This window comes from Myxine glutinosa, chromosome 13, assembly GCF_964187855.1.
Source record: "Myxine glutinosa chromosome 13, kmMyxGlut1.1, whole genome shotgun sequence".
NCBI classification, from domain to species: Eukaryota; Metazoa; Chordata; class Myxini; order Myxiniformes; family Myxinidae; genus Myxine; species Myxine glutinosa.
In genome coordinates, this window is record NC_136273.1 from 29687914 (window position 1) to 29831381 (window position 143468).

General features: G+C 45.3%; 1 protein-coding gene and 1 long non-coding RNA gene across 2 annotated transcripts; one reads left to right on the top strand and one right to left on the bottom strand.

Moving 5' to 3' along the window:
* Positions 1–22117: 22117 nt before the first annotated feature.
* Positions 22118–25371, bottom strand: LOC144888624 (uncharacterized). The gene is made up of 2 exons (XR_013621175.1): positions 25144–25371; positions 22118–23860 (listed from the first exon to the last, which is right to left on the bottom strand). It is a non-coding gene; the product is annotated as an uncharacterized LOC144888624 (long non-coding RNA).
* Positions 25372–33158: 7787 nt separating this feature from the next.
* LOC144888625 (uncharacterized) lies at positions 33159–109901 on the top strand. Its single transcript, XM_078767230.1, has 22 exons — positions 33159–33792; positions 45294–45375; positions 54289–54421; positions 57996–58213; positions 58305–58437; positions 60903–61000; positions 63000–63120; positions 64351–64673; positions 65810–65912; positions 67396–67493; positions 71163–71292; positions 72518–72726; positions 74362–75100; positions 84676–84773; positions 92348–92528; positions 96849–97084; positions 100451–100583; positions 101016–101110; positions 101411–101540; positions 103163–103332; positions 103973–104099; positions 109741–109901. Exons 1-22 carry the CDS (start codon positions 33690–33692, stop codon positions 109792–109794), a joined length of 3714 nt encoding a protein of 1237 aa, XP_078623356.1. The 5' UTR covers positions 33159–33689; the 3' UTR covers positions 109795–109901.
* Positions 109902–143468: the final 33567 nt, after the last annotated feature.

Here is a 143468-nt window from a genome sequence, read left to right on the forward strand (position 1 = left end):
ACACCGGCGAGCAGGCGCCCCCGTGGATTGCCTCGGCTTTAGATGCCGAGGCGGGACCCAGTACCTCTGAATAAGGGGGGCTTATTAGTGCCAGAGGACTGGGGGATTGATGAGCGATGGGCCCGGTGGGTAAGGGTGGCATCCCTGCCACCCTTCCCATGAAGGGGGCAAATGCGCTGTAGATTAGGGGGTTGTATGGCAGTGGAAACTAGCCCGGGTGGGTTAGGATATTGTGTGTAGGGATCTAGCGAAGATGACATTAGGTAACGTTAAGGTTAGTTAGTGACAAGGATACCTGTAGTGGGGATGCAGGTAGTTTAGTGTGGATGATAATGACGAGGGAGCGCAATAGTTTAAAGGGACGACTGGGAAGCGCAAGTTTCAGAGGGGAGTAGTTAGATGAGCTGATGCTGTGTGAGAGCTGGACAGGTGTGTGGAGCAGTGTATGAGTAGTGAGTGTTGTGGATCAGCGCAAATGCGCTTGGGGGAGAGAAGGGTGCAGGCGGCACCAAGTATGAGAGCACAGGTATGCAAGTACAGGTGTGTGGAATATATGGAGCAGAGAATGAGTGGTGTGGAGAGAGTTGGAGTAAGTGGTACGGAGTGGTGTGCATGGTGCGAAGGTGTGGATGGGGGAAGAGTGGACCCCTTTTCACGAGTACCCGGGGAGGGTAGTTTAAAGAATAGTTAGAAGGTATAGGTAAATTGTGGTTGGATATTGGCATTTGTGGTGCGGATGCAGAATGGTATTGTGGATGGGTGCATTGGTGTGGTGAAATTGGCTGGTCGTGTGGCCTGTTAGTATGAGTGTGAATGGTTGGGCACTCCGCCACTGTTAGATGTCGGCCAGGTGAGGCCGCAGGTGGGCTCTGGGAGCCGTTAGTGTCAGTGGGTGCCTGAGGATCCCGGGTGTGGATCGGGCAGCCCGTGCCAGAGAGGGCACTGAGGGGGTGAGAGTGCGAGAGGGCCTTCCCCAGTTAGTTAGGTTAGGGTGAGGAGCAGGTGAGCTCGGTAGGCAACAACAGTGGTGGAGGTGTGCAGGTGGGCGGACCAGCTAGGAGCGTCACACGACCCAGCCACCGAAATTGTGCGGGGGCACCGAGTGTTGAATCGGGGGAGTGAGACCCCAAATTGAGAAGCACCACAGTTTGGTCAATGGGAATTGGTTTTTAGAACCCATAGTGTAAGTGGGCCAATGGTTTGGCAGGAGAAAGACCCGGGTAATGTAAAGTTGTTAAAGTCATTTCGGAAATAGTTAGGATTGATGAACCTGTCGCACCATACGCAGCCACTTACGTGAGGTAGTGATGATGACTCCACACCTGTGTTCCTTTGTTCTGTGTTGCAGGAAAGGAGAATTTTTTTTTATTTTTTTTTTGTATACAAGATCGAGGCTCGTGAAAGAGCGAAGTGAGATTTGTGAGACGCATCACGACGTGGATGAGACATTGGGGTGATTCCATCTCTCCCTCCTTAGGAGGGACTGATGATGAATTGGTGATGGCAAATTTTGATGTTGAGTTGGAGATGGCAAATTTTGATGAGAATGAGAGTTGGAAATGGCAAATTTGATTGGTTAGGAGGGAGAGAAGACGAATTTGGTTTATGGGAGGAACGGGGAAGACAGTAGGGACGTTTGTTGATGTGTAAAGTAGATGTTCATGGGTAGTGTTGTGTTTTGTGGATACAGTAAGGGGTAAGGGAGGGGCAATGTCGGTTACCTGGTGGGGGGGGGGGGGGGCGTACGGTAGGAACGTACCTGTCTCACCTGGTTCCCATGTGCCCCCAGTGTGCATTACCTAGTATTGCGTGCACTTTTGCGCCCTTACCACCTTACTCACTTGTCTTCTTTTGTCTCCCACCTCCGAGGATCTGGCTTTGGGGCAGAGAGAGAGGAGAGAGAGGTGCTGGCTCCGCAGTTGTGGGCCTGTACTTCCGCTGCTTGCTGCCTGGATCGATACACCATATGGACCGCAGTTCTTTGGCGGTCAAGCACCACCCGTGGATGGACCTCTGGGTCAACGTGGCACCTATGCCATACAGGTGAACCACTTTTAGTTGGCCCCCTGACGGCCACAATTTAGAAATGGACGCGGTTGGCGCCTTTCTTTATTTCTAAAGAAGCCAGAAGGCCAAGTGCACTCCAAGAAGGCAAGACCAGCGGCAGAACATCGGCCGGCTGCGACACCACCGGTGACCATGGACACTTGATTGTGCCTTTTTTTTTTATTGACCACTTTATTGGTGCACCGGATGGTGCTGACTGTACATGATGGGGTGGTGCTTTTGGTGCTTGGATGGGGTGCTCTGCACATTATTAAAGGCCGTAGGGCCACAGGGCACTCGTGGGTTGGTGTATCGATGCTGGCATGCGTGCTCTCTCTCTCTATGCATAACATCTGCATGTGTTCCTCAAAGAACAGGTCCTGGATCGTAGTGTAAATATCAGTGTAGTCTTGTGTAAATCATGCTCCCTACCGGCTGTATGTTTAGGTTGAGGATGCTTTCCGCGATTCGGTTATCCTGTGGGTGTGTTTCTGTTAGGAGAAGGGTGCAACGTCGCAGGGGGACATATTTACTCATTTGTGAACATCTGTAAAACTGTCGCACTCAGGGTTGAGTTAATAGTAGAGGGAACTACATCTGAGTGCCACACTAAAGTAGGTAAAAATTTATCGGGTCGGGACGCCCCGAGGTAGAGAAGGGTGCAATGTTGCGGATATGGGATTTGCATCCATCCATATCCGCTTGTAAATATTCCCCTATTTCCTCAATACTTCCCAACTATCCCCAATCCCCCATTCCCTAGTCCCATTTTCTGAAAACAACACTCTGTAGACCCGACCTCCCCCTATTTCCCCCATTAAATGTCGCACCCAGGTTCACCGCATCTCATGTAAGACAACTAGAGGACATCTTGCTAGTTATTCTTAGTCTATGTCAGTTAAGGACTCGTTTCCATTAATTCTGACTCTTCGTTGCACCAGAATGTGATTGTATGGCACCGTTAGGAAGTTTAGGACCTCCCAATACCTCCCCGCAGCTCTTCCTCACGGTTCAGCAACAACAACACCAACAACAACAGCAGCGGCGAGCGCGGGGAGTGCGCATCCTCACTCCGGCTTGGTTGGCAGGGGGTGTTGGGAGGGCACCAGGCCTTTCCAACGAGCCGCCATCGAACATGTGCTCGACGGGGTTACCAAATAGGGGCTCCCTGTCAGCTCCTCGTCAAGGGCGGAGCCCGGTAACCCCCGCACCCAATGGGAGCGGCGGACCGGTCCCATCTGGGGCGGAGCCAACCAGCCGAGGGCGTGTGAATCCCCGCTGAGCATGCGCAGGAAGAGGGAGGTGACGTCAGATGCGCGCTGAGCTTGGAGAAAGAAAGACGCCACCTCCGAGCGCTGTGAGGCCTCCCTGCATCTTTTGGACCGTGCTTGATCCTGTCCCCGAGCCAAGGTGCACCTTGTGCTATCGAACTACCTGTCCTTCCTGCCATCAATCCCTGTGTAAGTCAGCCTTGTCCCGTTTGTCTGTGGTCTGTCTGGGATAAAATAACATTGTATTTAAGTGCCCATCTCTTCTGTGTCTTTTACCTCACTCTACCTTGTAATCTACCCCTTTTCTCCACCACTAATTATATCCTCCTCCGGAGGTCTTGAGAACTGTACCCCTTGCGTCGTTTCATCTATCCCAGTCGTTGTGTCCTTTCCATCATTGATTTAGCGTAGCGCGATTTGGCCAACGTTCGAGTGGAATCGGGTGAGTTGGGGAAGAATCGGGGGAACTGTTAGGTCGCGGTGGACCATCCGCTCGGCCCATAATAACATCTAATCCGCGATCCGTAACAATATATATATATATATATATATATATATATATATATATATATATATATATATATATATATATATATATATATTGTAACGGTTTTGAGAAGTGTAACGGTTTTTTTGAGAAGTGTAACAATTTTGGAGGAAGTGTAACGAATGTGAAAACGTTACAATGTGAACGTTACAAAAGTATGGTTTTGTTATGTGTAACACCCTGTTAATGTAAATAATGGTCGCAGCCGTCCTCCTAGTTAATTCCATGAAACTTACACGCAGGTCACGATATATCTTTTTAAATAGTGTATTTCCTTATTCTATGTAGGCTAAATATGTGTTTCCCACTAGATTGACTTTGCATTGTATCAAACAAAATAAGCATAGGCCCTTGCAATTTCCCCAAACATCTCCGCTCTCCAAAGTTCTTTTAAAAAGGGTGCGAGTTGTGTTCAATCCCGCAAGCCGCCATTGCCCATGTGCTAACCTCGGAGAAGAAAGGCGTGTCTCCACCTCGTCATAGAGGGGAGGAGTGAGCCAGCCCTAACAGCCAATCAGCACCGCGGTGAGCGACCCGGTAGGCGCGCCCTCGCAGCCGGCGGCTTGATTCCGCCCGAGGTGATAAAAGCGACTGTAAGGGACTGCTTCACGAGATGACTTGGGAGATGACCTGGGAGAGGAGCGAAGAGGCGGCACCAAGAGGAGCGGGGAGATGCGAAACGCTCCAAGCCAAAGAGGAGAGGTACTCGGAAAGGAAACCAGCTCTGGAGAGACGCGCTGAAAGGAGGGAGACGGCTCCACCAGACGAAGAGGAGCAGGTGTGCCGAGCCAGCGCGTGACGTCTACAGCAGCGGATACGCGACGGAGGATTTTCCCGCCAAAAACCGCGAGGAATTCAGAGCTGCTGCCTCCGACCCTCCTCCCTCTCCAGCAATCCACCTCAAGCCCTACCTGCCTGCAATATCCCCCGTGTAAGTGTGAACGTCGTCTGTCCTACTCGTTGTCTTGGGGTTAAGTAAAATGAATAGTGTAAGTTAACAATTCGCTGTGTGACTGCTTCTTCCATCCATTGCTTGTGTGTGTATAATAAATCTGTTCTTCCTCCGTACTCTGTCTTCTTCTTCTTTTTCATTCTCTTTCGGTCGTTTTAGAGGTTTCCCGATTGAATATCTGTGGAGCGATCTGGTCAACGTTCGGGTGAAATCGGGTTCTAATCGGGGAGTAACTGTTCGGACGCGGTAATACCAACCGCTCGGTAAAATAACATCCAAAAACCGCGTCTGTAACAATATATATATATATATATATATATATATATATATATATATATATATATATATATTGTTACAGATCGCGGACAGATGTTATATTGACCGAGCGGTGGTGTATTACCGCGACCGTTACAGGATCCCTGACTCACCCGATTCACCCAGAACTTTGGCCGTATCGCACCGCAGCTGCCCAATCTGGGAAAGGACTAAAACGACGAAATGCAAGAGGAAAAGGAATAAAACGAGAAGACGGACAGAAGAGTAATTGGATTTATTATTTACACAAGCAAAAAGGAGCAATCAAGGTTTATTTACAACACATAAGACGCAGGTGACACAGTGCAAATACTAGCTTATAGTTATACAGACTTAACTTAAATACCCAGGGACAGAACAAACAAAACAAACTCACGCGGGGAATGACAGGAATGGCAGGAGGTGGATGGCTGGAGGTGAACGCTTGGTGGAGCCAACGCGGAGCTTGGTGGGGCTTTGGTGTGACGGGTTCTCTCTCGCGGGGAAGGACAGGAATGGCAGGAGGTGGATGGCTGGAGGTGAACGCTTGGTGGAGCCAACGCGGAGCTTGGTGGAGCTTTGGTGTGACGGGTTCTCTCTCCTTCCCTCACAAGCTTCAGGACTCTTTCTTCACGACCAACTCTTTGTGACCAACTCTTCACGGACCCTCTACTGGCAACCGACTCCCAACCAAGACCAACTCAGCTCTCTCTCACCAAGACCAACTCAGACCAACTGTGCAACCAGCTCACTACTCACTTGCGTGCGCGCCTTTTTATAGCGCCTCCGGCGATTAAGCCGCCGGCGTTTTGGACACGCCCATCGGGGTGCTCACCTCGGCCCTGGTTGGTCGCGCGACCCTCGGGCTCCGCCCTCGATGACGACGGGCGGGTACGCCCCTCCTCCCCTCTATGACGAGGTGGAGACACGCCTTTCTTCTCCGACTCAAGCACATGGTCAATGGCGGTTATTGGAGGGGAGGTAATTGGGAATCGAGGGCTCAGCAATGACGAGAGGGGATGTAATATGGGCAATCGAGGCTCGGCAATGACGAAAGGGGATGTGAAGGAAATGGGGATTTTGGGGATGGGAATGAAAGGGGATCTATTCTCTTCCACTGGTGCAATGGAGTATTTCAATTAATGGGAGACACAGCCTTACCCTAGAACACAGAATAAGAGATAACTATCAACAGGGGTATTCTATTACTTGGCTGACGTGTATGCTTGTGGACTAATTATGGGATGCCCTTTCACCTTTACACAGCTCCGGAGGTAGGGGGGCGCAGAATAAACAATAATAATAATCATACAGCACACAATCAAAAAAATACAGTCCTCATCTCCGCAACAATATATATATATATATATATATATTGTTGCGGACACGACTTATTAAGATGTTATGATGGGCCGAGCGGAATGGCCGCCGTGTTCGCACAGTTTACCCGATTCCACCCGACGTTGACTAAGTCGCGCTATGCTAAATCAATGAAGGAAAGGACACAACGGCTGGGATAAATGAAACGACACAAGGGGTACAGTTCTCAAGACCTCCGGAGGAGGATATAATTGGTGGTGGAGAAAAGGAGTAGATTACAAGGTAAGAGGTAAAGCACAGAAAAGATGGGCACTTAGACACAGTCTTATCTTATCCCCGACAGACCACAGACAAACGGGACAAGACTGACTTACACAGGGATTGCTGGCAGGGAAGGACAGGCAGTCGATTGATAGCACAAGGTGCACCTTGGCTCAGGGACAGGATCAAACACGGTCCAGTAGATCCAGGGAGGTATTGCAGCGCTCGGAGGTGGCGTCTCTCTTCCTTCAAGTCCAGCGCGCATCTGACGTCACCTCCCTCTTCCTGCGCATGCTCAGCGGGGAGTGACACGCCCTTGGCTCGTTGGCTCCGCCCCAGACGGAATCGGTCCGCCGCTTCTATTGGGTGCGGGGGGTTACCGGGCTCCGCCCTTGACAAGGAGCTGACAGCGAGCCCCTGCGTGGTAACCCCGTCGAGCACCTGTTCAATGGCGGCTAACCAAGCCGGAGTCCCCGCGCCGCCGCTGCTGTTGTTGTTGTTGGTGTTGTTGTTCCATGAGGAAGAGCTGCGGGGAGGTATTGGGAGGTCCTAAACTTTCTAACGGTGCCATACAATCACATTCTGGTGCAACGAAGAGTCAGAATTAATGGAAACGAGTCCTTAACTGACATAGACTAAGAATAACTAGCAAGATGTCCTATCGTTGTCTACGTGAGATGCGGTGGACCTGGATGCGACATTTAATGGGGGAAATAGGGGAAGGTCGGGTCTACAGAGTGTTGTTTACAGAAAATGGGACTAGGGAATGGGGGATTGGGGATAGTTGGGAAGGATGAGGAAATAGGGGAATATTTACAAGCGGATATGGATGGATGTAAATCCCATATCCGCAACATTGCACCCTTCTCTACCTCGGGGCGTCCCGACCCGATAAATTTTTACCTACGTTAGTGTGGCAGTCAGATGTAGTTCCCTCTACTATTAACTCAACCCTGAGTGCGACAGTTTTACAGATGTTCACAAATGAGTAAATATGTCCCCCTGCGACGTTGCACCCTGCTCCTCACAGAAACACACCCACAGGATAACCGAATCGCGGAAAGAATCCTCAAACTAAACATACAGCCGGTAGGGAGCATCATTTATACAAGACTACACTGATATTTACACTACGATCCAGGACCTGTTCTTTGAGGAACACATGCAGATGTTATGCATAGAGAGAGAGCACGCATGCCAGCATCGATACACCAACCCACGAGTGCCCTGTGGCCCTACGGCCTTTAATAATGTGCAGAGCACCCCGTCCAAGCACCAAAAGCACCACCCCATACACACAGTCAGCACCATCCGGTGCACCAATAAAGTGTTCATAGTCACCGGTGGTGTCGCAGCCGGCCGATGTTCTGCCGCTGGTCTTGCCTTCATGTGGTGTACTTGGCCTTCTGGCTTCTTTAGGAATAAAGAAAGGCGCCAACCGCGTCCATTTCTGACTTGTGGCCGTCAGGGGGGCCAACTATAAGTGGTTCACCTCTATGGCATAGGTGCCACGTTGACCCAGAGGTCCATCCACGGGTGGTGCTTGCCCGCTAAAGAACTGCGGTCCATGGTGGGCGGCCACAAAAATTGCGGTCCATATGGTGTATCGATCCAGGCAGCAAGCAGCGAAAGTACAGGCCCACAACTGCAGAGCCAGCACCTCTCTCTCCTCTCTCTCTGCCCCAAAGCCAGATCCTCGGAGGTGGGAGACAAAAGAAAACAAGTGAGTAAGGTGGTAAGGGCGCAAAAGTGCACGCAATATTAGGTAATGCACACTAGGGGCACATGGGAACCAGGTGAGACAGGTACATTCCTACCGTACGCCCCCCCCCCACCAGGTAACCTACATTGCCCCTCCCTTACCCCTTACTGTATCCACAAAACACAACACTACCCATAAACATCTACTTTACACATCCACAAACGTCCCTACTGTCTTCCCCGTTCCTCCCATAAACCAAATTCGTCTTCTCTCCCTCCTAACCAATCAAATTTGCCATTTCCAACTCTCATCAAAATTTGCCATCTCCAATTCAACATCAAAATTTGCCATCACCAATTCATCATCAGTCCCTCCTAAGGAGGGAGAGATGGAATCACCCCAATGTCTCATCCACGTCGTGATGCGTCTCACAAATCCACACAGCAATTCTCATTTCCTGCAACACAGAACAAAGGAACACAGGTGTGGAGTCATCATCACCACAGGTAAGTGGCTGCGTATGGTGCGACAGGTTCATCAATCCTAACTATTTCCTAAATGACTTTAACAACTTTACATTACCCGGGGTCTTTCCCTGCCAATCCATTGGCCAACTTACACTATGGGTTCTAAAAACCAATTCCCATTGACCAAACTGTGGTGCTTCTCAATTTGGGGTCTCACTCCCCCGATTCATCTCCCGGTGCCCTCGCACAATTTCTGGGCTGTGACGTGTAGCTCTCCCAGCAGGCCTACCCACCTGCACACCTCCACCACTGTAGTTGCCACCCGAGCTTACCTGCTCCTCACCCTAACCTAACTAACTGGGGAAGGCCCTCTCGCACTCCCACCTCCTCAGTGCCCCCTCCGGCACGGGCCGCCCGATCCACACCCGGGATCCCCAGGCACCCACCGACACCAACGGCTCCCAGAGCCCACCTGCGGCCTCACCTGGCCGACATCCTCACAGTGGTGGAGTGCCCAAACCAACTACACACACTAACAGGCCACACGCCCAGCCATTTCCACAACACTAATGCACCCATCCACAATACCATTCTGCAACCGCACCACAAATGCCAATATCCAACCACAATTTACCTATACCCTCTACCTAACACTTACACTACCCGCCCCGGGTACTCGTGAAAGGGGTCCACGCTTCCCCCATCCACACCTTCGCACCATGCACACCACTCCGTACCACTTACTCCAACTCTCCCCACACCACTCATTCCAATACTCTATGTATTCCACACACCTGTACTTGCACATCTGTGCTCTCACACCTGGTGCAACCTGCACCCTTCTCTCCCCAAGCGCATTCGCGCTGATCCACAACACTCACTACTCATACACTGCTCCACACACCTGTCCTTGCACACCTGTGCACTCATACTTGGTGCCGCCTGCACCCTTCTCTCCCCTAAGCGCATTCGCGCTGATCCACAACACTCACTACTCATACACTGCTCCACACACCTGCCCAGTTCTCACACAGCATCATCTCATCTAACTACTCCCCTCTGAAACTTGCGCTTCCCAGTCGTCCCTTTAAACTATTGCGCTCCCTCGTCATTATCATCCACTCTAATCTACCTGCGTCCCCACTACAAGTATCATTGTCACTAACTAACCTTAACGTTACCTAATGTCATCTTCGCTAGATCCCTATCAATATAACCTAACCCACCCGGGCTAGTTTTCACTGCCATACACCCCATAAACTATAGCGCATTTGCCCCACTCATGGGAAGGGTGGCAGAGATGCCACCCTTACCCACCGGGCCCATCGCTCATCAATCCCCCAGTCCTCTGGCACTAATAAGCCCCCCTTATTCAGAGGTACTGGGTCCCGCCTCGGCATCTAAAGCCGAGGCAATCCACGGGGGCGCCTGCTCGCCGGTGTAAGGCCTTCTAGTTTCCCGGGGTCTGGCGGGGGGGTGTCTGGGGTCGGCTAACCCGCTCCCCCCTGGGCGGAGTTAAGGACCTCAACCGCCGGGGATCATCCCGGCGCGTGGCTCGACAGTGCCGCGCCAGGTGACCCAGACGGTTGCAAGTATAGCACCTCACCTGATAAGGTGCTTGTCTCCGGAATTCCTAATTTCCCCCCCCGAAGGTCCGAATTGGATTACCCGCTCGTGGTCCACCGCGGGCCACTTCCGGGGCCGCCTGCCATGGTCCAGGTTCCGCCAGGCGCTGGTCCACCAGCCTCCGGACCATGCCCGCCAGGTCAGGACTCATGTCGGGGGCGGGCCCCCTAAGGGGTCCGCCCTCCACCGGGGGTCCCACCTGGCGGATCGCCATTGCGTGACGCTCGCTCCCCCGGGCCAGGGGCCTCGCTGCTTCCCAATGGGCCGCAGCGTCAGCCGCCTGGCTCAGAGTCTGCGGGCGCCACATGGCGAGCTGTTGCCGGAGCTCAATATCCGGGAGGGCCTGGATAAAATGGTCCAGCGCCAGGCTTTCCCGGGAATCCGCTGCCATGCTAGCATGTGCGATCCCCACTGCGCGGCGAATGTCGTGGGCAAGTTCCCCGATGGCTTCCTGGGGCTTGCGTTTTCGCAGCGCGAGCTGAGCTTTAACAAGCTCGCTCTGCTGTTCAATGCCGAATCGATTAATTAGGGCGTCGCGGAGGGCTGGCAGGGTGAGAGCACCCGGTGGTAATGCCGTCAGCACCTCCGCCGCCGCGCCGCGCAATGCGGCCACCAGGTCTACTCCACCTTCGTCCTCACCCCAACCGTTGCCCTTACACACACAGTCAAACTGCGTCAGGTACGCGCGTAGATCACTCTTGCCGTCATATGGCGCGAGTGGGACCTTGTGGGACCACCTCGTATGCGAGTCGTTGCCCACCTGCCGGACCCCGTGCGTCGCCCCTTGCGGGGTCAGCGCGGGGCCGAACCGGCCGGGCCCCCACAGTACATTACCCCCAAGGGGCTCTCGTGCCTCCCCTGTCCCTCTAAAAACTACCCCTGTTGGTGTCGATGCATGGGTCACACTTCCGCAACCCGCTACCCATTCCATACCACCACAACCTTGCTCACCCACACCTCGCACCTCTCCCATCACTGGACCCTCTCGCTCGCAGCCTCGTTCCATACCCTCCGGACCAGCCATACACCTCACTCTTGGCCTCTCACGAACATCCGGGTCTATCTCGACCCCCAAGCTTATTAAATCACCTGGCGCATCATACGCACGACCATATTGGTCACCACTTACACCGGGTCCTCTTTCTCTTCGCTTCTCCTCCATCACCTGCGAATCCCTCATCCGGTTAATGAGCACATCATCACGATCCGAACACAGACTTTGGACCAATTCTTTTACTTCCTCCTTTATCTCTTTCTTATCCTCTCTCCGTCACTTCTTAATTTCGCTCACCCCTTCTTCCACTTCTTCTAATTTCTGCTTCACCTCCTTCATCTCCTCGTGCGCCCCCTTAAGTTCTTCCTCTAACTCCACCTTATTTTTTTCTATGTGCTCCCGCACCTCCCGCTCTTTAACCTCCATCACCTCTACCACCTTGTTCATTTTCCTCGTCAGGTCCTCATGTACCGTCTGACACTCTTTTTTAATTACCCCTACGTCCTTTTTCATCTCCTTCTGTGTCGATTTTAAACCCTCTATTACCGCTGTGTTCTTCTTTACCTGGTCCCCCAACTCCTTTTGTCCCACTGTCAGTTGTTCTACTCCCAGCGTCAACTCCTCTATACCCCCTTGCAATTTTACAGTCCCCTTTCTCACCTCCTTCTCCATGCGCTCCTTACAGTGCCTCACCTCCTCGCGCACTCCTCACTCACACCTCTTCTGATCTCTTCTCCCATCACCTGCATCTCCTGCCCAGATGCCACCCTCATCTGCTCCATTTCCTCCCTGTGAGCATCCAATTTAGTTTCTACCCCCATTCTGACCCCCTCTATCTGCTGCCCCATTTGTTTAACTTCCCTTTCCGCTTGGTCCCTCATGTCCCTCAATTTGCCTTCCATACTTTTTTTTAACCCCTCTATTCTACTCCCTAACCCTCCGATCTGGGCCCCCATGTCCTCCCTCAATTTCTCGCTATTGGACCCCATCCTTTGTTCTAACCGTTGGCTATTGGCCCCCATTTGGCCCTCCAATCGCTCACCCTGAGCATCCATCCGGTTCCCCATTACCCCCATTTGCTCACTCTGAGCCCTCATTTGCTCACTCTGCAGGTTGAGGGACGCCTGCATTTGTACCATAAATTGCTCCATGAGGGCCTGCATTTGGGCCATCCCTCCCACTTGTGCAGCGGGTGCGGCCGCCGGAGCCATGTGCGAGGCGCCATTTTGCGCGCCCGCAACCTCGTGCGCGAGGACGCCATTTTGCGAACCTGCCGCCCTCACTGCTTCGCTCTCCTCATGTCCCTCAATTTGGTCCTGGATCGACCCTGCCTCACTCTCCTCTGCCGGAACCCAGCCGTCTTGATCTGCCATAGCGCGACTTTCAAAATTCGGGTTTTTATTTTTGTAAAACAAAATCAAATTTCGCCGTTAATAATTTCGAGCGCGTGAAGCGCGCTTCGGGTCCGATCTCACTCCTCACACCAGTTGTTGCGGACACGACTTATTAAGATGTTATGATGGGCCGAGCGGAATGGCCGCCGTGTTCGCACAGTTTACCCAATTCCACCCGACGTTGACTAAGTCGCGCTATGCTAAATCAATGAAGGAAAGGACACAACGGCTGGGATAAATGAAACGACACAAGGGGTACAGTTCTCAAGACCTCCGGAGGAGGATATAATTGGTGGTGGAGAAAAGGAGTAGATTACAAGGTAAGAGGTAAAGCACAGAAAAGATGGGCACTTAGACACAGTCTTATCTTATCCCCGACAGACCACAGACAAACGGGACAAGACTGACTTACACAGGGATTGCTGGCAGGGAAGGACAGGCAGTCGATTGATAGCACAAGGTGCACCTTGGCTCAGGGACAGGATCAAACACGGTCCAGTAGATCCAGGGAGGTATTGCAGCGCTCGGAGGTGGCGTCTCTCTTCCTTCAAGTCCAGCGCGCATCTGACGTCACCTCCCTCTTCCTGCGCATGCTCAGCGGGGAGTGACACGCCTTCGGCTCGTTGGCTCCGCCCCAGACGGAATCGGTCCGCCGCTTCTATTGGGTGCGGGGGGTTACCGGGCTCCGCCCTTGACGAGGAGCTGACAGCGAGCCCCTGCGTGGTAACCCCGTCGAGCACCTGTTCAATGGCGGCTAACCAAGCCGGAGTCCCCGCGCCGCCGCTGCTGTTGTTGTTGTTGGTGTTGTTGTTCCATGAGGAAGAGCTGCGGGGAGGTATTGGGAGGTCCTAAACTTTCTAACGGTGCCATACAATCACATTCTGGTGCAACGAAGAGTCAGAATTAATGGAAACGAGTCCTTAACTGACATAGACTAAGAATAACTAGCAAGATGTCCTATCGTTGTCTACGTGAGATGCGGTGGACCTGGATGCGACATTTAATGGGGGAAATAGGGGAAGGTCGGGTCTACAGAGTGTTGTTTACAGAAAATGGGACTAGGGAATGGGGGATTGGGGATAGTTGGGAAGGATGAGGAAATAGGGGAATATTTACAAGCGGATATGGATGGATGTAAATCCCATATCCGCAACATTGCACCCTTCTCTACCTCGGGGCGTCCCGACCCGATAAATTTTTACCTACGTTAGTGTGGCAGTCAGATGTAGTTCCCTCTACTATTAACTCAACCCTGAGTGCGACAGTTTTACAGATGTTCACAAATGAGTAAATATGTCCCCCTGCGACGTTGCACCCTGCTCCTCACAGAAACACACCCACAGGATAACCGAATCGCGGAAAGAATCCTCAAACTAAACATACAGCCGGTAGGGAGCATCATTTATACAAGACTACACTGATATTTACACTACGATCCAGGACCTGTTCTTTGAGGAACACATGCAGATGTTATGCATAGAGAGAGAGCACGCATGCCAGCATCGATACACCAACCCACGAGTGCCCTGTGGCCCTACGGCCTTTAATAATGTGCAGAGCACCCCGTCCAAGCACCAAAAGCACCACCCCATACACACAGTCAGCACCATCCGGTGCACCAATAAAGTGTTCATAGTCACCGGTGGTGTCGCAGCCGGCCGATGTTCTGCCGCTGGTCTTGCCTTCATGTGGTGTACTTGGCCTTCTGGCTTCTTTAGGAATAAAGAAAGGCACCAACCGCGTCCATTTCTGACTTGTGGCCGTCAGGGGGGCCAACTATAAGTGGTTCACCTCTATGGCATAGGTGCCACGTTGACCCAGAGGTCCATCCACGGGTGGTGCTTGCCCGCTAAAGAACTGCGGTCCATGGTGGGCGGCCACAAAAATTGCGGTCCATATGGTGTATCGATCCAGGCAGCAAGCAGCGAAAGTACAGGCCCACAACTGCAGAGCCAGCACCTCTCTCTCCTCTCTCTCTGCCCCAAAGCCAGATCCTCGGAGGTGGGAGACAAAAGAAAACAAGTGAGTAAGGTGGTAAGGGCGCAAAAGTGCACGCAATATTAGGTAATGCACACTAGGGGCACATGGGAACCAGGTGAGACAGGTACATTCCTACCGTACGCCCCCCCCCCCCCACCAGGTAACCTACATTGCCCCTCCCTTACCCCTTACTGTATCCACAAAACACAACACTACCCATAAACATCTACTTTACACATCCACAAACGTCCCTACTGTCTTCCCCGTTCCTCCCATAAACCAAATTCGTCTTCTCTCCCTCCTAACCAATCAAATTTGCCATTTCCAACTCTCATCAAAATTTGCCATCTCCAATTCAACATCAAAATTTGCCATCACCAATTCATCATCAGTCCCTCCTAAGGAGGGAGAGATGGAATCACCCCAATGTCTCATCCACGTCGTGATGCGTCTCACAAATCCACACAGCAATTCTCATTTCCTGCAACACAGAACAAAGGAACACAGGTGTGGAGTCATCATCACCACAGGTAAGTGGCTGCGTATGGTGCGACAGGTTCATCAATCCTAACTATTTCCTAAATGACTTTAACAACTTTACATTACCCGGGGTCTTTCCCTGCCAATCCATTGGCCAACTTACACTATGGGTTCTAAAAACCAATTCCCATTGACCAAACTGTGGTGCTTCTCAATTTGGGGTCTCACTCCCCCGATTCATCTCCCGGTGCCCTCGCACAATTTCTGGGCTGTGACGTGTAGCTCTCCCAGCAGGCCTACCCACCTGCACACCTCCACCACTGTAGTTGCCACCCGAGCTTACCTGCTCCTCACCCTAACCTAACTAACTGGGGAAGGCCCTCTCGCACTCCCACCTCCTCAGTGCCCCCTCCGGCACGGGCCGCCCGATCCACACCCGGGATCCCCAGGCACCCACCGACACCAACGGCTCCCAGAGCCCACCTGCGGCCTCACCTGGCCGACATCCTCACAGTGGTGGAGTGCCCAAACCAACTACACACACTAACAGGCCACACGCCCAGCCATTTCCACAACACTAATGCACCCATCCACAATACCATTCTGCAACCGCACCACAAATGCCAATATCCAACCACAATTTACCTATACCCTCTACCTAACACTTACACTACCCGCCCCGGGTACTCGTGAAAGGGGTCCACGCTTCCCCCATCCACACCTTCGCACCATGCACACCACTCCGTACCACTTACTCCAACTCTCCCCACACCACTCATTCCAATACTCTATGTATTCCACACACCTGTACTTGCACATCTGTGCTCTCACACCTGGTGCAACCTGCACCCTTCTCTCCCCAAGCGCATTCGCGCTGATCCACAACACTCACTACTCATACACTGCTCCACACACCTGTCCTTGCACACCTGTGCACTCATACTTGGTGCCGCCTGCACCCTTCTCTCCCCTAAGCGCATTCGCGCTGATCCACAACACTCACTACTCATACACTGCTCCACACACCTGCCCAGTTCTCACACAGCATCATCTCATCTAACTACTCCCCTCTGAAACTTGCGCTTCCCAGTCGTCCCTTTAAACTATTGCGCTCCCTCGTCATTATCATCCACTCTAATCTACCTGCGTCCCCACTACAGGTATCATTGTCACTAACTAACCTTAACGTTACCTAATGTCATCTTCGCTAGATCCCTATCAATATAACCTAACCCACCCGGGCTAGTTTTCACTGCCATACACCCCATAAACTATAGCGCATTTGCCCCACTCATGGGAAGGGTGGCAGAGATGCCACCCTTACCCACCGGGCCCATCGCTCATCAATCCCCCAGTCCTCTGGCACTAATAAGCCCCCCTTATTCAGAGGTACTGGGTCCCGCCTCGGCATCTAAAGCCGAGGCAATCCACGGGGGCGCCTGCTCGCCGGTGTAAGGCCTTCTAGTTTCCCGGGGTCTGGCGGGGGGGTGTCTGGGGTCGGCTAACCCGCTCCCCCCTGGGCGGAGTTAAGGACCTCAACCGCCGGGGATCATCCCGGCGCGTGGCTCGACAGTGCCGCGCCAGGTGACCCAGACGGTTGCAAGTATAGCACCTCACCTGATAAGGTGCTTGTCTCCGGAATTCCTAATTTCCCCCCCCGAAGGTCCGAATTGGATTACCCGCTCGTGGTCCACCGCGGGCCACTTCCGGGGCCGCCTGCCATGGTCCAGGTTCCGCCAGGCGCTGGTCCACCAGCCTCCGGACCATGCCCGCCAGGTCAGGACTCATGTCGGGGGCGGGCCCCCTAAGGGGTCCGCCCTCCACCGGGGGTCCCACCTGGCGGATCGCCATTGCGTGACGCTCGCTCCCCCGGGCCAGGGGCCTCGCTGCTTCCCAATGGGCCGCAGCGTCAGCCGCCTGGCTCAGAGTCTGCGGGCGCCACATGGCGAGCTGTTGCCGGAGCTCAATATCCGGGAGGGCCTGGATAAAATGGTCCAGCGCCAGGCTTTCCCGGGAATCCGCTGCCATGCTAGCATGTGCGATCCCCACTGCGCGGCGAATGTCGTGGGCAAGTTCCCCGATGGCTTCCTGGGGCTTGCGTTTTCGCAGCGCGAGCTGAGCTTTAACAAGCTCGCTCTGCTGTTCAATGCCGAATCGATTAATTAGGGCGTCGCGGAGGGCTGGCAGGGTGAGAGCACCCGGTGGTAATGCCGTCAGCACCTCCGCCGCCGCGCCGCGCAATGCGGCCACCAGGTCTACTCCACCTTCGTCCTCACCCCAACCGTTGCCCTTACACACACAGTCAAACTGCGTCAGGTACGCGCGTAGATCACTCTTGCCGTCATATGGCGCGAGTGGGACCTTGTGGGACCACCTCGTATGCGAGTCGTTGCCCACCTGCCGGACCCCGTGCGTCGCCCCTTGCGGGGTCAGCGCGGGGCCGAACCGGCCGGGCCCCCACAGTACATTACCCCCAAGGGGCTCTCGTGCCTCCCCTGTCCCTCTAAAAACTACCCCTGTTGGTGTCGATGCATGGGTCACACTTCCGCAACCCGCTACCCATTCCATACCACCACAACCTTGCTCACCCACACCTCGCACCTCTCCCATCACCGGACCCTCTCGCTCGCAGCCTCGTTCCATACCCTCCGGACCAGCCATACACCTCACTCTTGGCCTCTCACGAACATCCGGGTCTATCTCGACCCCCAAGCTTATTAAATCACCTGGCGCATCATACGCACGACCATATTGGTCACCACTTACACCGGGTCCTCTTTCTCTTCGCTTCTCCTCCATCACCTGCGAATCCCTCATCCGGTTAATGAGCACATCATCACGATCCGAACACAGACTTTGGACCAATTCTTTTACTTCCTCCTTTATCTCTTTCTTATCCTCTCTCCGTCACTTCTTAATTTCGCTCACCCCTTCTTCCACTTCTTCTAATTTCTGCTTCACCTCCTTCATCTCCTCGTGCGCCCCCTTAAGTTCTTCCTCTAACTCCACCTTATTTTTTTCTATGTGCTCCCGCACCTCCCGCTCTTTAACCTCCATCACCTCTACCACCTTGTTCATTTTCCTCGTCAGGTCCTCATGTACCGTCTGACACTCTTTTTTAATTACCCCTACGTCCTTTTTCATCTCCTTCTGTGTCGATTTTAAACCCTCTATTACCGCTGTGTTCTTCTTTACCTGGTCCCCCAACTCCTTTTGTCCCACTGTCAGTTGTTCTACTCCCAGCGTCAACTCCTCTATACCACCTTGCAATTTTACAGTCCCCTTTCTCACCTCCTTCTCCATGCGCTCCTCACAGTGCCTCACCTCCTCGCGCACTCCTCCGACCTCCTCACTCACACCTCTTCTGATCTCTTCTCCCATCACCTGCATCTCCTGCCCAGATGCCACCCTCATCTGCTCCATTTCCTCCCTGTGAGCATCCAATTTAGTTTCTACCCCCATTCTGACCCCCTCTATCTGCTGCCCCATTTGTTTAACTTCCCTTTCCGCTTGGTCCCTCATGTCCCTCAATTTGCCTTCCATACTTTTTTTTAACCCCTCTATTCTACTCCCTAACCCTCCGATCTGGGCCCCCATGTCCTCCCTCAATTTCTCGCTATTGGACCCCATCCTTTGTTCTAACCGTTGGCTATTGGCCCCCATTTGGCCCTCCAATCGCTCACCCTGAGCATCCATCCGGTTCCCCATTACCCCCATTTGCTCACTCTGAGCCCTCATTTGCTCACTCTGCAGGTTGAGGGACGCCTGCATTTGTACCATAAATTGCTCCATGAGGGCCTGCATTTGGGCCATCCCTCCCACTTGTGCAGCGGGTGCGGCCGCCGGAGCCATGTGCGAGGCGCCATTTTGCGCGCCCGCAACCTCGTGCGCGAGGACGCCATTTTGCGAACCTGCCGCCCTCACTGCTTCGCTCTCCTCATGTCCCTCAATTTGGTCCTGGATCGACCCTGCCTCACTCTCCTCTGCCGGAACCCAGCCGTCTTGATCTGCCATAGCGCGACTTTCAAAATTCGGGTTTTTATTTTTGTAAAACAAAATCAAATTTCGCCGTTAATAATTTCGAGCGCGTGAAGCGCGCTTCGGGTCCGATCTCACTCCTCACACCAGTTGTTGCGGACACGACTTATTAAGATGTTATGATGGGCCGAGCGGAATGGCCGCCGTGTTCGCACAGTTTACCCAATTCCACCCGACGTTGACTAAGTCGCGCTATGCTAAATCAATGAAGGAAAGGACACAACGGCTGGGATAAATGAAACGACACAAGGGGTACAGTTCTCAAGACCTCCGGAGGAGGATATAATTGGTGGTGGAGAAAAGGAGTAGATTACAAGGTAAGAGGTAAAGCACAGAAAAGATGGGCACTTAGACACAGTCTTATCTTATCCCCGACAGACCACAGACAAACGGGACAAGACTGACTTACACAGGGATTGCTGGCAGGGAAGGACAGGCAGTCGATTGATAGCACAAGGTGCACCTTGGCTCAGGGACAGGATCAAACACGGTCCAGTAGATCCAGGGAGGTATTGCAGCGCTCGGAGGTGGCGTCTCTCTTCCTTCAAGTCCAGCGCGCATCTGACGTCACCTCCCTCTTCCTGCGCATGCTCAGCGGGGAGTGACACGCCTTCGGCTCGTTGGCTCCGCCCCAGACGGAATCGGTCCGTCGCTTCTATTGGGTGCGGGGGGTTACCGGGCTCCGCCCTTGACGAGGAGCTGACAGCGAGCCCCTGCGTGGTAACCCCGTCGAGCACCTGTTCAATGGCGGCTAACCAAGCCGGAGTGAGGACGCGCACTACCCGCGCCGCCGCCGCTGTTGTTGTTGTTGGTGTTGTTGTTCCATGAGGAAGAGCTGCGGGGAGGTATTGGGAGGTCCTAAACTTTCTAACGGTGTCATACAATCACATTCTGGTGCAACGAAGAGTCAGAATTAATGGAAACGAGTCCTTAACTGACATAGACTAAGAATAACTAGCAAGATGTCCTATCGTTGTCTACGTGAGATGCGGTGGACCTGGATGCGACATTTAATGGGGGAAATAGGGGAAGGTCGGGTCTACAGAGTGTTGTTTACAGAAAATGGGACTAGGGAATGGGGGATTGGGGATAGTTGGGAAGGATGAGGAAATAGGGGAATATTTACAAGCGGATATGGATGGATGTAAATCCCATATCCGCAACAATATATATATATATATATATATATATATATATATATATATATATATATAACTGTAAGAAATAGTAGAAACTCCAAAGTACGAGCAGGGCGTCTCATTTGTATTGAATATATAATCGTTAGATTAAATAAGACGCGGACGTAGCTTCAGGACGTCGATCTTTAATTGTCGACAAGCTTTCGACCAACAAAGGTCTTCTCCTGAGTCTACAAAAACAGCAGGCATGTATATCAGTCAAGTGTGTATGGTGATATGTGTGTGAGATGTGTGATGTGAGTAAAAAATTGCATACAGAAGGAAGATATATATCTTTGGCGTGGCTCTTCCTTCTGTATGCAATTTTTTACTCACATCACACATCTCACACACATATCACCATACACACTTGACTGATATACATGCCTACTGTTTTTGTAGACTCAGAAGAACTTTGTTGGTCGAAAGCTTGTCGACAATTAAAGATCGACGTCCTGAAGCTACGTCCGCGTCTTATTTAATCTAACGATTATATATATATATATTGTTACAGACACGACTTTGATGTTATGGTGGGCCGAGCGGAATGGCCGCCGTGTCCGCACAAGTTACCCGATTATACTCGAACGTTGACTAATCGCGCTACGCTAAATCAATTGAGGAAAAGGACACAACGGCTGGGTTAAAATGACACGACACCAAGGGTTCAGTTCTCAAGACCTCCGGAGGAGGTTATAATATTGCGGAAGGTTTGATTACAGGAATGAGAGGGACAGCATAGAAAGATAGGCACTTAGACACACTTGTAGATGCGGGGAGGTCGCTCAGCGCTCGGAGGTCGCGACTTGTCTCTTCTTCAAGCTGGGGGCGCATCTTACGTCACGTCCGGTAAGTCGCTGCGTATATCCGGCGGGGAGTGACACGCCCTCGGCTTGTTAGCTCCGCCCCAGATGGAATCGGCCCGTTGCTTCTTACTGGCTGCGGGGGGTTACCGGGCTCCGCCCCTGACGAGGAGCTGACAGCCAGCCCCTTCGTGGTAACCCCGTGGGCGCACATGGCAATGGCGGCTAACCAAGCCGGTGTGAGGACGCACACTCCCCGCGCCGTCGCCGCGCCGCCCCCCTCTGCTGTTGTTGTTGTTGTAGTTTCTTCATGGGGAAGAGATGCGGGGAGGTATGGGGAGGTCCTAAACTCACTACTGGTGCCATACAATCACATTCTGGTGCAACGAAGAGTCAGAATTAATGGAAACGAGTCCTTAACTGACATAGACTAAGAATAACTAGCAAGATGTCCTATAGTTGTCTACGTGAGATGCGGTGAACCTGGGTGCGACATTTAATGGGGGAAATAGGGGAAGGTCGGTTCTACAGTGTTGTTTACAGACAATGGGACTAGGGAATGGGGGATTGGGGATAGTTGGGGAGTATTGGGGAAATAGGGGAATATTTACAAGTGGATATGGAGGCCAAATTCCATATTCGCAACAATATATATATATATATATATATATATATATATATATATATATATATATATATATATATATATATATATATATATATATGTCGGTCGAAGACCTCAAGGGAAGGAAGAAGAAGAAGAATCAGAGCAACAATGTTTAATAAAATCGATTACAAACACACAGTGTGGAGCGAGGCTCAAGAATGCACCGCCTAACACGCAGCGGGCAATTTCTCAAGACACTCGCTGAAAAATAAGTGAAAAGGCATTTCATATATAGCAAAATATCAGACAAGAATCTGCGCTAAAGACATAGCAAAACTGGGCCATAACGACAACACCTCCCATTGTCCCTTCCTACAGAAGGCCAAACTTAGACAAAAAAGATGTAAGCATAGGATAATGATTGAATACACATGCTGAATACACAACAATCAAAGGATGTGTAATGTCTATATTTCTTTCCAAGGTTGGTTACGTCCTTGATTTAGGAGACATACTAGAAACTACAAAGATATATAATTAATTATTCCCTTCGTGAAGGAGGCGTTTGGCGACATGTTTTCCCTTTACGTGGGTCGCGAGCATATTATCTACTGTTTGGCACATACATTCAAGGACTTGTTTACTGGGCTAAGGATCCACCCTGCACGTCGAGCCTCGAAACCACATTTTGTCCACTCGCCTCTGCCTGCAGCTGAGTTCAAATCAGTTTTCAGAAGCACGATATATAATTTCAGATGTTATGATCAATTGAGTCATGGGGTTTAAACCCTAATGGCTAACAGTTCCTTCCTTTGTCTTTACAAGACAACTCCTTGGAAAGACACCGTATACTCCAGTGGTCAGCATCCCAATTTAGTCACATGCCAGACACGACATAGCGTCACGTATGCTCAAAGAGAGATACCGGCCCTAACTGGTCGTCTAACATTCAACGCATAAATTGTTAGCCATAATTCGCGACGACGGCGCCTGGTTAGGAGATTGCTGCCGCCCGGCCAGATTCCGAATCCACCCTCGTCACGGCGTAGGTGCGACCCAGTTGCCAGCCAGATTAGGGGCCCTCCTTATGCAGGCGTGGTCCTCGCGAATCAGGGCAAACAATCGACGTCCAATGCCATCAAGCCTTGTACATGTGATTGCTGGGTGGTGTAAGTGGTGGTGAGGGTGGTTCTCCCGGATATCCCGGATACATGTTTGCTATCCGCTCCTCACTGCTGGCATAATAGCAATAACTTTTAAAAGAACCTACACTTTCTAAATCACAGGTATAATCATCCCAACTAAAATCATAATCATTCTCAGAATCCCAAGCATCAATAGGTTCATCGATTACCCCACATACTCCTTCCTTTTCTGCCAACAACATATCCAAAGCCACTTGATTCTGCATCACCATCGTTCGCATATGCACTAATTCGTTTTCCAATTATAGTTCTGCGATTCGGGTTTCGTTTCCAATTCGTTCCATTACTAATGCGAGACTATCTATTCGCCAATCATTCATAATACATAAGAGGCGTTAGCCAGTACACGCAAGGGGTGTACCACACAAGTATCACAGTCATCACAAACATCAATACAGGCAGCAGCCAGTTCCCACAAGGGATTTTCAACACAAGTATCACAGTCATCACAAAAATCAATACAAAATTCTGAAGCGCCGGTCACATCTGCCTTGTTGAAGGACCCATTCAGGTCGACGGCCTCTGTGGTCAAGATCATGGTCTTCTGACGGCGGTTTCTTCATCGTCCATCCTGAAAAATACTTTCTTACACACACCATGATCAAATTCCTAGCCCCCCGTCCCACCAATTGGCATTTAGTTACCTTATCTCTCAGATGGTTGGCTTATTCATAGCCGCATTTCCTGTGTCGTGTCTGGAAATTCAAATGCCATATTTACTTTCACCAATTTCCAAAAATACCTTCCTTTTAATCATCTTCCCTACATCTAATAATAATACATGATTTACCAAATTTACCTTGGGAAAAATGGATCCCAGATAACAAGTCCCTCCCCACTGTTCGGGTAGGTATGGATATGCCTTATTTCCGCAAATAAACATTACTCCATGGGGTGGGATAAGGGCCGAGGCCATGCATTTACTGATCTCAACGCGGGTGGCGCTTGGTGTTCCCCAAGATATGGTTAGCTTGGTTACGTTATGCTGGGCTTGGTCATCTATGGTTATTACAAGGGGGCCTCCCTTTTCTCTCCCTCTGGTGTCGGATGGCAGGGTATGGGTACATTCCGAGGTTCCCATCTGAACGTGTCCCTTTCCTATAAGACACACCCGTTCCTTTTGCTCTGTCACCCAGACTGGATCAGGTGGTTTGTCTAACAAAGCCTGCTTAATGGGTGGGGTATATCGAAACTCCCGGGAACACACTGCTGGGGATTTTGGGCCTATCAGTTCCAAGGTTGTGGTCAGACATGGGGTACGCAAGGGTCCTGAGCACATATCTCGTAGGGACAGGGGCAGCACTACCATTTCTATCCCTGTCGTACTGGTGTGGGGAAAATGCATACACACCCAACACCGTGATCGGTTCTGTACCTTCGCCATTGCACGGGTCACTGTCCAATACGTATTTTCCTTTGGCTTTTTCTTGCTTTCGATCCGTGGGTGCGGAATTAATATGTGTGAGATGCATGGTGGCCTATAGTCGTAGGGGGAGCTCTGTGACGTCATGAATTCACATTGTAGTAACAGAGTAGTGCCGCTGTTCAGTAATACATGCGTGGTTAAATTGTTCGAGTCCTTTCCCCATTTGTAACCCGCCCTGGCCATGTTTACTATTGGTGCGCCGCCTTGTCGTGGCGCTTGCTTCAAACGACTGAGGGCAGCAAAACCTGTCTTCCTTCCATGTGAGTCTGTGTACAACACCCTCCACATTATCCGTGTCCATACGTCTTCCTTTACATGGCAGCAGGGTATATTTATCCTCTGACCCCAGATAACTCTCTGCCGGTAGACCTTCATGGTTTGGTCGCCATATGCATATGTCTCCGTGTTCGCCCATGCCCTCATGTCCCCAGTGCTGGCAAAGCGGTATATTAAACTAAGTGTGATTGCCACCCCTAACAAGCGGTGGTGCAGCATCCTCGATCTGTGGTGGTGCGTTTGAGGTGTCTGTGTTTGTGGGTATGGCCAACTTACAATGTGTGGCATGTACCCAGGACGACTTGCCCTCACAAAACACCGCTGTTGGTGTGATCAGAAGAACTTGGTATGGCCCCGTCCACCTTGGTTCGAGCGCAGTCTTACGGGTGAAATGCTTCACCAGCCCGTAATCTCCTGCCTCGAAGGTGTGGATAGGCTTGCTTGCTGGCTCCGGCAGGGCCTCCCGAACACGTTCATGTAAGCTGCGCGCTACATGGGAGAGACCTATGCAAAACTTTAAAAGCATGTCATCCATGATAGGTAATTCAAGGGCTGCCATATCCACTGGCGCCGATGCCGTTGACATATAGCGCACGAGCGACAGACCATGGTAACCACAGTCGAAAGGCCTGGTGCTGCCCAGGTGGAAGTGACCTGCCTCATCACCCCCCTATGGCACACATGGCCATTTTGATGCGCCATGCGTGCCAACCATGGCAATAAAGCTCGCGGTGCCACGGGTTTGTCATTAATCGTCCACATTTGTCCTTCCGCGGGGCGCTGAGCTCCCAATTTAATCCAATCTTGATGTTCTACGTTTGAGGCCGCGGCTTGTAATTGTATTACATCGAACTCTGTAGGTGCGGATGTCGGATCGTCTGTCTGGGCAGTCGCTTTAGCGCCCTGTTTGCATCAGTCGAGTGGCTGTGAGATGCTGTGTGTTTCGCTGTTGTAGTAGTGTATGGACGCAATGCGGTACCTGTAAAAGGACCGGATGTCCCATTACTCTATCGGCCGTCCGCTCAACTGCGTATCGGGCAGCCGCCACGGCTTGTAAACACAGCGGAAAGCCTTGTTCTACCGCATCAAGCTTTTTGCTGAAATAGGCTACCGGACGTTCCTTATCTCCATGAGTCTGAGTTAACACGGATTGCGCGAATCCCCCTACTGCATGGGTGAAAAGTGTGAAGGCCTTTTTATAATCGGGAAGGCCCAAAGTTGGGGCCGTTATCAGGGCTCGTTTGAGTCCTTCGTAGCAGCGTATTCGATTGTCCGTCCAATTCACCATCCGTGGCTGGTCGTTTTTCGTCGCCTCATACAGAGGTTTTGCTAGTAACGCATAGTCAATTATCCATGTACGACAGTACCCTGCCATTCCCAAAAATCGCAACGAACACACTAACACTTCACTGTTATCCTTCACTTCACTTCAAAATTTCACTGTTATCCTATCAATACCTGGACATTTTTTCCCTTCCTTCCTAGATACGCGAATTTCACACCAGTATAAACCCACTGGAAAAATTATCTGAAAAATAACGAAATCGTCTCCAAGTTCTCTAGCTAATCTCCATCCGCAATCACCAACTTTACCCTCCTATGCATTTTGCCTTAGGTTTTAGAACCTAGAGTCTACTAAAACAACAACAACTAGCCTCCCAGAGCCATTTCCCTGCAAGAGCGGGGTTAGCCTTGCGGTCCCCATGACAATCTTCTTCATTTTGCTCTATCACCTCCCTTTGAGCAATAATTTAATTGATGTGATTCCCATATACCTGGTGGAGTTCTGTTCACCTGGTCTGCAGAGCCGTGATCCAATCTTCACCAGCCCCCAATCACCTTCTTATCACAAAACAACAGTCCATAACTAACCACTTTTCTTTATTTCCTATCTTTTCCATTAACTTTTATAACCTTTTCCTCCACTTTCTCATCAATTCCTGCAGTCACCTGTCATTGACAAGTAATCCATCTGATTCGACTTTCCAATCCAATCATCTTTGCACTTTCCATGACCTTCTTCACACTTCCTTTTAAACCTTTTCTTCAGACACAACCCACATGAGTTATGAATACAATTTCCCCTTTCAGGCACGTGTCTAGCCACTCACAAAGTGTCCATAAGACAACGTCATCATATTTCACAGAACTCCACCACTCTATTAAATCCTAAACATGCCCAATGGGCAATCCACGAAAAAATCAAAGCATTTTCAGTCCCCCTTTCCCATACACTAGCCAATGTAAGTCAGCCAAACATAAACAAAGAGGTTCCAGCGAGTTGTGACCTCCATAACTCAAAACAACTCCGCTGGCACCTTTTAAAACAAACTTTCCCAGTCACTTACTAAAATAAAGTGCAGCTCTTGTCCGTAGATATACGTTAACCAAGGTTACATGAGACTTGACAACAAGAGTACTGCCCCGTGGAGCAAGGCATCAGAGACAACTCCCCTCTCCACCTGAACTTATCCCAGGTAGAATTTGGTTACCTACAGAGAAAGTACCTGCACAACACATTTACAAATCAATTCGTCCCCTCGTATTAGGGGACGTCACAAATGTTCCACCACAATTCACAGCAGGTGACCACCCACCTGCCTTCTGTCGAAGTCCAGTTCAATTTCCATTCACAGACAGACAGACAGACGAATCCCCAACGTACTAACAGGATGGTCTCACAGAGGCCATTCCATTCAAATCTGTGGGCTGCCACGATTCTTCCCGCCAGGACACATCATCATAGTCCCCATAGTCACACGACACGTCAGCAGACACAGTAAATGACATTCAACACCATAACAGACGCCGCAGACACTGCTCCTCCTTGATCCATATCTGCAGACGCAGTCAGACACACCCAGTTGGACAGACAGACTGGCTCCACATTACAACTGCAAACATCCGAAATGACAACAGCTAACACCAAATATTTATTGTCCCCCTTTCAGGGAAGTCAAATCAACCACCATTAAAGCACAAAACAGAAAACGACCATATACTCAGAGTATATACCATATACTCAGAGTGAGACCCGAAAATCACGCAGACAGACCGACAATCGAACCTGTCTTTCGACACTGCCGAACGACAAGTCTGCAGACACTGAGGGAGTGACATTCGACCCCCAGTAGATACCGCGGACACCGCTTTGGTCCGCACCTGCAACTCCATCACGCCTGCAACTCCCTCAAAATCAGTGTTCAGAGACATGACTCCATGGACAGCCAGAAAGCCAGACAAATACGGACACACACACACAGAGATAGACACAGGTGGGTTATCGCCTGCATTCTGTACAAATTCCATGTTCCTGTCTATAAGTTGGCCCATCAAGTGTAACCCCTTTCACAAAACCTTTTCTGAGGGTCAAATGTGACAGACAGACAGACCGGCAAATAGGCAGGGGCAAATCCCGAGGCCCCAGACACCATCACCACACACATACCCCGCATCACATAGGAGTATCAATGAGCCGGACAGCAAATGCCATATGTCTTCGTCCCAAATCGAGGGCAAATTTTCACAATGGCAAACAATTAATATATTGTCCACATTCATCTTGGTCACCCCAACCCATTCTGGCTCTCCCCAAGAGCTCTGTGTCCGGACAGACAGACAGATAAACAGACCGGGTGAAACCATAACCATCCATCCTTCCGATTGGACTCATGTCAGCATCACATGTCATTCTTGCCTTCATTCAACGCATTCTGCCATCCCAAGTCGGCCAAATACAAGCCCCGGCCATGCCGTTGAATAAACACCCAGTCGGTTGACAGCCTATCATTTTTGACTTTCACTCCCATTCTCCCTTGCTACATTTGGAGAGCCGTTAATGTGGGGATGTAATTGAACACTTGTTTTAAAGCCCTGTCTACACATGCTCTCCATAACATACTCATTATTCCCTGCCAATTTTACTCATCCGGATTGCCCAACGCCCGTAGGCAATTTGGGGAACCCCTTGTCAATCAATGACACACATCAATGACACACACACAATAAACACAAATACACGCTGCAATGACAGATCATTCATTTCCTGATACACAAATACCATGTGACTGACCCTTTATTCTCCAAAAATCACATAAACATTTTCTATTTCCACATATAAGAAATAACCAATATCTCCCTTGAGATACAAAACAAAAACGCTTCCAACTCTAGCATCCCAAAGTCTTCCTTGGAAGCATGCTCGACAATGCAGCACCGCTTCCACTCAGCACACAACATACCTGTGCTCACTCCAACACATCCAGTGCGTAGCTTAACTTAAAATACTCATCGTCCTACCTTTCTTGGGCTAGTCCCTCCTGGTAGTCCTAAGATCGGGTCGCCCCCCGATCCCTAACCTTAAACGCAGTTCTCACGCCGGAGTAACTTAACACCTATTATCTATCACCCACATATGGGTCTACCTGCTTCCCACGCAGGAAGCTTACCTGAGGGATATCCCTCCTTATCTCGGGCGCCCTGTATAATCGATTCATTACCCACTGCTGCTCTGGTTTAAACTAAATATGGTTCGGAATGCAAGCCAGGTAGTACAGCCGACAGAGGTCCACACGTCCAAAGCAAGGCAGGAGGCTTCAATTTCGATGTGCAAAAATGCTTACCCACCAAATTAGATGCCGGCAGGCCTCCTTCCCGACCTGGAACGTGAGGGTCCACCTCGTCTGCACACCTGGATGATCCCACTCCTGACACCAAAATTGTCGGTCGAAGACCTCAAGGGAAGGAAGAAGAAGAAGAAGAATCAGAGCAACAATGTTTAATAAAATCGATTACAAACACACAGTGTGGAGCGAGGCTCAAGAATGCACCGCCTAACACGCAGCGGGCAATTTCTCAAGACACTCGCTGAAAAATAAGTGAAAAGGCATTTCATATATAGCAAAATATCAGACAAGAATCTGCGCTAAAGACATAGCAAAACTGGGCCATAACGACAACACCTCCCATTGTCCCTTCCTACAGAAGGCCAAACTTAGACAAAAAAGATGTAAGCATAGGATAATGATTGAATACACATGCTGAATACACAACAATCAAAGGATGTGTAATGTCTATATTTCTTTCCAAGGTTGGTTACGTCCTTGATTTAGGAGACATACTAGAAACTACAAAGATATATAATTAATTATTCCCTTCGTGAAGGAGGCGTTTGGCGACATGTTTTCCCTGTACGTGGGTCGCGAGCATATTATCTACTGTTTGGCACATACATTCAAGGACTTGTTTACTGGGCTAAGGATCCACCCTGCACGTCGAGCCTCGAAACCACATTTTGTCCACTCGCCTCTGCCTGCAGCTGAGTTCAAATCAGTTTTCAGAAGCACGATATATAATTTCAGATGTTATGATCAATTGAGTCATGGGGTTTAAACCCTAATGGCTAACATATATATATATATATATATATATATATATATATATATATATATATATATATATATATATATATATATATATATCAGTCACTATGCGACCTTCATATCATCAGTGGAGAACCGCCAGTAAGGTGTCCCATACAGCTGCTGCTGCACCTTGCTGGGAGCGATACGCACCGCCTGCCACGCGGTGACGTTATCTCTGGTATCCACTCATCATATGGAGTCGACCTGGTTGCGGTTGGGAGTTACTAATAATGGTATCTGTAATCTGGTTCTCCAACCTAATGAGCGGACAACATGACGTCATCGCCATGCACGTGCATGGCGATGACGTCATGTTGTCCGCTCATTAGGTTGGAGAACCAGATTACAGATACTAATATATATATATATATATATATATATATATATATATATATATATATATATATATATATATATACATACATATATATATATATATATATATATATATATATATATATATATATATATATATATATATATATATATGTGTGTTTTACCATTGTAGAACAATCGCATTTTACCATTGTTTTATGTTCAGTCCCTCCCATTTTAGATAACTGAACAGTGAACACACTCCGGTGGTGTTGCTGTGCAGGCATGATGGGCAGAATAGCTACCTCCTGCATCAAATATCTTTGTTAGCCCGTCCCCAGCGCAGCAGGAGATGGGATTTTGCAATCACTTGTCTGTGTCTGTGTGTCTGTCCAGGCCATAACTTTTTTACCATTTGAGTTTTGTCATCAAATTTTCACCAAAGCTTTATTATGATAACTAGCAACGGTACCCACCCTATGGGCGGGGCTTCAATTGGGAGGCCCAAATTAAAAGGCAAAATATCAGAAATTGAAGGCTTTTTAAATTTTAAACGATTTATATAAACATTCGTTAAATAATATCACATGCAAATCATCAAAATCTAAACAGTATTTGTAGAATTTCAAAAAAAGCCACATCACTGTTCATATAGGTAAATATTATTCCATCGTTTGGAAAAATTGGAAATTGGAAAAATTGGAAAAAAAATTGGAAAAACAATACAACCTATTTTACTCCAGGGGGTCCCAGGATTACCCACCCAAAATTTCGTTCCGATGGGTTCAGCCGTTTTTGCGGTACCTGGGATCAGACGGACAGACAGACAGACAGACATTTGGTGAATTATAGTAAGATACGGAGAAGGCAAATTAATAATTGTCAAATGGTGAGAAGGTTAAAGTTCAGCATCACCTAAAATCAGCAATTTTCATCCAACGGACCTGAAATATCAATTTACCATTTGAGTTTTGTCATGAAATTTTGATCAAAGCTTAAATAGGAGAACTAGCGTGACTCGGTGCGCTCCACCACACATCGTTTCAGAAGGGTAGGCAGCTTTGACCATTTTGGTGTCTTTTGGGTCTTCATGGTGTTTTGGGTCTTCAGGGTCATTTGGGTCTTCAGGGTCTTTTGGATCCTCTGGGCGTTTAAGGGTATTTTGGGTCATTGAGGTGTTTTGGGTCTTCGGTATGTTCAGAGGCTTTTGGGTCTAAAAGGGTCTTTTGTTTCCTCTGGGTCTTTAAAGTGTCTTTGCGGTGTTTTGGTTATTTGGGGGTATTTAAGGGTCTTTTGGGTCAAAAGGGTATTTAAGCTCTTTGGGGTCTTCAGGGTGTTTTGGGTCTTCAATGTGCTTTGGGTCTTCGGGTGTTTTGGGTCTTCGGGGTGTGTTGGGTCTTCGGGGTGTTTTGGGTCTTCAGTGTCTTTTGGATCCTCTGGGCCTTTAAGGGTATTTTAGGTCTTTGAGGTGTTTTGGGTCTTCGTTGTCTTCAGAGGCTTTTGGGTCGAAAAGGGTCTTTTGTTTCCTCTGGGTCTTTAAGAGTCTTTGGGGGTGTTTTGGTTATTTGGGGGTATTTAAGGGTCTTTTGGGTCTAAAGGGTCTTTGGAGTCTTCAGGGTGTTTTGGGTCTTCGGGGTGTTTTGGGTCTCCGGGGTGTTTTGGGTCTCCGGGGTGTTTTGGGTCTCCGGGGTGTTTTGGGTCTCCGGGGTGTTTTGGGTCTCCGGGGTGTTTTGGGTCTCCGGGGTGTTTTGGGTCTCCGGGGTGTTTTGGGTCTCCGGGGTTTTTTGGGTCTCCGGGGTGTTTTGGGTCTTCGGGGTGTTTTGGGTTTCGGGGTGTTTTGGGTCTTCGGGGTGTTTTGGGTCTTCGGGGTGTTTTGGGTCTTCGGGGTGTTTTGGGTCTTCGGGGGTGTTTTGGGTCTTCAGGGGGGGTTTTGGGTCTTCGGGGTGTTTTGGGTCTTCGGGGTGTTTTGGGTCTTCGGGGTGTTTTGAGTCTTCGGGGTGTTGTGGGTTTTTGGGTATTCAGGGTCTTTTTGAGCCTCAGGGCCTTGACGGGTATTTTGGGTCGTTGGGGTATTTTTGGGTCTTCAAGGGTCTTGGTGGTCTGAAGGGTCTTGGGGGAATTAAAGGGTCGTTAAAGGTCTGAGGGGTTATATATAAACCGTTAAAGGTCTGAGGGGTCTGAGGGGTCAGCAGTGTTAACGCAATTAAGAGGGTTAATTAAGAGGGTGGTTATTTTTTTGAAGAACAAGAAGACGTTATCGTCGCACATAAACATAACGACATACATAACCATATACGTTTGCTCTATTATAATAAGATATGGAGAAGGCAAATCAATAATTTCGTTGAAAAGGTCAGCGTCACATCAAATCGTCAATTTTCATCCGATTGACCTGAAATTTGAACAATTTGCATATTGGGTCAGTCAATTGGTTCACCAATCAAAAGCTACAAGCAAATTGGTTTTCAAATCAAAAGGTCAAAGGTCAAGGCTGCATAAAATCATCAATTTTCATTTTGTGAATGGAGGTTATGTTTTCACCCCTGTCTGTCTGTGAACAAGATGTCTCAAAAACCTGTGGACGGATTCAGACGATATTTGGCGGCGAGGTAGCTGTCGGTCTAGTCTTTAAACCGTTTTCGTTATTTTAAGCGAACGGAAGAAGAAGACGTCTGATTACAAATATGCTGACCTATCACGACAAGTCATTTTGTGTCGTCGGTTCAGCTTTTATTAACACGAGGTTGAAATGTAATCTTCATCTCGATTGTCGGAGGATTTGCTGACGCGACCAAAATGGGCTTCGTTCTGATCCGTGAGCCAAAGCAACGCAACTGATGCGATCAAAGTTAACGGATAACAGACTTTTTGTTTAAATAAGGGTTGTTCGGTGCTCGCTTCTTGCTCACCCTCTTTCTCCTTCCTTCAGTCAGCCATCACCTACCTCCCCATCTCCGGTCTCCCCCTCACCCTCCACTTCTGTTCTGGGCTCTGGCGCCGATTTATTAATTTAAATATTTAGTTCCATTTCTTTTTTCTTGTTCTTTTTTCACTTACGACTTCTTTATCTTGTGGGGACACCGCATGAGGCGAGCAATCATGCGGGGAATGTTATTATTACCGCTTGCGCTTCTCGTGGTCGGTTCGAGTGCTGATCACCACGGTCCGAGCCATCAACCTGGATTCGGTACGTATACACCGCCTCAAACTGTATTGAATTATTAAAGCGTTTTTAAAAATGATCTTTTGCGTGCATGTTTCATTGGCGCTGGAACATTTAATTTCACCTTTAACACGATCGATCCTTTACTCGTGAGATTATAGTATATGCATCCAAGGTATTGCGGGAGCGGGAGATGGCGGGAACATGGAAGCGTATTGTTAACCGATAAAACGGGTCATTGGAGTCGGGACAGGTAGTGTCTGCTATACCGGAGGATAAGGTAATGCATGGGGTATTGTTGGAGCGTGTGACACAGGAGAGAAGGGTCCAGCCGTCTCGGGGTGGTGAGATATGCAGCGATGAGGTAAGCAGACAAGACAATGCCAGGCAGGTAAAGATCATTATTTGGGTGTCTGACAAGGACAAATAGATTCGATTTTGGTGAAGATCTGAATGTGTATTCGGATATGATAATTATTTAATTTTTTAAGTGGTTCTTCACCATTGGGAGATCGGGCCAAAAACCAACATGTAGCAGGATGTCTCAAAAAGTTGTGGATGGATTTGGACGAAATTTGGTGGACCGATTGAGTGAGTGACAAGGACTAATCGTTTCGATTTTGGTGAAGATTTGAATATGGATTCGGTTACAATAATTATTTAAATTTTAAGTGATTCTTCACCATTGAGAGATCGGTTAAAAAGCGAAATATAACATGATATTTATAAAAGTTATGGACGAGTTATGAATAAACTTTTTGGATGAGTTGGTTTGGTGACAAGAACAAGCCGATTCGATTTTGGTTCAGGTCCGAATCCAGATCCGGCCTCAGTGGATACAAAACGTAAACTGTTCACCAGGTGGAGGTATGCTCTCTCCCGAGTGCCGTTATAGTTAAGTAGTTTCGGTTGCATAGCCAGGTGGCCAACACCCAATATTAGGGTGAATCGTTCACATTGTGATACAAGCATGAAATTTGGCACTGATGTTCTTATATAGTACTCCCTAAATCCAGTCGATTAGCCAACTCGAAAATTCAACATGGCGGCCATATGGTTTCAAAATGGCCGCCCAAATGGCACAAATCTGGATTTATCTGGAACTGGAAGTCGTGTGGACGAGTTCTGCGATGTTTGGCTTGGTGGGCGTTATGGCCTTTCCTCCTGTGTTGAAGTCCCTTGTATTTACTTCTGAAGTACTACACTTAATTTTTATATTGTTTACCGCGTTGAGCTACGATCATGCAGAATTCATTTGTGAAGAGATAATAAAAAGACAACAGTAAAAAAAATTGTAAATTATAAATTGATGATTCATTTATATAAAATAAAAAGCCTTAATCATAAAAAACGTTACATGAGTCAACAGGTTAATTTTTTTTTAATGTTAGTTTTTGTGCAGTGTATGAGGAAAAAACCAGTTTCATTTAATTCTAAAGCTATTTCAAACATTATGATGTTTAATTTCAGCATTTCTCATTTGCAGATATATTAATTAAACAAGAATGTATCAATTGAATGCAGGTTTATTAGCAACAACGATGAACAATCAATCTGCAAGACAAAGAAAGCGATGGTAGATATTAGAATAAGATAATAGATACAGAATATGCAAATAACAATGCGCAGTATTACACAAGATGAGAACGCAATAGAGAACAGCACCATACAAGAGTTGTCTATCTCCCTTTCCCAAAAACGTTCAATTGTGACACAGAATAGAACGAAAACTGGAGACCGAGAAAAAGGATCACATGAGTTTATAATTGATATTCTTCTGAATTGAATCGGGCTGGTGGTTTGATAATTCGCTTCGGGCGGCCCGTCACCACCCGATCAATCGTCGGAGTCCTCCGAGGGCAGTTCGTAATTTCCTGGTCCATTGTGGGAGTCTCCGGTGGGTGGTTCACTATCGCCCTGTCCGACGCCGGAGTCCCCTCCAGCTGGTCCATCATCACCCGAACCGTCAAGGGGGCAGAAATAGGCAGTGACCGTGGAGGTGTGGCGGTGGTCTGCACATGTGGTTGGTTAGCGACTCTCGCGGGTGGTGTCATCGCGGTGGTGGAGCGGAGTGTCTGTGATGGTAAGCCCGGCGCAATGACATGTTGGGGTTCACCCTTCTGGGGAGTGGTAACAGGATTGAGACAGACTCTTGGAGCGGCGATGGCTTGGGTACCAGACATTAAGTATTTCGGTACGATTGGCATAACACTTGGCATAACGGTTGGCAGCATGCCACTTTTGCCAGTCGTAGTGGGAGTTGTCATGCTGAAAGGCGTAAAACGTCGCAGGAACTTACGATTCCGGAGAGTGATTCTTCCGGAGCCATCCACCTTGACAACGTATTGATCGAATTGTTTTACCTCAATCACGGTTCCGGTCCGGTCCCATTTTCGTGGTTCCAGGCCGGTCTGGTTCTGGATCCGGACATGGTCCCCGACGGCCAGTGGAGGTAGTTTTGTCGTGTGTTCAGAGAGTCTTTCGATCTCCCTGGCATGCCGAATGCGCAAAGCTTCCTCACGATTGTTGCGTGTTTCCCGCCAGGTGTCCGATGGCAAGTATCTGCCTGGGATGATGGGTATGAAGTCCTTGACTGGCCTCTTGAAGATGATCATGGCTGGAGACAACCTAGTGTCCTGATCCGGTGCATTCCGGTACTGGAGTATTGCACGTTGGAACCGATCAGTGTCTAGTTCACCATTGGAACCAGTGTTATCGGTGATCATTCTTTTCGATGTTTTGACTGCGATCTCGGCACGACAGTTGCTGTGTGGGAAGGCAGTGGATGACAACCGATGGTTAACGCCCCACCGACGCAAGAAGTCTTGGGTGTCATGTGCCGTGAATTCTGGCCCACAGTCAGATGCCAATTCGTCGGGGATACCATAAGTGGCGAAGTTCGACCGCAGACATTTCACTAGGCCTTGTGCCCCGCCAGTTGTTAGCTGAATGATTGGCCAATTAGAGTAACGATCAACGGTGACCAAATAACTCCGACCCTTGTGATGAAAGTAATCTGAACAAACGTACTGGAAAGGGTAGGCAGGTTCAGCTGAGGCTGTAGGTGGAGCGCTTGGTTGCGATGGGGCCATCCGATTGCAGTGTGAGCAGCGATTGCGCATCTCATGAATCTGGGGAGTGATTCCAGGCCAAAAGATCGAGCTGCTGGCCCGGGTGGTCATAGCCGTGACTCCTTGGTGAGCAGCATGAAGATTCTCAAGGACGAGCTTCCGTAGCTTCGGTGGGATGATAATCCTCCCCTTGTAGACCACTATGCCATCAATAGTGTAGAGGTGTTCACGGAAGGGAAAGTATTCCAAAATGGACACAGGGAAATCGTCCCGACTGGCAGGTAGACCCTGCTCAATAGAATTGAGTAACTGCAGCATCTGAGTGTCACTTGCTGTTTCGTCCCGAACATCGTCCCAAGTGACGGACCGCACAGAATCGAGTGTCTTGATGGCTGCCATAGAAATAGCCATTTCCATGCCAGTGTCGTCATCTGTGGTCCACAGCCCAGTCAAGGTGTGCTGTCTTAGTGTAGTCGATGTGGCCACATCCATAATGGAGGAAATGTCATCCACCAGTGGCAGTCGTTCCGATGGTCTGGCACCCGACGGATGTCGTGAAATCGCATCTGGTACGCAGTGACGTTTTCCCGGGATGTGGATAATTCGGAAACGATATGCTAGGGTCCTTTCTTTCAAGTTGGCAAGCCGCGTGTTATGGATGTCCTCTAATCGTCTGTCACCAAGAAGCTTGATTAAGGGCTTGTGATCGACGGCAATAATCAGGTTCTTGCATCCCAACACAAAATACTTTACTTTTTCCAGGCTGTCCGCCACTGCTAGAGCTTCACCCTCTATCGGAGCATAGCGCGACTCTGCTGCATGGGTGAAGCGGCCTCCAGCAAGGGTGATTTTCCAGCCATCGGGGCAGCACTGTGGGGTTTCACCAGGGCATCTGCAGTGTTTTTGGAGGAGCCAGAAGCCAATCCCATCCTTCGACCAGTCAGTTGCGAGACATGTTGTCCGTTCCTTGTCAAAGATCTGGACCCCATTTGCGACTTCAGATATGATGAGTCGTTTTGATTCTTCGAATAGGGATTGTAGTGTTGCATCCCAGTAGAAGGGGGTGTATGGTTTTAGGAGGTCCCGAAAAGGTCGCATCCTCTCGGTCATGCTGAAGCAGTATGTTACCTGATTGACTAGCCCAAACCAGGAGCGAATGTCAGTAATTGTTTTTGGTGTGGGGAAGTCCTGTATCGCTTGGAGATACCTTTGGCATGGTCGTACACTGTCCATGGTGATCTCGAATCCAGCGAATTCGACCGTGTCCTGACCAAAATGGAATTTCGTCAGATTTTGCGTAATCCCATTACGGCCGCACAGGTCGAGCCAGTTGCATGTCTGAAAAAAGCTCTCTTCCAATGTGTCGCTCCACATGATGGTATCATCAATACATTTGGACTTGTTTTTGAAGTCCGATACAATTTCGTCAAATCGTCTGGAGTATCCATCACCTGAAGCGATGTAACCTTGGGGAGTGGTGCAGTAACGGTATCGGCCCCATGGTGTGATGAACGTTGTCAGATGGCGGTCACATTCTCTGATTGGAACGCTGTGATAGCCATTCCAGGCGTCTGTTACCGTCTTTTTGGTGTTATGTGGCACCGCCATTGCTTGATGGAAGGGTGACTGGGTGTGGTGGGTCTCACGTGTGCAGTGCGCATTCAGTGGTTGCAGATCAACTGTCCTCCGTGGGGTCCCATCCTTCTTTGGACAGACGACCATTCTGCTGCACCATGTCACTGGTTCACCAATTGGCACCGGTTCCAGAACCCCTAACCTGATGTCGCGATCGATACCAGCCTTGACTTCTGCCTGCCAGTGTAAGGGGACAGGCACTGGGGTGTGCACCGCTTTTGGTGTTGCCTCGGGGTCAACCATCAGTGTGAGAGGCGGACCTTCCATGTGGGGTAGTGGCTGGTGTTCGCAGACATTGAATGTGCTGCTTTTGTAGTACTCCAGTAGCCATTTCTCCAGCCTCTCTCGGTTCTCGTCAGTGGCCGGAAATGGGATAGATGTAGGCAGTGTAGGGGGAAGCGATCTTTCCGGGCAGTTACAATTTGCATCGATAACTGCTGCCACTGCAGCACCAACTGTGTTGGATTCGCCAATGGTTGGGAAGCTACTAGACACGAGGCCTAGATCGACGCATGCTTCACGACTGAGATACATGTTCCGTGTGTCAGGTGAGATGTAGCAGATTTGTCGGGTTTCAATAATGTCGCCATTGGCTGTGCGACCAGACAGGTGTAGGAGCATGGCGCCGATAATCCGGACCCTTCCACTGTTAACAGCATTCATCTTCAGGTTGACAGGTAACAGGTCTTCATTACGCAGCCCGAGTTTGTGGAAAATATTAAGTCCTGTGAGGCAGCTTTGACAGCCAGTGTCGGCCATGGCCTGGAGCCTGGCCGATTTTGGTCGGGATGACAGTGGCTGGCCGAAATGGTCATAAGATTCCTTATCGATCCGTGCTATGAGTTTTATGTACAGCTGTGGTTGAGACTTCTTCTTGGTCCAGCCAGAGAGGTGGTCAAATATATGGTGGTCGAGGTGTAGTGGAGTTGACAAGGTGGCCATGGCCCTTTTAATTTGCGGCTTCCAAATGGCCGTTTCTCGTTCCGTGACAGAGCAGAGGAGATCGTGGACCTGGCTGCTTTCTTCCACATCATGAGCATCCATTGATTTGTCCGTAGGTTTGTTGTCCGCCTTTTTCGTGCCTCCCCGGCAGACATGTGCAAAATGGCCGCGAGTGGCGCATTTACTGCATGTTTTCCCGTAGGCATTGCAGAATTGACGCCTTTGGTCGATGTTCGGCTGTTTGCCATGACCAGTTTTGCCGCAATAACTACAAATGGCCGCCTGCTTGTCGGTAGTGATCAGGGCTCTTTTGTTCTTCCAGTTTTTGTATTGGCTTGCGCCATGAGCGCCTTCACAATCGAGCAAGGCATTCTGGGAACGTTTCCCTGCTTCCTTGGCCTCGACGAAAATGAGAACTTCCTCCAAGCTCATGTTCTGATTTTGATCGCCGAGAATGTCCTGTTGTATATCTTGATCGGCGAGTCCCCGACATAGGACATCGCGAACCATGTCCTTGGTGTAGTTGACATCAGTAGGGGGATTGCATGAGCATACAACAGAAAACTTGCAGATCTCAGCTTGACCAGCCAGACGGGCTGCGTAGGTACGAATTGGTTCTTCTCGGTCCTGTCGCATGTTGTGGAGGTTTACGCGGGACACCATGGTATTCTCCTCTCGGACAGCAAGGGACCGAATGGCTTGTAGTATAGCTGCCTCGTCCTTGATTTCAATGCGTGGGTTGCTGCGGTGGAGGTCACGTCGTAGGTTATCATCACAACATTCAAGGAGTTGAACGCGAACATCATTGCCGATTATCTGGGTCGCTGCCTTGTAACCATCCCATCTTCTGGTGAAATATTGCCAATCTTCGCTGGTACCGCCGGTTTGGATACGAGGACGGCTGACTTTGTCCGGTTTGGCTGGTGCAATGGACGTGTGAGTCATGGCGTGGATGGAGAGCTGGATAGCAGCAACGGCATTGTCAGTGCTGTCAGTAACGTAGACACAGCTCGGGAAGGGGCAGACTGCAGCAGGCATCTTCAGATGAGTTGATTGTTCATAAACAAGAATGTATCAATTGAATGCAGGTTTATTAGCAACAACGATGAACAATCAATCTGCAAGACAAAGAAAGCGATGGTAGATATTAGAATAAGATAATAGATACAGAATATGCAAATAACAATGCGCAGTATTACACAAGATGAGAACGCAATAGAGAACAGCACCATACAAGAGTTGTCTATTAATGATGGAGATTAAAAGGTGATTATTAAATAAGGTCTTATAATAAACCTGGTGGCGCAATTAGCACGAGTGAAGTCGATTTGAAGTGCTCCGGCGGCCATCTTACCCTGCCGATATTTCTGACGCGCTTTATCCAAGCTTCGTTCCTGAAATCTTTGCTTTCGTCAATTCTGCGATTTCGTGCGATTTTCCTCGGAAAAATCACAATTTCCTCGGTGTGCAGCATTTGGTTGCACGAATTCGCCTCTGGCCGAAACCTCAAAAATCCTCGAAACCGCCTTTCCGTCGGCGGTATGTTAATAAAAAAAGTCGACGATTATGAACCATCAGGCCCGGATTAACAATGGTGGACGAGAGGATACCAGGTTAATTAGTTAATACCATCCAGGCGTCCCGTCTGCAAGTAATAGTTGGTGGAAGTTAAAGGTCCCATGGTGTCCTTCGTGACGAAGAGGCGTGCACCCTCGTCACGAAGGACACCGTGGGATCTTTCACGTCCACCAACTATTACTGGCAGAACGGGACACCAGGATGGTATTAACATGGTATTCCAACATGGGAGCAAAACATCGTCAGCCTTGTGCTCAGTTTGGAACCCTAAATGAAGAAAAAGAAGACCACTCGTTTGCATCTTCAGATGCATATGCATGGCAGCCGAAGCAGTTTCCTTGTCTAGTGGGCACAATCCTGAACAGATCGCCACTCTGACGCAGGTACTCAAATGGCTCATTCATCCATGTAAGCAGGTGCTCATTTTGCCGACCTGGGAAGGATGACAGGCAGAGTCAACCCAGCTGGTGTTCATTCAACAGAATGACAGGCCTCAACTCAGGACCCTGATATCTCAAGCCAGCCACCTTAACCGTCCTTAAACAACGCGACTGTTCCAGATCGTTACCCCATTCCACACATTCAAGATTGCATTGCTATATACACTCCACGGGGTGACAATAATCTCGAAGGTCGACCTCGTTCGTGCGTACCATCAGAATCCCGTGGATCGACATCCCAAAGCATTTACCACACCTTTTGGCCTGTTCGAGTTCCTTTGGATGCCGTTCAGACTACGCAATGTCACACAAACCTTTCAACGTTTTATTGATCATGTGCTCCAGAGATTACACTTCTGCTATGTGTATAGAGATAATATTATAATCGCCATCGCAACCGCAGAAGAACATCAGGAACATCTGCGTCTCCTTTTCATTAGTTTGCTGGACTTCAGCATCGTCATCAATCCCACAAAGTGTGTATTCGGTGTCCCGGAGTTGAATTTCGGTGTCCCAACTTGTTAACTGTTAAGGCATCCCATCACCTTCATCTCAACGCAAACTGCGAGAGTTTCTGGGCCTCATTAACTTTTATCACTCAATTCCAAATGCAACCACAAAACTACAACCACTGAACAAGTGGCTCACAGCTGGTAAGCACCCTCAAGTGCTCCGATGGCCACAGCCCACCTTGACAGCCTTTCACACCATCAAATACGCATTGGTCAACGCCTCACTCCTGCTTCATCCAATGCCAGAGGCACCAACATGCGTGATGGTAGACGCGTCTAAGGTTACGGTGGGTGTGTCCGTTTATCAGTTAATTGATGCTGACTGATGTTCTTTGGCCTTTTTCTTAAAAACATTGAAGCCACTAGAGCGCAAGTACAGTGCCTTTGACCGGGAATTACTCACGATATCCCTCTCCATCAAGCCATATTTATATCAAATCCTTCCTCTTCTCCAATGGCTTGATCTCTGATCATCAATTTGGTTTCAGACCAGGTCACTCTACTCTGGACATGCTGCTTCTGCTGTCTCAACAATGGATGGAGGTCCTCAATGTCAAACAGGAAATCAGAGCTGTCTCCCTTGACATATCACGTGCCTTCGATATGGTCTGGCACCCCGCTCTGCTCACCAAACTCTCCTCCTATGGTATCCATGGAAATCTCAACGCATGGCTTGCGGACTTCCTCTCTGGTCGTAGTCAACGTGTGGCCCTGAATGGATTTCTCTCATCTCCCCTTCCTTTTCAGGCTGGAGTTCCCCAAGGCAGTGTTCTCGGCCCTGTGCTTTTTCTGGTCTTCATCAATGATCTCTCCGACTCTGGAAAATCCTTTCTATCTCTTTGCTGATGACTCCACTCTTTGCTGCTCCGTACATCATCCCTCAGATCGGCAGTCTGCAGCTTCCTCACTCTCTGCAGACCTGGGCAAAATCACTGACTGGTCAAACAAGTGGAACATGTCTTTCAATCCTGACAAATCTCACTCCCACTATGTCTCTCAGAAAAGACCGACTGGACAACCCTTCCATATACTTTCTGAACAATCCTCTCCAAGAAGTTCTGTCACTCAATCTTTTGGGTCTCACTGTCTGCCATGATCATTCTGAGGAAAACCACATTGCCAAGCTGGCCTCCAAAGCAAGTCACTGACTGGGCATCCTCTGTCGTGAGAAGTCCTTCCTTGGCACACCTGAGCTCCTCACCACATAGAAGGCTTTCATCTGCAGCTCAATGGAATACTGCTCTCCCCTCTGTGCTGGTGCCCCTGCCTCACACCTAGCGCGGCTTCACGTGGTTGAAACCGAAGCTTTCAGAATCATTGGAATCTCCAGCGATGAAGCTGATTGTGAGGGCCTTTCACTCACTCACCGCAGGCAGGTAGGTGGTCTTTCTGTCTTCTACCGACTCCTCTCCAGCCTCGCTCACCTAGCTCTGTCGGTGCTATGTCCCCCAAATATTCCTACGGGTCACACGAGATCTGCCAGCAACCCTCTTATGGTGAAACTGCCAAAATCAAGACTCTCTGCCCACCTTCACTCTTACATTCCTCTTTTCTCCTGACTCTGGAACAAACTCCCTCACTCTTCAATCCCACTCCTCCCTCCAGGTCTTTAAAACAGCTCTTCACCACCATCTCTTATCTTCCCCCATCCAAAACCTTGATATTTTCTACCCACATTAATTCACCCCTGATCCACCTTTTTGAAATACCAACTTCTTTCCTGGAAGTCCTAGCAGTGTCCATGTGTTTTATACCTCTCCCACCCCCCCCCCCAACATTCCCCCTTCCCATGCCTCTTCCCCCCAAGCCCTCTCCTTCCCACAGATCTCCCGATGTCTCTGCTCTCAAATGTTGTACTTGTGTGCTTCCCTCTCTCTCCCCATCTTGTCTCCCGCTCCCTTTATTGTATGTTTTTTTTGTGTCAGTTTGTTTTTTTTGCCATTAATGTCAGCTCTTACACGAGCCTAGATCTTGTATACAAAAAAAAAGAAGAAAAAAAAGGAAGCATTTTTTCCACTTCTCAGAGGTCAGGCAATTCTCTGTCATGACACCACAAACCTTTACCTTTCGCTCTGTCCACCCATTCGGACGCTCTCGCTCCTCGTACACTTCACCAACTCAATTGTATCTCGCAATTCACCACCGACATCCTGCACATCAAAGGACAACGCGCCTTTGGGCCAAGCAATGTCTTCAATGCAAACACTACAAAATCCAACATCATACTGTCACATTGTTTGGTAGTTTTTCAACACCAGATGTGCGTTTCGAGAGGGTCCACCTGGATATTGTCAGTCTCCTACCACCATCACATGGGCATCGCTATTTGCTGACTTGTATTGACCATTTCACCCACTGGCTGGAGGCTACACCAACAGCTGACATCACCACACCTACCATTGCCAGGGCTTTTGTCCACACCTGGAGTGCACGTTTTGGTGTTCCATCAACCATCACTAGGGATCGTGGTGGCCAGTTTGAATCGACTCTATTCCGCGAGTTGAATCAACTTCTGGGTACCAACCGTGTGCGAACTACCAATTACCATCCATACGCGAATGGCATGGTGGAGCGTTTCCACCGCCAACTCAAATCTTTCCTGAAAGCACATGACAACTCCATGCACTGGAAAGACGTCGTACCTATGGTCTCGCTTGGTCCACGTGCGGCTCTGAAAGATGACCTTGGATGCTCCACTGCAGAGCTAGTGTACGGTGCAATGCTTCATCTCCCAGAATAATTTTTCTCAGTGTCCGATGACACCTTGCCCAATGCCAGCAACTGTGCCAACCACCTTCATACGGCAATGTGGGGCCTCCGGGTGACACTAACACATACGCCTTCGGCACAGGCCATTGCCACCATAATATCGTTCTATGGCTGTATATACGCAAGTACCTTGATGGGCCCAGGCTGGCCCAGTGGTAGATTGTATTTATTTAAGATATCTTCAATGAGCAGATTTTTTTTCTTGAGTTTCATTATTTTAGTTATTCAACATATATGAGGTATTAATTTGTGAAATGTGTATTTTATTTTCATGAACCATCTTTTTCTAATGATGCTTTCTATGAGCTTTGACATATTTGTTTGACAGCATGTTTGTTGTTTGTCAGGAATTAGACAGACATCTAGATGCACTGAAGATAGAGGTGTATAGGGATATTGGCAGGACATAGAGGTTGCTTTTGTTTGGATGGGTTATGGTATCTGGTGTTAGTATAGTGCAGCTGCTCAAGGCATGATGGGCTGAATGGTCTCCTCCAGGCTGAAAGTTCCTTTTGTATACTTGTATATATCGTTGTAGCATTACAAAATAACTGACCTCTCAAAAACCTTCATTTCAGACTTTATACTGCATAGTGCACCAGATAAAGAACATATCTGCCACTGGCTGAAAATGCTGGGAAAGGAGACCTTGATGAACAGGTGGGAATTATCATTTTATTTGCTTCATCACTGTTATTCATCATTAATCATAGTGTGTGTGCGTGTGCATGTAAGACCTGTATGCCCTCCCAAATTCAGTTGACCACTGGACGGAATGAATTGAAATCTTGAGGTTGTACTTCGACTGTGTCCTGGAAGGGTTTTGTCATTTTAAAAAATCATAATTGTGTGGATTCTGGAGGGGATAGGATGTGCGATGAAAATTCTTTACGTAAATGTGTATCGTGTAGCGCTGCTCAACAACTCAATAGCTCAGCCTGAGGATGAGTCCCCAACCACACCTGTTCAACACTGTCAGGTAAGTTGATATTTCAACATTCTAGATAGGATGGCAGGTGAAATCAAAGCTCGAGCTGAGGGTATGTAATAAGATTTCAAGCTGTTTGGATTTGTGTATCCAGACTGGACATCAAAACTGTCTTCTGAAGAAATTGAGCAATTTCTGAATGAACTTTCATGTGAACTTGTGGCAGCCACTGATCTCATTTCAGACATTATAGTTTTATTCAGACACAATCGCAAGGAGTTCTTAAATATCTTCAGTATCTGCCAGAAAAACGCTCATTGACTCATTTCCAGAGCTGGAAATTCTCGTCAACTTTTCTTGACCCTGCCTATTGGTATTGCGAGTGCAGATCAATATTTCAGTGTGTTAAAGAGTATCAAGGATTACTTGCGCTCTGTCATGGGTCAAATTCGTTTATCAAACCTAGCTTTGTTCTGTGTCGATAAACAAATTGTTAAAGACATAAATCTTTATACATTCATTTCAAATTTGCTAGTGAGAAGGCGATGAGATAATTTACATCGTAGTATCAAGATCAAATAATATAAACGGTCAAAAGTCCAGCTTTGCTGATAGATTTGAACTTTTTACAACTTTGGTCATTTTTGACATTGTCGTCGTCATCGTCATCATTATCACCATCACATTCTAATTCTCGAAGGACAGGACACCTTTCGATTCTTAACGTCCACCAACTAATGCCAGCAGATGAGATGCCCAGTTTAACATCCATCAGGGGAACTGCACACACATTGTTGAATCACCCTGCCTGTGATACAACAGGATGACAGTTTATAGCTGGAACAAGATTCGAACCCTAATTGTAATAACTTATAGAGGTTCTCACATTCTAATTGTAATATTTTATAGACATACTCACATTCTAATTGTAATATTTTAGAGACGTAATCACAATCTAATTGTAATAACTTATAGACGTTCTCACATTCTAATTGTAATAATTTACAGACGTTCTCACATTCTAATTGTAATAATTTATAGACATAATCACATTCTAATTGTAATAATTTATAGATGTAATCACAATCTAATTGTAATAATTTATAGACGTTCTCACATTCTAGTTGTAATATTTTATAGACATACTCACATTCTAATTGTAATATTTTATAGACGTAATCACAATCTAATTGTAATAATTTATAGACGTTCTCACATTCTAATTGTAATATTTTATAGACATACTCACATTGTAATTGTAATATTTTATAGACGTAATCACAATCGAATTGTAATAACTTATAGACGTTCTCACATTCTAATTGTAATAATTTACAGACGTTCTCACATTCTAATTGTAATAATTTATAGACGTAATCACATTCTAATTGTAATATTTTATAGATGTAATCACAATCTAATTGTAATAACTTATAGACATTCTCACATTCTAATTGTAATATTTTATAGATGTAATCACATTCTAATTGTAATATTTTATAGATGTAATCACATTGTAATTGTAATATTTTATAGACGTAATCACATTCTAATTGTAATATTTTATAGATGTAATCACATTCTAATTGTAATATTTTATAGATGTAATCACATTCTAATTGTAATATTTTATAGATGTAATCACATTCTAATTGTAATAATTTATAGACGTAATCACATTCTAATCGTAATATTTTATAGACGTAATCACATTCTAATTGTAATATTTTATAGATGTAATCACATTCTAATTGTAATATTTTATAGACGTAATCACATTCTAATTGTAATATTTTATAGACGTAATCACAATCTAATTGTAATAATTTATAGATGTAATCACATTCTAATTGTAATAATTTATAGACATACTCACATTCTAATTGTAATATTTTATAGACGTAATCACAATCTAATTATAATAACTTAAAGACGTTCTCACATTCTAATTGCAATAATTTATAGACGTAATCACATTCTAATTGTAATATTTTATAGATGTAATCACAATCTAATTGTAATATTTTATAGACATACTCACATTCTAATTGTAATAATTTATAGACGTAATCGCATTCTAATTGTAATATTTTATAGACATACTCACATTCTAATTGTAATAATTTATAGACCTTTTCACATTCTAATTGTAATTTTTTTGTTGTTGTTGTTGTATACAAGATCGAGGCTCGTGAAAGAGCTAACATTAATCACACAGAAAGACAAACCGACACATAAAACATATAACATGGGGAGCGGTAGACAAGATGGGGGTGAGAGGGGGAGGAACACAAACACAACATCTGAGAACAGGGACATCGAGAGATCTGTGGGAGGGAGAGGGCTTTGGGGGGAGGCATGGGAAGGGGGAGGGGGTGGGAGAGGTATAAAACATATGGACACTGCCGGGACTTCCAGGAAAGAAGTTGGAATTTCAAACAAGGTGGATCTGGGGTGAATTAGTGGGGGTAGAAAAGATCAAGGTTTTGGATGGGGAAAGATAAGAGATGGTGGTGAACAGCTGTTTTAAAGACCTGGAGGGAGGAGTGGGATTGAAGGGAGTGTGGGAGTTTGTTCCAGAGGCGGGAGAAAAGAGGAATGAAAGAGTGAAGGTGAGCAGAGACCCGAGATTTCGGCAGTTTAACCATCAGAGGGTTGCTGGCAGATCTTGTGCGACCTGTAGGAATATTTGGGGGACAAAGCACAGAGAGAGCTGGGGGAGCAAGGCCGGAGAGGAGTCGGTAGAAGACAGAAAGACCACCTACCTGTTTGCGGTGAGTGAGTGAAAGGCCCTCGGAGATAGCTTCATCACGGGAGATTCCAATGATTCTGAAAGCTTTGGTTTCAACAGCGTGAAGCCGATTTTACAGATGTAAATATTTTACAGATGTAATCACATTCTAATTGTAATAATTTATAGATGTTCTCACATTCTAATTGTAATATTTTACAGATGTAATCACATTCTAATTGTAATAATTTATAGACATAATCACAATCTAATTGTAATAATTTATAGACGTTCTCACATTCTAATTGTACATACTTTATAGGCATACTCACATTCTAATTGGAATAGTCTGTAGAGGTACTGACATTCTAATTGTAATATTTTATCGATGCACTCACATTCTAATTGTACATACTTTATAGACATACTCACATTCTAATTGTAATATTTTAGACATACTCATGTCGGGGGCAGGGCATGGGGGACCATGGGGGGCACCACGTGACCCAGGGCACCTGAGAAATATATATTTAATTGTGTCTTCCTTTTACTTGCTTCAAAAAAGCTAGATTCAATTGCAAAACATGTTCTCCATGGCTCGGTCAAATCCAACCTTGGAGAGACGTTTTTTCAGCATCTTCTAAAGGAAGAAAGTTATGGGAATAGTTGTAAGTTAACCTCGAACAGGGGATGATGTAAGATGTATCCTTTGATTTGTTCCTTTGATTTGTATGTGTTTTACTGCCAAAAGTAAATACCATTGAACTTTATTATGGGAATGCATCCCTGGTCCTTGAAAGCCCAGGTTGTTGGGAGGAATAGCCTGAGAACTATCGTATTTTCACACATCTGTGCCTTTAAACTTAATCTCTCTTGTCTGAGGTCATTACTTCAGCGGAGGCTTTTTTAGGCTTTGTTCGATTATATAAAGGATCTTGTGTCAGAATGATTTCAGGGCGGCTTGGACTTGCATGGTCTGGTGTGGCAAGGCCTTGCGATTTCAAGACGTGCTCCACAATATTGTGTTTGCTTGATTTTGTATTAAACCACATTTTGCTGCTTCGAAGGTGCCTCTTCTTGAGTTCCAAAGGGGGGGGACAACCCGTCACTCACATTCTAATTGTAATATATTAGAGGTACTCACATTCTATTTGTACATACTTTATAAACATACTCACATTCTATTTGTAATATTTTATGGAGGTACTCACATTCTAATTGTAATATTTTATAGAGGTACTGACATTCTAATTGTAATATTTTATCGATGCACTCACATTCTAATTGTACATACTTTATAAACATACTCACATTCTATTTGTAATATTTTATGGAGGTACTCTCATTCTAATTGTAATATTTTATAGAGGTACTGACATTCTAATTGCAATATTTTATCGATGCACTTACATTCTAATTGTATATACTTTATAGACATACTCACATTCTAATTGTAATATTTTAGAGGGACTCACATTCTAATTGTACATACTTTATAGACATACTCACATTCTAATTGTAATATTTTAGAGGTACTCACATTCTAATTGTACATACTTTAGAGACATACTCGCATTCTAATTGTACATACTTTAGAGACATACTCACATTCTAATTGTAATATTTATGGATGCACTAACATTCTAATTGTAATATTTTATAGAGGTATTCACATTCTAATTGTAATATTTTATAGATGTAATCACATTCTAATTGTAATAATTTATAGACGTAATCACAATCTAATTGTAATAATTTATAGACGTTCTCACATTCTAATTGTACATACTTTATAGACATACTCACATTCTAATTGTAATATTTTATAGATGCAATCACATTCTAATTGTAATATTTTATAGATGCACTCACATTCTAATTGTAATATTTTATCGAGGTACTGACATTCTAATTGTACATACTTTATAGACATACTCACATTCTAATTGTAATATTTTATCGAGGTACTGACATTCTAATTGTACATACTTTATAGACGTACTCACATTCTAATTGTAATATTTTAGACATACTCACATTCTATTTGTAATATTTTATAGAGGTACTGACATTCTAATTGTAATATTTTATCGATGCACTCACATTCTAATTGTAATATTTTATAGAGGTACTGACATTCTAATTGTAATATTTTATCGATGCACTCACATTCTAATTGTAATATTTTATAGAGGCACTCACATTCTAATTGTACATACTTTATAGACACTCACATTCTAATTGTAATATTTTATAGAGGTACTGACATTCTAATTGTAATATTTTATAGATGCACTCACATTCTAATTGTAATATTTTATAGATGCACTCACATTCTAATTGTAATATTTCATAGATGCACTCACATTCTAATTGTAATATTTTATAGATGCACTCACATTCTAATTGTAATATTTAATAGATGCACTCACATTCTAATTGTAATATTTTATAGATGCACTCACATTCTAATTGTAATATTTCATAGATGCACTCACATTCTAATTGTAATATTTAATAGATGCACTCACATTCTAATTGTAATATTTTATAGATGCACTCACATTCTAATTGTACATACTTTATAGACATACTCACATTCTAATTGTAATATTTTAGAGGTACTCACATTCTAATTGTACATACATTATAAACATACTCACATTCTAATTGTACATACATTATAGACATACTCACATTCTAATTGTAATATTTTATAGATGCACTCACATTCTAATTGTAATATTTTATAGATGCACTCACATTCTAATTGTAATATTTTATAGATGCACTAACATTCTAATTGTAATATTTTATAGAGGTATTCACATTCTAATTGTAATATTTTATCGATGCACTCACATTCTAATTGTAATATTTTATAGATGCACTCACATTCTAATTGTAATATTTTATAGAGGTACTGACATTCTAATTGTACATACTTTATAGACATACTCACATTCTAATTGTAATATTTTAGACATACTCACATTCTATTTGTAATACTTTATAGAGGTACTCACATTCTAATTGTAATATTTTATAGATGCACTAACATTCTAATTGTAATATTTTATAGAGGTATTCACATTCTAATTGTAATATTTTATCGATGCACTCACATTCTAATTGTAATATTTTATAGATGCACTCACATTCTAATTGTAATATTTCATAGATGCACTCACATTCTAATTGTACATACTTTATAGATATACTCACATTCTAATTGTAATATTTTATAGAGGTACTGACATTTGCTTCGTGCTCCTCCCCAACCCCCTAGTCACGGTGTACCTCCGAGCCCCGAGAGGAGTCACGTCAGGAAAAAAAAGTGTTATTCTGTATGCCAAAGATCAATGGTGAAGCCTCACCAATTGTTACAAACAAACCAGTATTGTATTAAGATCACACAAGAATAACAGTACAACAACAATAGTAATCAATTGTACAACCAATATATATTTCCTATGATGGTACCATCAGGTTCGTACAATGTAACTCACTGTGCTCCAAGTGAGCGAAAAGAAGAAGATTCCCAATATCTCTAATTCCCGGCTTCAAGCCAAAGTTGATTCCGGCTTCAAGCCAAAGTCGATCCGCTCCAGTGATCGTCAGAACGATGTCCAATCGAGACCAGAATCCCGTTGGGTTGGCAGTTACAGTCCTGCTGCCAAAGCTGTGCAAAGGCACCCTCAAGGCGACTGGGAAATCCAAAGGCGCCCTCCAGGCGACGGGGAAATCACACCCTCGGGTAGGGACGTTCCACGGCTCACAGTCGGCGAACTGCAAATTAATCTTCAAAAGCCACGTTGCACACACACACACCAGATACGTCTGAAAGCGGTGAAAACGGCTGACGAAGCAAAGAAACCTTGCTCGATGCGCAAAGCGCGTGAGTCAAAATGGCCGACTGCCCGTTCTCGAGACATAACGGCCCTTCGATGATTCTCTTCGGAATCAATCGCAAAACCTGACACGCAGGTTAATCTGTCACAGCGATAACAACTCTGTCGCAGGAATCCCTTTCCTGGGAAACCCAAAGTTCACTTGTGACTTTTGCTCGCCAATGTTTGCTCCAGACCGCAAAGCAACTATGCTTCTTGTCCGACTCCACTCGCTCCGCCTTCTTTTTCTCCTCTTCCTCCTTGTCGCCGTCCGGTTCCTGTTTCATTTAAAACATTAACCTTTTTACCTTTTGATGATAATAATTGCTATTTCCCTCAAACAACAATAATAATAATACATGGAATCAAAAGTTTACAGTGGATGAAAACCACAACAACGGAAGTGACGAATCCGTAACACATTCTAATTGTAATATTTCATAGATGCAATAACATTCTAATTGTAATATTTTATAGATGCACTCACATTCTAATTGTAATATTTTATCGATGTACTCACATTCTAATTGTGCATGTATAATAGAAATGTTGCTCAGACTCCGTGTGTGCATCCGTCAACAAATAGGGGATTTATACGCTGTACGTATGCTCGCCATCTTTTTATCAATCAGATGCTAGGCAATCTTCAAACAGTATGATGTGCTGTAGTTGAGTAAGGTGGCAATAGATGAGCTGGTTTCAATTTACAGTTTAAAACAAAATCTCTTCCTCTATCATCCTCTTCCTGACTTACATTAATGGTGCGTTTCATATCGATTAGATTCAGAAAATACTTGTTATATTGAATACTTTTTCTTTCAACATTTCCATTTTATTCATATAACAGTAATATATCGCCCCATTAAACAGTATTACTGATTATACACTGCCTTTTAAAGCATACGTAAATATATCTCTATATTACATTGGTATTCCCATCAGCAAAGCGACGGGTCTTATCTTCTTGTACTTTATAGAGGAACTCGGTTGTGTACTCCTGGCTACCACTAGGTGGCTTTTGTGGCCTATGGTAGCACATTCTGTGCAGACAAACAGGCAAACAAACCCACGTACCTAAATGCAATACCCTCTACTTTGGTGTGGGTAAAAAAACAAAAAACCTTTCATTGCTCAATATACAGAGTGTTCCAAATGTCATCACTCCATTTGTTTTGCTTATAACTTTTGAACCTATAAAAAACACAAACTGTAGAAATTGTAAAAAATAATATATTTTATTTTATTTCAATGAATCATGTTTTGAAAATGATGTCCAACAAATGGCCCCCTCCATTGCTCTGGCAAACTCTCGTTCTTTCTGTGGCATTTTGCATGACCCTGCTTGAAGTTTCTCCCAATAGATTGGCTATTTCAGCTCAGATGTTAAGTTTCAGCTCTGTCCGTTGCTTGGGGTCTCCCTGTACGTATCCGATCACTAGTTGATCCCGACTCCTCAAATCGCGCTACCAAACATCGAATTGTCTGAGCATTTGGTGTCCTTTGATTACCATATCGCCTTCGAAATTCTCTTTGCAGCTACGTTCGAAGATCTGTTTCTTGCGTACATCATAATGATTGCAGCCCGTTGTTGTGGTGTATAGTATTCCATCTTCAAATTATTGGGGTTCATCTTCTACAATCTGAAAAAAAAAAAAAAACATTTAAAAAAAAGTTACAGCTACTTAAAATGGGGTGATGACATTTGGAACACCCTGTATTATTAAACGTGAGGAGTGTCAAATTGATGCACGTGAACAGATGTATCGTGGTTCTCCCATATTTCCCTCCACAAACACTGGCATGATGTATACCTGTTCATACCAAATCATGCTTCAAAGTACCATAGTTCAAATATCAACATTAATTTAATTATTTAAAATAATTTAACATTGATTTTGACTATGCTAGAAGACAGTGAGTACTCACATTACAAGTCCATTGACTGCTTTTTATTTATTTATGAAGTCTATTTATTCTGTGTTTTTAACTTTTATTATGTTTTTTTTTTCGTTTTCCTGATTTAGCATTTTCGTGAGAGTATCTCGGCATCTGCATCAAGTGCCATTCGAAAAACTGCACCTTCTGGTACAGAAGGCCGGAAGCATTGCAGAAGAATGCTGCATGGATGGTGCTGAGGAAAACTGCTTTCATGAGAAGGTGGGAAAGAGGAGTTGCAGGAATTACAAAAAAAAAAAAAGGGAGTTTTATGAAGTATGGGGAAAAAGAAGTCTGCGAAAAGGGAGGTTTCAGAAAACCAAGGATTTTACAAAGAGCTATATGCTGAAAAGCAATTAATTTATTTGGAGAGCATAACAACATGTTCTCCAAGTAAATGGGGAGCATGTTGTTATGCTCTCCATAAGCATCCCCTTTATCTATTTTATCCCCTTCATCTATCTATCCCCTTTATATATTTGATGTGGACACCACCCGCTGCCGTGACGTCCCTCATACTTCAGGTAGGCAGGTTGCGGCCTCTTCACTCTCTTTAGACCTTGAAAAAAATTACAAGCTGGTCAAACACTTGGAATATATATACTCCTGACAAATCTCACACTCTCACTATCTCTCTCCGAAAGGGCAGTGTTGCAAGCCCTCCGATCTACTTTCTTAACAATCCTCTTGAGAAAGTTCACTCATTCAAACTCCTGGGTCTAAATATGAGCCATGATATTTCTTGGGCAAATCACATTCCAAAGTTTGCCTCCAAAGCCAGTCAACAACTGGGCATCCTGCATCATACAAAGTTCTTCCTCGGCACACCTGAACTCCGATCCACCTAAAATGCCTTCATCCACAGCTTGATGGAGTACTGCTCTCCTTTCTGGGCTGTCTCACCTGCCTCACATCTTGCTTAGGTTGTTGCCATGGAAGCCAAGGCCTTCAAGATTATTTTAATCACCCGTGATGAAGCTGAGCAAACTCTGCTCTTTTTGTGCTTTGTCCCTTCCAGGTTTCTGCAGGGTGAACGTGGTCCACCATCAACCCACTTCTGGTGAAACTCCCAAAAAACAGAATCGCTGCTCACCTCCACTCATTTTTTCCCCACCTTTGGAAACAATTTTCACATTCTCTTCTATCTCACTATTTCCTGCAGGTCTTCAAGACAGCTGTTTATCACCATCTCAGATCCCCATTCAAAACCATGATATTTTCTACCCTCGTTAACCCCATATCCCAAGCCCACTGGCTTTGAAATTCCACTTTTTCCTTCCTGAGTTTGTTGCTATATATCCATCTTGTCCATCCCAGGCATCGTCCCCTCCCCCTCATTCCTCCACATACCCATTGTTTGTCCAAGTTTCCCTTTATTTTGTCCTTCAAACTCTGCTGTTGGTGACCCACTGCCCCCTCTCTCTCTTTATTGTTCCTTTTGTTCTGTTGCATCCTGATCCATTCGGTATTCCAGCTCTTCCATTAACCTTGAAAAAAAACATTGTAGAAATATAGGAAAGTATTTGGTACATAAAGGGAGGTTTTGGGGCCATATATATTCAAATGTATATCCATAAAGAAGAAAGGTAATATCCTCTTCCTGTATCAGCCACAGTGCTCTACGACAAGTCTTAGGTTCAGTCCTTGTCCTCCTGTACATCTTTTCTTCTTTACAGGTGTCTCTGCGATACACCATACAATTGCACATCCCGCCGATATCTGCTGACCTGGAATCGATCAGATACTAGTCCAACACTTGGAAATCTCCTTCAATCCAGACAAATATTGTACTCTCAAGTCGGCTCTTCAGAGGGATTGTCAAGCTATTTTTGACCGATCTAGTTTTACAATTAACCCGCTGGAAAAAGGTCAGCCTCTCAAACCTTTCCACCACACCACCAGATACGATCTCTCCTGGGTGAATCGTATGCCAAAACTGGCCTTCAGAGCCAGCCACACAATGGGAAACCTACGTCGTGCCAAGTACTGCCTTAGTAAATCTGAAAGTCTTACATTTTGCAAGGCCTTTGTCCATACATTAATGTAGTACTGCTCTTCCCTAAAGACTGGCACACCAGCTTTTGTGGATGCTGTTTAATCTAAAGCTTTGAATACAATTGGGATTTTCAATGAAAAAGCAGATGCACATTGGTCTGTTGCTCCCTCAACACAGGGTTGGTGGCCTCTCTGTTTTGTATGCCTCTCCTCAGGTCTTGCTACCTCCATCTTTTTTATATGTCCATCATCAGTCCCTCCATCCATGTTCATGTTCTTCCAACAATTTCCTTCTTGTGAAACTCCTAAAAATCGTTGATTATCAAAAGTCATGGAAAAAAAACTTGCGTAAGAGTAGAGCAATAGGGGGAAAATAATCAATAATCACACAATGGGGTGAACTGGAAACTGGAAGAAAGGGTACATTATTTTTATATATATATATATATATATATATATATATATATATATATATATATATATATATATATATATATATGTATATATATATATGTATATATATATGTATATATATATGTATATGTATATATATATGTATATGTATATATATATGTATATGTATATGTATATATATATGTATATATATATATATATATATATATATATATATATATATATATATATATTGTTACGGAACCGGGGGACGGCACTCCCGTTAGCAAGGCGGGGGTTAATCCCCTTGTCCTGTTAAGCTGGCCGTCTCCGCCGGTCCTGGTACTTGTAACCTTCCTTTGCGGGGGGGATTGATCAGGGTTATTGGTCCAGGTATTAGCCCGAATACCTTTATCAATCCCTCCGCAAAACAGGGAGACAAGTACCGCTCGAATCCCGGACAAGATGGTATTTTGCCGAGCGGTTTAGCAATCCGGAATCCGAGCCGTTAGCAATTACTAACCCGATTATAAAGCGTTGGCTGAAATCGTGCCACAGGTACTCAATTGACAGAAATCACGAAAGCGATCGAATAAGAGAGGAAACCAAAGTAAAGGGAGAACAAAGATTTATTTACTACGTACAAAAACCCGAAGAGGAAACAAAAGAAGGGGCATGTACAAGGGAAGAAGAAGAAGCAGACACAGGGCAAGCTTATACAGGCTTAACTTATCAAACGCCCAGCACAGAACAAACACACTTACACGAAAGGATGGAATGGCAGGGATGGTATGGGAAGGCAGAGAAGGGTCCAGGCGCAGATGGTAGGCATTGAGGTCTGGCTCCAAGCGCGCGCTCCGGTCCACACTTTGGGGTCGAGGCGAAACCCGGCAAACAGCTCCGCGTGTCGTTGGACGCGACTGGACAATTATATAGCGGGGGATAGCTGGTATGTTGCATACGCAAGTTAAATCTCTGCCGGTCAATCCCCGTGGCTTTTATACTTCTCCCACCCCCCCCCGCCCCTTCCCACGCCTCCTCCCCCCCAGCCCTCTCCCTCCCACAGATGTTTGTGTGTGTTTGTGTGCTTCCCCTTTTCTCCCCATCTTGTCTACCGCTCCCCTTATCATATACTTTGTGTGTCTGTTTGATTTTGTGTGATAAATGTTGGCTCTTTCACGAGCCTCGATTCTGTATACAAAAAAAAACCCGGTAAAACTGCATGGTTACCCATGTGGTGTAGAAGAATCACATCCGGTGACTCAACCAACAAGAAACCAATGATGCTGTTTTTGTTTAAATTTCATAATTTTCATTCTGATGAGGTTTTCAACACTGCTTGAAGCTCCTTGACATAATATAACTGAATTGCTTGATTATAACACACTGTTTCCTTTACCTGGTTTAGAGGATGAAACTTACTGTACAAATCTGTGGCAATGAAGAAGTCAAAGCAAAATCTCCAGAACTGGTGAAGTGTTGTGAGAAAGAGCCAAAAGACCGTCCCAACTGCTTCTGGCGAATTAAACCAAAGGTCAAATACGTTGCAAAAGGAGCCCTCGAGGCCATTAATCCAGAGGAATTGTGCAACAAATTCAGCAATCACACGAGCGACTTCCAGAGGAGGTGAGTAATTGCTCCGTACTTGTAGGGAAGCTACAAAGAAGGGACTATTGCAAATAGCAAAATGACCTCACTTCTGGTTGTCTTTCCTTAGGGTGTTGCATCATATCTCGCCTCTCCTTGAAAACTCTTTACCTCGACAAATCATCCTTCTTTCTTCCATTATCACACATGCGGCAGAAGAATGCTGTGACAAAGATGACAAGACTGCCTGTATTCAACAAAAGGTACGGTACTGTGGTATGATGTCTTACTGTATGCTTTAGAATGTAATTAATTATATATCCTGCAAAAGGATAATATTGTAAGTATGCTTAGTTTAGTGATGTGTACTTGAGATCAGTTGTGGTGTCTGAAGGAAAAGTCGCGAAAGTCACATTGGAACAGCTCGTGACTTACTAGGTTTTCCCTCAGGATGATAAGAGTATTTAAAGAGTTTTGGAGAAATTGATCCCTTCGATGCTTTGAATACAAAATACTCGCATGTGTGTGTCGATAAAAAAACAAGCTTGATACACACAAGTGTGAAGATGTTTGTAGATCACCCAACCATGGGTTATCCACCGATTGGGCATTCATGATCTCCAGCTCAATCAGCCCTCAGTCTACAGACCATAAAGAGTAGACCCGACATGACGTCTTAATCCTCCCTTCTCAAGGAATCTTCTTGCATTTTGTAAATGACTTGTTGGGATCAATAAATTGGTTCAAACTTTCCACTAACTTACAGAATGTTCCAGAGGTTGCTTCATTTTTATGCCTCCGCCGATGAAGTCGCCCGTGGCATTATGATTTTAGGTTGTCCGTCCGGCTGTCCATCAGTCCGTCCGTCCGTGATAGGTTTTCGTTCCCACGATAACTTGAGAACGGCTAAAGGGATCTTAGTCAAACTTGGCACAGGTAGGTATAATGAGGTAAAGATGGACTGATTAGATTTTGGGGTCACAAAGTCAAAGGGCAAAGGTCAGAGGTCATGTTAGGTAAAAAAATACTATTACACCGCTAACTTGTGAACCAGTGATAGGATTCTGACCAAATTTGGTGCACTTATGAACAATGATGTACGGATGAACCGATTCGATTTTGGGGTCAAGAGGTCAAAGTTAAAAGTCTGCAATAGGTCTATAACTTGAGAATGGCTGAAGTGATCCAATTCAAACTCAGTACAGGTGTATATATAATGTTGTGAAGATTAAGTGATTAGATTTTGGGGTCAAAGGTCGAAGGTCAAATCTGTAATAGGTCTATAACTTGAGAATGGCCGAAGTGATCTAATTTTTAGCACCACTTTCAATGTTAGGGCTAGCAAGTAAAAACATTTCTACTAGTTATAGCAAGAGTATGTTGTTTATCGAGCCCAATCCAATGGGCTCGATAAACTCAAGATGTCAAATGAATCTGGAGTCATTACATTCCTATTATAATATAAATTTTCTTTTTCTAGCAATGGCTCTACATTTTCTGTATTGTTTTGGTGAATATTGGAGAATCGAGTAAAGTTCAATCACAAACTGCGGTGCATTATTGAAGGGACATGCATCGACTATAAATGGACAAGGTGTGTGTTTGTGTGGCATGTTTTTTAGTGGAGTTCTATTGAAGCTTTCCGATGTGGAATGTGATACACCGAAATGATCGTTATGATCTCCTGAGTTGATTAGGCTAATTTAATAAAAAATAATCCGGAAGAATTCCCATGTTTCTAAACATGCGCCATTTTAAGGTGTATAGAGCAGTTTAATAAATAGGTCCTTCCATGGCATGGTATTCCAATTACAAAATAAATATCAAAACGAGTGATAACATTGTGACAAGAAGAAGACCATTCCTTTTGCATCTTCAGATGCATCGGACTGCCGAAGCAGTTTCCTGGGCAATGTGGGCATAATTCTGGACGGGTCGCCACTCCAACGCAGGATACTTGAATGGCTCATTCTTCCCAGTAAGCCGGTACTCATTTTGCCGACCTCAGAAGGATGGCAGGCTGAGTCAACCCACCTGGTGTTCATCAACAACATGACAGGGGCTCAAACTCAAGATCTTAAGCCAGCCACCTTAACCGTTAAGCCAACACCAGGCTCCAACATTGTAACACAGTATATATTAATTAATACTGATAATATTAACAACAATAATAGTTTGTCACTTCACTTGCGAATAATAATAATGGATGTGTACTCCCCTGCCCTGGCACAAGCGCATCTGGGATTGGTAAAAGGCAAGCTAAAGCTCAGTCAGAACAGCAGGCAGGTATGCAACAAGGGTGTGAAGACCAATGACAATTTGGTCCACTGGACCAACTGGCCCACTCTTTGTGAAAATTTGGCACTTTCTTATTGCTCAGAGTGGGATGGGTGATAATGGGGGAGAACGGGGTGTGGGGACCCCATCCTTGAATTTCGTGTCAATCGGACCAACGGTTGCAGAGAAAAGCATACTCACGTTCTGTGCGGACAAACGGACCCAAATGCAATACCCTCTCTGGCGAGGGTAAATGTTTGCTTTCTTTCATGGACCAACAGGAACTTGGGTTCACTATAAGTAGTCGGGTACCAGCCAGTTACAACATATAAAGCTGAGAAAAAGCAAAGAATGTATGTCGTACTGTGTACTCATAGTGCCTGTTTCAGGTTTCAGGAAGTTAACAGTATCTCTGGCAAGGGGACCTAAAGATGTTTATTTTCGCAATCAGAAAGCAGATGTGAAACATCTGTATGAAGAAGCTCTGAAGAAAGGACAAGAATCATGTCACGAATTAGAAGAGCTTGGACCGGAAAGATACACTGCCAGGTTCGTCATGACCTCTGCCTTTCCTTTGTATCATCACGATTGAGTCGAGTAAGTTATGATCAGTCTTTTACATAAATTACATCCTCATCCCCACAGGTAAGTATAGCAGTGTGTTCAAAATTGTGAAAAGCTTGATAATATCATCCCACTGAGGTTTGTGATACTACTCTTTTATGTATTTAATATAATATTGCTAATAGCAATTTTGGATTCTTTATTTCATGCAAGCGATGAAAACAGCTGAAGGTATTTACCAACATCATTCCCTCACTCGATAATGACATGCGCATGGTCTTATCGCCAATATTGTGCATGACCTCTCCTTGTTAGTTTTCTTCAACTCAATGAACTTTTGAATACCATTAAAATAACTCAAATAATTTTGGATTATCCGAGCAACCATGAAACAGGAAGTCGAGCCCATGTCCATATCCTTGGCCTTCCTTCTACAGGGGGGCCTGAAAGTTGCCTTATGCCTGCTAAATTTCTCACACCTCCCTCCCTTCAGCCCTCCCACCTCTCAAGCAAGGGCTATTTTCGAAATTTCGATATGACGGATGAATGCTAAATGTGGCCTTTTGCACACACATTGTGTGTGTTTACAGTGACTCGGTTCTGCTTGACGAGCACTTTTAACCTGCTGTTGCTCGCACAAAATCTGATTCGAATCATTTTTTAAACATAATCTTCAGGATTTAAACGAAAGAGTGGCAATTTCAAAATGGTTAATCAAAATCGTTCTGTTCCTGAATACAAACCAAAATGATCGTTATGATTCCCTGAGTTGATTAGGCTAACTTACTACAAGTAATCCGGAAGAATTCAGAATTCCCATGTTTCTTGCACTCACTGAAATGTAATCTTGCACTCACGGAAATATATAGGCATACGAGAAATATCCACAGATGAGACGTGCCAGGTTTGTACCATTTCCTGTTGATACAAGCTGGATATAACACACATACACATGGACGGACACTTCTCATTTTACCAACACATGCAAAAATCTAGTAAAATTTATCTTGTCGCCTGGAACCAAACGAAATACTGTATATATTTACAACGGCATTCACAGCCCATACAGCTCCCACTCACACCATCCCCAACCCCTCCTCCCAAACATGGTTAATAGCAAATATCATCATTTTAAACTTAACTGTACATCGACAAGCCCCAGATATGACCTTCCCATCAGTGTTAAGGAGCAACTAAACAAACCAGACATGGTGCCTCCCTCTGGGAGGTCTTGCTGAATGTTGGTAATGATGGCATCGGTTTTCCAATCGAAGAAGTCCATTAAATAAATCACCAAGCCTGCCATGTTCACACGAGGTAATCCCGCAAGGTTCAAAGTCCACTCAGTCACATGGATGATCTGGGCGGTTGGGTAGAATGCGCCGTCTACTACCCATCCACAGGCCTTGCATGGGCCCACATCGTTGGGGGGTTGTTGTTTTTTTTGTAGTACTGGCTGAAAGATATAAACTTTTTGGACGAGTTGATCAGAAAGTTTTCCAACGCTTTCATTTTCTAAGTATTTTCAGCTTCTTTCAGAAGCTTTGTGAGCCATCTTAGGTTAAAAAAATCCTTACCTGGCACGCACGATATACAATCGGCCTCCTCGATGGACTTCGTTGCTCGGGTTTTCTGTGCATGCGCATCGATCATTCTGGGGCATTTATCTTACCATATTTGGGGCATATTCTGGGGCAGATTACATCATTTTGAAAGTCGTGTATTGTCCAATCACATGCCATCTTATCTTACTAACCACACGTTTCTTTTTGGACCTGTATGTGCATGGTTGGAAGCTTTGGTTTTGTACTGTTAAAGAAGACTTGAGATGAAAACAACTTCATAATTAGGTCATTTTCTGCTTCATAGTATGATCATTTTCGATGTTATTGTAATCTTGCATGGAGCAGTTTAAAGTAATATTTCCTCTCTTATCCACAATGGCATATACAGATCCCTATTCATAACTGTCTCTGTTCCGCAGGATTGTGATGCGTATAGCTCAGCGTGCAGGTGAGCTGGAATTTGAAGAGGCATTAAAGTTGGCTCAGACATTTGTCAAAATGCTTAGTCACTGCTGCGAACATACCTGCACTCTCCGTAAGGTAAGCACTACAATACCACTCGGACTACAGATAATAATTTAAAAAATACGAGAGATCTACACGGGGCCTGTACCACATCAGAAACCATAACCACTTATATGCTATGTATATATTACCTCATTCTGAGACGTGTAAACACTACAAACACCACTTGGTGGTGTAAATGTTCGAGCGTCCGCTCTGAGTCTGGGAGGTGGGTGGTTCAAACCCTGAATGAGTCATGCTATAAGACTTTAAAAATGGTACATGCCGCTAACTTGCTTGACGCTGAGCATTTGCAAAAGATAGAGCACGGGCAAACAACCACAGGTTGATCTGCCAGAATCTTCAGAATCGAAGGATATACTAACCTAACCAGAAGAAGAGGAAGAAGAAATTTCTTTCACATCCTGTTGAGCTCAGGATTTTTTTCAAATTGATTTTCTGCTCCATCTCTCAAATGGTGGGTCAATCCATTTTGGGGTAAAATTATGTCACTGATGATGCGTTGGGCTTCGGAAACGAGAGATCCTACATCGCTTTACTTTCCGATACCCTACATGTTAGGTAGTCTCAATTAACAGATGTGTTTTCCTATGAGCGCTTCATTTTAAGATCAATATATTGCTCGTGATGCTTGAATGGAGAAACAGCAACGCCATTGCTTGTATGACAATGTATTTTGGTTTTGGGGTCAAGGTGCATGTGTATTAGTTTTAGTCTTTGTATGACTGTCTTCTTTGGTCTTTTGCTTTGTCTTTACAGTCTATACATGTTACTAGCTTTGTCCGAATGTTTGGATTACGTCCTTTTTACCTTTCTACATCAAACACCTGATTTGATTTTTGTCTGGTCGGAAACTCCACCATGTTTGGTCTTCGGACTATGGCATGTGTTTAGCTTTGTCACGATTATTTAAACTTTTTTATGGATACAATTCTCAACGCAGAAACAACAGACACTTATTGTATGGCCATGCATATTGACATTAGGATGAAAGTCCATGTTTTTCTTTGAGATGATTCTCCTGGCTTTGCATGATCATGATGTACTCTCGGTATTTAGGTCAGGTGGCATTGGCTCAACTTTGTCACAATGTTTTGGTTTTTCAGTTTTAACATTTATTATATTAAAATAAGTTTCTCAAAGGAGATGCGTGCCCACCATCGACGCTTAAAATTGCCATGAGCTTGAACACTCTTGTTAGGTACACGTCTTTGCTAACCCATGGAGAAAATTCTCTCCTCTCAGAGCTCTACTTTGAAAGACCTCCTCTGCTTGCATCCGGGAGTGGTCAAGCACCCAAAATTTTACAAATGCTGCCATATGAGCCAAGATGAGGCCTCCACCTGTTTTGACAATCTCCGAGATCGGGAACCCGTTCCCTACTCTGGGCATCACCATGTGGAAGCTGAACATGATCATGACGAGCACCATCATAAGGATGAGCACCATCATAAGGATGAACACCATCATAAGGATGAACACCATCATGAGGAACACCACAACTGGGCAGAGGATTTTGCCTGCAATCCAGCACTCTGCACGATCAAAGGCCATGACATATTGCATAGGTGAGAAGATATGGTTCTTTAGTTATTGCATTATTCATTGTTGTCAATTGAAATGAGATTAATTAGGTTTTGAAAGAAGCTTTCGTGTAGTGCCAATAGGGAACTTTATCGATCCAATGATATCTCTCAAATATAGTAGGCCTCTGCATACCGAAAGTACTGGCCTAGTTCCGTCCTGAGATGCTAAATAGGAAATGGAAGTCAAGGATATATATATATATATATATATATATATATATATATATATGTGTGTGTGTGTGTGTGTGTGTGTGTGTGTGTGTCCTGAAATGAGGCTAACCCCTGCCCTAGCAGGGACAATGGCCTTAAAATGCCTGTTGTTGTTGTGTTGTATAAGTCCTGAAATACAACTCGTAAACGATATCTACACCTCGGAAGATGCAAACCATTTTTGTAGCTTTCGGTTGAGCCTCCCCTGTTTTCTTATCTCTCTGACCCTTCCCAGCTCCTCTGAGATGCACACATTCTTCTAACAGCCGTTTCATGGTTGAGATCCCAAAATCCAGACTTACTGCACGTCTTCACCCATTTCCTCCTCTTTTCACCTGTTTTTGAAACCTCTTTCCTGAGACTGTTTAATCCCACTCTTCCTTCCAGAGCTTCAAGCATGCCACTCCCTATCCCTCCTTGCAATCCTTTCTATCTTCATTAAACCGACCTAAACCAATCCTCTTACTTAAAGGTTAATGTGTTTTTTCCCCTCTCCTCCACTCCTATTTCTTATTCATTCAGAATGAATGAATAAGAAATTATTCATTTTTATTCTTATTTCCATTCTTATTTATCATTCTCATTTCTCATTCTTATTTCCTTATTCATTTTCCTACTTGTTGAGTCCAAAATGTGGCCCTATTGTCAATCCGTTACCTTTTTATCCTGTGCAATTTCACTCTTTTGAAAGCCTTGACCATGTCTATTTTAAGGTGGAGGTTAAGGCAACATTTAAGAATTCACTTAAAATTTTGGCAAATCTTCTTTTTTTAGCAAAAGGATAACTGTTGATGGCAATACCATTGAGTGACTGGTCAAATACATTGATACTCTGGATGTAGCGAGCATTTTATGTGATGCGTGATGTCTAAGCATATTGTTTTCCTTTGTGGTATTTGTCGGTTCAGAATGATTTTTGAAGTGGCTCGAAGGTTTCCCACTGCAGGCCATGGATGGATTGCTGACCTGGCAGTTTCTCGACACCAACTCCAGACTGCGTGCTGCAATAAGGTGATTTTAACACTCTCTCTCTCTCTCACACACACACACACACACACACACACACACACACACACACACACACACACACACACACACACACACACACACTGCTGTGTTTTCCGGGAGAAGAGAGTGGGGATCACTTTTCGCTGTGGGTGCCTTTGCTGCGCCCCCTACTGCTCCCTCCTCTACAATATCACTCTTAGTTGCAGCTTCCTCCACTTCCTCTAAACGCACATGGTCCTGCCCGTTTTTGTTAGACATAGTTGTTTTATTTAGAATTTCCAACCTTGCTATTCACCGTTATAAAATTTTGAGTGTTACCGAGTCAGGGGGTCCAAAAGATCCCTGACACCAAATGTTACGGGTTTGCCAGTCAGCACGATCTGACCACACATTCCAATATACACATTTTGTAGTGGCTTTTGGTTGCTTCAAAATGGCCAATGCATGTGGTAGCTTATAACCTTCCACAGATTCTGAAGTACTAACATCCAAAATTTGGGGCCTCTAGATGCTCCTGTTCGGCTGTGAAGAGTAAGAAACAAATGCACAAACACTTGAAATTATTTCCAAGATATGCACACACGAGAGGAAGATCGAAACAATGTTAATTTTCATGAATTGCCACGATGTGAGTCGACATTGTACAAAACAACACAGTATGTGAGATTTGAACCTGGGATCTCAGTAGTCAGCCTAAGTGCTCAGATGGGAATGGGAAACAGGTGACACAGCAGTCATGCTTCGATGAACAGCACACACCGTGACACCTTTGGTGTTATAATATAATGCAATCATTAGTTGAAAGCCACCAGTGTGCTGGAATGTTCTGACACCACCTGATGACCTCTTTTATCTTAATAACCACTTATACCAAGGTAAACCTTATACTGTGTATGACACTGATCTGCATCACACATCTTACAAAATCACAGCAACTGCATATTTTTGGTTGCATGGAAAGAAGATTCGGATCAATGAAAGACATTGCAAACCTGTTTCTCTTGTGAGATCATGAGCGTAACGGATCTTCTTATGTAAGGTCCCATGGGGTTGGCATCGGGATTGGCTCAAGTCTTACATGAACTGGCTGGTCAGGCCTGACATTCGACTGGAGCTGATTTTGGTGGGTTTTTTGAAATATGACAGTGTTCTGGTGATAGAAACATACCTACTCAACATCCTAAAGCAATGTATGGGATATTTAGCACCCACCAGCAGTCAATACCCTGCATGCGAAACACCTTCCTGACAAATTTTAGTCTAATCGACAATCAAACCAAGATGAGACAGATTATAGGTAAGTGCGATACCTTTAAGTTATCCTAGCCATCCAGAGTATATAATGTGTGAACTTAAAAGTTTATCATATGTATAGGGTCATATGAAAACAGATAGTTCATAGATTTTTCATCTTGATAACTAATCAAGTTGCCGTTTTGATGTAACTTGTTGCTCGCTTTCTATTGCTGTGCGTCATGTTCCATAGCTCGTTCGGTTCCGTTCAGAAGAACAACGAGCAAAGGCTATTGGGAGAATTTTCTGCAGGAGATTCAAGATTATGGGCGAAAAAGGAATCACGCAAAGGTAAGAAATATAAAGATTTGGCATTTGCATCGCGAAGACCCCACTGTGCCCCTGAAGTTGAAAGCAAAAGCGCGTCCAATGCCACACGGTTGTTCTGAATAATGGCAAATATTATCCTGTAATATCTAATCAACTGTGACGTGTATCACTGCACAACCAATGAACATGGTGGACATTCGGCAGCTTTGGGGAATTCCCAAACTTTGGGGCATTTATGCGTTGGGGCATTGTTTGTTTCTATTTCAATGTTTGTTCCTCTGGTTGCCTCCTCTGGTTGCCTTTATAAACAACACAGACGTTTTATTCAGTTTGCTTGAAAATAAATACCATATTTTTGTATTGTATACTGGATAAATTCAGAACTCAAACAGTTAAAGGTCGCACCTTACTTATTGCTTCTCACCATTCCTTTTGGGTTGACTTGCTAGCTCATAGAGTGCATGCGCCTTTTGGATGTCTAGCCTGGGTTCCATTTCCAGCCTGACTATAAATTGTCATCATGGTGCTTCTCCAGGCGGTTGTTGCATTACCAAGTGCTCCGTCCTTTGGAGGGGATGTAAAACTGGCTGTCCTGTCTGATAACATTCACTGGTCGATGTGAAACATCCCATAATACAATTCAAAAAAGTAGGGTTTCTTCATAATGCATGTGCCATTGTGACTGTACCTTGACCAAATTACAAACTCCAACCCTGATCACAGGGGGCAGTTGAGGGGAGCAATACCAAAAGGTCAACATAGGCCAAAAGGTCAACAACCTTTTCAAATTTCTAAAATCCTCAATTTTCATCCGATTGACTTGAAATCTGAATAAGATTTTCATATCACCTTATTGAAACCAACCACCAAATATTTTTGAGGTCAACATAGGCCAAAAGGTCAACATAGGCCAAATTTCTAAAATTGTCAATTTACATCCGATTAACTTCAAATTTGAAGACGATTTGCATATCAGGTCACTTAATTCAACCACCAATTATTTGTGAGGTCAAAAGGATGCTCTACTGAGTGCCATTCAACTTTGTTCTCTTTTGCCAAGTGTCGCTCTATGAGTGATTTTTCATTTATTTATTTTTGATTCATTTAAGTAAATATTAACACCAGTAATATAAGAATAAGGAGAAGGCAGTCAATGTATGGAGATAATCTGATTTGAACGATGAGTGGAATAGATGGCAATGATATATCAGTTTAAATTATGCTCAGATATAGAAATACAACTAATTATTCAATTATATGTTATGATGCTGATTGAGTGAATGATTGCTGTTGAGTACCTGCTTGCTGGGATGAATGATCCCGGTGTGTACCCCGATTTAGAATAGGTACACCGTGTCCCTGCGCATCGTAAGAGGCGAGTAAGGGTTGGTGTCAGGAAGGGCATCCGGCCATAAAAACATTGCCTCAAACAGGGAACCATGATTGTCATTGGGCCCGCAAGGCTAACCCCTGCTCTAGCAGGGAAAAATGGCCTTAAAAATGGTCATTCATTCATGCGACACCTGGAATTCAATCACCACCAACGTAAACTTCACTTTTCTTCGACAACACAAACCGCAAATTTACTTTTCTTTGACACAAACAAGGAATTTGGTTTTCTATGATAAGCAGCAAAATCGTACTTTATCAAATTTTATCATATTCATTGTACGATCAATAATCATAAAATTGGTTTTCTACATCACAAACCGCACTATTGGTTTTCTACAGCACAAACCGCACTATTGATTTTCTACAACACAAACCGCACTATTGGTTTTCTACAACACAAACCGCACTATTGGTTTTCTACAACACAACCCGCATTATTGGTTTTCTACAACACAATCCGCACTATTGGTTTTCTACAACACAATCCGCATTATTGGTTTTCTACAACACAAACCGCACTATTGGTTTTCTACAACACAATCCGCATTATTGGTTTTCTACAACACAAACCGCACTATTGGTTTTCTACAACACAAACCGCACTATTGGTTTTCCACAACACAAACCGCACTAATGGTTTTCCACAACACAAACTGCACTATTGGTTTTCCACAACACAAACCGCACTATTGGTTTTCTACAACACAAACCACATTATTGGTTTTCTACAACACAAACCGCGCTATTGGTTTTCTACAACACAACCCGCACTAATGGTTTTCTACAACACAATCTGCACTATTGGTTTTCTACAACACAAATCGCACTATTGGTTTTCTACAACACAACCCGCATTATTGGTTTTCTACAACACAAACCGCACTATTGGTTTTCTACAACACAATCCGCATTATTGGTTTTCTACAACACAAACCGCACTATTGGTTTTCCACAACACAAACCGCACTAATGGTTTTCCACAACGCAAACCGCACTATTGGTTTTCCACAACACAAACCGCACTATTGGTTTTCTACAACACAAACCACATTATTGGTTTTCTACAACACAAGCCGCGCTATTGGTTTTCTACAACACAACCCGCACTAATGGTTTTCTACAACACAACCTGCACTATTGGTTTTCTACAACACAACCCGCATTATTGGTTTTCTACAACACAAACCGCACTATTGGTTTTCTACAACACAATCCGCATTATTGGTTTTCTACAACACAAACCGCACTATTGGTTTTCCACAACACAAACCGCACTATTGGTTTTCCACAACACAAACCGCACGATTGGTTTTCCACAACATAAACCGCACTGTTAGTTTTCTACAACACAAACCACATTATTGGTTTTCTACAACACAAACCGCACTATTGGTTTTCTACAACACAAACCGCACTATTGATTTTTTTACAACACAACCCGCACTATTGATTTTTTTTACAACACAACCCGCACTATTGTTTTTTTTTTTACAACACAACCTGCACTATCGGTTGTTTTTTTTTTACAACACAACCCACACTATTGTATTTTTTTTTTTACAACACAAACCGCACTATTTGGTTTTTTTTACAGCACAAACTGCACTATTGATTTTTTTTTTTTACAACACAAACGCACAGTTGGTTATTTTTACAAGACAAACTGCTAAATTGGTTTTCTACAACACAAACCGCACTATTGATTTTCTACAACACAAACCGCACGATTGATTTTTTTTACAACACAAACCGCACTATTGATTTTTTTTTTACAACACAAACCGCACTATTGATTTTCTACAACACAAACCACACTAATGATTTTGTACAACACAAACCGCACCATTGATTTTCTACAACACAAACCGCACTATTGATTTTTTTTACAACACAAACCGCCAAATTGGTTTTCTACGACACAAACCACCAAAATGGTTTTCTACAACACAAACCGCACTATTGATTTTCTACAACACAAATCACCAAATTGGTTTTCTACAACACAAACCGCACTATTGATTGTTTTTTTTACAACACAAACCGCACTATTGATTTTTTTTACAACACAAACCACACTATTGATTTTTTTTACATCACAAACCGCACTATTGATTTTTTTTACAACACAAACCACCAAATTGGTTTTCTACAACACAAACCACCATAATGGTTTTCTACAACACAAACCACCAAATTGGTTGAATAAAACACTTAACCACACAATTGGTTCCTTACAAAACAAAGTGAAAAATCTGTTTCCTATAACATCAACTGCAAATTTTGTTTTTCCGTTTACAGGGCGTTCCTTCGGGTTTCTCAGGAAGTTCCAACCATCTCTGAGGAAGATGCGATGAAGATGGCAGAGGAGGTTGCTCACAAGGTCGAAAAATGTTGTCACAGGCATCATGCGGCCTGTCTGCATGATGAGGTAGGTAAAAGGGATAGAGGGTGGCATTGGTAGCCCCTAGCTAGGCCCATGCAACGAATGGAATTGTATGGGGCCTGAGGCAACAGGGGCTCCCACGTGCCCAAAAATGGTGCATAATCTTTGGAGATGGGACCCACGAGGGTGGTCATGGTGGTCATGGTGATGGGGGGTGGGGCGGGGGGAGGAGGGAGGTTATTTTGATGACAAAACACATCATCTTGTGAGTGGTGTTAAACACAATGAAAAGGAATGCTCAGTTGTCGAGCTAGAACAGCAGTTGTAGAGCTCGTTGTCTCGTCTTACATGTTCATTCTGAATAAGAATGCCATTGTTAACTGAACAGCGTGTTTATATTTTTTGTTTAGCGGTTTCGGAGAAAATCATGTTCAAAATTTTCCCTTTAATTCAACATGGCTGCCATTCCATGTGACCCATGATGTCAAAGTTAGCAATAAAATATTCTCCATTGGGAGTCCCTTCTATGTTTTTCAAGTTTCGCATTGATCGGACAAGTGGTTGCAGGAAAAAACATTTGTAAAGCGAAAATATATAGGACACACACACACACACACACACACACACACACACACACACACACACACACACACACACACACACACACACACACACACACACACACACACACGGACAGTGGCGTCAATATAAATCAATACGATCAACAAAAAAACCCTCATTATTACATGCAACGGTGCGGAAAAGCGAAAGATAGCTCAACAGAAGGTGAAAATTGAAATTTCATTTGAAAAATTGATGAAAAGGAATTGAAGATTTTGAAAAAAAAATAGATTGACAAGGCGAAAATTGATTGAAAATCACCCAAAATCGACACAAGTGGTAGAGAATTTGCGTCGGCAGCATCTTCTGAACCGGAGGGGGGTGGCAAATGAAGTAGGGCTCTACAACCTTCATCTTATGACACAATTACTTCCTCTGGCAAGTTTGGTTGAAATTGGATCATTAATTACCGAATGCATCGGCCACAGACATGTAGCGACAGACAGACCGACACCAAATTGCGTATTTTAGTATGAGCACAGGCGCCCCCACTGGGTCACTATTGTGTTTTGCATGGTGCTTCCAAATGACTAACGCCACCACTGGAGGGTGGTATAGTCGAGTGTTATGACTGGCGGTTGGAGGGCGGGGTGGGGGTTAGGAGGTGGGGAAGAAATAAGTTTCATCCTTTTTTTTCTCTCTTTCTCAGCTGCATCTCGTCCTGGATGTTATCTGCAAACACGCGTCAGAGCTCCCTTCTGAAGCTCACCGTTGCTGCCTGATCGCTGGCCAAGGCCGCCTGTCGTGCTTCGACCATCTGAGACCTCATCGTGTGATGGGTGCTACCGTTGTTAATCCTCATCTGCAGGACTTATGCTCATTCCATAACCACTCAACACCTCACGATCTTGAAAATGCGTACGTTAATTTTATTGAAAACATTAACCAAAATTTAATTACTCCTCGAGAAAATTCACTTGCTTTTTTTGGAGGTTTTGTGGTGGCAGTTTGAGAAGGCTTGTAGTTACCATCATCATAATTACCCTCCGTTTGTATTTGTGTCCGTTTGTTACTTTAAAAATCGAAGATTTTTCAAGTACAATATATTTGACCGTTATTCTTATGCGTTATTCTGTCTGTCTGTCTGTCAATCGCCTACAGGTCACAATTTTAAAGCAATCGTCACGAAACTTCACCAGATGGTAGAGTTGGTCAAAAGGAAGAAGCTTTTGAGATCAAATTGATTGATTTTGAGGTCAAAGGTCATCTTAAGGTCAAATTTCTAAAATTGTAATTTTTCATCCGATTGACTTGAAAATTGAACATCATTTGCATATTGAGTGACTAAATTGGGAAACCAACTATTTTATAGGTCAAAAGGTCAACCCAAGATGAAACTTCTATCATCAATTTTCATCCAAAAAATCATCAATTTTAATCTGATTGACCCGAGCTTTGATTAAGATGGTGAATTTTAATCTTCATGAAATGGACAATTTTATGTATCCATGGCAACTTTTTTGGGAGGGGGTGAGGGGGGATTTTGCGAGTATCGTGCTCTGCAACCGTTCATCCGATCGGCAATAAATTTTCACCTTAGGAAGGCCTCGCTGCCGCCTCCTGTAGAATTTAAAAAATGACTATGATGCCATAAGTCACGTGATAGGGCGCCATCTTGGAAAAACCGAAAAACTTTGCACCTCTATATCTCCGAAACCGCTCCATGGAATTTTTTTGGAACATGGCTCATTGTCAAGTACTCCCTCCCCATGGGGAACATCATATCATCATTCATGATGATGTCATCGGTGCTTTCATTATGATGTCATAATTAGACAAGTAGAACGCTTTGATCCGATCAGTTTGAAATTTCGTGAGCATGATCTACACAAAAATTGTATGGCAGAATTAAATTGATGATGTCATTGGTCACATGGTTCGGCAGCCATATTGGATTGAACAAAATCTACGTCGTCAATAAACCACACAAACACAGCACTTATAAACACCACACAAACACGTCCTGGCGAGGATCTCCAATCTCTGATTGCTCTTTTTTGTTTCATATGCAGCACATGGCTGCGTGTTTGCATCATTTGCCGTGAGCGTAGCTGCGCCACAGATGCAGTGCCCCCTGTACGTTATAGTAGGAATTTTGAATTTGGCCAGGCTATTGACAATAACTCACATCCTCTTCACAAAAAAGACTGTGAGATCTTTAACCTCCATAATCTAATGCTAGCAGATGGCTTAACCAGTTTAACATCAATCCAATAAACGCCACAGACATTGATGCCTCACCCTCCTTGCGTATAACACCAGGATGACAGTTTATAGTTGGACCAACATTAAAATCTAGGTGTGTGCATATCCTGTCAGCACTGGCTTGTGGTTAAACATTGTGCATCTGCAAAAGCCTCTGGTCTGGAAATGAAAAATCCATGTCCCCTTCACTTTTTTTCCTTCATATAAGATGGACTACCTCTTGTTGGGAATATAAATAGTTTTTGTTTTAGCGCTCTAATTGCAGATTTTTTGTCTTGATTCCCATAGTGTGCTCTTCAATGTGGCGAAGCAATTTCCCCGAGCGGCGGCTCACCTGGTCCATCACTTGACCCATGATATCATGGGTGTTGCTGAGAAATGCTGTCACAAACACTCAGACCACGACAGCCATGAAAAAAACCAAGAAATTGATCATCATTACCATGCCCACCATCGACACAATGGCAAACACAGTCACCATGGCAGTCATAGTCACAGTGACAGTCACAGTCATGGTGACTCTCATGAGCATCATAACGACTCAAGCCATTCCCACTCTCATGAGCATCATAGCGACTCAAGCCATTCCCACTCTCATGAGCATCATGGCCACGGAAGCCATGCCCACTCTCATAAGCGTCATGGCCACGGAAGCCATTCCCACTCTCATAAGCATCATGGCCACGGAAGCGATTCCCACTCTCATGAGCATCATGGCCACGGAAGCGATTCCCACTCTCATGAGCATCATAACGACTCAAGCCATTCCCACTCTCATGAGCATCATGGCCACGGAAGCGATTCCCACTCTCATGAGCATCATAACGACTCAAGCCATTCCCACTCTCATGAGCATCATGGCCACGGAAGCGATTCCCACTCTCATGAGCATCATAACGACTCAAGCCATTCCCACTCTCATGAACACCATGCTCATGGGGATAGCGATGAGCACGACCATTTTCCTCACCATGAAGTTGATTTGTTTGGTCACCCCATCAAACATGATGATTGCATTAAGCAGGAGGTGAGTTTGTGTAAATCTCTATCATGTACTGTTTGTACTTCCAGACTATATCATAACCATTGTTATTATAAGTACCTAATGGAGGGAACCACCCACGTATGATGTTTAAAATGTCAAAAACAGGATATTTAGCTTACAGATGCCCTTAAAAGTCTTAACTATAACCCCAGTCTTAACTATAAGTTCTGTAGCCCGAATGTCGGATTAAGCTTGTATCTTCGTCCCTGTTACAGTCCTGTTACGAGAGGGCGGGGCATGCTAATTAGTACAGGGATTATGGGTAAAATTCCCTTGTGTGTCGTTCCCTCTGTGAGCATCCCAGTGTCCCTTATGGAAACGCACTCCCATAGACACTTAGATAGGCCCTTAGTGCACCATATTAATTAAATCCCCCTCCGCCACAAGACGATAAAACTGACCGGAAGAGCACCAGCAAGCAGCCGCGCAGTTTTACACCACGGCAGGCAGGCTGAGGCCACGCCCAACTTGCGAAGGATTAGTCGAGGGAGGGCAGTGACGTCAGAGGAGAAGGAGACCACGAACCGTGAGCCGACATTTTTTTTCTCTTCTCATGCTGGATCGATAGCGAGCGGTCGCATTTTGCCTCTGTCAGCATCGACGTCCCTCTCCTTCCTGTGTCGTTGTTGGATACTCTCTCCCTCGCATATTCCTCTGCCATCAACTCTCCCCGCTTCGTGTCAGATGTTGGCGAGTGACGGTGTGCGGGGCGTGACCTGTGGTTGCAAACCGAGGAGAGACTTCGTGCGGGGTGTTCGTAAAATGTCAGAGCCCCAAGAACGAAGAGCCACGGTTTCCGTGCCGCATTCGTGAGGAAGGGCACGGTTGGGGAGCGGGCTGCACACTCATTCGCCTCGCGCGGGAGGCCTTCATCGTGGTCGAGCGAGCAAGGGCGCGTCGGGGCCTGGTTCGCGCCAACGACCGAGCAGTTCGTGCCAACGACCGAGCAGTTCGCGCCAACGACCGAGCAGTTCGCGGCAACGACCGAGCAGTTCGCGGCAACGACCGAGCAGTTCGCGGCAACGACCGAGCAGTTCGCGCCAACGACCGAGCAGTTCACGCCAATGACCGAGCAGTTCGCGGCAACGACCGAGCAGTTCGCGCCAACCGGAGCTGTTTTCGGACGACGTGCTGAGACAGGACGATTCCTGACGCACAAAGATAAGCCAACACAAATGCGCACACAACGGTTATTTTTGCTTAATTCATTCCCCTGTGCTGTTGTTGAAGTGAGGTGTGTGGGATCCCGATTTAGGAATCATAGTTATTTACCGGCGCGTCCATTGTTCTCGGGTTCCGCATAATAAATCGTTTCTTTTTGTACATTGAATTCGGGTTTTCGTTCGCTTGATTTCATTTCCTACAGGATCGAGGGCTGCCGTGGGAGCCGTGAGGTAAGAGCTTGCTGCTTCTTCCTCTTCCTTCTTCCTCCCGTGCTGCCGAGTCAAATCCGTCATTGAATAAACGCCTCCATTAAAGTTTGTTTGGCCATTCGCGGTCCCACGGTATTAACCGAGGGCATTCGCGCGACAATATTGTTTTGTAATAACATTAACAATGTGCGATTATCATTAATTTTGTTATTAAAAGCGTCTTTGGAAAAACGCAACGATAAATCTTCTTTGGAAATATGCCACGATAAAGCTAATTTAACATTTATATACACTTCAACGTGCAACCCCATTGACGGCAATGGTGGGCAAACTTGCTCGGGGGGGGGGGGGGGGGGGGGAGGCAGGTGGGGGAGGTGGGGGGGAGGGGGAGAAAAACCCCTTGGGGAGGGGGGCAAATTAATGTGCTGCAACCTTCATTGTGTAACCCTTCGTCATCCTGTCAAGTTTGGTTGAGATTAGATAAGTAATGACGGCATGTATTGGCGTCAAAAATTCATCAGACAGACACAAATGGCATATTTTAGTATGATGTGGAATAAAAATCTGTGGAATATATAAATGTGGGAAAAAAAATCTCAATTAAAATTTACATTAAAAAAACTAAACGCGTCCATAAAAAAAATAATCAAGAATAAAAAGACATAAAATGTCATAGCCCCCACCGTGGTTTTATTTATTTTGCTGTACAGAGTTAAAGGCTGTCAGTCGGCTATCTTTGGTTGGATAACAAAACAAAATATTCTGCATATGTATGCTCATGTATTGTCTTTGTGCCAAGTTTGAAGAAAATTGGTCCATGCATGTCCGAAAAGTGGTTGGGGACACGTTTAAGTAACAAAATGGCGGCAAGTCGGCCATCTTGGATCTGATCTCGAACAAAATTATGAGCATATGGAAGCCATCATTCATTATCTGTGTGCAAAGTTTGAACAACATCAGCAAATGTACATTATTTCCGAGAAATGGTTGAGGACGTGTTCAACATTGGGTTTTTTTACAACTATAATGGCCGCCAGTTGGCCATCTTTGATCACATCGCGAAACAAAATGATGTGCATATGAATACCGTCATGTGTTGTCTTTTTGCGAAGTATGAACAAAATCGGTCCATACATCTCTGAGATATGGTTGCGGACGCATGGACGCACGGACGAGACCAAATCCATGCGCCCCCATTTCGGACTAAGTCCAACAGGGGCTAATAGACCTAAATTGATATCGAGCAGCAGGTCGGTGATGCTTGCCTATAATCATAAACTTTCTATTTTTTATGTACCTTCGTACGAGGTTCGGCTTGTTATTGATTACACAATGTGCAAGCATACCCCACTAGTACATTGATACCGTTTAAAGGGTTAGCCAGTGAGCACTTCACAATTCCCATCTGAGCACTTCACTCATCAGGCTTGGATCCCACATTTGAAGGCCATATCGGGAAAAACTAAGGTGAAGTGCATTGGGAGATGCACACCAGCAGCTATTATTGACCATTTATATTAAGCGCTAACACGTTAGTCCAAAATTAGACTTTTGTTGATTAATAATTATATTTCGATCACGGAAGTACCAATACATTTGCACTTGATATCATTGACCAAAATAGATGAGAGAGGACATGTCCAGTTACATTTTGTTTTTATGTTCTAATTGCAGACTTCTTGTCTTTTTTCCTATAGTGTGCTCTTTCCCATAGCGAAGTAATTTCCCCTATTGTGTTGATGGTTTTTTAAATATATTTTTAACTGTGCTCCTGTCAATTATTTTAAAATAGCCTTTGACTTTATGTGATACAAGAAGATAAACTAGTTCCACCAGGCTATTGTAAGGTAATTAATTCCCAATAGAGTGTGGATTGTTTCAGGAGTTTGCTAGGAATGTCCTTTGACAGCAGAATAGTCACGAACTGTTTATTTTTTTTAATTTTTAATGTTGGAGGCTCCAGAGTCCAGGCACGGACTATATAGCCATCATCGAGGCCAGGCCTTAAATAAAAGAGAAGAAAAGTGTATGATGAAAAGTGTATGATGTTTGTTTGTGAGAAAGAGAGGGTGAAGCTGGCCCGGTAGCTGTAGTTTGAGTGAGACAGAAAGTAAGACCAGCAATCCTGACACGGAGAGTGTAAGATGGTTCCGGGCACCACTTTAACGCTCCTAAGTCAGAACGGTAGTACTACCCTGGGCGGTTGCTGTCTACAACCTACTGTTAAGACTGCTAAGGTTTCTTGGTGATGTAAATCGACGAAAAGATAATTGTACTTCTTTTTTTTTGTATACAAGATCGAGGCTCGTGTAAGAGCTAACATTAATCACAAAAAAACATAAATGGACACATAAAACATATAATAAAGGGAGTGGGAGACAAGATGGGGAGAGGGAGGGAAGCACACAAGTACAACAGTAGAGGACAGGGACATCGGGAGATCTGTGGGAGGGAGAGGGCTTTGGGGTAGGAGGCATGGGAAGGGGGTGGTGGGGGGGGGGGGGGGGGGTGGGGGGCGGCGGGCTCCTTGTGGTTATATTATTTTTTACTTCCAGTAGGTGTGCAAACCAGCAACTCTGAGCCGATACACTGCCCAGTGCCCATGTGCACAACCAAGTCACAAAAATGCACATAACTCGAAAATGCGTGAATATCCATATTTGTAAGCCTCCACATGCACTGTCTGGAAGGAAAAGCTCTTAAATGAGGTATCATCCAGCATTATACATGCCGTGGTTATGACGTATATCCCCCTTCAGACACAACCGTGCAATTTGCATTTATATAGATACTGTTTATGATGTGATATAATCCTCACAAAAAATTAAGGAACAAGAGTTTTGAGGTTTGGATTGTTTTTTATGGTCGGTACAAACATGTTCATATTCTGGTTGAAAAGTACTGGCAGATTGATATGTACACTACCAAGAGAAACCATGAAGCCAGCAGAAGCCAAAGTTTAAAGTTGTGCGAAAACAACACGTCTGTCTGAAATGAATGTGCAAATTGGCAACTACACCTGTCTACAACTGATCACAGGCAAGTTCCCAGTGGCAGAAACGAATCTCACAACCCACTGACACTCATACAGGTTTCCACATGACACACATGACACACCCACATGTCACACACCCACACACACACAACCCACATGACATCTCGTCATACACAATTTCCAGGATTGTTCAGGTCAGTTGATGATTGTAACAAACTATTTTAAGGGAGGGTGCGGAAAGATTCATACTAGAGGGCCCTGTCGGAGCTGGGTTAATTTGGTGAGATGCGTGTAGAGGAGGAAGAACAGTAGAGGTGTTCTTGCGAAGAGTGAATGTCCACAAAGGTTGGTTTTTAAGGAAATTAATTAAATCATTGGAAGAAGAAAACTAGGCTAGTTCGTTTGAAGCACATAGTATTTCAACATACAGAGACAGATAATTCAGCAGAGTTCCATATAATGGTTCACTTTGGTTTACAGCACAGAATTTCATCAAGAGCAAGCAGAGTCTACTTCTTTCAGACCCAGACCTCCAACCCAGAGCCAGAGCTTCCCTCTCTCTTATAATGCAAAAGTCTTTTGAAGTCCTCTCAAGGGAACGGTGTCGAGTTTCCTAGGCATTCTGATCCCACATCTGGTTTTGCCAAGCACAACAGCCGATATGCTTTTACATAATGCTTTTGAGAAGGTATGCTTTTATGGTATGCTTTTATGCTTTTATGCAAAGGTATGCTTTTGATCAATAAGCATAACAGATGTATTGTAGAAAAAAGTTCCCTTGAAATCTCCCTGAGCACCATTATTTCTTGAGAATTATTTGGCAATGATTTCCACTGCAGTATCCCCTCCTTTGGATTGCATTCAAAGCATGACGAATGTACAGTCACATGAAAAAGTGAGTACACCCCATGTAAAGTTTTGACTTTTTCACCATATTTCAACATACAGCTATTTGATCTTCATTTCAACAATATTGATAGATAAAGGTGATATAATATAACAAATATCATGAAACATTTACATTTTGTAGTCCATTGTATAATTTAAATAAACATAAATGCAAATTTCGCATGTGGAAAAGGTAAGTACACCCTTGGCTCGAATAGGTGGTATTGCCCCCTTTGGCAGAAACAACCTCAAGTAGGCGTTTCTTATAACTGTCTACCAGTCTCAAACATCGACTAGGAGAAATTTTTGTCCACTCCTCCATGCAGAATTCTTTCAGCTGCGCGATGTTTGAGGGGTTTCTTGCATGCACAGCTCGTCTCAAATCCCCCCACAACATCTCGATGGGATTTAGATCCGGGCTTTGACTTGGCCATTCCAGAACTCTCCATTTCTATCTTTTCAGCCATTCCTTGGTGGATTTACTGGTATGTTTAGGGTCATTGTCATGTTGCAAGGTCCACCTTCAGTTGAGCTTCAACTTTCTGACAGATGGCCTCACATTATCCTCAAGCACCCTCTGGTACAATGAAGAATTCATAGTGGATTCTATGATGGTGAGCTGCCCAGGCCCTGATGCAGCAAAGCTGCCCCAAACCATAATATTTCCACCACCATGCTTTACAGTTGGTATCAGGTTCTTGTGGTCAAATGCTGTCTTTGGTTTTCGCCAAACATGTCTTCTGGTACTCTGGCCAAATAGCTCTACCTTTGACTCATCTGTCCAGAGCACATTGTTCCAGAAGTGCTGGTCTTTGCCGAGGTGTTCATTGGCAAACTTTAGTCTTGCCCTGATGTTCTTTCTGGACAGCAAAGGTTTCCTCCTGGCACACCTCCCATGTAGATCAAATTTGTGCAGCCTCTTTCTAATGGTAGACTTGTGCACTTTGACATCAACAGTGGCAAGAGCTACCTGTAGGTCCCGTGATGACATTCCGGGGTTCTTAGAGAATTCTTTCAGCATCTTGCGGTCTGCTCTCGGGCTGAACTTGCTTGGGCGGCCTGGCCTGAACAAGTTGGCAGTTGTTTGGAATCTTCTCCACTTGTAGATGATCTTCCGGACAGTCGAATGATTGATTTCAAATTGTTTGGAGATCTTTTTAAATCCCTTCCCAGACTCATAGGCATCTATAACCTTCTTTCTGAAGGCCTCAGAGAGCTCTTTTGATCTAGGCATGGTGACGCCGCACACTTCAACAACAAAGAGCAAACCAAACTAAATGTCTGAGGTTTAAATAAGACAAGTTCCTCCAAGATCCTCTCTAGCGATGTTCTAATGATTTGCACCTGAGCTGGTGCACCTGATTCTAATTTTAGGTATTTGAAGTGGTGATAAATGTAGCGGTGTACTTAGTTTTTCCACATGCGAAATTTGCATTTATGTTTATTTAAATTATACAATGGACTACAAAATGTAAATGTTTCATGATATTTGTTATATTACAGACTTTGCATTTAATATGGAATATTTTTTTTGTGGGGGTGAACTTACTTTTCAAGATGTCTTAGAACCAAAAGTTCATTGGAATTATGTTGAAATAATTCTAGATTTTGTTCATGTGACCTTTAAAAGAAACAAAAACCACATTTGACATTTCGAAACAAATAAATTGATCCTTGAAAGTGATGTAAACTGATATAGAACTCAATTTATGGACAGTACTGTGTTAAACTTCTGTACGTTTTCCAGAAGTATCTCTTTATTTTGCACATTAGCCAAAAATTTTTTCAACAAAAACAAAAGTTAAATTACGACTGGGATTACGGACAGTAAAATTACAGTTCAGTACTTTGTGTAACCCCCACGAGCATTCAGGAGAGCACGTACACGTCGAGGCATGCTGTTCACGAGATTTGCCAAGGTTTGGACAGGAATCGCTTGCCATGCAGTGACAATAGCCTGCTGAAATTCACGCACAGAGGTCGGCTGCTGGTCCAAGTGGTCGATTTGACGTGTTAATTCTGCCCACAAGTTCTCTATCGGATTCATATCTGGGGACATGGCAGGCCACTCCATATGCTCTACACCACGGTCAGCAAGAAAGTGTTGGATCATGCGAGCACGATGAGGCCGTGCATTGTCATCTTGGAAGACAAAGTTTCCTCGAAAGGCTGCACGAGCAAATGGAAGCAATGTTTCTTCCAGAATGGCCCTGTACTTGAACTGGTTCAGGATTCCATTCAGAACAACCAGGTCAGTTTTTCCCCCTGCATGAAAAGCAGCCCAAACGGTCACCCCACCACCTCCAGCTTGGACTCTTGGCACTATACAATCTTTGTTGTAGGCTCCATGCACTTGTCTGCGCATTCGGACGTGGCCATCTTGACGACAGACCAGAAATCTAGACTCGTCACTGAAGATCACGTGATTCCAGTGTCCTGGCTGCCATTGACGGTGCTCTCTGGCCCACTGCAATTGGCGCTGGCGGTGTTGTCTGGTCAGGCGTGGCTTTCTCAGGGGACGCCTGGCACGATAGCCTGCTTGAACCAGTCGTTGGTTGACGAGCCTTCTGGATACAGGCACATTTGTCAGTTGCTGCCACTCAGCCCTAAGCCAATTAGCTGACTTGGTACGGCCATTGCAGACTAACAGGTGCAGCTGGCGATCATCCCTCCTTGTGGTTCTGCGGGGACGTCCTGGCCTCGGTATTGGAGTAGGGACACCCCTCTGAGCATTTCGCTTCAGGATCTTTGACACCTGACCTTGAGTGATGCCATACTGCCGAGCAATAGCACGCTGTTTCATGCCGTAATTTAGTAAAGCCACCACTCCATAACAAACAGCATTGTCGAGTTGACGGACCATCTCCAGAGGAAGCGGCAATAACTTTTGGAGACCTGCAGCAGTTGTTTTCCACTAATACAGAACGCAATAACCCTTGTATACCCGACTGTGAAGCCAATCATCAAATGCACCTGTCCGTACATTTGGCCACGCCACCTGTGATATAATCCTGTTGTTGACTTCTTGCTGTGACAGACAGTGACATGGTTCTTTTAACAAATAAATCACCAAAGTGTAAAAGAAACTCACCAGATTGATATACTGAGTTAAGAAAGTAAACCCAAGTCAAGAAAAAAAATAAATTCCATTTTAAATGCCAAGTCTGTATAATCACCTTTATCTATCAATATTGTTGAAATGAAGATCAAATAGCTGTATGTTGAAATATGTTGAAAAAGTCAAAACTTTACATGGGGTGTACTTACTTTTTCACGTGACTGTACATCTGATTTCACCTGTAAAGGAAAATACATGCATTGGAAAGAATTTGCTGAGCACAGTTTTCAGCTCCACAGTATCCACATGTGCCTTTTCAGAATATCTTATACAACATTCATATTTCTATGATTTCTTGCAAGATAGTATTAATTAATTCGGATTAATTAATTCATGTAGAAGTCCTACTTCTACAGCCCTCTAGGTGACAGTTTAATTGTGTGCAATGAAAAATGTTCGGTGTACTGAACAAAAGAAAATGGAGGTGCACGTATTTATATCGGGGGAAAAAGTGCATTTTTCCTGTGCCGGAGTGGCAACCTGTTCAGGTACTTCTTAGCCAATGAAACTGCCTCAGCAACCCTTCACGTCCCATGGCGTAAAAATAATTGTTGGTTGTAAAGCGAACTTTGCCCCACCTTTCCCTACAGGGACATCTTAACTCACTCTGTCTATTCAAACGATGCATGTGTTCCACCACTCAACCAAAAATGGTCACATGGGCCTTCGATTCTTTCATCAGAGAGAGGGTCGCCCATTGCCTAGTCTTCCACCCCTCTCAGCCATCGATTCCTAACCCACCTTTCCAAAATGATGTTTTTGATCCATTAACCCAATTCGTGTCAGACTGTGCTCACCAATGCACTCATTTGTTCCTCTTTACCTTCACTGGAATGTAGTTCCAGTGCCTGTCCAATTGCACTTTTACCTCCGATGCTTTTAGATGTGACTTCGTACTGTTATAAATCCAAAATCTCAATGCCGTGCCAGTGTTGTTGATTATTATAATGTTCCACGTTATGTACCTCATATCGCCAACATTACCTTTCCGAAGTACAAGAAAACTGAAAGCAAATCTCTTACAGTTCTTCCTATCAAAGTTAAGTTAAGTATTTTTCATGAAGAAGCATTCTCATGCTGTGAAGGTATTTGCAATTTGACTTGGATGTCACATATTAGTTCTGGCGTAAATCTCAATGCACCGTAAGTTGACTGTACATTGTTAATGAACCGTTCATTGCAGGCGCACAGGGCAGCTGAGTTCATGTACGAGGCGGAACGAACGGAAGAGAGGATTTGCCACGCGCTGCAGTTATCCGGCCGCACCCACTTCCACCACAAGTGGGTACCACCACTACGATACAATTTGTACAATTGCACGTGAGAGTCGTTCAAAACGTTCTGGGAACGAATACTCGCCAAGTTCCAATACGCACCAACTTTCAAATTCCCAATGCACTTGACCCTGTTTCTTCTTTCGTGTGTAACACATTAGTGGGGGGGGGGGGGGGGGGGGGGGGGTGAGGGGGCCTATGTACTCAATTTCAAGTTCGTGTGCAGTTCATGTTAATTTTGGACAACCGCTATAAATGTATTCTACTGGGTCCTACTAATCGGAAAAATGATGTCGCCATTTTTTCCTGTTGACCTTTAGTGACCTTAACTCAAGGTCAAAGTTCAAACGTCATTACAGTGACCATACTTCATGCAAAGTAAATCGACCTTGGTACCAAAATGTGGCAAATTTCACAAGGAACATTGATTATGACATTTGTTTTGTCATTTGCCCTCTCAAATGTTTGCAATATGCAAATTAATAAGCAAATGACCTAATTAGAGAAACAATATGCATAATTAACATATAGTCTTCGCCATACACGTAAATCCCATTACTTCGCATTATTATTGAATGCCAAACATCAGTTACCATCTCAAATGTGTTCTGCTGGATCCTCAACTGGAAAAATATGTTGCTTATTGTTTTCTGTTGACATGTTCTTGATAGTAACTGACCTTTGACATGTACTTCACTTTACTTACCTTGACACAAGGTGAAATGTCAAATGTCATTTTAACCATGTGATGCGATCAAGCAAAATAAGTCGGATGTCTGGAATATTGATTTTTGGATTCAAGTTCCCAATGCTTTTCTTTATACTGTTCATTCATCATGCTCATTTGCTCATGTTGGTGGGGTTTTTGGCCATCGTTAGTATTTTTAACATTTAATTTGTTGCCTAAAAACACAAAATTGATTCTGGCAGATGTCCAAATCACTTTGCTTGTTCGTGTCACACATATATTCTGTTTGCTCTTTTCAGGAAAGGACTCCAATCCTGTTAAGATAAAGAATTAATGCTTTTGTAAGATACAATGACCTGTAGTATCTACATGTAGGTCTACAGTCATATTGCAAAAAACCGAAAGGTCAAATGACGAAACAAATGTCATAACCAATGTTGTTTGTGAAATTTACCATATTTTGGTGCCCAGGTTGATATACTTTGGATGAAGTATGGTCACTGTAATGACGTTTGAACTTTGACCTTGAGTCAAGGTCACTAAAGGTCAACAGAAAAAAATGGCGGCATCATTTTTCCGATTAGTAGGACCCAGTAGAATACATTTATAGTGGTTGTCCAAAATTAACATGAACTGCACACGAACTTGAAATTGAGTACATAGGCCCCCCCACTACATGGCGAGTATGGGAAGACTCCCCTAGAAATGCAAAATGTTCTGTCGATATTTTTTCGAGTTATTTCTGCGCTCCTACGTGATTCATGTCTCCACCATGGGAGTAGTTTGTGGACCGTTCTCATTTCCCGGCGTTACTGTCAGGTTCACTATGTTAACAAATATAATTTCTTTCAAAATTTTGGTAGATTAGCAAAACTATACATTTTTGGAATATTCAGAGCATGAGGAATCCAAAAATTAATGTTTACATTTGCGTAGACACCTTTGCGAAAATGACACTCAGGACAGTGATGAAGATAGTCAGGTTCACTATGTTAACAAATATAATTTCGTTCAAAATTTTGGGATAAGCAAACGTGGACATTTTTGGAATCATCAGAGCATGGAGGATCTGAAAATCAATGTTGGCATTTGCACAGACACCTGCATGGCCGCCATTTTGGATTTTCAAAATGGCCGCCATAAAATACATATTTTACGCTATCTCGGCTTCTAGTCAACCTACAAACTTAATTAAATATGCTAATCCTATGTTTTCTGGGTCAAGGAATCCAATAAAGGCCTCAAAATAGTGTCCAGGATTATAGAAACGCAACAAACAAAGGTAATTGAAAACCATTGTCTATATTTGTGATATAACTGTATTACATAATACATGACATTGCAAGTCCTTTGAAGTTATAGGTATGGGTTTATAAAGCAAGAAAGCAGCCTTGTTAGTATCAGATTGAACTATAAGTCCTATACACAGGATCTACTAGGTCTATACCGTTCAGGAATATGCTTTTACAGATCTTCATCACTGTCCTGAGTGTCATTTTCATGCAGGAGTCTACTCAAATGCCAACATTAATTTTTGGATTCCTCATGCTCTGAATATTCCAAAAATGTATCGTTTTGCTAATCTCCAAAAATTTTGAACGAAAAAACATAGTGAACCTGACTATTACTTTCCCCAGGACTTGCGTTCAGGGTTACAGTCAGCCTGTCATTGGCTACTATGTAATGAGGGCGCATCTTTATGTACACATCACTACGTACACATCTTCACGGATGGAACCTTCTTTGCATAAAAACGTTTTTTTATTGTGCCTCAATGCTCAATTTTAGCAAGATTCAAATAACTATATGACTTGGCAAGAACATACATGTAATGAGTTTATTATGAGGAAATTTTACCCTGGATCTCTGTTGCAGGGGTCCCAGCCACTTTGATTGACAAAATAATAGGAAAAATAGGAATTCTGATCACAAAAAATAGGAGTTTAATAGGAAAAAACTAGGAAGTAATAGCACAGATTTCAGCATTGGAACAACATCGGTAGCTTTATTGCTGCAAGATTTATGCAAATACATGTACATGTATGGGCATGGACACACCCCCAATGAACTTGGGCCCACCCGTCTTAACATCGACAACAAAAACTATGACTTCTTCTTTTTGGCAGCCACCATGGACTCTATCAAAGTCTGCTTTTTCTTCTCCACTTTTCTCTGCGCCTCCCTGGTTTCCACCATACGAGTCTGTGTCTCTTGAATCTTTTTCTGAGCAGACTCAAGCATGGCCTGAGCTACTGCAATTTCAGTCATGTCACCTTTCTTAAGCGCCACCTTAAGCTTTTTATTTGCTTGATCAAGCAGACTGTTGCTAACAGTCAGTGACATCTGCTGAGATGACTCTTTTGCTGCCAGAGATTTCTCCGTTTTCTTCAAGTCCTCGCTCTTACGAGACAGCTCCGCTGCCTTCTCTACAGCAATCTTAGCTGTTCTCTCTCTTTCTTCTTTCTCTTGCCTGGTTTTCTCCCTGGCTTTCTGTTCATCTTCCTTGGCTTTTCGTTCTTCTTCAAGTCTCTGCATATAGTGCATGTGAGCAGAACGTCCTAACGAGAGGAGTCCCTTTGTGACTGGGACCATTTCGGGCCGGTCACCATACAATCTCATGCCATCCATTGTTGCACGGAGACCATTGATTGATGCCTCGCTCAGACTAACTCTCTCCTTGGTGACACTTTTCCCACTGATTGAGAACGCGCGTTCCACGTCACTGTTTCCGTGAGACAGTGCAAGGACAATCCTTATCATTTGTCTCACTTGGGGGAATTTACAGTTTCCCGTACAGCCTTTTAAAGCCAACACTTTTCCCCAGTAACTGTCCACTCTCTTCATGCAGACTTCTTCTTCATTCTCCTGTGTTTCCTGGGACCAGTCAGTAGGAATGGCTTCCTCTTGGTACACCTTCCATTCATCTGCAATGCTGTCACTGTCAATATTCCTCTTCAGCTGTCTGGACAGGCTCTTGGCTGATTCAAGAGACCATGCAGCAGTCCTGTTTTGTGGCTGCAGACATCTGGCATTCTTCAGGATTTTGTTTGTCAATGGAAGCTTCTTTTGTAGGTGTACTATGGCTGCCTGGTAGCACTTCCTCATCCCAAGATACATCCTTTCCCTCTCAGAGACTTTCAACTTAGCGATACACCGTCGGGTATCCTCTCCCACACCCATGGATTCATTCTCCAGCTGGTTTGCAACAATGGAAACATCAAGGTTTGAGATGTCTTTCACAGCATCAACTGAAGGAGTCTTCATAATTCTTCTGATCAGTTTTTTGAGCAGGTCATGGAGTTTGTCATATAGAATGTGCACAAGTGGTTGCTCTGACTGGAAGAAGGTGAGGAACTCTGCAAATGTTGCTGCCAAGAACTTCAGGAAATGCAGTTGAGCTTTTATTTCCGGTCGCTGTAGTTCTGTTTTGATTCTTTTGTACCTGGGTTTAAACATGTCCTTTGGCTGCTGCTTTGGAAGAAATACCAAGAAATACTCTTTGAGAGATTCCCAGATCTCTATCAGCCGCTCCACTGCAGGTCCCAGTGTCAACCACCTGCACTCGACATGCTTCAAAGGCTTTTTTGGAACAGCACCCAATTTATGCTGAATGTCTTGAAAATCAACAGATCTAGCAGCAGAGCCTTTGAAACAGTAGAAAATGTCCACTGCAAGCTCAGTTAGGTTTCCACAGTACTCTGCAAGTCCTTTGGGAAAAGCATTGTGTACTGTATGGAGAGTACATGTCCCTACATCAAGGAGACCAGGGCCCCTGTTGTCGAGAATGGCTTTGTCAATCTGTCTCCACACAGTGGTGCTCACATTAGGCCCATCACTGCCGAGCATGATAATATCCTGAAGCTGCAGTTTCGATTCATCCAAGGCAGAGATTATTTTCCTGGACAAATCTTCTCCAGTTGCATGACCCATGAGGTAAGTTTTGAGGTGAAATACTAATATCTGTTCCTCGGCATCAGACCAATACCGTACACGGATTTCTAGTTGCTTCAAGTTCTGTTTATTGGTGGTTTCATCATACATGAGGCTGAAGCCAGAAGCTGAATTCTTAACATCAGTGACTATCATGTCCTGAAAATAAGGACCTGTGGCTTCGCTAATGAGATATGAAACTTTCGATGAGCTCATTGAGAAACCATCCGGGATAACACCAGGAAACATTGCCTGCAGAAGATCCTTCAAACCGTCACAGGAAGAGTAGCTCAGATTCGAACGAACAACTTTCAATGTCCATAGAAGTTCTGCTTTTGTAATAGCGTCTTTTTTGGACATACAGACTAAAGCTGCACGACTTGGCTCATCTGTAGAAGCTGACCCTGATGCTGAAGCAGATGAAGTTGATGGTTGAACGAATGTCAGCAACGTCTGTGACCCACCCAGCAGTTCCTTCGCACGCTTCAGGTGCCCTTTGTTTTGGGCATGTTGTGTCAGTTGTTTCACACCCTGATTGTCACACCTCACTTCCGAATGGCACAACGAGCAGTAAGCTGAGAACACTGAGGACTTGCTAGGCTGACACCAGTCAGAAAGCCTACATCCATGTCCACTTTTCAACCACTCTGGGTTAAATTTAGTTCTCCCACCAGGCATTATACTGCTGGGAGTATACCTGTCAAAAAGAAAACAAATATGAGATAAGATTAAATGAATTAGCATAGAAAATCCTAACCTGTTAACGCATGAAGTGGAAAGAACTGTGAACCAAACAGTTTTTTTTTTCAAAACTGAAACATAAGTTAGTAAAATAATGAGAACAAACAAAGTAATTTAAAGGCAAATCAACAAATTTCTTACCGGTCTGCAGATTATACCTGAAACAAGAAAGATGATAAATAACATGTCCTAACATGTTTACCACCCGATAATTGCATTTTCTCCACTGCTGAATAGCTTGAACACTAATCTGAGTTCAAGCTAAGCGATGACAATTCAATTATGTATCTTTGGTATTGTTGTTGTACTATCTTCAGAAGATTATGAAACAACAAGACTTTAACAGTCTTTATTGTTTTTTGTTTGTTTGTTTTTTTATTGTCCTACATTGCTTGCATTACCTATTGTGCAGCATTGCGTATGTAAATTTTAATTCTACTGTAATTTTGTTAAAAGCTGAATATGCAACTACCACACGAAAGTATACAGAATTAAGTTGTAATCCCTATTTTGTGTCGTGGTCCTTCTTTATTATCTGCAATTAAATGATGAAATGTGTGAATTGTCGATTGAATTAGTTCTTTGCCAAATACTATTAGTTTTAGGCAAAATACAATCTCATTGTAATAAGCGAAAGATTGAGTTAAACATGTAGTATCAAATGTCAATGTTTAGCAAATTAGTAGAAAAGTTCAATTTCAGGTAGAATCTTTAGGGAAAGGTTGTTAGTAATAACTGAATAACCGCAAAGTTCACAGTTGGTTTTGTTACTCTAAGTAAAGTACAAACCTTAAAAATTGAGCTCAGCTGAACTTTTGAAATAAGACAAAGGACAATGATAATGGTCAAGGTATCATTCAGTCATTCTTCACAAAGTATATGAGATAATCCAAGAGAAATGCGTGATAAACATAGTTATATTATTTTCATCTCATTTTATCTTTTATAATTCTGTTACTGAATAGCATGAAGCACGAATCATAAAGGTAAAACAATTGTTTGGAAGGATATACTTAATATTAGGACAAAGTCAAAAATAACAATAACATAATATACATAAGATATACATATCATTTCCAGTCGAGATCAATAACAACACGTACTTTACACCATGGTGTAAACGACATGCCTCCACTTCGTACAGTATTTATTTGTGACGTCATCACTGCATACTCAATTTTTCCTCAACACTGCACTTTGTTGAGTCCTCAAAAATGCACTCACCACTTGTGAAATCGATCGAACAAACGGTTTTCGAGAAAAAGACAAAGAGATATATGTTCTTCGGGGATTTGAGCTTAAAGTCGTTTTGGAAATTTGTCTTGCGATTATGGACCCAGAAAGCAATTCCATGGCTGACGATTGGTATAGGAATGTCTGTTCTGACGCTTAGATACAGAAATTCTACTAATTAATATATCAATTTAAATTTTGGAACATTGAGGGTTAAAAAATAGGAAAAATAGGAATTTCCACCAAAAAATAGGAGATTTATAGGATCCTATTAAAAAGTAGGAATAAATAGGAAAAATAGGAGGGCTGGGACCCCTGCTGTTGCCAACGAATACCCTGTTTCTTGAACTTTTTGTCTGCCCCTTATGCACTGACAATGTATAATAATCACTAAAGCAACTAGAGTGGCCTTCCAGTAGAGCGCACACCTCCGCCTTGTCAACAGTTTACGTTTTGTATCCCACCGATAGACCAGATCTGGATTCGGACCTGAACCAAAATCGAATCGGCTTGTTTTTGTCGCCTAACCAACTCATCCACCAAGTTTTGTCACAAGTCGCCCACAGCTTCTTGAGATATCATGCTACGTATCGTTTTTGGCCCTATCATTCAATGGTGAAGAATCACTTTAGAATTTAGAAATTCTCGTATCCGGAACCGTATCCGGATCTTCACTAAAATCTGATCAATTCTTCCTCGTTACACACCCAACCTGTCCACACAACTTTTTGAGATGTGCTGCTCACAAAAAGACAAACAGACAAAGAGCAATGCGACTTGTGTCGATAGATGTGAATCTATCAACGTACCTATATGACCCTGAATGTTTGTACCATCTATCCAGACATAAGATTGTAAGTGTTGATCTCAAGGTCCATATTGATGCATTATTATTATTATTTTTTCAAATCCTCTAGCCATGTTCACACCCCATCCCTCCCCGGTCGTTTTGTTAATTATATTCGTTGTCATTTTTTTGTTACTCCTAGGGAAATCGTACTTTTATCCCAACATTATTCGTCGTTACCCTTCGATGTCATCAAAGCCTTTGCCCACACGTTCACTCACATGGTAATGCGCTGCTGCAACCCTGGGGGTGCTTTCCCTTGGATATCGCCTCACAAAGAACATGATAAAGTATCAATCTTCCCTGGCTGCTATGCAAAGAAGGTGAGATGAGGGATATTGAACACGAACACACACAAACACCCACAAACGCACACCCGCAAACACCCAGGAACACCCACACCCTATAACTGACCATGTGTTGTTTAATTGTCATTCTCAGATTTAGCATTATCTTTTTTAATTGTTTAATATTAACTGTTTTGTAGAATGTGTAATTTAATGGGTCCGGGAGTTGGGGGTGGTTGGTGAGAAAGGAGAGAGGGAGGGGGTGCAGAGGGTGGAAGAGTGGAAGATAAAGTAGGAAGATTGTTGGAAGGAGGGTAGAAACATGGGGCAGATGGAGGATGGAATGGAAAAGTTGGGAAGAAAGAGGAGTGGGGAATAGTTGAATAGTTATCCTATACTTCTTCCCACCCATGGTACACTGAATCCTGAGGTGAAACGGTTGCTCTGAAACAACTTGCCTTCTCTTCCTGGAAACAAAACCCGACCGAAGGCATTCTCAGTGGATTCCAAAAAGTCCGCAACAAGTGTGTGTCAACTCTCGGGAGAGCCAGAAAACAACGTCTGTCCAACCTCAAAAATGAACTTTCAAACTTGTCTCCCTCCTCTAAACCCTGGTGGTGCTTTGTTAAGTCTGTCCTGGTGTATGCTTGCCCTCCATCCCATCTCTCCCTTCAAATGGCACCATAGCCGACTCCGCTCATGAGAATGCCTCAATTCTGTATTTGCTTCCAAATATTGTGTCCCCAACCCCTCACTGGTACCCATCCTTCCCTGTCTGACTTTGTGTATTTTGCTCCTGAGAAGGTGGAGAAAGTTCATTCAACCCTCAACTCTGACTCTGCAACTGGACCGGACGGCATCAGCTCATGTATCCTAAAAAATCTGCTCTGCTGCTCTTGCACATCCCCTCTCTGCCCTTTTCTCCCTGTCATTTGCGCCAGGTCATCTTCCACCTGCTTTGAAATCCACCAACATCACTACACTAAATAAAAAGGTGCAAAGACTGATCCCCTTAACAACGGACCAATCAGCCTGCTCCCAATCATCAGCAAAGTCATGGAATACATAATCTATAATGGCATTAAAGCCTTCTTCTTCTTCTCCAATGGCCTGATCTCAGATCATCAATTTGGATTCAGACCAGGCTACTCTACTCTGCACATGCTGCTTCTACTCATCCAACAATGGATGGAGGCCCTCAATGTCAGACATGTGATCAGGGCTATGTCTCTGGACATGCATCGACCTTTTGATCCTGCCTTAGCCTTACACTCCAAACTCTCTGCCTATGGCATCCAAAGCCAACTCCACACCTACTGACTCCCTCGACTCTCGTCGCCAAGGTTTGGAACTCAACGGAATCCTTTCATCTCCTCTCCCTCTTCTTCTGGGCCGTCCGATTCCCGATCTTTATCAATGATCTCTCTGACTGTCTGGAAAATCCTCTTTATCTATTTGCTGATGACTCCACTCTCTGCCATGGCATCTCATATGTCAGACAGGCAGGCTTTGACCTCTTCCCTCTCTTCAGACATTGAAAAATAATCACAATCTGGTCAAGCACTTGGAATATGTCTTTCAATCCTGAGAAATCATACACTCGCACTATCTCTCTCCGAAATGACCATCTGGAAAATCCTCCTGTCTACTTTCTTAACAATCCTCTTGAGGAAGTTCAGTAATTTTAACTCCTGGGTCTCATTATCAGCCGTGATATTTCTTGGGCAAACCACATTTCAAAGTTGGCCTCCAAACCAGCCGCTGACTGGGCATCTTCCATCGTACAAAGTCCTTCCTCGGCACACCTGAACTCGTATCCAACCACAAGGCCTTCATCTGCTCTCCCCTCTGGGCTGGCTCCCCTGCCTCACGTCTTGCTCAGCTTGACACTGTGGAAACCAAGGCCTTTAAGATTATTGGAATCTCCACTGAGTCTATGGGTTTATCACTTCACCATTGCAGATAGGTTGGTGGTCTCTCTGTCTTTTACCGCCTCCTTTCTGGTGTTGAACCCTCTGCTCTTTCGCCCCCAGGTTTCTGCAAGTTTTCATCAACCCCCTTCTGGTGAAATTACCTAAATCCAGGGCTACTGTTCACCTCCACTTATTTGTTCCTTCTTTCTTTCCCACCCGTGGAATCATCTTCAACATCTCCTTCAATCTCATTCTTCCCTCCAAGTCTACAAGACAGCTGTTCACCACCATCTCAGATCCTAAACCATAATCTTTTCTACCCTCGTTGATTAACCCCACCCAAATACCTCCTCATTCCACTTTTCTAGTTTGCCCTCCTTGGAGTTTCCTTCTGTATTCATCTTGTTCATCCCATGCATCCTTTGTATCCATCTTGTTCATCCCATGCATCCTTTGTGTCCATCTTGTTCATCCCATGCATCCTTTGTATCCATCTTGTTCACCCCATGCATCCTTTGTATTCATCTTGTCCATCCCATGCATCCTTTGTATTCATCTTGTTCATCCCATGCATCCTTTGTATTCATCTTGTTCATCCCATGCATCCTTTGTATCCATCTTGTTCACCCCATGCATCCTTTGTATTCATCTTGTCCATCCCATGCATCCTTTGTATTCATCTTGTTCATCCCATGCATCCTTTGTATTCATCTTGTCCATCCCATGCATCCTTTGTATTCATCTTGTTCATCCCATGCATCCTTTGTATCCATCTTGTCCATCCCATGCATCCTTTGTATTCATCTTGTTCATCCCATGCATCCTTTGTATTCATCTTGTCCATCCCATGCATCCTTTGTATTCATCTTGTTCATCCCATGCATCCTTTGTATTCATCTTGTTCATCCCATGCATCCTTTGTATTCATCTTGTCCATCCCATGCATCCTTTGTATTCATCTTGTTCATCCCATGCATCCTTTGTATTCATCTTGTTCATCTCATGCATCATTTGTATTCATCTTGTTCATCCCATGCATCCTTTGTATCCATCTTGTTCACCCCATGCATCCTTTGTATTCATCTTGTTCATCCCATGCATCCTTTGTATTCATATTGTTCATCCCATGCGTCCTTTGTATTCATCTTGTTCATCCCATGCATCCTCTGTATTCATCTTGTTCATCCCATGCATCCTTTGTATCCATCTTGTTCATCCCATGCATCCTTTGTATTCATCTTGTCCATCCCATGCATCCTTTGTATTCATCTTGTTCATCCCATGCATCATTTGTATTCATCTTGTTCATCCCATGCATCCTTTGTATCCATCTTGTTCACCCCATGCATCCTTTGTATTCATCTTGTTCATCTCATGCATCCTTTGTATCCATCTTGTTCATCTCATGCATCCTTTGTATTAAGCTTGTTCATCCCATGCATCCTTTGTCTTCATCTTGTTCATCTCATGCATCCTTTGTATTCATCTTGTTCATCTCATGCATCCTTTGTATTCATCTTGTCCATCCCATGCATCCTTTGTATTCATCTTGTTCATCTCATGCATCCTTCGTATTAATCTTGTTCATCCCATGCATCCTTTGTATTCATCTTGTTCATCCCATGCATCATTTGTATTCATCTTGTTCATCTCATGCATCCTTTGTATTCATCTTGTTCATCTCATGCATCCTTTGTATTCATCTTGTCCATCCCATGCATCCTTTGTATTCATCTTGTTCATCTCATGCATCCTTTGTATTAATCTTGTTCATCCCATGCATCCTTTGTATTCATCTTGTTCATCCCATGCATCCTTTGTATTCATCTTGTTCATCCCATGCATCCTTTGTATCCATCTTGTTCATCCCATGCATCCTTTGTATCCATCTTGTTCATCCCATGCATCCTTTGTATCCATCTTGTTCATCCCATGCATCCTTTGTATCCATCTTGTTCATCCCATGCATCCTTTGTATCCATCTTGTTCATCCCATGCATCCTTTGTATCCATCTTGTTCATCCCATCTTGTTTTGCGTCCTGTTTTTCTACTACGTCCTGATCCGTTCAGTGTACGAGCCCTTCCACGAACCTCGACCACGTATACAACATTTCTTTGTTGTTGAGGGCAGTGTGGGAGGGTGTGAGAGAAGTAATAGTAAGACAGAGAGGGAGCAAATTAAAAATAAAAAGGGAATTTAATTACAATGCTTGATCATACATCAGATTCTAAAATCCTCCAGGTTATGTAATGGGATCCTGAAAAGCTCGTTTTCTGAGTTAACAAACTCATTTGTCACTCTAAGTTCGAGTAATTTTATTAACATCTCAGAAAGGACTTAAATAATCAATAAACATTCTTTATTGATTATCCAGGCCTCAGAATGTTCAGGATTATTTAAATGAGAATTTGCAGTATCAATCCAAGGTTGTCATTTCACAGATATTCCAGTTCGTTGACATGATGTGTGCTGAAAAAGAATTCCTGGATAACGTCTCCGGTGCAGAGAAATGCTGCAAGTTGTCTGGGTACAAGCGTAAACTTTGCCTGATGACGCTGCAGCCAAAAGGTGGCATGGCAGATCAGATCCACCGTCCGTTTCCGAATTCCACGGCCGACCTTTTCACACGTATCAGTTGCCTCTACCACGACCTTGACCACCACGGGCACATCGATTGGTGAGTCGGACCATTATTTCACCGTTGTCGTTGTTAATTTTTCACAATATAAATTCTGGGTAATATCAATGTCTGAAAATGGGAAACTGGATTCAAAATATTGCAGTGGGTAGATATTGTTTATAACACTAATATTATGTTATTATCATAGGTATTATTACTTACTTTTGTTATTAGAAGCAGCCTTGGAAAAAGGCCACAAAAAGACGCCACGTTAGTGGCAGGAAAGGTTATGTTGTTAACCTTTGTGGGGTATATAGATTACAGTAGATCTTTGCTCAATTCCGTAAGTAAAATTTGCCTCACGGATGTCAGGATTCCTCCAGATTTTTCAGTTTTGTGTTAAGCAGTATTAGCGACTGTTTAAAAAGGTAATCAAACGTGTTTGTGGTTTACAATATTTTTACTTCTGGTAGCGGCTGCTGCTCCCACCAAAACGGCACGATAAGCCATGTATACACGTTAACACGGTGTTTGGTCAAGGAGGAAACACCCCTTGGAGAGGTGGGATATTATTGGTATTAATTTTGTTTTGTAATAACATTAATATTATGCTTTTGTGATTAGAAGCATCTTTGGAAAACGCCACGATAAAGCTATCTTAACGCGGATATGCGCCTCAACACGCAACCCCATTGGCGTAACTTCATCGTGTGACCCTTCGTCATGTGAAGTTTGGTTGAGATTGGATAACGACCGAATGTGTCGCGGTCAAAAATCGTCAGACGGACACCAAATTGCGTATTTTAGTATGATTGCCTTTAAATTTGAAGAGGATTTGGTCATTTAATTCAACCACCAATTGCTTTTGTGGTCTTAAGGTCAAAAGGTCAACATAGGCCTAATTTCAAAAATCGTCATTTTCATCCATTTGACTTGAAATTTGAAGAGGATTTTCATATCGGTCACTGAATTCAACCACCAGTTATTTTTGAGTCAACATCGGCCAAAGGTCAACAACTATTTTTCGGGATTTCGAAAGTATCTTGCTGTGCATGACATCTTTATTGTTCTCTCTTGTTTTTGAATCAAACTGCTCTCAGGAGTGCCAGGAAGCACTATCTCTCCACACTCAAGATTGAACTCTCAAACCTGTCTCCCTCCTCCAAATCCTGGTGGCATCTGGTCAAATCCGTTTCTGGTGTTTGTCCCCCCTCCATCCCCTCCCTTACCTCAATGGCTACACAGTTGACACCGCACATGACAAAGCCGAATGCCTCAACTCTGTGTTTGCCTCAAAATCTTGTCCCAAACCCATCTCTTTCTGTTCCCACCTTTCCCAGTCGAACCCAACTGCTCCTGGACTCTGTGTCCTTCTCTCCTGACAAGGTGGAGACGTTTCTGTCAAACCACGACTCTGATTCTGCAACTGGACCAGACGGCATCAGCCCACGGGTCCTAAAATCCTGCTCTGCCACTCTATCTCATGCTCTCTCTGTTCTTTAAGCCCTCTCTTTTGCTCAAGGTCATCTGCCGGCATCTTGGAAATCAGCAAACATTACTGCTTTACACATAAAATGTGCAAAAACAGATCCTTGCAACTACAGACCAATCAGCCTGCTTCCAATTATCAGCAAAGTCATGGAATCCATCATTGCTTCGGATATCAAATCCTTCCTCTTCTCCAATGGCTTGATCTCTGATCATCAATTTGGATTTAGACCAGGTCATTCTACTCTGACATGTTGCTTCTGCTGTCTCAACAATGGATGGAGGTCCTCAATGCCAAACAGGAAATCAGAGCTGTCTCCCTTGACATATCACGTGCCTTCGATACGGTCTGGCACCCAGCTCTGCTCACCAAACTCTCCTCCTATGGTATCCATGGAAATCTCCACTCATAGCTTGCGGACTTCCTCTCTGGTTGAAGGCAACGTGTGGCCCTGAATGGATTTCTCTCATCTCCCCTTCCTGTTCTGGCTGGAGTTCCCCAAGGTAGTGTTCTGGGCCCTGTGCTATTTCTGGTCTTCATCAATGATCTCTCCGACTCTCTGGAAAATCCTCTCTATCTCTTTGCTGATGACTACACTGTCTGCCGCTCCATTCTTCATCCCTCAGATCGGCAGTCTGCAGCCTCCTCACTCTCTGCAGACCTGGAAAAAAATCACAGACTGGTCAAACAAGTGGAACATATCTTTCAATCCTGACAAATCGCACACTCTTACAATGTCTCTCCGAAAGGACCGACTGGAAAACCCTCCCATCTACTTTCTCAACAATCCTCTCCAAGAAGTTCTGTCGCTCAAGCTTTTGGGTCTCACTATCTGCCATGATCTTTCTTGGGAAAACCACATTTCCAAGCTGGCCTCCAAAGCCAGTCGCCGACTGGGCATCCTCCATCGTGCGAAGTCCTTCCTTGGCACACCTGAGCTCCTCACCACATACAAGTCTTTCATCCGCAGCTCAATGGAATACTGTTCCCCCCTCTGGGCTGGTGCTCCTCCTCACACCTAGCTCGGCTTCACGCTGTTGAAACCAAAGCTTTCAGAATCATTGGAATCTCCTGCGATGAAGTTAACTCCGAGGGCCTTTCACTCACTCACCGCAGGCAGGTTGGTGGTCTTTCTGTCTTCTACCGACTCCTCTCCAGCCTTGCTCCCCCAGCTCTCTCTGTGCTCTGTCCCCCCAATATTCCTTCAGGTCACCCAAGATCTTCGTGCAACCCTCTTATGGTTAAACTGCCAAAATCTAGGCTCTCTGCTCACCTTCACTCTTTCATTCCCCTTTTCTCCCGCCTCTGGAACAAACTCCCCCACTCCCTTCAATCCCACTCCTCCCTCCAGGTCTTTAAAACAGCTGTCCACCACCATCTCTTATCTTCCCCCATCCAAAACCTTGATCTTTTCTACCCCCGCTAATTCACCCCAGATACTTTTTTTTTTTTTTTGGAAATTCCAACTTCTTTCCTGGAAGTCCTTGCAGTGTTCATGTGTTTTATACCTCTCCCACCTCCCCCAAAGCGCTCCCCCTCCCACATTTCTCCCATTGTCCCTGCTCTGAAATGTTGTGTTTGTGTCCTTCCCCCTCTCTCCCCATCTTGTCTGCCGCTCCCCTTATTTTTTTGCGTTTTGTGTGTCGGTTTGACTTTTTGTGTGATTAATGTTAGCTCTTTCATGATCCTCGATTTTGTATACAAAAAAAAAGAAAAACTGACCCTTATTCACCCATCCCACCTGGCTTCTGTTTACATCTTGCTTTGATGCAATTGACGAGCAATGAACATGTACTGTATTTTTTTCGAGAACGTTGCTGCTTGAAGTACGTGGGAGAAAGAAAGGGTGGCCCAGTTGAAATTTTTTGTCTCTCTCTCTCTCTCTCTCTCTCTCTCTCTCTCTCTGACACACAACCCCATTTTTCACTATCCAGGGTCCTATGGAAGTTGTCCCATATTCTACCAGGCCTGGGATTAACTGAAATTCTGGAACTTATGCACGAGCTGCATGTTGACCATGAAAAATGCTGCCACATTCCCAAATCCTTGGAATGCCTTTCGCATCAGGTACTTTCTCTGTTTTTTTATTAATTATTTCAGTGTGTACACATTATTGTGATACTCATGGCATGATGAAGGCTTGTTATAGATGATTTCCTTTTGAACATATAAAAGCAGTACTTACAAAAATAACCAATGCTTACTCATGGAATTTGATAAAACTTTCATCACATTCCTTGTCAAATATCAGCAGACCTACATGCATGTTTTTGTAAAGGAGTCTGATAAGTTGTACTCTCTCTCTCTCCTTTCTCTTTCTCTTTCTCTTTCTCTTTCTCTTTCTCTCTCTCTCTCTCTCTCTCTCTCTCTCTGTCTCTGTCTCTGTCTCTCTGTCTCTCTTCCATTATTTCAACCTTGCTTTTTTTTCAATAAATAATCCCTAAATAATCCATCTCATCATCTTTTCCTCCCTCATTTTGCTGACTCCTCGATCTCCAGAATGAAGAATTTAACACACACGTCTACACCATGTATGACAACATGGACAATGAGTGTAAGATGTTGCTGGAAAAGAAGGAGCACTACCATGACAAGTGTGTGGATTTATATTTACCTTCATTTGTCTTGCTTCGATTCAAAACTTGTTTGGGTATTATTATACTCATTTAGTTAGAATGTAATTTACAGCTGATGCTGAGGAAGATAACGAGAACATTTGCTCCATAAGCTGAATTTAAAAGTTGCAAAACAATAGTTTCAGTCGTAGTGAGAGGTGAAAACGCTCTAACAGGAGGCCTTGTAAAGACCAAAATGGGCCGTTTCTGGGTTGTACACAACAAATATGACCATGTGTTGAACTCTTTTATGACCTCCTTTCTCGCTTACCATTACAGATTTCTGATGGAGTGGGCGAGAGAAATTCCAAATGTGCCATTCTCTTTCCTCTCTCATAAAATCAATACTCTACTGCAGCATAGCAAGTATGGCTGCCCCAAGGATCATCTTCCATATTTTCACCACATGGTAAGTACCATATTCCAATCGACGCCTTTCATAATAACCCTGCGCTCACGAAGCGAAGAGTGGGGTTAAGCGATCTTCTGCATGCATACCTGTGGCATACGTACATACGCCTCTGCATTTTTAAAATTAATTTTCTCAGCAACTGTTGGTCCGATTGAGACGAAATTTTGCACCATAGGAACGCGTCCTCCTGTAGAATTTTTAGTGATAATTATGACATCATAGGTGATGGTAAAACAAGTAAAATTGAAACGTGGTGCATTATCAAGTACTCCCCATGGGGAGTTATCAAGTACTCCCCATGGGGAATAAGATATGTTGATGATGTCATCGGTATCTTCATTTTTACATCATAATTTGCCAAGTACAACGCTTGATCCGATCAGTATAAATTTATTTTCTCTGCAACTGTTGGTCTGATGGACACGAAATTTTCACTAAAGGAGCGCCTCCTCCTGTAGAATTTGTAGTGATAATTATGACGTCCTTGGTCACGTGGTACAGGCGCCATCTTGGAAAAACAGAAAAACGTTGCACATCTATATCTCCGAAACCGCTTCATGGGAAAAATTGAAACGTGGCTCATTGTAAAGAACTCCGCATGGGGAATAAGTGTTATTAACGATGACGTCATTGGTGCCTTAATTATGACGTCATAATTTGACAAGTACAACACTTAATCTGATCAGTTTGAAATTTATTGAGCGTGATCTAAGCAAAAATTATATTGGAGAATGTAAATTTTACGATGCCATTGGTCACGTGGTCTGGCAGCCATATTGGATCAAAGTCAAAAAACCTTAAAACAAACAGAAGAGTTGGCTCGCACCAAGTTGACTGCAAGGGGGAAGTATTCCATGAATACCATCTAGTTTGCTTTCACGATGTTGGCAGCGCTTCTTATAGACAACATTTTGTTTCCCATCCCAAGTTAACCTGAGGGAGCTTAAGGATCAACCACGAAGTGGGGATTGGCAACAACTGTGGACCAGAGCAGGCAGATTCCCCCCTCCTTGGAAGTTATTAGTGAGCCAGTTGGGCCAACAAAAATAGAGGAATCCACTGCCAATTTTCGTGGATGTCATATGGATGTCAAAGTTTTTAATAGTCTCCTTGTATATCTTTAAACCACGCAAAGCCATTCAGGAAGTACAATAATAATAATAATGAATTCCTATACAAGGGACTTCAATGCAGGAGTAGGCAATTAGGCCCATCAAGGCTGCACTATGATTGCCAACCTACAGTTGTTTGTTCATGCGCTATCCTTCTTGAATGCTGAGCATAAAACAAGGAAGCAGCACATTGTATTTTTAAAGTCTTTGGTCAGACTCAGCTGGAATTGAACCACAACACTCCCAGACTCAGAGCAGACACTAACCAGTATTCCACCAATTCTGGTTAATAATTGAATGGGGGTGTTAATGACAGGTGTTGTAAAATATGGCTGTCACATATTTAAATTTAAAAGGAAAGTGGAGTTTAAATATGTGAAATCATAAAATTAATTTTAACAAAAGATGGGGCTTATAAATTGCAAAATGAAATGCCGAAATGACATGATGGCCTTTATCACATGAAAGTGACATTCCAAATGAATGTGTCGTCTATGACATCCTCAGAAAGACCACATGAAGGATGTATTATGCACGCAAGGAGGTACTTGCTGTTTCAAGAGCGATGAAAGCCATGCTCACCACGAGGAAACCCATTTAGAAACGCACCACGCCAAACTGCTGGTCAACGATATCTGCCATGGTGCAGTGAAACATCCTGACGAGTTGCGATGCAGGTTGGTGCGCTTTGGCACAGTTGATATATAGTCCAGGTTATTTTATGAGTGCTTTGAGTCAGAATGATTTTTTAAATTAAATTTGGCCCCTCCGGCAATGTACAACTTAGGTATGCTACATTTGGACAATATTTGATTCCCCCTCCACTCATCTCATAAACCTGATAATACTCTGCCCCCCCCCCAACCCCCCTTCCTGTACCGTTTTACCTCCTCCAAAGATCGTTTCCTTCCTTATCATTTTCTCATCCCAAATACCTTTATCCTCCTCCATTTCCATCGTTTTCTCAAAAAATAATAATAATAAACAATCCCCCTATCTCCTCCTCCCTGCCCCCCTCCATGTATATTTAATATACCTGGGCAATTTAATATTTAGAATTTAGATGGACCTATGTTACACAAAATGACCCACATGAGTGTGCGCTGAATATTTACTTCCGAAGATCTGGATCTCTGCCTCGTATCAAGTGTCCTGGTTTTTGATTGGAGGAAAATACAACTTACCCAGTCCGCATCAGCATCCATATAATGGAAATTTTGTTGTTTTTATCTCCTAGCTATTTGCTCTGTTTTTCCATTTGATAATCATCTTCACTCAAACTCATCCCTTCCTTTCCCACAACACTGCCCTCCACAGGATGATTGTGCATGCTGCTCGCAAGTACCCAACACTGGACTTGGAACACACGATTATGTATTCCGAGGCCGTTGTAAAATTGGGCAAAGAATGCTGTGGAAAACCAGAATTTACCAGCTGCCTTGAGGTAAGGAAGATGATAATGATCAACATGCACTTGCTAAAAACGGCTCGTACCAGATAAATGGTGTAAATTCGTGTTCCGTCACACGTGCAGCGCGAGACTGCAATATGCTTGTTGTGTTTGTCCAGGGCATAAACTTTTTACCATTTAAACTTTTGTTGTAAAATATTAACATTGTTTAAGTGACTTCACGCTATTTCACCAGGTGCCATCTGCAAAAACAGCTTTGCATGATACACAACTCAATGTAGGAGATGAAATTACAGGAGGCAGACAACAATACTTGGACGAGAAACGAAACAAAAAAGACACGATTGATACAAGAAGTATTTCCTGAATAAGTATTTTCCCGATAGATATTTCGAAATTGATCAGAAATTCCTGAAGTCAAGCTTAAGGAAAACACGATAAACTCCGTAAAAGGGGAAAGCGAATTTTTCTTCTTCTTCTTCTTCTTCTTCACGATAATCTGTGACGTCACACCATGAAGCTGAGCACCACTTCTGTGTTTACAGGTTAGATTGCGGAACGATCGAACTTAAACGGCAAATAGTTTTCGAATTTCTACAAATATGCCGGGTCGATGCGTCCTTGGTACTTGTAGTAATACAAACCATGTTAAACCAATGGCCGAACAATCCGAGGGTTGCCAGAAATTGGACAAGGTTTGTCTGAAATACCCGCATATGGATCAGGCCAACAAAATATTCGATTTTATGTTCAGAACATTTTATAGAGCACTGTTATGAAACAACAGAAATGGCTAGATATTTTAGTTGTTTGGTTATCTGCCACGATTGAGAGAGGGTGCCATCCTCACGATTAAGTGGGAGAAACAATCGTCGCTTGAAACTAACACCATCTCTGTCGAGCTACCAGCATGTGGACGTCGACGCAGGCGATTTGAGTGGTGAATCGAACACCTGTGTTGGCCTTCCGGTGACAGGTCTCACCTCACTGGATGTGCTGGCTAACATCACCGCCACCTTGCCATACACATCTGAAGAGCTAAAAAACCCGAGCTAGCAACCCACGACCACCCCACACCTCCGCACCCTCCACCATCCAACACGAACATCCGGACAGACTTGATCTTCAAATTGATTTTCATTCTGAAAGAGAGGAGATGTAATGTAATGCTATTCCGTGTTTTGTGAAATAATATACATGTTCTTGCGACTCGGGTGAGATCGCGTGCGATCTTGCGACTCAAGCGAGATCACGTGAGATCTTGCGACTCAGGTGAGATTGTGTGAGATCTTGTGACGCAGGTGAGATTGTGTGAGATCTTACGACTCGGGTGAGATCGCGTGCGATCTTGCGACTCAAGCGAGATCGTGCGAGATCTTCCGACTCGGGTGAGATCGCGTGCGATCTTGTGACTCAAGCGAGATCGAGTGAGATCTTGCGACTCGTGCGAGATCGCGTGAGATCTTGCGACTCATGCGAGATCATGTGAGATCTTGCAACTCGAGTGAGATCTTGCGACTCAAGCGAGATCGAGTGAGATCTTGCGACTCGAGTGAGATTGCGTGAGATCTTGCGACTCATGCGAGATCGTGTGAGATCTTGCAACTCGAGTGAGATCTTGCGACTCGAGTGAGATCGAGTGAGATCTTGTGAATCGAGTGAGATCTTGCGACTCGGGCGAGATCGTGTGAGATCTTACGACTCAAGCGAGATCGTGTGAAATCCTACGACTCAAGTGAGATCTTGCGACTCGTGCGGGATCGTGTGAAATCTTACGACTCGAGTGAGATCATGTGAGATCTTGCGACTCAGGTGAGATTGTGTGAGATCTTGCGACTAAGGTGAGATTGTGTGAGATCTTACGGCTTGGGTGAGATCACGTGCGATCTTGCGACTCAAGCGAGATCGTGTGAGATCTTCCGACTCGGGTGAGATCGCGTGCGATCTTGCGACTCAAGCGAGATCGAGTGAGATCTTGCGACTCGTGTGAGATCACGTGAGATCTTGCGACTCATGCGAGATCGTGTGAGATCTTGCGACTTGAGTGAGATCTTGCGACTCAAGCGAGATCGAGTGAGATCTTGCGACTCAAGCGAGATCGAGTGAGATCTTGCGACGAGTGAGATCGCGTGAGATCTTGCGACTCGAGTGAGATCTTGCGACTCGGGCGAGATCGTGTGAGATCTTGCGACTTGGGTGAGATCGTGTGAGATCTTACGACTCAAGCGAGATCGTGTGAAATCTTACGACTCGAGTGAGATCATGTGAGATCTTACGACTCAAGCGAGATCGTGTGAAATCTTACGACTCGAGTGCGATCTTGCGACTCGTGCGAGATCGTGTGAAATCTTACGACTCGAGTGAGATCGTGTGAAATCTTACGACTCGAGTGAGATCGTGTGAGATCTTACGACTCGAGTGAGATCTTGTGACTCGTGCGAGATCGTGTGAAATCTTACGACTCAAGCGAGATCGTGTGAGATCTTGCGACTCAAGCGAGATCGTGTGAGATCTTGCGACTCACGCGAGATCGTGTGAGATCTTACGACTCGTGCGAGATCGTGAGATCTTACGACTCAAGCGAGATCTTACGACTCAAGCGAGATCGTGTGAAATCTTATGACTCGAGTGAGATCTTGCGACTTGTGCGAGATCGTGTGAAATCTTACGACTCGAGTGAGATCGTGTGAGATCTTGCGACTCAAGCGAGATCGTGTGAGGTCTTACGACTCGTGCGAGATTGTGTGAGATCTTATGACTCATGCGAGATCGCACGAGATCTTGTGACTCGAGTGAGAGCATGCCACAGTGTAGGTCTGACGAATACGGCAGTTGTCTTACACCACCCCAAACCCCTCTCATCCCCCATCACCTCCACAATACCTATCACCATCCCACACCCTCCTCCCACAATACCCCATCAACTGCGACCCTAGCTAATAATACCCATCACCGTCCCACACCCTCCTCCCACAATACCTTACCAACTGCTACCCTAGCTAATAATACCCACCACCATCCCACACCCTCCTCCCACAATACCCCATCAACTGCTACCCTAGCTAACAATACCCACCACCATCCCACACCCTCCTCCCACAATACCTTACCAACTGCTACCCTAGCTAATAATACCCACCACCATCCCACACCCTCCTCCCACAATACCCCATCAACTGCTACCCTAGCTAACAATACCCACCACCATCCCACACCCTCCTCCCACAATACCTTACCAACTGCTACCCTAGCTAATAATACCCACCACCATCCCACACCCCTCCACGATCCCCCATGTGCCTGGGCGATGTAAGTGTTGAGTCCGTTATGCATCATGTTTGTGCCGTATTTCTTCTGGAGTTCAATATAATTGATTTTATCTATCCATTAATACAAAATCCTTGATAAACCGGCAATTGAATGGAAAAACAAACCTACCAATCTGTTGTGAACATGCGACCTGCGTTTTCATCTGCACTACCAACACCACCATCTTCACGAACGCCATCTTCATCTCAATCGCTCACACAAGGTTCGAAATGAGTCGGATCTACAATACCAAAAGCGTTTCCATCACTAATTTTGTCTTCAATAGTTTCTTCAAAATCCCATTGATCAGTTTCTACATACTAAGAACCTTCAGGTTTGCTAATGACGGTGGAATCGGTATCGGAATGCGAGCTCGACATGCAGTCTCTATGTAAACCACCATTTGGATCAAGGTGAGAGTATGGTGTGACGTCATTGGCTAAATAGAAAATCGACACTCAAGGGGTTTTTTCGACACTTTCGGATTGTCAAAAAAAATACCCTTCAAATTAGACCGTGATTAATGATTTTCAATCGTTTTCAGAATTTTTACCCTCGCCAGAGGAGAGGGTATTGCATTTGAGTCCGTTTGTTTGTCTGTCTGTTTGTCCGCACAGAATAAATATGATTTTCTCTGCAACCGTTAGTCCGATTGACAGGAAATTTTCACCGTAGGTGCAACCCCACCTGTATTTTTTTTAATGATAATTATGACGTCATAGGTCACGTGATTCGGCCGCCATCTTGGAAAAACCGACAAACTTTGCACCTTTATATCTCCAAAAGCGCTGAATATAAAAAATTGAGACATGGCTCATTGTAAATAACTCTCCATGGGGAATAAAATATGTTAATGATAATGTCATAGGTGCCTCCATTATGACGTCATAATTCGACAAGTACAAAACTTCATCCGATCAGGATGAAATTCCTTGAGCATTATCTAGGAATAAATTCGTTTAAAATAAATAAATGATGTCACCGGTCACGTGGTTCGGCCGCCATATTTCTTTTAACACAAAAGCCTTAAAAACCACTGAAAATACATCCTGGCGAGGGTTTGCAATCTCTGATTCCTCTTTTTCTTGTTTTTTTTGTGTTTGGGTTTCCTTTTAAGCCAACCACTAAATACCCATAATATTTCAATATTATCCGTAATTATTATGGGAACCATGTCAATTGGCTGGGAGTTTGCTCTCCAATCAACTGCTGTGCTATAGCATTGCTGCGAAATCTGTGTCTGTGATCCAATCAGTGAACCTCTTGAACAGATCTTTGCAAGTTGTTCGTTCTCCCCCCAGGAACTGGTAATGACTAACTTTCCCTCGCTCCTGGTCCTCCTTTGCCCCCATCTGACTCCTATGCCCATGCTCTCGTGAAATCAAAACCTCTCTGGCTGTAGTTCAGCACTGCAGATTCTCGCAGATTAAATAGACTACCTAGCAGACCGTAATCTGTCCTTTCTCGAAAAGGCTGTTTTAAGTATCCTCTTGCATTTGAGCTCTTTCGTCTGGGTTTGGTCCACGGCCCGACGATGAAATATCAGATTGGTTTTGCACAGATAGGGTGATGGATCAATGAGTTACATCATGCTCTTGGTTGGACGATAACATGGCTGTCTCATTTGCTTGCATTAGTTGGTGGATGTTAAAGATCCCATGATGTCTTTTGATGAAGAGTATGGCAGTTATCGCTGGCACCATGAAGAGATTGCAAATTTCTTTCCTAACCTATAGGGGGTACTGCAGTTTGCAACCGCAGCCCTTCGGCTCAGGGAATGGTGTACAACTGCAGGTCAAACTCGTAACCGACTCCCTGTCCAACGTGGATACAAATTAAGGCAATTCAAGATATTTTGCATCCACAATATAAAGTTGTTGCATTTCTAAGGGAACTCCAAGGGAGTGAATGAATTAAAACTTGGTGTTTTGGTAAATTTAAACACCTCTTTTGAAGATCATTTCAGGGGTGCTCATCACAAAAACAAAAAAAATAAGCCTTACCAAGATGGTGGCACGCCATCTTGATCAGCCCTCTGTCACCTCACTGGGGCCTTAAGCTGCCATTTTGGTTTGGCCTGATCAACAATGCCTTGACTTGGAACAGGCCGCAACGGTTTCTTAACGATAAAGCACTCAAAATTCTTTTTTTCAATTTTCTCAATCACATCATCGGATGCCTGATCTTCATACCTACGAATCGCTGCCTACATCGCTTTTGTAAGTGCTACCGTTTTCGAAGTATGAGCTTGGAGCGATGTTATGCATTATATGATGCGATTTTGCATAGGTAGGTTTTTTTTGATGCATTATATAATCCACGATGTCCAAAACTATATTATAATTGCCATTCTTTCCTCCTCTAGGCCCATCTTGACACTACTGATGTGATGAAAAATGTGCTGAGCGATCTATCTTGAACTACACCAACGACGTCCGGTGCCATATGTTTTCCGCCCAAAAGCCCCTGTTGAAGTAAAATTTTGCATCATGAATAAGGAAAACTGAAATAAACGTTGGAAATCAACTTCGGTGACATTTCTTTCCTCTCACCATTCATCTTCACAACTTTGTTTTTGTCCGACATGCATTGGTACCCAATATACCCCCAGCAAGCTAACAGAATGAAATGCAGGTTATCTTCACCTTCAATTTTCAATCATGTTGAACAGCATCGAATAAAATGAATGAAGTTTCAATCAGAATGTAAATTATCCAACTTATTATCCAAGGTAACGCAAACTAGTTTTTTAAACTGACAGATAATATGAATACGCATTGCGTAGAGTGAGAGCTTCATCGACAAATAGTTAGTCGATCAGTACGCAGCCCTCGCAAACATCTGTAGGCCTAGGCCTAGCTAGGCTAGGTTGTTTGATCTTGGGCTTAGAATTAAAATTCAAATTAATTTTATTGAATGGATAGATTGGGATAGAATGCAGGACTTACCTACTGTAGGCTATATAGTCTAGACTTCTAGTCGACTGGACCAGGTACGTAGGTCCGACTGGCAGGTAAGTACTGAAATCGGTGTACCTGGCTTAAATGAAGTCGGTGTAGCTGGCGGAAAACTGAAGCCGGTGTAGCTGGCATAAATGATGAGCGGTTTCAAATTCAAAATCCGTTCTGCACAGTACTGTATTGTCATTTATTGATTTTAATCACCAGGTGAAAATAATTTTAATCAACAGGTGAAAATAATTTATCGGTCGCGCCAGACCAAAGCAAGATCATGTGAGCAAGATGGCGGATCATGGAAGGGACAAGATGGCGGATCATGGAAGGGACATTTCAAATGACAACATGAAATTTTGTTCCCAAGGGAATGGGGAAAAATTAGAAATTATTTTTTTGTGAAATTTGAAATGAAAATGAAATTTTGAATGGATTTACATATACATGCAATTGGCATCGAGGTTCGCTTACGAAGCTCTCTGTAATTGTTGTGTTCCTGGATGCAAATTGGAATCACGAAAATACGAGAAGCATCCATGGATAAGACTGAGAGGTATTGAGTTCCTATCGTTTCCTGTTAAACCAAGTGAGCGGCTGCAGTGGATATATACAGACTTGGCATTTAATATGGAATATTTTTTTTGTGGGGGTGAACTTACTTTTCAAGGTGACTTAGAACCGAAAGTTCATTGGAATTATGTTGAAATTATTCTAGATTTTGTTAATGTGACCTTTAAAAGAAACAAAAACCACATTTGACATTTCGAAGCAAATAAATTGATCCTTGAAAGTGATGTAAACTGATATCGAACTCAATTCACAGACGGTACTGTGTTAAACTTCTGTGCGTTTTCCAGAAGTATCTCTTTATTTTACACATTAGCCAAAATTTTTTTTAAACAAAAACAAAAGTAAATTACGACTGGGACTGCGGACAGTAAAATTACAGTTCAGTTCTTCGTGTAACCCCCACGAGCATTCAGCAGAGCACGTACACGTTGAGGCATGCTGTTCACGAGATTTGCCAAGGTTTGGACAGGAATCGCTTGCCATGCAGTTACAATAGCCTGCTGCAATTCACGCACAGAGGCAGGCTGCTGGTCCAAGTTGTCGATTTGACGCGTCAATTCTGCCCACAAGTTCTCTATCGGATTCATATCCGGGGACATGGCAGGCCACTCCATATGCTCTACACCACGGTCAGCAAGAAAGTGTTGGATCATGCGAGCATGATGAGGCCGTGCATTGTCATCTTGGAAGACAAAGTTTGCTCGAAAGGCTGCACGAACAAATGGAAGCAATGTTTCTTCCAGAATGGCCCTGTGCTTGAACTGGTTCAGGTTTCCATTCAGAACAACCAGGTCAGTTTTGCCCCCTGCATGAAAAGCAGCCCAAACGGTCACCCCACCACCTCCAGCTTGGACTCTTGGCACTATACAATCTTCGTTGTGGGCTTCATGCACTTGTCTGCACACTCGGACGCGACCATATTGACGATAGACCAGAAATCTAGACTTGTCACTGAAGATCAAGTGATTCCAGTGTCCTGGCTGCCATTGACGGTGCTCTCTGGCCCACTGCAATCGGCGCTGGCGGTGTTGTCTGGTCAGACGTGGCTTTCTCAGGGGACGCCTGGCACGATAGCCTGCTTGAACCAGTCGTTGGTTGACTAGCCTTCTGGATACAGGCACATTTGTCAGTTGCTGCCACTCAGCCCTAAGCCGATTAGCTGACTTGGTACGGCCATTGCGGACTAACCGGTGCAGCTGGCGATCATCCCTCCTTGTGGTTCTGCGGGGATGTCCTGACCTCGGTATTGGAGTAGGGACACCCCTCTGAGCATTTCGTTTCAGGATCTTTGACACCTGACCTTGAGTGATGCCATACTGCCGAGCAATAGCACGCTGTTTCATGCCGGAATTTCGTAAATCCACCACTAAATGACAAACAGCATTGAGGAGTTGACGGACCATCTCCAGGGGAAGCGGCAATAACTTTTGTAGACGTGCAGCAGTTGTTTTCCACTAATACAGAACGCAACAACCCTTATATACCCAATTCTGAAGCCAATCGTCAAATGTACCTGTCCGTACATTTTGTCACGCCACCTGTGATATAATCCTGTTATTAACTTCTTGCTGCGACCGACAATCAGTGACAAGGTTCTTTTAACAAAGAAATCACCGAAGCATAAAAGAAACTCACCAGATTGATATACAGAGTTCAGAAAGTAAACCCGTCAAGAAAAAAAAAATATTCCATATTAAATGCCAAGTCTGTATATCTAAGTGGATATAAGTATATATATATATATAATAATAATAATAATAATACATTTATTATATATAGCGCTTTTCAAGAAGCCCAAAGACGCTTTGACAGAGTACAAAAAACAAGTGCAAAAAGACAAAAATCAACAGGTAAATAATCAAAGCAAGAGGAAGGAGAAGGAGAAGAGATAGTCAGGGGTTAAATGCTGTGGGTTAAATGTTGAATGCAGTGTTGAACAGGTGGGTCTTGAGTGATGTTTTGAATGTGGTGAGTGAGGAGGAGTCTCTGATGGTGTGAGGTAGTGAGTTCCAGAGGGTGGGAGCAGCGATGGAGAAGGCCCTGTCCCCCCAGGATCTGAATTTGGTCCGCATGGGGGGGGGGGGGGGGGTGTCAGGAGGTTGGTACCAGCAGAGCGGAGGTTGCGGGTGGGAGTGTGTCTGGAGAGGAGGTCAGTCAGGTAGGATGGGGCCAGGTTATGGAGGGCTTTGTAGGTCAAGAGGAGGATTTTGTACTGGATTCTCTGGGGGATGGTGAGCCAGTGAAGTTTGTAAAGGACGGGGGTGATGTGGTCACGGGTCCGGGAATGGGTGAGTAGACGGGCAGCGGAGTTCTGAATGTATTGGAGTTTAAATGTGTATATATATATATAAGCTAGAGCAATGCAACTGTGTCGCCAATATGCCTCTGCATAGTCCCACAATGGGTAGATACCCTCGTTCACTGTCCTATAAATAAACAAGTTTGATTTAAATCCCTTCAGCTATTTTCAAGTATCACATTTTCACCAACCATGACAGGTTTCACATCGATCGGTGAAGTGGTTTCAGAGAAGGGATTTTTTTAAATATTGGCTTTCAAGCTGATATGGCTGCTACGCCATGTGACATATGCCCTTAACAAATGTATGCATCTGCCTATGTATGTGTCGGGGATCACATTTGTGAAGTTTCGTGTTGCTCGGATAAGGTTCGTTTTTCTATTCAAGATGGCTACCAAACCACATGACCTATGACATCATCATTTTCAAACGATATGCAACAATGGCGTTAGATATTTGTAAAATTTAGCATCAATAGGGTAAGTGGTTTAAGAGATATAATTATTTCATATTTTCCTTCAATCCAATATGGCTTCCACACCATGTGACCAATGATATTTTCGTGATCAACTTTTAATCACCATGCCTAGTCAATGACACAAGTAAAGTTTCGAGTCAATCAATTTGGTGGTTTGGGAGAAGGTGTTTTTTTTAATGTTTTCGGTTAAATCTAATATGGCTACCAACCCAATCGACCTGTGATGTCATAATTTAATATTTCAATACAAATGGGTCATAGATCATGTGTATGCAATTTCAGATTTTTAGGATAAGGAATTCGATTCAAACATTTTTGGCTGGTACACCACTTCACCTTTGTGGCATCATTATCATGCGTTTGTTCCCCAATGGGAGTACTTGACAATGTGCCAAGTTTCAAATTTTTCCATTCAGTGGTTTCCGAGAAATATTTTTTTAAATTACTTGCGTTTATTCCACGATGGCTGCCATACCACGTGACGTATGATGTCACAATTATCATTGAAACATTCTGCATAGGTGTCACTCCTACCCTGAAAGTTTCGTCTCAATCAGCCATGTGGTTGCTGAGAAAAATGAGGTTTAGCCCGTACGGACGGACGGACAACCTGAAAACATAATGCCTCCGGCGACCTTCGGGGGCGGAAGCATAAAAACACACACAGACGCTTATTTCAGGAGTATATGAAAAAACCAAGTATAATTTCTCTTGTGGTCCCGGAACCCAACAAACAATATATTATAACAAACATCACAGCTCTCGTAGCTCCAACCCTTCCCCCCTCACCCCTCCCGTCCCCAACATAATGAATAGTAAATATCATAATTGTAAACATACCTTGTACATGCCCCCAGATATGGCCTTCCCATCGATGTTCAGAAGCACCAAAAACAGATACGGCATCTCACTCAAGGAAGTCTGCTACATCTAGCCGGCACAAGCTTGGTATATTTTCACGTCGTAAAGTCGTCCTTTGCTGAAGAATTGGTTACCATTATTTGGTAATGATGCACAGCATTTTCTTTCCAATTGGAGACATCCATTAAATAAACCACAAAGCCTACCATGCTCACAGGAGGCACTCCCACAAGGTTCAAACTCCTTTCATTGGTCGCGATCCGTTGAGGGGTTGTGCAGCACCTTGCACTGGCCCACATGGTCGGGAGTTTGCAGTACGGGCAGCCGCCCGTTCTGCGAACTGACAAAGTTCTCCAAGTCTTTCGTTGAACAGAGGCACAGCCCTATCTCTCAAGTACTTTGCCAAGTATTTTCAGCTTATTTTAGAAGCTTTGTTAGTCATTTTAGGTAACAATCCTTATCTCTCACACACAATATACTTCATGGTGCCCTGAACACAACCATTTATTTGGGTTTCTGCACATGCGCACTGAGGATTCTGGGGTGGATTGCATCATTTTGAAAATCGTGTATGACAGCACTTTCACTCGTGATTGGACATGGACATGTACAGAACATATACAGTACACACAATAAACACTGAAGGGGGGAAGGGGGGAGGGGGGGGGGGGGGGGAGGATGTCTATATAACAATTTTTTTAGCAATGTAATTTTTTTTTTAATGGGTGCATTCAAATTTTTCTCTGAGTATGACTCTCTTCAATATGTGAAGGGGAATGGGGGAAGGAGGAACTCAAAATTAATAGTGAGTTATTTTACAAGGAACTTCAATGCAGAAGGCCTCATCCTTGGTATGAACAGTTGACCTCCCAGTTTCAGAGCCATGCTCCAACATGTAACCATTATGGCACTGAGTGTGATTTAAAGTTTCGGATTTTTCTCAATTAGTTAAAAGCAAGCATAATTAAGCAGCGAGAAAGACTCACACTGCTCAGCAGCTCCAGTAGTGGCAGTAGATAAGGGAATATAAGGAATGCAGCCTTGGTGGACGGCCAAAATGGTGCTCTCACCGACTGCACATGATCATCACTTCGACCATGCTCTCCAGCACCAAGCAGCAGCACCAGTCTCCAGATTCTTACACATGATTTGAACCCTGGGATGGCAACGGGCAGGAGAAAATGAACAAATCAGACCATACTCTGCCTTTTGATATTCTCTGAGAGAATGGGGATTTACTTCTTGAAAAGGGGCCAGAAGTTTTTGGATTTCTTTTTGAAGCCCTCACTCGTGACATCCCCATTGCCTCAAATGTGTCTACACTGCTTATAGTTTTATTCATAAAATCCAGGCCAGTTGAAGATCTACATGTCCTCACCAAAAAATCAAAGGACTTTGACAATGGCAAGCTATGGTCTGAATGGCATTTTCAACAAACCACGATATGTCATTTTTACATTGTTTCACACGACATTCTGTATAATATACTTACACAGTGTAATTTTGTTACACGTCACAACAGTACACGTTCACGTGTGAGCTAAATCGCTCTTCTTGTCACGAGCTTGGGAGTCGTGACCACTCACAGGCTGCAATCGGATGGCCACACACACAAAAAACGACGGTAGCCACACTCCCAGGTCACGAGCTGGTTGCGGCCCAGATTCCAGTGGTTGGAGTAAATCGGCCAAATACTCGGGAAACAGGAATCTGTAATCATAAGAGAATGTGTGTCAGTCAATGTTTATGCCTCCCCATAACTTCAAAACCATGAAACATAGTAGCCCGAAACTTTGCATGCATACTAAGGGAACTCCAAAGGAGTGTATGAATGAAAACTGGGTGTTTGGGTAAATTGAAACACCCCTTTTGAAGATAATTTAGGGGGTGTTCATCACAAAACAAGACCAAAAGTCTAACAGCGGCGCAGCCGGGCTTGTAAAATATTATAAACCACAAACACATATGATTGGCTTTTCAAACAGTCGCTAATGTTGCTTATAACATTAAACAAAGAAATTTGGAGGAATCTCGACATCCATGAGGTGAGTTTTACTTACAGAACTGAGCGAAGATCTACTGTAATCTATATACCCAACAATGGTTGGGAGTTTGCTCATTTACCAAGCAGCCAGCTAGCGCTTGCCAAGCCAGCTGTCCCTTAACGGTTTTGAATGGAGTGCTTGCTCGAATGCTTAAACCACTTAGCGATCTCTCCACAAGAAACTCGGTAAATGAACACGCACCCAATGTTCTTGAGAACCGACCATAAGCCGCTGTCACACCTTGACGTTTTAGCCAGCGTATGCCGACGTATGAAAAATTTGGCGAATACGCTGGCACACGTCGAATACGTTATGGGTAAGTTTTGTATACGTTAAGAGCACGCTGAAGCACGCTGGCATACGTCGTAGTACGCCGAGCTCGTCGACAAATTTTGTGCTTGCACAAAATTTGTCGACGTATGCCAGCGTATGACTCACACGTTCCGCATATGCTGGCCATAAGTTGTAGGCACGTTAGGCGATCGTTGACACACGTCGACACACGTTACTTGTAAGTTACTCATAAGTCGAAATACGTCGAGATAATGTCTAGCGTACCCGAAACTTATTTCTAACCTATGAGTAATGTGCTTTGAACCTATGTGTAACGTATCTCCAACGCATATTGACGTATGTAGACGTATTTGACGTCTTCCGGACGACCACAGAACTTACTGAACGTGTTTCTAACTTCCAGCTACCGTATAATGGCGTATTGGCAGCGTTTAGGGGAATTGGTATATACAAATGGGGTTCACAGGAGGAACCCGTCAGTGTTCCAGACTCCATGGTGAGCAGATGCCCATGTCATCCGAGAGATGGAGGATCCGGCAAGGCTGAGACGAGAATACCTACTAGCTGTCCTCCAACATCAACATGACCTCATCGATTTGACACTGTACCAGTTGCGTGCCAATAGAGCCAGGAGAAGAAGAGGTGAACGGAGGAGAAGGAACTGGGTGAGACCATGGATCGGGAGGCGACGGCAGTTTGGCATGTATGACCAGCTCATGGTGGAACTCCGTAACGAGGACCATGCATCCTTCACCAACTTCCTGCGTATGCCCCCAGCGATGTTCGACGAGCTGCTAGCCAGAGTGGGTCCAAGGATAACCAAGCAGTACACCTTCTACAGGGATCCGCTTGAGCCTGGCATGAAGCTGGCACTGACTTTGCGTCACCTTGCCTCTGGAAACAAGTATGCCTCGATGAAGTTCGGATGGAGGGTCCCTCACAACACCCAGTCCCTAGTGGTCAGAGAAGTCTGTCAAGCCATTATTGACAAATACGTGGATGAGGTGCTGGTTTGCCCAAGTACTCCTGATGGTTGGCGCACCATAGCTGGCAAGTTCTTCCAACGATGGAACTTTCCCCATACATGTGGGGCACTTGACGGGAAGCACGTGGCCTGCCGCTGTCCTCCAAAGAGTGGGTCCCAATACTTCAACTACATAGGATTCTACTCCATTGTTCTGATGGCGCTTGTGGATGCTGACTACAAATTCATTTGGGCAGATGTCGGCGGTACTGGATCAGCATCAGATGCGCAGATATACAATGACTGAGCTGAAGGAATGCGCTTAAGACGGTACCCTTGGTTTCCCTGACCCTGAGCCTCTTCCCAACGACAACCAGGACGTGCCTTACTTCTTTATCGGTGACGATGCCTTCGCCTTACGACCAACCATGATGAAGCCATACAGCCTCCGGGGTCTGACGAATGAACAACGCATCTTCAACTACAGGCTTCGCCGAGCAAGGAGGGTTGTAGAAAATGCATTCGGCATCCTGGCTAACAGATTCCAGGTTCTGCTAAGTACCATGCAGCATCACCCCTCCACTGTCAAGCTCATTGTCAAAGCATGCTTGATCCTGCACAACCTCATGAGGACCAGGTAATTCATGTTTACATAGCATATATTATACAGTATACAATGCAATTTAACTTTTAGCCTATGCTTATAAACATTATATGATTTACCTTAAATGTTATATGTATTGTTGCGAATATGGAATTTGGCCTCCATATCCGCTTGTAAATATTCCCCTATTTCCCCAATACTCCCCAACTATCCCCAATCCCCCATTCCCTAGTCCCATTGTCTGTAAACAACACTCTGTAGAACCGACCTTCCCCTTTTTCCCCCATTAAATGTCGTGCCCAGGTCCACCGCATCTCACGTAGACAACTTTCGGACATCTTACTAGTTATTCTTAGTCTATGTCAGTTAAGGACTCCTTTCCATTAATTCTGACTCTTCGTTGCACCAGAATGTGATTATATGGCACCAGTAGTGAGTTTAGGACCTTCCCATACCTCCTTCCATCTTCTTCCCCAAACAACAACAACAACAACAACTACAGCTACAACAACAACTACAACCACGGCGCGCGGGGGGGAGTGTGCGTCCTCCCACCAGCTCGGTTAGCCGCCATGACCATGCGCTCCACGGGGTTACCACGAAGGGGCTCCCTGTCAGCCCCTCGTCAAGGGCGGAGCCGATAACCCCCCCGCATGCACCCAATGAGAAGCAACGAGCCGATTCCATCTGGGGCGGAGCTAACGAGCCGAGGGCGTGTCACTCCCCGCCGGATATACGCAGCGACTTACCGGATGTGAGGTCAGATGCGCCCCGAGCTTGAGAAGACAAGAGAGCCACCTCCGAGCGCTGAGAGACCTCCTGCATCTTTTGGGCCGCGCTATCCTGTCCCTGAGCACAAGGTGCACCTTGTGCTGGCCATCGAATACCCGCTTTCCTTGCCATCAATCCCCGTGTGAGTCAGTTTTTGTCCTGTTTCTCTGTGGTCTGTCGGGAATAATATAAGATTGTGTCTAAGTGCCTATCTTCCTTTGCTGTCCCTCTTGTAGTTGTAATCTAACCTTCCGCCTTAATATAATCTCCTCCGGAGGTCTTGAGAACCGTATCCCTGGTGTCGTGTCATTTTAATCCCAGCCGTGTGTCTTTTCCTTCATTGATCTAGCGTAGCGCGATTAGTCAACGTTCGGGTATAATCGGGTAACTTGTGCAGACGTGGTCATACCAAACCGCTCGGTAAATAACATCTAAGCCGCGTCTGTAACAGTATCATTATATTACTTTTTATTGTACAGCGCATTAGAATATATGTTTTTATTATAGGTGCGCTTTATAAGTAAATAAAATCAAATTCAAATTCCAGGTACCCAGGACTACAGAACCAGCAGCTTGACTGGGCAGAGAATGAGAACCGCGACCTTGTTCGAGGAGCATGGCGAGAGGGACATCACTTGGAGGATACACAGACAGCTACTGGCCCCAACACTGCCTCCAAGGATGGAAAGAAACAGAGGAATCTCCTCAAGCACTGGGTTAACTCCCCAGCTGGCGCAGTTCCGTGGCAAGATAGGATGATTTAGATATTTGTATTACTGCATTGTTCAGGCAATAAAGGACCTTCTGAGGTGGACAGTAAGATTCCTCTTGAATTCGAGGTCCCCGCTGTGTGCTGCAATGGTTTCCTTTACCTGCAATTATGACAATTGATTAGTAAAATACAAGGCAAAAATACGAGGCAAATTCAATGATTTGTAGTAATCAATGATTAATTTGCTTAGAGATCTGTAGTACAGTAAAACTAATATAAATAAATATTAGTATTGATATTAATATGTGTTTATACTTACACTGTTGACGGGCTCAGCACGATGGCGGACCACAGTCGTGAGGAAGCCGAAGTTTGCCTTCACCCACTGCTCCCTCTCTGTCATTTCCGGGGCGCCGTCACCGCTGTTCTTCTTGTCGAGACGGGTGTGGGTGTCTCGCAGGGACTTGAACCACCCTTGAAGGTGCTCGACAGTCTTCCCCATGGCCTTGGCTTGATCCTCCCAGAGCTTTGCCTTCTTGTCCACCCTCCGGTAGTCAATCTTCTTGATGTCCCAGAGGATGGCGTTCTCACGAAGGAAATCGCACATGAGCTGCTCCACTTGGACATCAAGACAAAACTGTCTCTTCTTGGCCCTCTTCTTCGCAAGGGTTGGCTGAGAGGAGGTGGAGGCCACGGATGCAGTTATCGATGTCACCGACGATGCCCGAGAGGCGTTGGAACCAGCATCCTCTCCATCAGAGGGTGAGCATGATGGGGAGGGTGTGGGTGATGATGGATCCTCCTTGCGTCCGCGTCCACGGCCACGGCCACGGCCAGGAGACTTCTTGGCAGCATTCTTCGAAGTTTTCTTCGGCATGACGGTGATGTTGACACTTCGATGTCTAGTGTGGTTATGATTTGAATCGTTGAGCGGCAGCCTTTTAATAGGCTACGCCACGTGATCGTCGGCGATACGCTGCCGCGCGCTATGCATAAGTTAGACTATCGTTGGGCATAAGTTGTGAACGCCGACAACACGCTAAGCATTCGTTGGTATAAGTTATCTATAAGTTATCGAAACGTTCTGTGTACATTACTAATACGTTATGCATACGTCCAACTCGTTATGAATACGCTATTATATGCCCAAAACTGAAAAAAAACATCGATAGTTCAGCGAACGCCAGCGTTTTAAATAAATTTTGATACGTCGGCATACACTGGCTAAATCGTCAAGGTGTGACAGGGGCTATAGATCAACTATAATCTATATACCCCAAAGATGAACGGCCCTTCCTGCCACTCCCGTAGTGAGAGGGTGAACTGGTAAATTAAAATGTCGGCCAGTGCAGTTAGCCGTCGTAATGACATCATAGACGTAATGATGTAACGGACACAAAACTGATATATTTTAACTTCCAGTAAGTTTGCAGTCACGACGAAGGGATTAGTGTTATGCTTAGATTTACCTCTAATATTAATGTTACATTATCATTCGTTCGAAAATGATATTACTATAACTAAAACCGAGGCGAATTCCTTACTTCCTCGGTTATTAATATTAGTACTGTACACTGCTCATCATTGATCATGAACCATACACCGCTTCAATCCATTAACCTTCCATTCACGACATTGGGATTAAAGTGTTATGGTTATATTTGCTATATTATTATTATTATTATTACGAAAACGATACTACTCAAACGATACACTACTGTATTAATAAACATGGGCTTAATAACCTTAATTTAACCAAAGATGAGTCAAAATGCCTAAGGCCTATACGTACCATATTGTTGGAAGAGACGTAACGCCGATGCTTTCGATATCTGATGGTCATTTTAACAATCGGTTTGTTTGTGTTTCACACTGAATGAAAAACGTGAAGGTAGAGTATGGTGATTGTGATATATGACAGGTTCAACGATACTGTCGTGCCAGTCTCCTCTGTTAAGACCGTGGGATCGCGGATAGCCTGAACGAGCTTCAACTCCGAGGCGACGATCAATTGCGGATTTGACTATGCAAGCACGGGAGGAAGAAGAAAGAAGAAGAAGCGGCGAGCTCTTACCACATGGCCCGCGTGCGCCAGCGTCTTCAACCTGCAAATTAATAACTCAAACGAACGTGGAGGTAAAATGTACAAAAATAAACAGGTTTATTACACGGAACCCGATACAAAGGAAATGTGACGGAAGAACCAATTCTAAATTGGGACGTCCCCACACAGATTTCAAATACGAGACAAAGGGAGAATGAATAAAATAAATGTCTCGTCGTGTGTTTGTGAATGCGAGCTTATCTCCGTCTGGCAGTGTGAGGGATTGTCTGGCTTGAGCGCGTCGTCCGACGCAGCTCTGGTTGGCGCGAACTGCCTGGCCCTCAGCACGCCCACTCGTCCGCACTCCAATGCAAGCCCCGCTCGTCGTTCGTCGTTCGCACACCAACGCAAGGAAGAGAATTTATGGCGTTTTTTTCTCTCCACTGTCTTTCGAACTGCTCATTCCTCCACGAGGTCCGAAGCAAGAGAAGGCCCAGTGTGAAGTGACAATCATGAGCAAGAGGCCAAGGGAAGAGAAGCGAGAGAAGCGAGACCAAAATGCCGGCGAGCGAGTCGTTTTGTCACTCCGGTGCATCGTCAGCCCTTTCTCTCTCCCAACCAGTGCCTCATTTATTGGTGGTCTTTCACGCCTTCCGACGTCATCGGCGCTTGTCCTTCAATCAGCGACCTGCTTCTAAGTAGTCGTTTTGTGCCTTCCGCACTGATTGGCCGAATGTTCGCGCCTTCCACACTGATTGGCCAAGGTGTCAACGGTCGGTGGCCAATCAATGTGCTGCTTCTTCACCTTCCTTACCCACAATCACGGGGAAGCTTTTAGTCCCTTCCCCGACCAATCACACGTTCTCTTGGGCGTGGCTCCCAGCCTGCCTGGCACGATGTTTGTTGCCATGGTGGCGTACTGCGCAGCCGCTGCCTGTTGGTTTTTTCTGGTCAGTCATTGTAAGGGGGGGAATTATTTAATGTGTGGTGCGCTAATGGGCCAATCTAATGTCTATGGGATGTATTGCCATAAGGGACACTGGGATGCTCACAGAGGGAACGACACACAAGGGAAGTTTACCCATAATCCCTGTACTAATTAGCATGCCCCGCCCCCTCATAACAGGGACAAAGATACAAGCTTAATCCAACATTCAGGCTACAGAACTTATTACATCTAGATTCCCTATCACGACAGCCGGACACCTACCTATGCAGATCTACCTGGATCTAGATATTCCTCTACCCCTAATTCATAACAATATGTTTGGAATGAACGGTATATCAAACAAAATGGTGGGTGGAGAGTCAGCCGCCTTACGCCGTAATGACATCAGACGTAATCACATCACCCTGTCATGTGACCAGATTCTCAGCTCTGATTGGTATACGTTTGAGGGGACATACAGTGAATTCAGAAAGTATTCAGACCCTTTCACTTTTTTCACATTTTGTTATGTTGCAGCCTTATGTTGAAAATCGTTTAAATTCATTTTTCCCTCATCAATCTACACTCAATACCCCATAATGACAAAGAGAAAACAGGATTTTAGAAAGTTTTGCAAATTTATTAAAAAGAAAAAACTGAAATATCATATTGACATAAGTATTCATACCCTTTGCTATGACACTTGAAATTGAGCTCAGGTGCCTACCATTTATCTTGATCATCTTTGAGATGTTAGTCCACCTGTGGTAAATTCAATTGATTGGACATGATTTGGAAAGGCACACACCCGTCTATATAAGGTCTCACAGCTGACAATGCCTATCAGAGCAAAAACCAAGCCATGATGTCGAAGGAACTGCCTGCAGAGCTCAGAGACAGGATTGTGTCGAGGCACAGATTTGGGGAAGCCTACAAAAAAATTCTGCTGCATTGAAGGTTCCCGAGAGCACAGTGGCCTCCATAATTCTTAAATGGAAGAAGTTTGGAACAACCACGACTCTTCCTAGAGCTGGCCGCCCGGCCAAAGTGAGCAATCGGGGGAGAAGAGCCTTGGTAAGAGAGGTGACCAAGAACCCGATGGTCACTCTGGCTGAGCTCCAGAGATCCTGTGTGGAGGTGGGAGAAACTTCCAGAAGGACAACCATCACTGCAACACTCCACCGATCTGGGCTTTATGGCAGAGTGGGCAGACGGAAGCTAAACAGTTCAATCTTGGTTTCATGAGACCACAGAATCTTGTTTCTCACAGTCTGAGAGTCCTTTAGCTGCTTTTTTGCAAACTCCAAGCGGCTTTCATGTTTCTTTCACTGAGGAGAGGCTTCCGTCTGGCCACTCTGGTATAAAGCCCAGATCGGTGGAGTGTGTGCAGTGATGGTTGTCCTTCTTGCAATGTATATGTTGGAACCCATCTGTGGATCGGTCCCATCGGCCGATGGGTCTGACCCATCTGTGGATGCACGAGAAATGACAATGCAGACCCATCGGCCGATGGGTCTGCGCCATCTGCGGATGTCTTGTTCACCTTGAAGGAATGTGTTGACAGAATGGTGCTCTTCAATCAGGTACACAGTCATTGGAATTACATGTGGTAGGAATTTAACAGAGATGATTTTTAAATGTTTTATTTAACTTTTATTTTTAAAATTTAAATTTTATTATTTTATTTAATTTAAATTTTATTTTATTTTATTTAATATAAAGGAATTTAACATTCCCCTCCGCCATTATCAGAAGAACACCTAATGTTTTGTATGAATGTTGAGTATGTTATGTAAAGCTTTACTAAAACTGCCATGTATCTGTTAATTACAAAATGTATTGACAAAATGTATAAATAGATGGGTAGAAATAGATAATAAAACATTTTAAAATCATCTCATTTTAAAAAAGTCTCAGGTAGACGTCGCATGTCTTCAAGGTAGAGAGAACACCATCGCAAGTAGTTGGTCGAATCGAATGCCGCAAACAGGTTCAATGCACGCTGGACAGCGTCAAGATGCAGTTCCCAAATCCCTTCACGATCAGCTCTCAACAGATCACAGACAATATCCATCATTTGCAAGAACTGAGTCCAGAACTTGAAGTTTTCATTGGTATCAGACCGTGTTTGGATGAATCTGTTCAAATCTTCGACCAACGTTTTTGATGCATCAGCAAACTGAACCATATACTTCTGACTATCTGTGATGCATTTCTCCTTGACACTAGACTGGAGGTTCGTCAGGATGGCAAGCTCATGTGTATATTGGTCGATGCCTTTCTCGGAGAAGAATTCATTGTACTGGAGGCGTTCAAAGGCTTCAGCAAGGAGCTGCATACCCTCAAGACAGCGGCTGTGGTGACCTCCATGTAGAACAGAATTCTCGATGACAGTTGGACCAAAAACACCAGCCTGCAACCATGTGATGTCCGTGCCACTTCCATCCAGGAGTTTGCCAATACATTTCAAAACAGTTTTCACTAAGTGAAACGTTCCCAGGCATGGAACCAGGGTCCTGAATTCCTCTGGTCTCAGCAGTTGTATATCACGGACGATGCAATAAACACCTTCATCACAATACATTGGTATCTCATTTTGAGTCAGCTGAGAACCAATGTCCATAAAGTTCTTCATAGCCGTATAAACTGTCGCGTACTCTGTAACTGGATGCGGCAGAACAGGCACAAATGCAAGATTCTTTAATGGGATGGCCTCCTCCGTCCAAACAGAGTTGCTAGCACTCCAAGATGGCATTGTTTGTGACTCGGGGTAGATGGACACTTCATCATGCATGACGTTCAAGCGTGCGAGGGACCAAGAAATATCCTTCAGTTTTGCTGCATCGGCTTCGGAGGAAGTGTAAGGCAGTTCGGCCACTTTTTAAGTTGCTGGGATGTCAGCACGGCGTGCAGGCTTGTGAAAGTCGGACAGTACCTGGCATTTTAATATTAAACTGAATGACTGTGGACCATGTGTGACCTGCGTGTCAGAAATCTTTGGTTTACTGGTCGACGACGGGGGTTTGTCTTGGTAGAGAACAGTCACAGTGTCATGTTCAGATATATTTGCCCCCTCATGGTCCCAGTTGTCAATTGCACCGGAGGTGAATTGCCCAGGATCAAAGTGTGACGGCAGTGAAACGCGATCGTTGTTGTGCTGTGCTGTAAACGTGGCAAGGTCATGTTGGTACCTACGCAGCTCCGGGTAGCTGATTGCTAGTCCTCCGTGGTTTAGAACTGTAGTTACAATTTTGCCACCACGCCCAAGACCATGAACTGATTCCGCATTCATAATATGCATTGGAGTTCTCTTTCTACCGCAGTGATGGATATAGTACATGACTTGGAAGACAGATTGTATCTTTCTGCAACGCTGTGTGGAGAGGCTGTTACCTGATGGCTTGCTACCGGTATCGTAGTCATCATCATCTTCTTCATCCTCATCAACTGGTTCATCACTTTCTGTCATGACAGCTTCGGCTGCTTTTGCATATGTGTCAGGATTGAAATTGTACAAATGACTGAAAAAACGTAGTACAGGTTCAGGGATATTCATCTCGCTCAAGGAATGCTTTAGATCATGCGCATCACAAAAGCTATCGTCAAGGCCAAAATCATACTCATCTAGAGCCTTCCTAATCACACCAGCGCATACCTGAACAGGATCAAGGGAACGAATGCGCTCAGCTAACACTTTCTTTGGAACACTGAATACCAGTCATAATCATTGATTTTTTGAACGAACTGGGATATGTAAAATCAATCTCATTACCAAAAGTGTTCAACAAGAAAACTTTTACATCTCTATTACGAAAGTTACATTTGTCATCAATATTGTTCAAAGAGTCTCTGATAGCACTAAGTTCATAACCCCTCCCTTCTTTTAGGCCTTGCTCTAACTCTTTAACAACCTGATTCCAAGCAAGCTGTTTCTCAGACACTTTTGGTATGGAAGCTTTATCACGAGAGTCATACTTATACAAGTATTTAGTCATGCAGTCCCTGTGGTAGTACAGCTCTGCTCCAAACACAGAATGCGCATCTTGAAGGTCGCACGTTCGGGTGAACACATCATCTTGAAAGAAGTTTGTCGCAGCCAGAAAGGCTGAAGCACGGCCTGATTCACTAATGCGATATTTCGTGTACTGTTGTTTGTGTGATTTACTGTCACAGATAATACACTTCACTTGACGTAAGGCTGTTGTGGACGTCTCTGTATTCGGTGGATGTCGGACGGCCTTAGAACGAGTACTTCTATCTTCTTCCTGCTCAGAACGGGACAGGTCTTGGCATACAGCGAGACTCTTCCTTTTCCTATTGAGAACTGAAGTCATGGTGTATTTTTTGTAACAGTCATTGGTCACATGATAAACAAACCCATCTCCTTTAACCAGCTTAAGCCGTTTGGAAACTTGATCATTGTGGATGTAACTTGCTTCTCGTATCCTTTTGCAACCATTAGTTGTGCTCACAGTTTTATCCCCCGCGCTTTTCTGGCAGATGATGCAGTTTGTCGCATCAAACGAACTGTCTTCGGGCGGTCCTGAGAGAGTAACAGACTCCATCGTCAGCGGCCACGCCTGAAAAACAAAAAATGGATATTAGTTACGTTTGTACGGCTGTAAAAATCGGCAAGGTCGGACCATATGCTGAAAATATAAAATGTGAAAGACTGATAAGCCACAAAGAAACCCATGTTTATCCCTATTAAAGGGCTTCATAAGGAAGCTTCTGACAAATTTTGGTTGCTTTATCTACATAATTGGGTGTATGAGAGGTGATCGGATTTTGAGCGCCTTTCAAACTGAAAGTGATTTTTGGAGAAAAAAAAGCTAAATGACGGTTTTTTTTTCTAAAAAAGACAGTTTATAGTATTGAACCATGCTAAAAATGTGTTAGTTATGTCTAAACATGATAAATAAATGTTACATTTGAATCTAAAGCTGCCTACTCTTGAATTATTCCATGAAAACGGAATTTTGCTATTTCGGCTAATTGGCCTCAAGTCATAATCACGTATTGGGGTGTGCAGAAAAAACGTACTTGATCTGGGAGTGTTACCCAGATTTTTTCCAAGGGTCTCAACATATAGAACAGGAAAATCAAAAGGTTGGCCGTAGAAGAGAGATGTACACAAGCAACCCCCCAGAGCCAGGAGTACAGGCCAGACTGCATCCCAGATGATCCACGCGATTTTGGGCACCATGTGCACAGCCCTCCGCCCCAACAAAGCCACCGTGCACTCCAAAGCTGCTGCACATGGCACGAATACTTGCTCTCACCTCACTCTCTCACATCCTCAATGGGCGGAGCTCTACAGGAGGAGGTCTGTCAAAACCCAGGCCTTCCCACCTGGCAGCACGGGGCCCAAAGTCCGACCAAACTCCAGACTCAGGCCACCCAAATGCACGTCAAAAGGCGCGACACCGACCACCATCTCATCACATCAAATCTGCCGTTCTCAGGTCAGTCTTTACTGTATTCAAAACTAATTTATTCGACACCGCACCTGCAGTGGTGGCTCCAGGTTTTGCCTGACAGGCGGTACAAGTCTCCCCGACGGGTGGTACGCCGATTATGATGTAGTGGGTGTGGCATTATACAAAAACAACAACAACATGCATTTTAAGGCCATTTTCCCTGCTAGAGCAGGGTTAGCCTTGCGGTCCCCATGACAATCTTCTCCATTTTGCCCTATTTTCTGCATCTCTCCTTGTTAACCCCCTTGCCCGCATGTCTTCTTCCACCGTCTTTAGCCAAGTCTTTCTCGGTCTTCCCCGTCCTCTACTTCCTTCTACATTCATTTCCATCACTCTTCTCAACCAGTCACTTTCATCCTTCCTCAACACATGACCAAACCATCTCAACCTGTTCCTCTTCACAGCATCAATCACAGGCTCTATTCCCATCATCTTTCGCAATTCATCATTTGTCTTCCTCTCTCTCAACGATACTCCGCACATCCACCGAACCATTCGCATTTCCACCCTTTCCAGCCTTCGTTGCTGCTCTACATTCATGACCCATGTCTCGCTACCATAAATCATAACACTTCTCACACATGCAGCATACACCTTTCCCTTCAGCTTCAACGACACTCCCCTCCTCATCAGCACGCCACTCAGTTCCCGAAACTTCTTCCATACACATCACTCGAGCAACCGTTGCCGAGTCTGATCCACCTTCTCCATTCAGCATGTCTCCGAGGTAGCAAAATGTTTTCACACCTTCCAGCTTCACGCCGTCTCCAAGATCCAACTCAACATTTCCTCCGTCTGCAGCTCCCTCTGTGCACACCTTACATTTGAATGTAGCTGCCACTGCAGGGCGTGGCATTATGACTGAAATAAACAAGGTTTCTTCAAATAAATTACGTCTCCATATTTTACTTCAGTAATTCTGCTCATAGGTCGCAGATAGAACTTCAGTGAATAGTTAAGTCAATAAGTAACAGACAATTATGTGCATTGTAAACCAAATTCACTTTCAGGATATACACCGCTTTGAGAATAATTCGTAATGTTTTTGTTGTACAGTAATATGAGCAAATTAATTTGGTTTTAATGGTTTCCAATAGTTTGATGTCAAAACACAAATCAATCTAATGAAACAATACCAAGGAATATTTATTGTTGAAAATAAGAAACATGAGTGTCCATGCTGTCAAATGATGAGTTATTAACACCTGTAAGAAACATAAGAAGTATAATTTACACACCACATCAACTGTTTTGAATTAAACTAGATTACAATTAATTACTCTATCACCCCACAAGCAAGACCATGGTAGGCTTTAAAAAATAGATCGACATGGTCCCATATCTAATTTCAAACTGTTATTTTCTTACTTTTTTGTTTTGTTTTTTTTGTATACAAGATCGAGGCTCGTGAAAGAGCTAACATTAATCACACAAAAAGTCAAACCGACACAAACCGACACATAAAACACAAAATAAGGGGAGCGGTAGACAAGATGGGAAGAGAGGGGGAAGGACACAAACACAACATTTGAGAGCAGGGACATCGAGAGAACTGTGGGAGGGAGAGGGCTTGGGGGGGAGGTGGGAGAGGTATAAAGCATATGGATACTGCAAGGACTTCCAGGAAAGAAGTTGGTATTTCAAAAAGGTGGATCTGGGGTGAATTAGCGGGGGTAGAAAAGATCAAGGTTTTGGATTGGGGAAGGTAAGAGATGGTGGTGAACAGCTGTTTTAAAGACCTGGAGGGAGGAGTGGGATTGAAGAGAGTGAGGGAGTTTGTTCCAGAGGCGGGAGAAAAGGGGAATGAAGGAGTGAAGGTGAGCAGAGAGTCTAGATTTTGGCAGTTTAACCATCAGAGGGTTGCAGGCAGATCTTGTGCGACCTGTAGGAATATTTGGGGGACAGAGCACAGAGAGAGCTGGGGGAGCAAGGCCGGAGAGGAGTCGGTAGAAGACAGAAAGACCACCAACCTGCCTGCGGTGAGTGAGTGACAGGCCCTCGGAGGTAGCTTCATTCAACATTATTATCCGGAAGTAAAGGTTCACGTTGAAGGAGCCGGGGCTCCCACGTCGATCGGAAGAATGGACGCGACAAAAAGCTAGAATTCATCTGAGTTGCTTTAATGAAATCAAACACTCAGGCACTCTGAAAAACCGTTTATCAGTCAGCAATATATATCTATTCCGCCAGGGGGTTTGCCCAGGCCCGGCGCCAGGGGGCGTGGCCCAGCGTCCTGGCTGCGGCCTGGCAAGTTGAGGGCGAGCCTGCCCGGGCATGCCCGGGCATGCCCGGGCGTCCCGACTGAGGCCTGGCAAGTTGAGCGCGGGCCTGCCCGGGCGTCCTGGACGAGCCCGGCATGGTGATCGCTCCGCGTCCTTGATAGGTGCAAGGTGATTGTGAAAACTCAGCGGCAGCCGCTACACACGTCCCCCCAGAATCAACTTGCACCGGCAGGGTCAATTTGAGGGGGGTCCTGATGACCCGGCCGAAGCGACCCCTGGCGGGTCGTGGGAGGGGGTCCGGTGAGGTGGTGGGCGGTCGAGTGGGGGGCACCGTGGACGGGGGGCGGCCTCGCCGCGGCGGAAGGGCCACCCGTGGTGGGTGGTCGACGTCCACGTGCGCCGGCTTGAGGCGGTCCACAGCAATCCGGTCCGACCTGCCGCCGATGTCGATGACGAACGACTTGTCGTCCCGTCGCAGCACCCGGAAGGGCCCGTCGTACGGCGGCTGGAGTGGCCACCGATGTGCGTCGTGACGCACAAAAACATACTCCGCTGTGCGGAGTGCTGGGGGGACGTAGGACTGGGGGTCACCGTGGTGGGATGTTGGCACGGGGGCAAACCGTCGGGCGGCCTCCTGGAGGTCCGAGCGCTGGTGAGCTGCGGACCAGGGACTGGTAGCGTCGGGCACAAATTCGCCCGGGACGCGTAGCACCTGGCCATAGACAAGCTCGGCGGTGGATGCCTGGAGGTCCTCCTTGGGGGCCGTGCGAAGGCCCAAAAGGACCCACGGCAGCCGGTCGGCCCACCCGACGTCTTGAAGGCCGGCCATGAGCGCGGCCTTCATGGAGCGGTGGAATCGCTCGCACAACCCATTTGCTTGGGGGTGGTAGGCCGTAGTACGGTGGAGCTTGATCCCCAGGTTGCGGGCGACCGCGCCCCACAGCTCGGAGGTGAACTGTGGACCGCGGTCTGACGAGATGTCCGCCGGTGCACCGAAGCGGGCGACCCAGGTGGCGATGAAAGCCTGCGCCACGTCGGCGGTGGTGGTGGAGATGAGGGGAACGGCCTCCGGCCACCTGGTGGTCCTGTCCACCATGGTGAGCAGGTGTGTGAACCCCCGTGACGGGGGGAGGGGGCCCACCAGATCCACGTTGACGTGGTCGAAACGTCGTTCGGGCACGGTGAAAGGTGCCAGCGGGGCCTGGGTGTGTCGGTGGACCTTGGCCCGTTGGCAGGCCGTGCAGGCGCTGGTCCAATCGCGGACGTCCCGACGAAGGCCGTGCCAGACGAAACGCGCCGACACCAGCTTCTGGGAAGCTTTCCGGCCCGGGTGGGAAAGGCCGTGGAGGGAGGCGAAGATGCGGCGTTGCCAGGCGACGGGTACGATGGGGCGAGGCTGGCCTTGGGAGACGTCGCAGAGCAGGACAGTGTCCGCGCAGGGGATGTCGGCCAGGCGGAGGCCCGTGTCCGCCGCCCGGAGGGCTTGCACCGTGGTGTCGGTGGTTTGGTCCGCCGCCATAAGCGCAAAATCCACGCCCAGGTGGACCGCGTTCGCGCTGGCCCGGGAAAGACAGTCGGCCACGGCGTTGTTTTTGCCGGCGACGTGCCGGATGTCCGTGGTAAACTCCGACACGGCGGAGAGGTGGCGCTGTTGGCGGGCCGACCATGGCTCCGTGACCTTGGCCATGGCGTAAACCAACGGCTTGTGGTCGACGAACGCCGTGAAAGGTCGGCCCTCCAGGAGGTGGCGGAAATGGCGGACGGCCAGGTGTAGACCGAGGAGCTCCCGGTCAAACGTGCTGTATTTGAGCTCGTTCGGCCGGAGCTGCCGGCTGAAAAAAGCGAGTGGCTGCCAAACCCCGTTCACCCATTGCTCATGTACGGCGCCCACCGCGTAGTCGGAGGCATCCGTGGTGAGGGCGATGGGAGCGTTGAGCACCGGGTGAGCGAGCAGTGTTGCGTCGGCGAGGGCCCGCTTTGAGCCTTGGAAGGCCGCATCCATTGCTGCGGACCAGGCGATGTCGTGCTTGGCCGGCATGCCCCGGAGGGCTTCGTAGAGGGGCCGCATGAGCTGAGCAGCGCGGGGCACGAAGCGGTGATAAAAATTCACCATTCCCAGGAATTCCTGCAGGGCCTTTATGGTGCGGGGACGCGGGAACGTGGTGATGGCCTCGACCTTGGTTGGCAGCGGCACGGCCCCGTTCTTGGTGATGTGATGGCCCAAAAAATCAACGGCCGTCGTGCCGAAGTGGCATTTGGCCGGGTTGACGATGAGGCCGTGCTCGCTGAGGCGCTCGAACAGTGTCCGGAGGTGGAGGAGGTGCTCGGCCCGGGACGTGCTGGCGACGAGGATGTCGTCCAGGTAAACGAAAAGGAACGGCAGGTCACGCAGCACGCCGTCCATCAAGCGCTGGAACGCCTGAGCCGCGTTCTTGAGACCAAACGGCATCCGCAAGAATTCGAATAAGCCGAACGGCGTGATGACTGCCGTTTTAGGGACGTCGGCCACCCTGACAGGTACCTGGTGATATCCCCGTATGAGGTCAATTTTCGAAAAAATGACCCGTCCCGCCAGACGGGCGGAGAAGTCTTGGATATGCGGGATCGGGTACCTGTCGGGGGTGGTAGCGTCATTGAGACGGCGGTAGTCGCCACACGGGCGCCATCCACCCCCCGGCTTTGGCACGATGTGCAGTGGCGAGGCCCACGCGCTATCGGAGCGCCGCACGATGCCGAGGTGCTCCAACGCGTCGAATTCGGCCTTCGCTACGGCGAGCTTGGCTGGGTCGAGTCGGCGGGCCCTGGCGTAGACCGGCGGGCCCGTGGTTGGTATGTGGTGCTCGATCCCATGCCGTACTGCGACGGCCGAAAACGTCGGCCGCGTGAGGGCCGGGAACTCCGTGAGCAGGCGAGCAAACTCGTTCGCCGCCGGGACGGCGCATGCCAGCTCGGTCGGCGCGGAGCTGCTCAATGTGCATACCAGGGAGCTGAAGGTTTCAGCGTTGATTAAACGACGCCATTGGACGTCCACCAGCAGTCCGTGTGCGCAGAGGAAGTCGGCGCCTAGCAGAGCCACGGGCACGTTGGCGGTTACAAACGTCCAAGCAAAGCGTTGGCCGCCGAAGCAGAGGGTGACGTTGCGCGGGCCGAAGGTGCGGATAGTCGATCCGTTGGCCGCAACTAAGGAGGGGCAGCAAACCGCGGATTGCCTGTCCTGGTCAGAGGCGGGTATGACGCTCAGTTGGGCGCCGGTGTCACACAGGAAGCGCCGTCCGGACGCTTTATCCGTGATGAACAGTAAGTTGCCCGTGTGGCCGGCGCTCATGGCTGGTAATGAACGCCGGCCCGGCCGTTTCCCGGCCTGCCGAAGGTGCACGGGGGTCGGCATGTCCGGGCCTTCTGTCCGAACCTGGCATGATAGTAACACCACGCTTGGTCAGGTGGAGGCCTCGGTCGTCGTGCCGGAGGTGGTCGGCTCGGTAGAGCGGCCGCCAATGGCGTCGGCAGTTCGGCCGTCGACCGTGCCGGGTGCTCGGGCGCCCTGGGTGTTGCGTCGGACGGCGGTGGGTCCCATGTCGCCGCTACGATGCGCTGTCCTGCGGCGGAGATCTTGTCGGCTTCTCTGGCAAGGGCCCGGGGATCTGTGATCGTCGTGCTTGCCAGGGCGAGGCGTACCGGGTTAGGCAGCTGACGGAAGAACAGCTCCCGGAACAGGAATGCCGGAGAGTGCTCGCCGAGCAGTGAAAGCATGTAGTCCATGCGCTCGGAAGGGCGCGTGTCGCCGAGCTCAGGCAGATCGAGCAGGCGCCGTGCGCGTTCCGCCGATGGGAGGGCGAAAGCATCGAGGAGCAGCTTCTTAATCGCGCCGTATTTGTCAGCGGCTGGCGGGCTTTCGAGGAGGCTCAGAGCGCGGGCCGCGGTAACCGACCCGAGCGCAGCTACCACATGGTGGAAGCGGGTGTCGTCGGCCGTGATGCCTCGCAGGGCGAACAGGGACTCCGCCTGTGCGAACCAAACCGCCGCGTGAGCCTCCCAGAAGGTAGGCAGTTTAAGGGCGACTGCCGTGTCCATGTCGATAGGTCACCAATGAAGGAGCCGGGGCTCCCACGTCGATCGGAAGAATGGACGCGACAAAAAGCTAGAATTCATCTGAGTTGCTTTAATGAAATCAAACACTCAGGCACTCTGAAAAACCGTTTATCAGTCAGCAATATATATCTATTCCGCCAGGGGGTTTGCCCAGGCCCGGCGCCAGGGGGCGTGGCCCAGCGTCCTGGCTGCGGCCTGGCAAGTTGAGGGCGAGCCTGCCCGGGCGTCCTGGACGAGCCCGGCATGGTGATCGCTCCGCGTCCTTGATAGGTGCAAGGCGATTGTGAAAACTCAGCGGCAGCCGCTACAACGTGTTCTTTCCACATGTGCAAAAAACAAACTCCATTCCACGTGTGCATGGACGTGCAATTCACATATGTAAAATAAATAAATTAACAGACGGGAAATTGCTGAGAGATATTTCTTCGTTTTTATTTTATTAGTCATGTGCACACACACTTTAAACATGTATATACATGTGGGATGTGGGTTTTTTACATGTGGGACATGTGGGTGTACGTGTGTGTGTGTGTGTGTGTGTGTGTAGATGTATATATATGTGCATATATATGTGTGTGTGTGTGTGTGTGTGTGTGTGTGTGTATATGTATATGTGTATATATGTGTGTGTGTGTGTGTGTGTGTGTGTGTGTGTATATGTATATGTGTATTGTGTATATATATGTGTGTGTGTGTGTGTATATGTATATGTGTATGCATGTGTGTATATGTATATGTATATGTGTGTGCATGTGTGTCGGTGTACATGTGTGTGTATGTGTGTGTGTATATGTGTGTGTGTGTGTGTGTGTATGTGTATATATATGTGTGTATATGTGTGTATGTGTATATGTGTCGGTGTACATGTGTGTGTATGTGTGTGTGTGTGTGTGTGTGTGTATACATGTGTGTGTGTGTGTGTATGTGTATATATGTGTGTATGTGTAATTGTGTATATGTGTATATATGTGTGTATGTGTATATGTGTGTGCATGTGTGTGGGTGTGCATGTATGTGGGTGTGCATGTGTGTGTACGTGTGTGTGTGGATGTATAGATGTGTATATGTGTACAGTACATATATATATATATATATATATTGTAACGGTTTTGAGAAGTGTAACGAATTTGAGAAGTGTAACGGTTTTTGAGAAGTGTAACAATTTTGGAGGAAGTGTAACGAATGTGAAAAGTATGGTTTTGTGGTGTGTAACACCCTCGTAATGTAAATAATGGTCGCAGCCGTCCTCCTAGTTAATTCCATGAAACTTACACACAGGCCACGATATATCTTTTTAAATAGTGTATTTCCTTATTCCATGTAGGCTAAATATGTGTTTCCCACTAGATTGACTCTGCATTGTATCAAACGAAATAAGCGTAGGCCCTTTCAAATTCCCCAATCATCTCCACTCTCCAAAGTTCCTTTCAAAAGCGGTGCGAGTGGTGTTCAATCCCGCAAGCCGCCATTGCCCATGTGCTAATCTCGGAGAAGAAAGGCGTGTCTCCACCTCGTCATAGAGGGGAGGAGTGAGCCAGAGGGTCGCATGGCCAACCAGCACCGCGGTGAGCGACCCGGTAGGCGTGCCCTCACAGCCGGCGGCTTGATTCCGCCCCGAGTGATAAAAGCGACTGGAAGGGACTACTTCAGGAGATGAGCGAAGAGGTGACATACGAGCTGAGCTGTGAGCGGTGAGATGCGAGACGCTCCAAGCCAAAGAGGAGAGGTACTCGGAGAGGAAACCAGCTTTGGAGAGACGCACTGAGAGGAGGGAGACAGCTCCACCAGAAGGAGAGGAGCAGGTGTGCCCGAGCCAGCGTGTGACGTCTAGAGCATCGGCAGCGGATACGCGACGGAGGGTTTTCCCGCCAAAAACGCGAGGAATTGAGAGCTGCTGCCTCCGACCCTGCCTCCCTCTCCAGCAATCCACCTCAAGCCATCCCTGCCTGCAATATCCCCCGTGTAAGTGTGAACGTCGTCTGTCCTACTCGTTGTCCTGGGGTTAAGTAAATTGAATAGGATAAGCTAACGATGCACTGTGTGACTGCTTCTTCCATCCATTGCTGTAAATAATTTTGGTCGCTCTTTCTTTTTGCTTGTGTGTGTATAATAAATCTGTTCTTCCTCCGTACTCTGTCTTCTTCTCTTTTTCCTTCTCTTTCGGTCGCTTTAGAGGTTTCCCGATTGAATATCTGCGGTGCGATCTGGTCAACGTCGGGTGGAATCGGGCCAATTGGGGATCCTGTTAGGTCGCGGTTGGACCATCCGCTCGGCCCATCTTAACATCTAAACCGCGATCTGTAACAATTGGTGTCAGGAGTGGGATTCGAACCCACGCCTCCACGGGAGACTGCGAGTGGGATTCGAGGCCCGAACCAAATTTTTAAAACGTCTAGAAAAAATTTTTGGTCAAAATTACGAGCTGCCGAAATTTGTTTTGTTTAAAGAAAAACCCGAATTTTGAGATCGCGCCATGGACAATCAAGGCGATCGGATGTCGGTGGGAGAGATAGACAGGGTGGAATCGACCCAGGACCTCGGGGAAATGTATGTGGAGGAAAGGGAGGAGGAGAAAAATGGCAATGTGGTTGCGGAGGTTTCAGACGCACAAAATGGCGCTCTCGCGCACGTGGTTGAGGGGGCCACGGTCGCGGAGCCAATGAGCGCGGCCCAAATACAAGCCTTCATGGCCCAATTCATGGTGGAAATGCAGAAAAAAAACGACAGTATGGAACAAATGGAAAGCAGAATGATGGGGGCCCTTATGGGGCAAATGGGGGTAATGGGAAACCAAATGGGGGTAATGAGGGACGAAAGGAGGGCTAACAGTGGGCGATTGTTAAACAAAATGGAAGCAATAACGAACAGAATGGGTGACCGCATGCAAAAATGTGGGGAGACCATGGATCGCATGGTGGGCGAAAGGGTCCCAGGGGTGCACAAGGAAGTAACGCGGGTCGAAAAGCGCTGGTTGAGCGAAGCGGAGGAAAGCGCGGGTACAATGACGGGGGTAGAAATCGCGACCCGGGGTTTGGAAAAGCCGGCGACCGATGAGGTAGAGGGAATTTTATTAAAGCCAACGGTTGTCGAGGTGAACAAAGAAATTATGGGTATAGTTGAAATTGGAGAGACCGGGGACTTAAAGTTAAAAGAGCAACAATCGGAGGAAGGAATGGAAATTGCTCAAAGTCTAAATGCACATCCTGATGCCGTACTTGCTAATCCATATAAAGATTTGCAGGTTTTGGTGCAGGGAGGAAGAAGAACCCCGAAGGTGAGACGTGCTGTGTATTGTGCGGGGAGATTTTGTAAGAGGATGTTTGGCGACAAAAGAATTTTCGCGCGCTTGGGATCGAGGAGGCATCCGGGCGTTGGTGAAGGGTCCCGTGTGAGTGTAAATGGCACGCGTGTGGAAAAAAAGTGTGCGTCGGTGAGTGGGTGTGTTATAAAGTGTGGGAGTGAAACCGAGTGCGAGCGAGAATGCACGTCGGGGTGTACGGAGTGTGACACGGAGAGTAAGGTGGTGGTGGAACGTGTGCGAGAAGGCACACCTGAATTGGTGGTAGCGCGGGTGTGGGAGAGCCCATGTGAGCGCGTTAGTGGGTGGATGCAAGAGTGCACGCCCATGGTGAGTGTTACGGAGGACGTAACGGAGGAGAGGTGTGGACCAAAGTGTGCGCAAGAGTGTGCGCGAGAGGTGTGGTGTGTAACAGGGAGAGCGTTGGTGGATTGTACGGACGGCGTTGGAACGCCAGGTTTTGTGAGGGTGAAAGGGGTAGCGTATGCGTGTGAGCATGCAAGTAAAGCATCGACGGTAACCGGGTTAGTGGTTAGGGCGACGGATAGCCGATGCGAGCACTCGGGGCGTGGTGTGATTTGTTGGGTGCGAGGCCCGGCGCGGATCGATGCTGCGTCGCTTCTCTTCGAAGCGTCGTTGCCGATTCGGGCTTGGCCCCGCCCCGCACGGTCGAGTCCGGGCCTTGGCGGGCGAGGCGACCGGTCCGGTTCAAGGGCGAGTGGGAGGAGGCGGAACGGTGCCCCCTCGCGGGGATGGGGTTCCGACCGAGGGAGATTGAGCCATCGGGCCCGGGACCGCAAGGTGCCGCGCCGAGATGGTGCGTGGAACCTTGGCCCAACCAAACCACCTCCCTTGAACCGAAAGCCGGACGGATTCAACCTGCAGGTGACCAAACCACCCGAATTCATTGCTCGGCTTTACGAACCGGGTTTAATGATGTCACGACGCACCGAGGCTAGGATATAGCGGACTGTGATGATGATAGTAGTGATTTGATACGAAATTTATGATAGTGGGTAGAATTGGCAGTAAATGGCAAATTTTTGAATTGGTTGGAATTTGGACGAGCAAAATTGATAGTGGGACCTCCCCGATGTGGTAGGATGGCAAATCCACCATCCCTCACGAAAAGTGGGGGCAAATGCGCTATAGCTTATGGGGTGTATGGCAGTGAAAACTAGCCCGGGTGGGTTAGGATATGGTGTGTAGGGATCTAGCGAAGATGACATTAGGTAACGTTAAGGTTAGTTAGTGACTGATACCTGTAGTGGGGACGCAGGTAGATTAGTATGGATGATAATGACGTGGGAGCGCAATAGTTTAAAGGGACGACTGGGAAGCGCAAGTTTCAGAGGGGAGTAGTTAGCTGAGATGATGCCGTGTGTTTGAAGATTGAACAGGTGTGATTGAACAGGTGTGATTGCACAGGTGTGCAACTGAACAGGTGGGTGGAGCAGTGTTTGAATGATAGTAGTGGTGATTGTGTATTGTGATGACCAAATGGTCCAGGAAGAAAGGAGGGTGCAGGTGGCACCAGGTGTGAGGGCACAGGTGTGCAACAGCAGGTATGGAGAATGGTAGTGTGGAATAAATGGAGTATTGGAATGGATGGTCGTGGAGTGAGTATGGTGGAAATTGTGGAGTGGAGTGGATGGTGCGAAGGTGTGAATGGGGGAAGAGTGGACCCCCATCACGGATACCCGGGGCGGGTAGTGTAAGTGTTAGGTAGAGGGTACAGGTAAATTGTGGTTGGATATTGGCATCTGTGGTGCGGGTGAAAGAATGGTCTTTGGATGGGTGCATTAGTGTTGTGGAAATGGCTGGGCGTGTAGCCTGTTAGTGTGTGTAGTTGGTTTGGGCACTCCACCACTGTGAGGATGTCGGCCAGGTGAGGCCGCAGGTGGGCTCTGGGAGCCGGTAGTAGTTGTTGTGGATGGGGCCCGAGGATCCGGAGGACGGACCCGGGTAGCCCAGTGCCAGAGGGCACCGAGTGGGGTGACAGAGCCAGGAGGGGCTTTCCCCAGTTAGTTAGGTTAGGGTGAGGAGCTAGGTAAGCTCGGGTGGCAACTACAGTGGTGGAGGTGTGCAGGTGGGTAGACCTGCTGGGAGAGCTACACGTCGCAGCCCAGAAATTGTGCGAGGGCACCGGGAGATGAACCGGGGGAGTGAGACCCCAAATTGAGAAGCACCACAGTTTGGTCAATGGGAATTGGTTTTTAGAACCCATAGTGTAAGTGGCCAATGGATTGGCAGGGAAAGACCCCGGGTAGTGTAAAGTGTGTTAAAATCATTTAGAGGATAGTTAGGATTGGAGTCTCCTCGCACCATCTGCATCCACTCACCTGAGGTGACAGGTACTCCACACCATGCCATGTTTTGATTATTTTTTACTGTGCAAATGTTTTGGATTGTGAGACGCATCATGACGTGGGTGTGACATTGTGCGTAATTCCATCTCTCCCTCCTTATGAGGATTGATGATGAATTGGTGATGGCAAATTTTGAAGTAGAGGGATTGGAGACGAATTTGGTGTAGAAGGGAAAGATGGGGAAGACAAGACGTAGTGACAAATTTGTAAAGGTGTAAATTCTTGTAAATATGGGGTAAGGGCAAGGGTAGTGTAGGTGACAGGGGGGGGGGGGGGGGTGACGTACGGTAGGGACGAGTTTTTCTCACTTCGCTCTCCGTACGCACTTCACCCTGCATTGCCTTTATTGACGTGTACCCTTGTGACCTTACCCCTCGCTCAATTGTCTTCCCCCCTTTTGTCTCCCACTTGAGGACCTGTGCGCCATTGGGCGCCGAGGGGAGCGTGCGTGAGGTGGCCATTGTGCGCACGAGATTCCCAGAACCACTTGCATTGCGTTGATGTACCACTTTATGGACCGCTGTTCTGCGGCCAAGTACCACTTGATGGACCCCAGGTTCTGGGGCAGGGCACCTCTGTTGGAGACCGGCCATAGTGGCCAGGGAATCTTGCTTGCGGACCTCGGTAAGGTGGCACCTATGCCAAACAGGTGGACCACCCTTAGTTGGCCCCTGTTGCCCTAAATAAAAATGGACACGGTTTGTGCTTTTTATATTTCCAAGTAGGCCGCATGAAGCCAGAAGACGTCAGGAAGAACATCGGCCCAGCAGAGAAAGAGAAGACCACCACCAGTTGTTTTGTTGTGTTTATTATAAACCGTGGTGACTGTGCACCGAGTGGTGCTTTTGGTGCGTTGTGGTGCTTTGTGGTGCTTTTGGGTGCTTTGGTGGTATTGGTACTGGTGCATCGATGCAATGCGTGCTGTCTCCTCCCTCCCAACAGGAATTTCTTTTTTCTTGTTCCCTAAAAAGAAAAAAAAAACACAGGTCCTGGGTTGCGTTGTAAATAAGAAATAACGTCATTGTAAATAATGCTCCCCACCGTAAATGTATAGTTTGAGAATAATTCCGTAATTCGGTTAGCTGTGGGCTTGAGTCTGTTAGACAGGGTGCAATGCAATAGGGGGACATACTTATTTGTGTTTTAAGATTGTCACACTCAGGGTCAGGTTAATTGTAGAGGGAATTACACCTACGTGTCACACTAAGTTAAAGTTTTGTAGGCCCGAGCGCGGGCCTGAAGAAAGGAGGGTGCAGTGTAACGGTTTGAGAAGTGTAACGAATTTGAGAAGTGTAACGGTTTTTGAGAAGTGTAACAATTTTGGAGGAAGTGTAACGAATGTGAAAAGTATGGTTTTGTGGTGTGTAACACCCTCGTAATGTAAATAATGGTCGCAGCCGTCCTCCTAGTTAATTCCATGAAACTTACACACAGGCCACGATATATCTTTTTAAATAGTGTATTTCCTTATTCCATGTAGGCTAAATATGTGTTTCCCACTAGATTGACTCTGCATTGTATCAAACGAAATAAGCGTAGGCCCTTTCAAATTCCCCAATCATCTCCACTCTCCAAAGTTCCTTTCAAAAGCGGTGCGAGTGGTGTTCAATCCCGCAAGCCGCCATTGCCCATGTGCTAATCTCGGAGAAGAAAGGCGTGTCTCCACCTCGTCATAGAGGGGAGGAGTGAGCCAGAGGGTCGCATGGCCAACCAGCACCGCGGTGAGCGACCCAGTAGGCGTGCCCTCGCAGCCGGCGGCTTGATTCCGCCCCGAGTGATAAAAGCGACTGGAAGGGACTACTTCAGGAGATGAGCGAAGAGGTGACATACGAGCTGAGCTGTGAGTGGTGAGATGCGAGACGCTCCAAGCCAAAGAGGAAACCAGCTTTGGAGAGACGCACTGAGAGGAGGGAGACAGCTCCACCAGAAGGAGAGGAGCAGGTGTGCCCGAGCCAGCGTGTGACGTCTAGAGCATCGGCAGCGGATACGCGACGGAGGGTTTTCCCGCCAAAAACGCGAGGAATTGAGAGCTGCTGCCTCCGACCCTGCCTCCCTCTCCAGCAATCCACCTCAAGCCATCCCTGCCTGCAATATCCCCCGTGTAAGTGTGAACGTCGTCTGTCCTACTCGTTGTCCTGGGGTTAAGTAAATTGAATAGGATAAGCTAACGATGCACTGTGTGACTGCTTCTTCCATCCATTGCTGTAAATAATTTTGGTCGCTCTTTCTTTTTGCTTGTGTGTGTATAATAAATCTGTTCTTCCTCCGTACTCTGTCTTCTTCTCTTTTTCCTTCTCTTTCGGTCGCTTTAGAGGTTTCCCGATTGAATATCTGCGGTGCGATCTGGTCAACGTCGGGTGGAATCGGGCCAATTGGGGATCCTGTTAGGTCGCGGTTGGACCATCCGCTCGGCCCATCGTAACATCTAAACCGCGATCTGTAACAATATATATATATATATATATATATATATATATATATATATGTATATATATATATATATATATATATGTATATATATATATATATATATATATATATATATATATATATATATATATATATATGTATATATATATATATATATGTGTGTGTGTGTGTGTGTACATGTGTGTACGTGTGTACATTTTACATGAGATGTAATAACACATTTCAAACTGTATTTCCCATGTGCACGCACATGCATTCACATGTTATCAGAAGTAAATACATTGTGTAGATTACATTATTTGTGCATCTGATAAATTGCCAGTAACCATTTTGTGAAACTGAATGTGCAGGTGCAGCATCTAACTCAATATGTCGGAATGTCATACACGGCCATGCCCATGGGATTCCCACAGGTGACCCCACTAGTCTTATTATAATAGAGCAAACGCATATGGTTATGTTTATATGCGACGAAAACGTCTTGTTCTTCTTCAATTAAAATTAACACCCTCTTCATTAACCCTCTTAATTACGTTTAGACTGGTGAGACCCCTCAGACCTTTGACGACGCTTTAATTCCCCCAAGACCCTTAAGACCACCAAGACCAAAAATACCCCGAAGACCCAAAACACCCCAAAGACCCAAAACACCCCAAAGACCCCAAATACCCTTGAAGGCCC

Coding starts and splice junctions, on each gene's coding strand:
- LOC144888625 (XM_078767230.1), top strand. CDS start 33,690: ATGAGGCGAGCAATCATGCGGGGAATGTTATTATTACCGCTTGCGCTT. Junction 67,494..71,162: donor GAAAAAGGAATCACGCAAAG/GTAAGAAATATA, acceptor TTCCGTTTACAG/GGCGTTCCTTCGGGTTTCTC. Junction 75,101..84,675: donor ATGATTGCATTAAGCAGGAG/GTGAGTTTGTGT, acceptor CGTTCATTGCAG/GCGCACAGGGCAGCTGAGTT.